General features: G+C 40.7%; 2 protein-coding genes across 3 annotated transcripts in view; both read right to left on the bottom strand.

The window, feature by feature from the left end:
* Window positions 1-6,038: 6,038 nt before the first annotated feature.
* Window positions 6,039-63,962, bottom strand: vopp1 (VOPP1 WW domain binding protein). Of its 2 annotated transcripts, XM_047349324.1 has the most exons (5): window positions 63,519-63,958; window positions 42,914-42,972; window positions 21,072-21,149; window positions 16,580-16,713; window positions 6,039-7,092 (listed from the first exon to the last, which is right to left on the bottom strand). In XM_047349324.1, the coding sequence occupies exons 1-5, from the start codon at window positions 63,570-63,572 to the stop codon at window positions 6,887-6,889; spliced, it is 531 nt and encodes a 176-aa protein (XP_047205280.1). In that variant the 5' UTR covers window positions 63,573-63,958; the 3' UTR covers window positions 6,039-6,886. The 2 variants fall into 2 exon arrangements, with proteins under 2 accessions (XP_047205280.1, XP_047205282.1); XM_047349326.1 differs by lacking the exons at window positions 6,039-7,092; window positions 16,580-16,713; window positions 21,072-21,149 and adding an exon at window positions 39,267-39,735 and having other exon boundaries at window positions 63,519-63,962.
* Window positions 63,963-109,090: 45,128 nt separating this feature from the next.
* Window positions 109,091-144,179, bottom strand: part of LOC124857913 (E3 ubiquitin-protein ligase HECW1) — a 210,636-nt gene continuing 175,547 nt past the window's right edge. Inside the window, exons 29-34 of the mRNA XM_047349491.1 lie at window positions 126,042-126,254; window positions 114,010-114,157; window positions 113,569-113,695; window positions 113,424-113,472; window positions 111,504-111,683; window positions 109,091-110,515 (exon numbers count right to left, since the gene is read on the bottom strand). Coding sequence (XP_047205447.1) covers window positions 110,146-110,515; window positions 111,504-111,683; window positions 113,424-113,472; window positions 113,569-113,695; window positions 114,010-114,157; window positions 126,042-126,254 — 1,087 coding nt within the window. The 3' untranslated portion in view covers window positions 109,091-110,145. The remainder of the gene's footprint in view (window positions 110,516-111,503; window positions 111,684-113,423; window positions 113,473-113,568; window positions 113,696-114,009; window positions 114,158-126,041; window positions 126,255-144,179) is intronic.

The raw sequence follows: 144,179 nt of genomic DNA on the forward strand, positions 1-144,179 counted from the left end.
TGAAAGTAACAAAGCTACTCTAGTCAGCATTTATAAGAAGGGTTCGATTGCTGCAATGCTAATAAAGATTTCTGCATTGATTATTGGGAATATGAATCATTTTGACATGCCATATTTAATTACATTTAAATAAAGTTTAAATGAATAGGATAAGTGATATTTTCGAATTTTGCATTGCATGATTATCTTTGGAGAGACTAATTTTGGATTGAACTGTAACAAATGCCTCAACATAATCTTTTATCTAAGAATGATAAAACATTACTATACCCATTTTAATCTATCATCGTGGCTAAAGCAAGATGTTTATCTCTAGATATTTTAAATGACACCAGAAAGCAAACTTTTTATCTTGAGATGATGCATATAAACTATTATTCCTAAAACATTTAGTGAGATAAATATGATAAACAGCTTCACTATCTTGAGGTAATAGAATAATTCCAGTTTTATAATAAAAGAACATTATCTTTAGATATAATATTTAAGCTCATCTTAAAAAGTGACTGGTTTTCTTCAGATATGAACAAGAAGACAATGGTTTATGGCATTAAATTGACCTCCAGTAATAAAGTAAAAAACCTTGGTGTTACTTTTGACCAGGACATGTCATTTAAATCCCATATTAAACAGGTTTCTAGGATTTCCTTCCTTCACCTGCGGAACATTGCCAAAATTAGAAATATCCTATCCAGGAGTGACGCTGAAAAACTAGTCCATGCATTTGTTACGTCAAAGCTGGACTATTGTAATTCTTTACTATCAGGATGTCCACAAAATGCAGTTAAAAGCCTTCAGCTGATTCAAGAGTTCTGATGAAAATTAAAAAGAGAGATCATATTTCTCCTATTTTAGCTTCCCTTCATTGGCTCCCTGTTAAATCCAGAATAGAATTTAAAATTCTCCTCATATATACAGGTCCTTCTCAAAATATTAGCATATTGTGATAAAGTTAATTATTTTCCATAATGTCATGATGAAAATTTAACATTCATATATTTTAGATTCATTGCACACTAACTGAAATATTTCAGGTCTTTTATTGTCTTAATATGGATGATTTTGGCATACAGCTCATGAAAACCCAAAATTCCTATCTCACAAAATTAGCATATTTCATCCGACCAATAAAAGAAAAGTGTTTTTAATACAAAAAACGTCAACCTTCAAATAATCATGTACAGTTATGCACTCAATACTTGGTCAGGAATCCTTTTGCAGAAATGACTGCTTCAATGCGGCGTGGCATGGAGGCAATCAGCCTGTGGCACTGCTGAGGTCTTATGGAGGCCCAGGATGCTTCGATAGCGGCCTTTAGCTCATCCAGAGTGTTGGGTCTTGAGTCTCTCAACATTCTCTTCACAATATCCCACAGATTCTCTATGGGGTTCAGGTCAGGAGAGTTGGCAGGCCAATTGAGCACAGTGATACCATGGTCAGTAAACCATTTACCAGTGGTTGTGGCACTGTGAGCAGGTGCCAGGTCGTGCTGAAAAATGAAATCTTCATCTCCATAAAGCTTTTCAGCAGATGGAAGCATGAAGTGCTCCAAACTCTCCTGATAGCTAGCTGCATTGACCCTGCCCTTGATAAAAGACAGTGGACCAACACCAGCAGCTGACACGGCACCCCAGACCATCACTGACTCTGGGTACTTGACACTGGACCTCTGGCATTTGGCATTTCCTTCTCCCCAGTCTTCCTCCAGACTCTGGCACCTTGATTTCCGAATGACATGCAGAATTTGCTTTCATCTGAAAAAAAGTACTTTGGACCACTGAGCAACATTCCAGTGCTGGTTCTCTGTAGCCCAGGTCAGGCGCTTCTGCCGCTGTTTCTGGTTCAAAAGTGGCTTGACCTGGGGAATGCGGCACCTGTAGCCCATTTCCTGCACACGCCTGTGCACGGTGGCTCTGGATGTTTCTACTCCAGACTCAGTCCACTGCTTCCGCAGGTCCCCCAAGGTCTGGAATCGGCCCTTCTCCACAATTTTCCTCAGGGTCTGGTCACCTCTTCTCGTTGTGCAGCGTTTTCTGCCACACGATTTCCTTACCACTGAGGTGCCTTGATACAGCACTCTGGGAATAGCCTATTCGTTCAGACATTTCTTTCTGTGTCTTACCCTCTTGCTTGAGGGCGTCAATAGTGGCCTTCTGGACAGCAGTCAGGTCGGCAGTCTTACCCATAATTGGGGTTTTGAGTGATGAACCAGACTGGGAGTTTTAAAGGCCTCAGGAATCTTTTGCAGGTGTTTAGAGTTAACTCGTTGATTCAGATGATTAGGTTCATAGCTCGTTTAGAGACCCTTTTAATGATATGCTAATTTTGTGAGATAGGAATTTTGGGTTTTCATGAGCTGTATGCCAAAATCATCCGTATTAAGACAATAAAAGACCTGAAATATTTCAGTTAGTGTGCAATGAATCTAAAATATATGAATGTTAAATTTTCATCATGACATTATGGAAAATAATAAACTTTATCACAATATGCTAATATTTTGAGAAGGACCTGTATATCCCCACTAATATTAGTGTAAAGGTCAATTAGATTTTGCCATAATCCTGGCTGGGTATTTGGCCACTCAGGATTTTTAGAGATCCTTTAAATCGGTTGCTTTCCTGGCATAAAGAAAAAGAAAAGAGACAAGTCTGGGGCTTTTAGAAGATCCAAACTATCACCTAAGCAGACTATGTGCTGACATGAGACTCACAGGTAAACTTTACCTTCACCACGTGTAACTTAACACAGTGTGTGCCATATAATGTTCTACTGACATGATCTAAACAGCAGAAACCTGTGAGATTCAGTGGTGAATATTAAAAACGGTATTAATAATTATATAAAAGTCTACATGTAACTGCTCTCTTTTTTTTTTTTGCTTATTTGTGTTGGTAAATATTTACAAGTATACATATTCATGTTTCTTAAAATGTATTTGCTGTTTAACAGTGAGTCGCTGGGTAATCTGCTGGGTAATTTTAACAAATAAGAATAACCTGAATTTGACTACATTGTTTGATAATTAGGATCAATTGTAACATATTTACTTGGAATCTGTATGATTTGATTGACCATTTTTGTAAAATGCCTTGAGTCGTTTTGTGAATTTGTGCTATGTAAATAAACGGAATTGTACAAACAATCAACTGACAAAATTTCTTCCAATTTAAATCTTAATGCACCCTCTGTAAGGCTTTACCTTTTAACAGGAGCTTTTGTACAGTGTGCATATAAAACCAGCTGGGCTGAGAGGTCCACACTTTCCCTGATGGTTCATGGAATCCTGAGAAGCAACATGTGAACAAAGTGTTTTCACTTAAGGGTTAGAGACCTGTAAAGATCAGCATTAAAAACCAGAAACTGAAACAAAATATTTTTGCTTTCCTATTTGGCTGATTTGAAGCAAAAGGAGTTTTTTTTTTTTCAGGCCAATTTTTACCTTCAGCCACCCCTGAAAATAACAGACAACAGCCTTTCTTTTCACATTGACTGGTTCTTCAGGTGAGTACTAGTAATCCAAATCAGGCCCACTGAAAGGGAGGGACAAACATTTCTGTAGTCCTGGCCAAAAATAGGTGAGGGGGTCCAGTCTGCAGTGTGAAAGCCAAAGCACAGCAGATGAAAGCGATGCAGGAGCAACTGCCCTCCTTGGACGAGAGAGACCCTGTCAGGCTTACAGGTCAATTAAATGATTCGCCACACTTTTACATCATTATATTATTAAAATCATCTCTCCCAGTAAACGTTTCGTCCTCTGTTGTATTCAGAAAGACACCTTATATGCACAGTTCACTGCTTTTACATAGCATATAATGTGTGTAAGTAATGATCAGAGATCAGAAGTGTGCATGTAATTGTAAAGATTAAAAACCCCAACTTACAATATTAAAAGACCAAATAGTGCTTCTAAGCAAAATCTGATTTTTTGTAATCAAGCTGAAAATGGTGATCGTTGCTCCATGGGATGATGGGAATAGTCACCTTTTGTAGACTATTGTTATGAATTTACCTCAAATCACAGCTAGTCCTGATGCAGCCAAGGTGGTGTATGGGTCCCACCTGACTGGTCACACATACCACACATGGTGGCTCTTTTCAGCCATCTAGCAAATTTATGTCAAATTATGCATCAATCTGCTAATTTGCATACTAAATACCTACATTTCTATCAGCTGTACAAGCTATGCTCAAGTTAACAGTGTGTATTGAACTAAGCATCTGGCTGAAACAAAACAGAAATAAGAGATAAGAGAACGTGAGCTTAGGTCAATCTAGTACTAATCCAGTGTTTTATTAAAGTTGGAGCTTTGTTTTACTGTTTTTGTGCAAGCAGATTCAAACAAAACAACCTCGAGGAGTTTTAAACATTGCGCTCCCAGAATTTTAAATGCCTCTTTGAGCCCGCCTCCAGCTCCTGTTGAAAGTGGGTCTTTCCCTCTGGCTCAGCTACGAGGTCGTGCACAGATTAAACCAGTTTCACCAGGCAAGAGGTGGTGCTCCCAGCAATAAAAATGGAGATAAGTGATGCTCAGGAAGATAAGTGATGCTCAGTTCAGTGCAGCAGTTTATAACTGGAACCTGCACGGTAAGGGAAAAAAAAACCTATGATAACACTGAGTTAGGTTGGGATATAGAAAGCAGGTAATGGGACCCTCTACTAAAATAAGAAAAGGCCTTGTCTTCTTTCATCCCAGGTACAGGTCAGCTGACAGCCTTTCCTGTACCAAGGAGAAGATATGCGTAGGTGCCCCCCCTCCCTACCCAGGGCATTCTGTGACTAGTAGGAAATCAATAAAAACATTTTATGTATGCACAGTTGATATGGCTTTGATTCCTCTTTTCTCCTCGCCTATTCTTCCCCTGATTTCCTCCTATCTGCTCCATATTATCTGAATTTAAATTTTTTTTCACAGAACAGGTTCCAGGTGACTCCCACTGTGGAAGGCCAAAAAGATCTATTAAATAAATCTCTGGATTTTTTTATGTCACAATAATTTATTGCACAATGAAGTTCTTCATAGAAAGTAATTTCTGTATTTTTTATTATTTTATATTACCTGTGCAGTACATAATGAAAAAGTTTAAGCTGTCTGGTCTTGCAAATTAAGCCCCAACATCTCATTGCCTGTGCAACAACTTAACTGCAGACCAATAACTGTTTGTTAGCCCTGCTACCTGAATTTGTTTAAAAATCTCATGATGTCCTGCAGCACAGAACCAGAAACCTAAAAAAATAATCACCAATTAAAATCTACTTTCTATGATAAATATTCCATATTTATTTACTTATTAATTGAAGATGTAGATAAATGAATGTATGCATGCATTGCAAATTGTATTGAAATGATCATGTATTTTGTAACTTTTTTTTAAGATTGTAGCACTTTGGGCCTTCCAGATTCTTTATGCTAGATGCTCCAAATGCTTTGTATTTTAGGCTACTACTAGTTCTGATATGAACTCCAAATACCATTTGCCAAACTTTCCGCATGACTAAATCATTTATGAAGTCTTTAAAGTCTAGTTACTTGGCAAGCTGAACTTATCTGAATAGCAGTGCCTCTCCTGGCACCTAGCGGAGTGATTGTAGTTTTTTTTATCATTTTCATTTGACTATGGGTCACTGCTATAGGCAGAGAGACAGGATAATAATCTGTTCACCTCAGCTCACTCTCCTGAGCCACCGTCACCTACAGATTGTTGCTGGACCTCTCTGAGCCCTTAGCTCTGTCAGAGCTACCAAACTCAACTGTTTCTGTCAGAGAGTTTGTTACAAGGTAATGGATGTTAAAATTAGATTTGGCCAGTTAGGAAGCTTTCTTGATCACATTTCTAAGGAAAATTATGAAGAAATATAAAGGTTTTATAGATAAAATGTTACATATTTTTCCACAAACTGGCATATTTTGAAAATAATCCTGCTGATAATTTAATGGTTAGAGGGCCCAGTTCTGAACCCCTCCTCCTTACAATGGGTCTGAGAGAACAGACCCGGTTGTCGCTCTGTTGGTGGACATGACAAGAGTACTCCAGTGTAGGCTGCAGTTTTATGTTTATTAAGAAAGTTTGGAAAAAAGCATCAGGCTGTACTACTCAAGAAACTCAATATCAGAGCCCAAAACATTTGTTCCTAAAGGTTCCCTAACAATCCCTACTCAAATCGATTTCTTGGCTTATTGTATTACAACAGCCAAATGGATAATGTAGACTGGAAAACAGTGCTGATGCATATTTTTTGTTTGAGTGTGCAAAAATATGTCCGACCCCACTGTTCAAACAGATGGGACCCCTTAGTTAACCCAGTTCCGCAGCAGCAGTCATCCAAGGGCCGCCTCTGAAAGAGTCAGGATGTAACACTGGAAGGTCTACAGCTGACACTAAACCTTAGAGGAAAGGAAAACCAGCCACCAACCACTGCATCATGTCATTACATAACTGGGCTATGAATAAAAAAATAATAATACATCAATAATTTATTAATGAAAAAGTGTGTGGTGCATTAAAATGCTGGAAAGCTTGTGCCATCTGTAAAACTCATACTAAGTTTTTTACAAAATGTTTCTCTGTGGTTAAAAATCTTTTTTCCCCCGGCATTTTATTCCACAGTGACTGGCAACCTGCCCAGCTACTGGGAGACGTAGACCTAACATGGTTTCTTAATCAGGCTGTGTTCATGTGAACTAGAGGGGGATGTAAGTGTGAGTCAGACTGTGGGTACTGTGCCTACTTTCAATGACAGTAATAGGTCATTAACTGCTTCACTCAGTCAGTTATCATTAACTCTCAAACAGCAGACTGGTCCTTTTCTTCAGCTTCATCAGCACTCTGTCACCATTGCCTCCCTTCCCTTTTCATGTTCCACCTCCTCCGCTCTCTGAAGGCACTACTTCTTGTCGTCATTTTGGACTATTTGTTCGTAAGGTGGCGGTGGGTGATTGCAGTAGGACGGAGGTGGCGGATAGGACCACATCATCATGTGGGCAGAACCGGGCTGTGCTGGATATGCAGGCTGGGTCATTGTAATCCCAGGGTCACCTCCGGCCATCCCGTTCACCCCGAAGCCCTGCATACTGCCTGGCTGCTGGGAAACTGCAAACACAGAAGGAAGAGTTTAGGTTTAAATGACACGACTGTACTACAGAATGCATGATCAGCTGCTAAAACAGAAAGCTTTAAACTGGTTATTAAGACTATGAATGGCTGCTTCATGAATGAGACACCAGATGATTTAACATACATTAAGCTTGAGGAGTGGTTGTTTTAACGCTGCCAGTGGCCAACCCCGCTTCCCATTGGCTGAAAGAGTCAGTCCTGTTTAATTCAGTGACGCCTTCACATACAGGTCCTTCTCAAAATATTAGCATATTGTGATAAAGTTCATTATTTTCCATAATGTTATGATGAAAATTTAACATTCATATATTTTAGATTCATTGCACACTAACTGAAATATTTTAGGTCTTTTATTGTCTTAATACGGATGATTTTGGCATACAGCTCATGAAAACCCAAAATTCCTATCTCACAAAATTAGCATATTTCATCCGACCAATAAAAGAAAAGTGTTTTTAATACAAAAAACGTCAACCTTCAAATAATCATGTACAGTTATGCACTCAATACTTGGTCGGGAATCCTTTTGCAGAAATGACTGCTTCAATGCGGCGTGGCATGGAGGCAATCAGCCTGTGGCACTGCTGAGGTCTTATGGAGGCCCAGGATGCTTCGATAGCGGCCTTTAGCTCATCCAGAGTGTTGGGTCTTGAGTCTCTCAATGTTCTCTTCACAACATCCCACAGATTCTCTATGGGGTTCAGGTCAGGAGAGTTGGCAGGCCAATTGAGCACAGTGATACCATGGTCAGTAAACCATTTACCAGTGGTTTTGGCACTGTGAGCAGGTGCCATGTCGTGCTGAAAAATGAAATCTTCATCTCCAAAAAGCTTTTCAGCAGATGGAAGCATGAAGCGCTCCAAAATCTCCTGATAGCTAGCTGCATTGACCCTGCCCTTGATAAAACACAGTGGACCAACACCAGCAGCTGACACGGCACCCTAGACCATCACTGACTGTGGGTACTTGACACTGGACTTCTGGCATTTTGGCATTTCCTTCTCCCCAGTCTTCCTCCAGACTCTGGCACCTTAATTTCCGAATGACATGCAGAATTTGCTTTCATCTGAAAAAAGTACTTTGGACCACTGAGCAACAGTCCAGTGCTGCTTCTCTGTAGCCCAGGTCTGGGGAATGCGGCACCTGTAGCCCATTTCCTGCACACGCCTGTGCACGGTGGCTCTGGATGTTTCTGCTCCAGACTCAATCCACTGCTTCCGCAGGTCCCCCAAGGTCTGAAATCGACCCTTCTCCACAATCTTCCTCAGGGTCCGGTCACCTCTTCTCGTTGTGCAGCGTTTTCTGCCACACTTTTTCCTTCCCACAGACTTCCCACTGAGGTGCCTTGATACAGCACTCTGGGAACAGCCTATTCGTTCAGAAATTTCTTTCTGTGTCTTACCCTTTTGCTTGAGGGTGTCAATAGTGGCCTTCTGGACAGCAGTCAGGTCGGCAGTCTTACCCATGATTGGGGTTTTGAGTGATGAACCAGGCTGGGAGTTTTAAAGGCCCCAGGAATCTTTTGCAGGTGTTTAGAGTTAACTCGTTGATTCAGATGATTAGGTTCATAGCTCGTTTAGAGACCCTTTTAATGATATGCTAATTTTGTGAGATAGGAATTTTGGGTTTTCATGAGCTGTATGCCAAAATCATCCGTATTAAGACAATAAAAGACCTGAAATATTTCAGTTAGTGTGCAATGAATCTAAAATATATGAATGTTAAATTTTCATCATGACATTATGGAAAATAATGAACTTTATCACAATATGCTAATATTTTGAGAAGGACCTGTAAAGGCAGCAAGTTACATTTACTTCCTTATCGATCTACTACTTTCTGTTTAAAAAACAAAACATCCTAACAGAGAGCAAAATTGTTTTGGGTAGACTGGGGAGAGTTTAAACACTTCCAATTTCTCCAATCAGGATTAGGTTACAAATCATGCGATTCATGCACAATTTTGTTCTTCTATCACATGTAAAAAGTAGCACGTAGTTGCAAACAGACAGTTTAGACAGAAAAAAAATATTTGTGGGCAAAATAATGTTTTTTTTTACTTCATTTCATTTCCTAATAGCATTGCCTGCTTTGTACTTAACCCCATCAGAACGAAGTCATGATATTTTTATGTCTGTGGGTATTTTTTTGGACGATTATCCTCTTTGGTATCAGATGCTGTGCAGCTGGACGGATATTTCTTAGTGATTAATTTTTACTTTTGTACATTTGTTATTATGCATAACCAAAGCAACAAGGTGTTTTTTACAACTGGGAGCAGTTAATTAATATCTCAAAAGCTTAAAAATGATCTTCCCCCACAGCCATGGACCCTTCTGCTTCTACATGTTTATCTTCATCAGAGGATGCTAATGCTCCTTTTGCCTCCCCCTTCCACCTGTGTGTCTCAAGAAGTCAGGTGAAGAGGCAAGGAGAGACAGAACCAGAGTAAGGCTGCAGGTCCAGATGGTGTCAGCCCTAGAGTCTTGAAGGCCTGTGCAGAGCAGCTCTGTGGGATTCTGCAGCACTTCTTCAATCTTAGCCTGGCCCAGAAGAAGGTTCCGGTGTTGTGGAAGACCTCCTGTCTTGTTCCGGTACCAAAGAAAACTCCCTCATCAGTCCTCAATGACTATAGACCTGTTGCCCTGACATCCAACATCATGAAGGTCCTAGAGAGACTCCTGTTCACCCACCTGAGTAAGCAAAACAATAAACTGTACAAGACAGCAAGATGCTGCATATGTTCTATAAGTCTGTTGTGGAGAGTGTGATCTCTTCCGCCATCATCTGCTTGGGTAGCAGCATCAGAACCAGGGACTTAAAAAAGCTCAACAAGCTGATAAAAAGGCTGGCTCTGTTTTGGGGACTCCTCTGGAACCTCTGGAAATAATTGTGCAAAGAAGGATTCTTCATAAAATGAAGAACATTATGGAGAACCCTGAGCATCCTCTTCGTGAGACTGTTCTAAAACAACAGTGTCTTCAGTCAGAGGCTTCTTCAGATCTGCTGTAAGACAGACCTCTACAGGAGATCCTTCCTGCCCACAGCCATCAGCATCTACAATGGCTCTTTGAGGAAACCTGCTGTAATGGTGCATTTAGACCAACCGCGAATGACGCGACAGGAGCGAGTGACGTACATGTTAACCCCGTGTAGAAGCGCGTTCAGGAGCAAAGCCATGTGAAGGACGCGATCCGAATGGCGCGATTAGGGCGAATAGAGTGAACCGATACCTGCGATGGACGGGGAGCTAATTTTGCTGGAGTTGAAAAATCTGAACTTTTCTTTCATTTGCACCCGATTCAGTGTAGTCCTTGCAAAAACAGAAGGGAAAACAATACCTACAATCCGCAAACATCACATATATAAAAAAGACAAACATTCATGAACACATAGGATGAAGGAAGGTTTTCTCTGAGAGGTTTGTGGGTGGCTTTGAAAAAAGGACTGTTCAATAAGGCACGCATGAAGTTGTGAAGCACACATGTGGCCTTCACACACTGCTTTCTATTGAGCTGAGATTTATTTACTCACCAAAGACAGATGGACAGGCGTTCTGCAGCAGGGATACAGCGCCTGTAGTTAGTGTCCCGGAGGTTGATTTCTCCCCCAACGCAGGACAGCAGGTCCTCAAACTGGGTCCTGGATAGACGGATATACACCTGAAAGCGACAGTCATCCAGACGCTTCTTCTGGAGGAGGTGGTGGTACTCTCCAAACTTGTTCCATCTCTGGAGAATCTGGTGAGCCCAGGGACGTCAACACCAGCAACATTGTTCTGCTTTCCATAAATAAAGCACCTTGACTTGCTCCATGCTGAGTTGAAACCGGCAAGTGGCAGATGGAAGCTCCTCCTATTTGATGACGTGTTGAAGGGAGAGGAGTGTTGTCACCTGTTGGCCACATGAATTGCTGGCGAAAGGTCAGGTAAGCGACAGCACGCAAATGAAAAAAATTTGCAGGAATCGCAGTCGGTCTGAATGCACCATAAAACAGACCGCTACAGGAGATCCTTCCTGCCCACAGCCATCAGCATCTACAACAACTCTTTGAAGAAACCTGCATAATATGAGCTACAACAACAAATAATTTCCCTTTAGAAAGTATTTTTGAATTGAATTTTCTTAACAAAATCCAACAATAGGCTGCTGCAATCTCATCACATCATGCCGTTTTAGACAAGCCTGCCTCAAAGGCTCTCTTTTCACAGAAATTTATTTTCAAATGATTTGCCTAAAAACATCACAGAGAATGATTAGGATATACTTTTGTTATGACTATTAAGATTTTTAGGTTTTACTGGCAACACAATCTGGTGATATATTCCCTTTCAGAAATCCTTTCCGTCAGAGAAATGGTTAAACCATGCAGCTCAAAGGGGAAACATCTAGTAAAACGTTCCTCCTCTGGGTCACCTTGTCCCCACCTAATCTGCCTGCAGAATAGACTCGTCCATTTGGTTTATTATTAAAGCCCTCTGTTTAATTTTCTGCTTGGTTGATAGACAAAATAAAATTCCATTCATGTAAGACTTAGTCTTATCTGCTACTCTGGTATCAAACAAAATGTAGGATCCTTAAAGACAGCAATGCTGCTGACAACAGGTAGGATCAGACTAGTTTGTCCAAACCCATTAAAAACTTTAATTCAACAGAAAATGCTGAAAATATGGACTAAGTACTCTCTATAGAAGACCCAGTGTTTGTTTTTCCATTAAGTGCGATTAGTTCATCAGACTACCTTACACTTTGAGATGTTGCTCTCATGAAAGATGTAAGACACTTCCTCAACCTCATCTGTATACATTCAGTTCTTTGGAAGAATGTTTTCTGGTCACATTATTCATTATTCTCTCAAAACAAGGCCATATCAATTAAAAACCTGCACATTTTTCATCTTATGACCAAGCATGGGAATTAAATTAAACAGATACAGAAATGCTACCTTATAACAACAGCACACTCAGATTGGGTCCCTACTTAATCGGGATATAATTATAACTATTTCAGCTGGCTGCACTTTGGTAAACAATACAGTCATTATTTTAGGCAACTGTGCCCCTGAAGACTCCCAACGCTTTCAGTGAACACACACACACACATCGTGTTTTACTATCTTTATGAGGACTTTTCAGTTACCTTCATTAACTTCCATTCATATTCCTTGATTTCTAGGGCCTAACCCTGACCCCAACCCTAACCATACCTCACTTCATACCCTAGTCCTAAACCTAACCCGTCTCAAGAATGGAATTCGGAAAAGTGAGGAATGTCTTCACTTTTCAAAATGTCCTCACTTTGCGATAAAAATACGGAAAACGTTTCTCACTCAGCAGCAAGTACAAGAACACACACACACACACACACACACACACACACACACACACGAGGAACAGGAGTAGAATGTTCCTGTTCTGCACAAAGAAGTCATGTATGAATAGTTGTTTTCAGAATATTAGCACAGTTGAAAGAGTAAAGCACAAAATCCTTATAATAGCTTTTACGTCTTATACATGCAAATGCATGTTAAACACAGCTAATTCTATTTCAAATCAAATTTAGATTTAGACCCTTAGACCACAGGTGTCCAACTCCAGAGCTCAAGAGCCAGTGTCCTGCAACTTTTAAATATGTCTGTGTCAAAACACCCGAATGACATATTTATGTCATCTGCAGGAACTTGAGTGCACAAGGTTATTTGATTCAACTGTTTTGGACTTGGAAGACATCTAAAAGTTGCAGGACACCAGCCCTCGAGGTCAGGAGTTTGACCACAGACAAAGAATCTTTATGTTATCAGTCCACAAAGAATTGCTCCATTCCTCTTTAGGCCAGTCCATGTGCTATTTGACAATCTGTAATGTCTTAAGCTCATGTTGTTTGTTCAACAATGCAACTTTGCTGGGGCTTCTAATCAATAGCACAACTGTTCCTGTACTCACAGGTAACTCTATGCTTCTGCTGATCACATGATGAATCTTTGCTTTTGCAGCTTTTTTAAATTCATTCTAATGGCAGTGTTTTAGTTTTCTTCCACGTCTTTCTGGTCCTGGTTTCCATCTTAAGACATTTGAGATTATTTTAGCTGAGCATCCAATTACTTTATGATTGCTTTATACGTTAGACAATAACCTGTCAACTCTAGTATTGCTGTTAATTTTAAAAAACAGATTAAACTATGAGAAAACCCATCTTACTCAGAGCAGTGTGTGAATGCAAAATTATCCACTACGACGGCAAAGACATGAACTTGCCAACGATGCCACACCAGGTCAAAATCAATACTGAACAGCAGGGGGCGCTTCTGTATTGAAGCCAGGTGTTAGAGCGCTGGTGTTTCTGGCGCCCCAAATGTTCATTATCAGTAAGGTGGATAATTTCCCGCTAATAACTGGATAACATGGGAAATTAAAATGTCCTAAACTCTATGTGGTACTAAACATGTGATTGCTCGAAGGGTGATTTGTCAATAACAATTTGACCTAACAAACCATCTTTGGGTTGTTCTGCAAGAGAAAAAAGTCTTGCGTGGAGGGAGGCTTCTAGTTCTTTTTTTGTTTTTACAGCACGGGTTGCCATTGTTCTAAAAGTCTATGCATGGAAAAAAGTTTACCTGTCGTGGTCATTTAGTCGCTTATTCAGCTTGGTTGCCAAGGCAGGAATACCAAAAGTTTGGTATTTATTGAAAAGAGTTTCATGCTCAAGATTTAAATGTTTAGGATCCAAAAACAAATCATTATTTCCATTATTACCACATTATCACCTCTTTGGCTTCCAAAACTGAATTAAACAAAAAGTGTCACAAAATATATTATTTCTCTTACATTTATTCCAGTCCAGACAGTTCTTCGTTATCTGCCTGTTGGTAAAGTGATATGGCGAGAACGATAAATTTGCGATATCACATTGTGCAGGCCTAATGAACATGATCAGCAACAATACTCAGGAAGGCTGCTTAAATGTTTTAATGATGCTCAGTTGGTAGTAAGGGTGAAAAAGTGAGCCAAGAAAACATCCCCTACACCAGTATACCACCACCAGCACCCAGGGCATTTTGTTTTTTTTCCAGACAATTCTCTGTGAACCTGTGAGATGATAGTGGATAAAAATCCCAATAGATCTGGGCTCGTATTTAGAAAGAATCCTAAGACTAAAAGTAGCTCCTAGTGACGTCATCCTAAAAAAAAATATTTCTCAAATTCTAAGATTTTTCTTTAAAGTTTCCCTCAGTAAGATAAAATTTATTCACGAAGCATCTTAGGCATTGAGGTCCTAACGTGAGAAAATATTAAGAGTAGTGAGGAGGACCTTTAGTGAGCTTAAGAGTGTGTTAAGCAGAGAAGATGGTGGAAAGATGGAGAGAAATGAGAGATATTCTCTAAACAATGAATAACACTGAATTAATAAAACGCTAAAGGCTTGACAGTGCAGGGATCCACCCCCTTAATAGTTGAGTAAATAAACTTCTATCATTCATATAATTATTAATATAGGAGACAAGATTAATTTTATCATCCCCTTAGGGAGAAATTGAATGGTTTCAGCAGCAGGAGTAGAAACAATAATAAATAACTATGAATGAAAATTTAACAAAATGACAAACAATGTAGTACAGAATTATTTAAATATTTACTGACTGTAAAATGTAAATTTGGCAAGAATTGGAAAAACTCAAAAAAATATGTGTGAAGCGGCTGGGATGAGGATCAGCTCCTCCAAGTCCGAGGCCATGGTACTCGACCTGAAAAGGGTGGCTTGTCCTCTTCAGGTTGGAGGGGAGTTCCTGCCTCAAGTGGAGGAGTTTAAGTATCTCGGGGTCTTGTTCACGAGTGAGGGAAGAATGGAGCGGGAGATCGACAGACGGATCGGTGCGGCTGCCACAGTAATGGGGGCGCTGTGCCGGTCCGTTGTGGTGAAGAGAGAGCTGAGCCGAAAAGCAAAGCTCTCAATTTACTGGTCGGTCTACGTTCCTACCCTCACCTATGGCCATGAACTTTGGATCATGACCGAAAGAACGAGATCCCGGATACAAGCGGCTGAAATGAGCTTCCTCCGTAGGGTGGCCGGGCACTCCCTTAGAGATAGGGTGAGGAGCTCGGCCATCCGGGAGGGGCTCGGAGTAGAGCCGCTGCTCCTCCACATCGAGAGGAGCCAGTTGAGGTGGCTCGGGCATCTATACCGGATGCCTCCTGGACGCCTTCCTCGGGAGGTGTTCCAGGCACGTCCCACCGGGAGGAGGCCCAGGGGACAACCCAGGACACGCTGGAGGGACTATGTCTCTCGGCTGGCCTGGGAATGCCTTGGGCTCCCCCTGGAGGAACTGGAGGAGGTGTCTGGAGAGAGGGACGTCTGGGCGTCTCTGTTGAGTCTGCTGCCCCCACGACCCGGTCCCGGATAAGCGGAAGACGACGAGTACGAGTACGAGTATATACATAGAAGGAAGATGTAAATGAGGTGAATAAGTATTTGCTGTATTGAACATGATGTCAGCAGCCTCAGCCTAAATGGTCATCTACAACTCTCCCCGTCTGTGGAGAACTTCTCTGGTGTGCTGCTATCTCCTCTCTAGCTTCTGATTGCAGCAGGAACCAGAGCTGCTCACATTCCAGGCAGGTGCTGAAAGCAGATGGAACAACACATTGATCTGCTGGGAATGCCTCCTGTTCACTCTGAGCAGAGAACTGAATCACTCCTAAACTAGGGAGTCCTAGGCAGGAATTTTTAGGCTAAGATAGTCCTCTCTGAGAGGACTCTGAGAATCTTTGTGAATACAGGCCCTGATGTTTCTGAGATCCTCAGATCAGCCAGTCTGGTACAATCAACAATGTTCAAAGTCACATAAATCCTCTTTTTCTGTCACTTTGAAGTTTAGTTTGGATGACCTAAATGACTGATTGACTGACTGACCTAAATGTGTTGAGTTGTTGCCATATGACTGGCTGATCTGTGTCAAGTAATTGAACAAGTATACCCAATACCCAGCTACATAGCTAATACCTACTATAAGTTGCTGAAACCTAACTGACAAAATGTCCTGTAATGCTAACTGAGGAGATGAATAAAGGTCTATGATTAGGCTAATGATTTATTGGCATTTCCCTGAGAATTGCACAGTCAGCTCTTAGGGTGACATTGTCAGAAAATAGTTCTACTCCTGGAAAAACTGGTGACCACTTTGACTCATTTACCCACCAAAAATTGATGAACACCAGACACTTTTTAGGGCATTGCCCTAAAAGCTTACCCAGGTTAATCGGCAGCTGGTGATGTCTTTCCTCTTTGGAGTAAACACACACCTCAATGCTCCACAACAAGCAAAGTGGCATAACTCCTGCTTCTGTAGAAGTCCTCACACTTGCTAATGCTAATTCAATCGGTACATTTAGTTGCGACTCGGGGATTTTTAGTCCGACTCTGTTATGTTTACATGAAGATGTTCAGTTTCAGGAAGCCCTCTGCTTTACCTGGTGTGGTGACAGGGTGCCTGGTGAAGGAGACATTAAAGGTTGACTCATCTCTCAGATGAGAAGGATACATCCTTCTACGGATGAAGAAGCCAGCACCACAGCAGAACAACACCCCCATCATGAGGAGGACCCTAAGAGAAAAACAGAACATGTCATTCTAAAGCAAGATACAGAATCTAAACCAGAAGGGAGGATGGAAAAATATATCTGCCAATGCAGGTCAATGATCACCTCAGTAAGCATTAGAATTTAACACCACTGGGCCTGCATAGAGCTCGGCAGGTATGTTCCAGTCAGCTCATACATACATCCATCATCAATGTCAGTATTTTGGGCTTTTGATTACTTTTTTTTTTGAAACAATCTTTTTCCAAAACACAGAATTTTCCTTCAATAGTAAAAGAGCAATCATTTAGCAAACCCAAATATTTTTGCTAATCCTAACTGACTTAAAACAGGAAAAGTTTAGTCTGATATTATGTGTGACACAGAGAAAATAATGTTCTAGTGGCTATTTTATATAGTGTATGTAAATATCTGATTTCAGCTCTATCTGCTCTAACACATCTGTAATTTCTCTTTCATTACAGGAGAAATAACGTCTAAAGAAATCTGACAGTTTTTTACATTTACAGAATTAATGAACACATTTATTGCAGTTTATATCATTTACAGAATACACTCAACACAGCTAGTCCAATTAATAAGAGTTAGCTTAATATCCACCACCTTCTGCACACACACACACAAATGCATGCATCTATCCTATATTATAGGATTTTGCTCTTATATATATGAGCAAAAACAGCAATCTTAAAATCTTAAAAATATCGATGGCAGAATTGTCTTGCAAATGACATGGATTGAACTAACTGTCACTATGTACATAAATACAACCATTTAACACAGGTATTAAAAATAATTAAACAATTCAAAGAATCCTGTATTTTCAAAGCATTAATTATCACCAAGTAACAACAACAAGTTTGCAAGCTGTTGGACCAGCCACACACATCCATCCCTCTGGTTTTCCAATCTAATTTTGCATACTATTTGGTCTGGAAAGACAGAGGTCAGACTAACGTCACACCCATGCTGAGCATGCAGGGTCTAGTTGCAAGTCCGAAAATAGAGATTTGCTATTTGTGTTGGTGCCAACTCCTATTAGCAATACAAGCCAATAAAATATGTCTATTGTATGTGCTCAAAAGGGGGCTGCACAGTGGGCTGATGGTAGCACTGCTGCCTTTCAGCAAGAAGGTTTTGGATCGAATCCCGGCTTGGGATCTTTCTGCATGGAGTTTAACATTTTCTCACCAAAGAATATTTCTTGTATATTTCCAAGGTGCAATAATAAACAAAACACCACTGTAAAATGTATTAAAACAGGAATCGTGGCTGTTAATTTGGTAACATTACTGTTGTTATATATATATATATATATTTCAGCAGGTGTAGAAGCAGTCTTCTACTGTGTTATCTTGTATTCTCTTCATCCTGCTTTCTCTCCTCTATTCTTTTCTCCTCTCCCTTTTTCTTTTGTGCCCCACCTCTCTCTTTCTTGCTTCATTTTGTCTTTGTCATTTCCATTTGGAAATAATAATTTTTTTATGTATAGTGGAAGTTCCCCCACCTTCGGTGAAGTGGTTAAATAAACAGTGACAGTTGGTGGTTTTGGTTAATAATTTGTAATTATTAAAGAGCTTTGAGCACATAATCACAACACCGGAGGACATCTCTGATTTCTGTTCGTAAGTAATGATTTTTGGTTAAGAAATTAATATTTTTCAAATTATGATTTTAAATTATAATTCTTGATGAATATTAATTAATCAATAATCATAATCCTTACAGTTAACACATAAAATAGATCCTCTAACTTATTCAATGCAAATTCATTGTACATGAATATCAATATTAATAGGAATTTATAATATATTACTTGGTACCTATTAAATTAACTGAGGACTGTTAATCAAGTGAAAGGTGTTTAACAGCATTTTGTAGCTGTCCTCTCCTCATAGTTGGATGCTGCTACAACAAAAAAACCTACTGGTGATGGTTGTGGTGTTTTACATGTGTAGTCGGTGATGCTCCGTCCACAAAAAGTTGACTTGCATCTTCTGCGACATGTCAGCTCCTCTCTCCCAACTCAATATCCCTAGTTTGTGTAGTAATATCCCCATAGCCAGTTAGGATGCAGTAGTTGCAGACGTAGTTTGCGCCAGGAAGCTGTGCAGAGCTACACAGACCCTGTTGAATTTCACAATGTTCCTAGGCTGCAGGTAAGGAGTTAATAAACTCAGCTATGCTGCAGGACTCTGAATGTATTTTCAGTTTTAATCTAAGCTCAATTTTGTCAGCAATTGTAGCTCTTTTGCTTAAAAGTGAGGTTTGTTACAGTCAAATAGGAAAAGACAAATAAATAAATGTGGATGAGAAAGTTAGGAGAAATTCAATCTGATACCACCCTGATTCCACTTGTTTTTACCTTTAAAAAATAACATTGGTATGATGGCATGAGGTTTACACCGCCTTGCAAAAGCATTTACCACTGTTAACTTTTCATTTTATCACTTCAACTAGAAACATTTTATTTTATTGGGGTTTTATGTACCCTGTTGGAGGCTTAAGCCTTTTGAAGTCTCCGGCAGATTTAATTCCAGGATTGCCCTTTATTTAAACTCAGACCAGTTTCCCTGTCCCTGATTAAGGAAACAATTCCAAATACATAATGCTGCCACCACCATGGGGATCGCACATAGGTTAAGCTGTACAGTTCTGGTCTCTTCTGATCAGATCACCTTCTTCCACATGTTTGCAGTGCAAACAGGATATCTCTAGGTTTTCAGTTTGCTACTATTCTACAAAGGCCAAATTTATGGAGTGCACAACTAATTGTTGTCCTGGCAACAGATTTGCTCACCTGACCTGTGGATCTCTGCAGCTCCTCTAGAGTTACCATGGTACCCTGCTTCTCTGATTAATGCCCAGTCTGTCACTTTTAGTTGACAGACTTGTCTTGGTATCTTTCATGTTTTGATGATAGACTGAACAGTTCTCTGTGGCTTTTAGTTAATTAATTTGTTTATCTTAGTATTTCTAGACAGTACTGAGTGATATAATTATATATATATATATATATATATATATATAACTCTTTATATGTTCTATGTAAATAGTGTAACTGGTTTATTTTCTCTGGACAACTAGTCCAATGTGCAGTAACTATAATTTAAAGTTCTCCAGAACCTTGTCCCTGACCTGTATGCCATGTTTCTTGGTCTTCATGATGCTGCTTATTCAATAATGTTCTCTAACAAACCTCTGAGGACTTCACAGACCAGTTTGATTTATACTGGGATTAAATTACACCCAGGGGGACTCTATTTTTAGTTGTAAAATATATTCACATTTGTGTGTCCTTAATCTTCCACTTTACAATTATGCATGGCGTTGTTTGTCTATCACATAAAATCCTGATAAATTACATTGGTATAGCATGACACAATGTGAAGAAAACATCAAGAAGTATGGATATTTTTGCAAGGCACTGAAGGTAGAGCAGGAAAACTAACATCTCCTAGAAACACATATACTTAGTACATCTGCACCAGGCTGAATAATGGCTGCACTGGTAGAATTCCTTCCAATCCAAACAGACTCTCCTTAAGGAATGTCCCTCCATAACTTCGCTGACTATAGCTCCCATATTCTCTGATGTGACACAATAACGACCCTTATAACTAACAAATCTCTGCAAATCATTTCTTGAATAAATAATTTTCCAATCAAGTTGGTTGTTGCAGGAGTTTTTGGGTGATTTAATCTGCATGTGCTTTCCGTCAGTGGACCACTATCTACAAGAGAAATTCTGGACTGTCCACAAACTTTTTGTAATGTCATCCACCTATGATTCTAAATAGACAGTTAATAAAGAAGCTCATTAAATCCTCAGCTAAACCTACTGGAGAGCTAAATTAAACTGGAGCTTTGTTAAACACTAGAGCATCGCTGGGGGTCTAGGGGTTAAGCGCACGACCCATGTATAGAGGCTACAATCCTCGAAGCGGCCATCCCAGGTTTGAGTCCTGGACCGACACCTTCGCCAAATGTCTTACCCCTCTCTCTCCCCTAGTTCCTGTCTGCCTACTCTCGGAAAAAAAATAAATAAATAAAGGCCTCTAGTGCCGCAAAAAAAATATAACAAAAAAAACACTTGAGCATCTTGGGAAAAGCAGACCAAAAACATAGCCATCAAGCAGGGAAGCCTCCACAGAAGCACGTGGAAGCCTTCAAACAGTCTGCTCAGCTGAACATTCCTAAACTGTGTGGCTATAGTGGATCTTTGTGGTACTTTGAATAAAACACCAAATACATTTCATTAAGACTTTAAAAATCTATGTCAACCTATATGGCCTCCTTCAGATACTATACAAAAGCCTTATTACCTAAAACCATGTGCAGGAAGAAGTTTACTGGAACTCACCAGAAGTACCATAATCTTTGAATGGACAAGGCTCTCACACAGCAGCGAGTTCCACAGCAGTCCTCGTAAGAGCGACATCTGCAACAAAAAAGAGGCAGAAAGTCAGAGGGAGCAAACCTGTAGCTGAACAATTTTGCTGCTGCTTCAACTCCACGGCGATAAGCAAACCAAAGTGGTTCCTAATAAATGGCCGGGCCCATATTTTCCTCTGACTGCAGCCTGTTTAAGCTGTCTACATATTCGACCAAACATTTCTAAGGAAAAAAAAAAAACCTCGAAAAAGTTCTTTATTCATCTTCTGCATACTGTAGATATATCATTTATATATCTATCTTTTGTAACTGTCTCTCCATCTTTCTGTCTCGCTATCATTTAGTCAGTTGTACATGTACTACTTTTCAGTGATTATAAGACAAGATGTCTCAATGCTGTGTATATGCATGAAATACCGCATAGAACAGTGTTATTGTCATTGTTACTGTTGTAAGACTGCCGTTACAGTGGCTACCAATGCAAATGAAAACAAGCAGAAAACTGGAATGCAACAACTCGGAGATGACAAACTCCGACTTCCCAGTTTCGACTTCCGAGGTAATGGAACACAGCATTACTTTCATGGGTGTTGGAAAAATGCATAAGAATTATCATTGTTTAGTTTAAACAAGGTTTATGTTTGACTTTCTACTATAGTGAAGATGATTCCTTGGATTGGTTTTAGTGTGGACAAAGGGAGTGGAAAGATGAGGAATGTGGTCTGGAGTGGATCACTCCCTGGACATGACATGCTCATACCATATATGGGAATGACTACTTTTTATGTTGAAATGTTTGTAAGAATTGGCTCAACCAATTCCAGCTTTTTACTTGTAAGAATGTGAGTTGTAAATAAAAGGCTGGTGCAAGGACTTCTTCCTTTGTGAGAAGGAAGTCGCTGTTTAGCAGAGGACTAGCTCACCCTTGCAAGTCAAACTTACTTGGTTCATCTGTGCCTTATTTATACACTTGTCTGTGTTTATCAGCTTTCTAACTCTAACATTTCTTTGGTCCTTCGAGCCGGATCGCTAGAAATCTGCCGCCCCGGGGCCCAGCGGTGCGTGTGGGGTTCCTGTCTGCGCAGCCTCCAGAACATCTGGAGAACAAAAATCCTGCACAGTGAATTCTGTGTTGGTAACCGCCGAATCGACCGAGGGGCACCGGGAAGGTGGATCAACGCGTTTTGACAGACCGTGTGAACGAACGCACAGGTGAGATAGAACCAATTTAAGTATTTAAAAATAAGAGTTTAGAGGTACTCGTAATTTCCCCTAAGGAAATTCAAAAGCAAACCAACTCCATGGAAAATTCTGAGTTTAAAAAGAAAAGCGCGTAAAAAACAGAAAACCTAGTGTAGGTGGTTTAGGCCTATAAGTGATTGTGTGTTGGTGCATGTGTGTGTGTGTGTGTCTGCAGAATCATACGGCACTCTCAGTGAGACAACCCGAAACCTTGCTGGGGTTAACATAAAGTTGTTGACAGCTGAGAGTTGTCGTAAGGAATTCTGATTTGGATATTAGGTGCCATCAAATCTCAGTCTAAAACTCCTGCATTCTCCGAGATTAGAACTCAAAGCGGAAAAGCGGATCAAAACTAGGTTTTGATCTAGAAGCCCGTTTTCCGGGAGATGTTGGGGCCCCGTCTGAGAGGAATTCTGTTGATTTGATGGTACAAGATATGTATAATAAATGCACCTCTGTTATATATATATATATATATATATATATATATAAAATCAAAATAAGGTGAGGTCTTTCCATGTAATCCATGCAACATATTGTAACTGTTCACAATTAACTCCATAACAGTTACAATAAATATCCTTAAATCTTTGTGTATAAAATAGGCAATGATCATTGGAACCCACAGTGAAAGCAGTGAAGAGTGAGACAAGCATGATCACATGCTTGAGCTGAGAGACTGGAGGGGCCCGTAGAGAAGCCTGTGGAGAGGCACATAATATCTGCCACATGTTGTCTGTTTTGCACATAATATCTGCCGCATGTTGTCTGTTTTGCACATAATATCTGCCACGTTGTCTGTTTTACACATAATGTCTGCCGCATGTTATCTGCCTTATTAGTAATAGAAATATAAACAAGAAGTATTCAGTGAATGAAATGATGAATGATGGTTTAATATTCCTTTACATGTATTAAATGAAATCAGTTGTCTATGATTAACAAGTTAAAAGATGTATGATGGAGAGGTGGTTAACATTCTCAGCCAGCTAAATATATGAAGGAAATATAACATTAATTATCTGTAAAACATGAATAAAAGGAATGAAGTGATGGTATTACAACAGTGTTCTTAAGGAAAGATGTTGTGGAATGAAATAAAGTTTAGAACTGAGCAGACTAGGGAAAAGTACTGGATGAGGAGGAGGAGTGACGTGAGCCAGCTACATGCTGATAACAACAGGAAGATGAGCCAGCTACATGCTGATATAACAACGGGAAGATGAGCCAGCTACATGCTGATAACAACGTGAAGATGCGATTACACATCAGCATGGCCATGTTAGAGCGTCTCCAAGGCTGGGAAGCAGTACCATGATTGACGTGTTGGGCGAAACCTAGGAGGCCCAATGAACCGGAGCAGGCAGGAAGCACTATAAAAGCAGCGATGAGAGCAGAAACTGCGGTTGTTTACTTGCAGAAGACCAGTGAACAAGTTCAGACGGAGAAACTAAGCTTGAATGAAAAAGGAACAGAGACACAGCCCAACTGCTCGACTGCCTTGACAAAGAGGATCAACCCATAAGCCCGGAAAGGACTGTGCCTCAAAATTGAGAATCCGATTTCATCTAAAGCCTTTTTATCCAAACAGAAGTGAACTTGATCGGTGAACAACTGATTGCTCTAAGTTTCAGATTTCTGGAAATCCTAAATCAACCTCATTTATGCCTCCGAGTTTCCTTTAACTCTTCAGCCTCTGGAAACCAGTGTCATCGGAGACATATAACAACAAAGATCCCGTTTAACCATGAAAGCCTGGAGCATCAGTGCCTGCCACCTAAAGGAAGAGAACTGAAGATTAAGTTGTATTCCCCTCAAGAAATCACTCGTTGTTACCAGAATTCTTTCTCATCAGGTGCATCAGTCTCCGTCTTCAAAGCCTCTTCAAACCCACTAGTTTCAGCATCAGGGAAAGACAAGTTGAGTTGATTGATTTATGTCTATTATTGAAAATTGATTTGTGTTGCCGAATTTAAGCTGTTACTGACCCCTGCAAAAGGATTACTAATTAAAGAAAGCATATAAAATTCTAGTTAAATCGTGGACATTCAATTATTTGAGTCACCGTATTTTTGGATTTTCATTGGTGGTAAAAAGTCTTTTTGCCTGGTTCTAAGATATTTTAGGAGGTTTTTATAGGTTGCCTTAGCCAAGTTTGTTAAAACCGCGCCCTTGGGGCTCATGCTGAGCCACTAAAATTAACCTAGCCCATATACCAAGAGCCAGTTGTAAAAATAGGGAATGAGCAGCCGTGAACAAAAGTGACTGTCGAAGGTGTGGATGACTGCGATAGGGTACTCGGTCGCCCGGACCTCCAGTTGAAGAAGGGCGAGACTTTTGGATGAAGGCTGTCAGACGCTAGGCGAGTCATTTCCCGACACCAGCTTAAACAGAATTTTCAGTAAACCTGCTTAGTAAGATCTTTCAGGTTTAGGGAAGTCCGGACCCGTTAGATGGAGAGCTGGATTGAGCAATCCCTTTAGACATAGGGAAGTAGGAGGGAGGGGTTAGCTCAGCGGACAACGAAAAAATATATATATACAGGTTCTTCTCAAAATATTAGCATATTGTGATAAAGTTAATTATTTTCCATAATGTAATGATGAAAATTTAACATTCATATATTTTAGATTCATTGCACAACAACTGAAATATTTCAGGTCTTTTATTGTCTTAATACGGATGATTGTGGCATACAGCTCATGAAAACCCAAAATTCCTATCTCACAAAATTAGCATATTTCATCCGACCAATAAAAGAAAAGTGTTTTTAATACAAAAAACGTCAACCTTCAAATAATTGAGTACAGTTATGCACTCAATACTTGGTCGGGAATCCTTTGGCAGAAATGACTGCTTCAATGCGGCGTGGCATGGAGGCAATCAGCCTGTGGTACTGCTTAGGTCTTATGGAGGCCCAGGATGCTTCAATAGCGGCCTTTAGCTCATCCAGAGTGTTGGGTCTTGAGTCTCTCAACGTTCTCCTCACAATATCCCACAGATTCTCTATGGGGTTCAGGTCAGGAGAGTTGGCAGGCCAATTGAGCACAGTGATACCATGGTCAGTAAACCATTTACCAGTGGTTTTGGCACTGTGAGCAGGTGCCAGGTCGTGCTGAAAAATGAAATCTTCATCTCCATAAAGCTTTTCAGCAGATGGAAGCATGAAGTGCTCCAAAATCTCCTGATAGCTAGCTGCATTGGCCCTGCCCTTGATAAAACACAGTGGACCAACACCAGCAGCTGACACGGCACCCCAGACCATCACTGACTGTGGGTACTTGACACTGGACTTCTGGCATTTTGGCATTTCCTTCTACCCAGTCTTCCTCCAGACTCTGGCACCTTGATTTCCGAATGACATGCAGAATTTGCTTTAATCCGAAAAAAGTACTTTGGATCACTGAGCAACAGTCCAGTGCTGCTTCTCTGTAACCCAGGTCAGGCGCTTCTGCCGCTGTTTCTGGTTCAAAAGTGGCTTGATCTGGGGAATGCAGCACCTGTAGCCCATTTCCTGCACACGCCTGTGCACGGTGGCTCTGGATGTTTCTACTTCAGACTCAGTCCACTACTTCCGCAGGTCCCCCAAGGTCTGGAATCGGCCCTTCTCCACAATTTTCCTCAGGGTCTGGTCACCTCTTCTCGTTGTGCAGCGTTTTCTGCCACACTTTTTCCTTCCCACAGACTTCCCACTGAGGTGCCTTGATACAGCACTCTGGGAATAGCCTATTCGTTCAGAAATTTCTTTCTGTGTCTTACCCTCTTGCTTGAGGGTGTCAATAGTGGCCTTCTGGACAGCAGTCAGGTCGGCAGTCTTACCCATGATTGGGGTTTTGAGTGATGAACCAGGCTAGGAGTTTTAAAGGCCTCAGGAATCTTTTGCAGGTGTTTAGAGTTAACTCGTTGATTCAGATGATTAGGATCATAGCTCGTTTAGAGACCCTTTTAATGATATGCTAATTTTGTGAGATAGGAATTTTGGGTTTTCATGAGGTGTATGCCAAAATCATCTGTATTAAGACAATAAAAGACCTGAAATATTTCAGTTAGTATGCAATGAATCTAAAATATACGAATGTTATATTTTCATCATTACATTATGGAAAATAATGAACTTTATCACAATATGCTAATATTTTGAGGACCTGTATATGTATGTATATATATATATATATATATATATATATATACATACATAGTATCAAGTGGATGTTCATGACAGCCTTGAGGGGGAAAAGTTGTCAGTGTGTGAATGTGTGTGAATGTGAATGATTGATTTCATTAAAGAGCGTTTTTGAGGGATTTTTAAAAGTGTTAATAAAGGTCTGATGTTCTTATGAACATCTTAGACAGCACATATTATGTATGGAAATAAATAAAAATAAAGGTATAATTGGTAGCACAATGGAAAAATGCAGAGTTATTACTGAAATTATTAGATGCTGTGCTGTTACCAGCTAAATTAGTTGAGGGTAAATGTGAAGAGATTACTAGATGCCCTGAAGGAAAGCTTATATTACCTAAATCAATGTTTCAATGAATTGTGAGCCATGTGCAGAGTCATATCTCCACAGGAGGCTAGTAGTTTACTACATATGGATTTAATAATTAATATTACTAAGGAAAAAATTTTGTGCATCTTGTTTGATATGTCTGAAACATTACCCCCAAGGAAATCTTTCCTTGCAAAGGCCCAGATGCTATAGCGGTGGCAAAAAGAACTATGTACATTTGGAATTCCAAGAAGGATTTATAGTGATAATGGAATATACACATTTTTGTTAACAAAGTCATACAAGAACTTGGTAAATGTTTCAAGATTGACCTGAAAATATAATGTAGCTATTATCCCCAAAGTGCAGGTCTGGTAGAAATAACAAATAGGACAGTTAAAAGGAAGCTTGGGAAGACAATGGAAGAAACAGAAAGAAATTGGGTTGAATATCTATATATATATATAGTAAAACTTAATATGAGGATAACCCCCTCAGCTCAGGGTGGATTAACACCTTTTGAAATAATACATGGCAGACCTTATTATATCCCTGATCTACAAAAAAAGACCTAAAAGGTCCACAACAAGAGGCAACGTTAACAGATTATATGATGAAGGCATTACAGTTTAGAGACATATAAAATGTTAATAATCTGCCAAATGATGTTTCTGAAACCCTACCGGTTCCCGGTGACATGAAAGAAGGTGACTGAGTGCTGATTAAGACCATTAGGAAGAAAGCGTGGTCTGATCCAAAGTGGCAGGGTCCATTCCAAGTGTTATTGACAACTCCTACCGCTGTGAAAATCCAAGAGGGGGCTACTTATAAACACACACTGTAAAGAGGTGAGCCTTTCAGTCTTTCCACTCAGGCTGGAAATGATAAAGCCTACAAAGGGGTTGTCGCCATCTAGTGGAGGCTTCGTCTCAATGTCAGTGAAGAAACCAACGATCTTTCCTAGCCTTTAGGGGTGAGAGAGAGACGGATAGGTAAATCTAAAGGAAAGATGTTGTTGAAACATTTAATTTAGTTTTTCATGTGTGTCCCGATTGTGTTAATAATATGCCAGATATTTCCACAATCTCATAATCTCCAGAAATTAAAGAGGTGGATACATGAAGATTTCCATGGAATGTTTATACAAGATATAAATTACTTGTTTCAGACAAACAACTGGTACCAATATGAAAAATTGTAACCAAGTCCAGAAACATTTCTGGTTGTTATGTATGCACTGAACTTCCTCTCTCTTCCAACCAGCCCAGGTTGACAGCTAGACCAGTACCAGCGCCAAGAGATGAGTGTTTATCAGAAACACCGTTTCTGGTGTCAGTACCAGTTTCTGCGTGGTAATGGGTAATGTAACATTTTACAACTGTGATGTTACAAAGTTTAAACAGTTTAATGTTACAACTCCTGTGTCCAATTATGTGGAGCTTCTTGCAGGTTCCCATTTTTCTCATTGTGTTGTGGGCACCTGTTCCATCTCAGTGGAGACTATTCCACTATTACTATTATTCTTTACACCAAGCTGACCAGGGGGAAAAGATCCATGATCTAAAGGGCACTTATGCAATAGATGGATTTCACCGGATGTGTGGAACTGCCATTTATTTGCAGTTGCCTCTAAGTTGGAGTGATGTATGTGCTCCTGTTTATGTCACTGATCACACTTATGTCATTTCAGTTCAACCTTCCCTAAATAGGAGTAAGAGGGAATTCATCCGTGTGAAGCCACATGAGGAATTCAAGCATAGATCAACAGGAAATAAGATTTTGCTAAGTTTGGGAAAGAATCTGCTTAGATTAGAAGCTATAGATTATCGACTGGGACTGTTTGTTAATGTAACTACAAAAGCTCTCACAGAACTGTTCACAGAAGTCACAGCTCTTCGAATCGTGGTGTTGCAGAACAGGATGGTTTTGGACCTGCTGACGGCCTCAGTTGGGGGAGTTTGCGCTGTGCTGAACGAGACCTGCTGCACCTACATCCCTGATGAAATCAACGGCAAAGATGGACACACAGTGAGCGATGCTATATGCCAATTAAATGAAATTAAAAGGTGTTTGTGGCAGGATATCCATCCCGGCCGAGGAAGCCTTTCTTCGTGGCTTACTTCTGGACCGTGGTGGCAACTGCTTTTGAAAATCATGACCCCTGTCAACGCTGTTATTATTATAATTTTTTGACTGTGTGTGTTATTCCCTGTATTAGAGCAATGATATTAAAGATGGTTGGAGGAATTGTTGATACAATGTTGTCCCAGGATTACCAACTTCTTGACAAGGACCAGAACTATGATGACACTTTGGAGGAGAAGTCACTAAACTTAACAATAGTTTAATATTTAATGAAGTGTATGCATAAAGCTTTTTGGAAGTGTATACATTAATATGTTATTAAACTAATCAATAAGAAAAAGCAGGGAATTGTTGGAAACATTTATAAAAATTATCATTGTTTAGTTTAAACAAGGTTTATGTTTGACTTTCTACCATAGTGAAGATTATTCCTTTGATTGGTTTTAGTGTGGACAAAGGGAGTGGAAAGTTATGGAATGTGGTCTGGAGTGGATCACTCTCTGGACATGACATGCTCATACCATATATGGGAATGACTACTTTTTTGTTGAAATGTTTGTAAGAATTGGCTCAACCAATTCCCACTTTTTACTTGTAAGAATGTGAGTTGTAAATAAAAGGCTGGTGCAAGGACTTCTTCCTTTGCCAAACAGCGACTTCCTTCTCACAGAGGACTAGCTCACCCTTGCAAGTCAAACTTACTTGGTTCATCTGTGCCTTATTCATACACTTGTCTGTGTTTATCAGCTTTCTAACTCTAACAATGGGTAAAAGGTCCTGATCTGTTGTAGGTCTTTCCACATTTCCCAGGGATCGTCAAAGGGGTGGGTTTGGTGTAGCAATTGGACTGGGCCACTAGCAGTGCAAATGGCGCAGGTGTACAAATTGATCTTTTTTATACAATTCATTTATCACAAAAAGTAGTTTTAAGATGTTTTTAAGTGTGAAAGTAGACCTCAAAACTTGATCTCTTGCCCGGAAAACAAAATTTTAGGTAGGTATGTGGTGAATCACTGCAAGTACCGGAACATTAAACAAATTATTTTTCAACCACTTAAAGTATTCACTATAAACTGTTTTGCCACAAAAAGACCTAAACCGAGCCACAGTGCAACTACAGTCGTGAAGGTGTTTGGTTTATGAGTGTCACTGCATAACACCTTACTAAAATCTGAAAACACTGTACTTAAATAATTAGCTAAGACTTATTGTAATCCAGGCAGTTCTGTGGATGTGGACATTGCATTTGGTGATAATGCGATAACAATAAATTTTCAATATATTTGGCATATGTAAATAAAGCACAAAACAAATTAAAGACATCAGGATACTTCTAAGTTCTTAACCCAACCATGACGGAGCAGTCCACTTTTTTTCCATTGGAGAACTATGGTCTCAGACCTAGAAGAGCTCAGTCTAATTTCAACTGCTTGACTGCAAAAAAATGGACAAAGACTGAAACAAGAGACAGAAATTATCTGGTGTACGCTCATAATTACCCATTTATTTTTTGGTTTACTGTATAATGTCATTCAGTGTTTGAAGGACAGCCTGGACGGACCCGTACCACCAGATCTACTGTCTGCATCACAATAACTAAAAGCATACAGTCAAATCAGGGTAACTTCAGCTATAAAAGCTGCAATCTTCACAGGCATGTTAACAGATGTGTGTGTAAATTATTTACAGGACCATCCAGCAGACACAGAACTGACTACTTGTAGCTCTTACACCAAAACTGAGCAACAGATAACAGAAACATCTGCAAAGCACAACCTCCTGTCAACCCCGTTTCAATGCAGGGCTGAAAGCCTTTGGCATTTTCTCACAATAACAGGCATCGCACTAACACAAGATAAAGTGTATTGTAATGCTGACATTAATCACACTTTCTACTTCACAAACAAAACCTTACAAAGTTTCATTTTGAATTGCAAAAGTAGCAGCCTGGAAGCCAAACATTCAGAACTGAGGCCAACTGTGATGGATCGGTTAATGGAGAACAACAGGAAACCTCCATTAATAAGGCAAAACAATAATCAGAACTAGAAAATTTCGGAAGAAATTTAGACGGGGCCTGCCTCTTGGTGCGTGCTTCTGGGACCACAAAGTTTCTCTGGCCGTTATTTAAAAATCATTAAGTATGCAATAATCACCTTAAAAAATTACTAGTAACTCTGGAAGACTGAGGCTTTTATTTTGAAATTTTCAGTAAGCCTTATTTTAAATGGGCAACACTGGGTGAGCTCCAACATTAGTGTGAAGCCCATTCCTGAAATGATCTATTGTTTAAAATGCAAAGGCTTTTATTTTGTAGAGCATGTTTTGTCTTATTTTGAAAGTCCAGCATGGTTGTACTTTCAGGTATGGGTTAGTTCCATTAGTTAAATAGAACCCGCTTGCTATTTAAAAATAATTTTCTATGCACTTGTCAGCTCACAGAATTCATAGTAACTATAGAAGGTGTGGGCTTTTATTTTGGAAGTTTCAGTAAGCCTGTTTCAAAGGACCAGCATAGTCCCATTCCCATCACTGGGGGAGCTCCAACAGTAGTGTGAAGCCCACTCCTGCAATCATCTATTGTTTAAAGGCTTTTATTTTGTAGATCATGTTTTGTCTTATTTTGAAAGTCGAGCATGGTTGTCCCTTCAGGTCTGGGTTAGTTCCATTAGTTATATAGAACCTGTTTGCTATTTAAAAATCATTTTCTATGCTCTTTCAGCTCTCAAAATCCATAGTAACTATGGGGGGTTGAGGCTTTTATTTTGAAAGTTTCAGTAACCCATATTTCAAAGGAGCAGCATAGTCCCATTTCCAACACTGTGTGAACTCCAACAGTAGTGTGAAGCCCACTCCTGCAATCATCTATTGTTTAAAGGCTTTTATTTTGTAGAGCATGTTTTGTCTTATTCTGAAAACCTAGTATGGGTGTCCTTTCAGGTCTGGGTTATTTCTATTAGTTACATTGAACCTGCTTGCTCTTCTAAAACCATTGTGTATGCCATTATCAGCTTTCAAAAATCATTAGTAAGTATGGAAGGTGTGGACTTTTATTTTGAAAGTTTCAGTAAGCCTGTTTCAAAGGACCAGCATAGTCCCATTCCCATCACTGGGGGAGCTCCAACAGTAGTGTGAAGCCCACTCCTGCAATCATCTATTGATTAAAGGCTTTTATTTTGTAGAGCATGTTTTGTCTTATTTTGAAAATCAAGTATGGTTGTCCTTTCAGGTCTGGGTTATTTCTATTAGTTATATAGAACCTGCTTGCTATTGTAAAACCATTCTGTATGTTATTATAAGCTTTAAATAATCATTAGTAAGCATGGAGGGTTGATGAAAGAAATTGACCTTTAGGGTCAATCACTGTTGTCTGGGTGTTGAAACAGCAGTACATGCTGTTTAAGTTCCCCACACAACATGGCCGCCATGTAGTTGCCTCCTATGAAGATGGACAAAGGGTTAGGGGTCGGGTCATGTTTAAGCCATAGAAATGAATGAAAATCAATGAAAGTCAATGCAAAGTCCTCAGAAAGATAGTAATCCATGCATGTGTGTGTGGGTGTGTGTCTGTGTGTGGGTGTGTGTGTCTGTGTGTGTGTGTGTGGGTGTGTGTGTGGGTGTGTGTCCCAGTGTGAGACACAGAGCGGCAGAAAGAAAGACAGAATCACATCCAGACATATACAGTAGGAGATACACAGAGCTATAAATAGAACAGTGAGGAATGAATCAGCCAATCAGCAAAGAGCGTCAGTGTAACTTGACACCTGCTGTTTCTCACTCACGCAGCACCTCACTCTGTGTCTCCCCTGGTCTAGGCTTTATAACATGGAGGCGCATGCTCCCGAACGACTGGCCATAACTCGGAAACCGTAGGGGCGATCGATGTCATTCTTGGACCGTTTTTATCAGAACGGACAGGGGAACATTAATATTAATCATTTATTAGTGAAAATATAATAATAAAGACATAACACTGGGTGAAAAGAGAGTGAAAATGGAGAAAAAAGCAAAAATGCCTGAACATGCTCCCGAACAAAGTCTAATATCTCAGAATCCGTACATGGTATTTGAAATTTGTTTAAACTGTGGGCGACAGCTATCCTTCGTCCCCAATCGTGGAGATTTTCATAGCTCTATGTCATTCACAGTATAAAATATGATTATGGAAATAAATGGTGTCACTCATGGATTACAGGTCAAGCTCTCATTGAAAATACATGGGAGAAGGCCTACAGAATTCTGTGCATTGCTTCGCAATGCAATGCACTGCTCTCCTATGCATTGCTATGGCAGGCCCCAATCAGAATCAGCTTTATTGCCAAGTTCGTACATACAAACTAGAAAATTTCGGAAGAAATTTAGACGGGGCCTGCCTCTTGGTGCGTGCTTCTGGGACCACAAAGTTTCTCTGGCCGTTATTTAAAAATCATTATGTATGCAATAATCACCTTCAAAAATTACTAGTAACTGTGGAAGACTGAGGCTTTTATTTTGAAATTTTCAGTAAGCCTTATTTTAAATGGGCAACACTGGGTGAGCTCCAACATTAGTGTGAAGTTCAGTCCTGAAATGATCTATTGTTTAAAATGCAAAGGCTTTTATTTTGTAGAGCATGTTTTGCCTTATTTTGAAAGTTCAGCATGGCTGTACTTTCAGGTCTGGGTTAGTTGCATTGGTTAAATAGAACCCGCTTGCTATTTAAAAATCATTTTCTATGCTCTTGTGAGCTCACAAAATCCATAGTAACTATGGGGGGTTGAGGCTTTTATTTTGAAAGTTTCCGTAGGCTTTATTTTAAAAGGCCAACATGTTCCTATTTCCAATACTGGGTGAGCTCCAAGAGTAGTGTGAAGCCCACTCCTGCAATCATCTATTGTTTAAAGGCTTTTATTTTGTAGAGCATGTTTTGTCTTATTTTGAAAGTCCAGCATGGTTGTCCCTTTAGGTCTGAGTTAGTTCCATTAGTTAAATAGAACCCGCTTGCTATTTAAAAATCATTTTCTATGCACTTGTCAGCTCACAAAATCCATAGTAACTATGGAAGATGTGGGCTTTTATTTTGAAAGTTTCAGTAAGCCTGTTTCAAAGGACCAGCATAGTCCCATTCCCATCACTGGGGGAGCTCCAACAGTAGTGTGAAGCCCACTCCTGCAATCATCTATTGTTTAAAGGCTTTTATTTTGTAGAGCAGGTTTTGTCTTATTTTGAAAAACAAGCGTGGTTGTCCTTTCAGGTCTGGGTTATTTCTATTAGTTATATAGAACATGCTTGCTATTCTAAAACCATTGTGTATGTTATTATAAGCTTTAAATAATCATTAATAAGCATGGGGGGTTGATGAAAGAAATTGACCTTTAGGGTCAATCACTGTTGTCTGGGTGTTGGAACAGCAGTACATGCTGTTTAAGTTCCCCACACAACATGGCCGCCATGTAGTTGCCTCCTATGAAGATGGTCAAAGGGTTAGGTGTCAGGTCAAGTTTAAGCCATAGAAATGAATGAAAATCAATGAAAGTCAATGCAAAGTCCTCAGAAAGATAGTAATCCATGCATGTGTGTGTGGGTGTGTGTCTGTGTGTGGGTGTGTGTGTCTGTGTGTGTGTGTGGGTGTGTGTCCCAGTGTGAGACACAGAGAGGCAGAAAGAAAGACAGAATCACATCCAGACATATACAGTAGGAGATACACAGAGCTATAAATAGAACAGTGAGGAATGAATCAGCCAATCAGCAAAGAGCGTCAGTGTAACTTGACACCTGCTGTTTCTCACTCACGCAGCACCTCACTCTGTGTCTCCCCTGGTCTAGGCATTATAACATGGAGGCGCATGCTCCCGAACAACTGGCCATAACTCTGAAACCGTAGGGGCGATCGATGTCATTCTTGGACCGTTTTTATCAGAACGGACAGGGGATCGAGCATATTAACACATTTTTGTTGAAAATATAATAATAAAGGCACAACACTGGGTGAAAAGAGAGGGAAAATGGAGAAAAAGGCTAAATTTCCTGAACATGCTCCCGAACAAAGTCTAATATCTGGGAATCCGTACATGGTATTTGAAAATTTTTTAAACTGTGGGCGACAGCTATCCCTCGTCCCCAATCATGGATATTTTCATAGCTCTATGTCATTCACAGTATAAAATATGATTATGGAAATAAATGGTGTCACTCATGGATTACAGGTCAAGCTCTCATTGAAAATACATGGGAGAAGGCCTACAGAAATCTACTGACTCTTGGCGATCGAGGGTGTTTTGACAGAAATCTATGAGACTTAGAACAATTTTGAAATTATTGTGTGAAAGCAGAGGCCCGGCCCTACAATCTGACAGAAAATTGTGGCTGTAGAGCGAAATTTGTGGCCGTGAGTGCCAGTTGAAACTCATTTTTCCTGAAAAAAATCCCCTCTTTTTACACTCTAGTAACTGCCATCTCCACTGTTAAGAGTGTGATTTTCTCGCAAACTTTGTGTCGCTTGGAGTCTAATTTTAGAGAACCCGTAGCAGTTATCAACAAACCGTTTTCACTTCTGAAGAGCCGGCGGATTTTCCTACAAACTGAAAGTCAAACTATGTTTCTAGGTGAAAGTATGGCGATACAGTAGAGCCTCAAAAACAGTGAATTTTGAGGATTTCTTCGCCCCTGACTCCATTCATTCCTATGGGGATTTTGGGGGGTGGTTTTTCGTTAATTACGTCGCCATGGTAACTCGAAACGCCAATAAAAGTAATAGCACACAGCGGTTCGGGCCGCATTAACGGAGACGGAAGAAAAATAAAGATATAAATAAAGAGACCAGTTTAGAGGTGAATAGTAATAGGTGCCTGCCATGCATTGCATGGAGGCAGTGCATTGCATTGCAAAGCAATGCAATGCACTGCTCTCCTATGCATTGCTATGGCAGGCCCCAACAAGGCATTTGACTCAGGTACACTTTGCTCTTTGGTTTTGTTTTTGTATTACAGAATATACATATTTACAATGTACAATATACACATATATAATAAAAAGTTGCATTTGCAACATCTGTATGCTGTTGTTTGGTGCTCTATTAAATGTTCATCAGAGAAACAGCATGGGGGAAGAAACTGTCTCTGTGGCGGCTGGTTTTAGTGAACAGTGCTCTGTAGCGGCGGCCTGAAGGTAAAGCTCTGAACAGTTTATATGCAGGGTGTGTGGGGTCTGCAGAGATTTTAGCAGCTCTTTTCATGAGCCTAGACCTGTATAAGTCCTGGATGGAGGGAAGGTCAGCCCTGATTATTCTCTCTGCATTCCTGATTATTTGTTGCAGTCGGGACCTGTCCTGTTTTGTGGATGAGCCAAACCACACTGAGATGGATGAAGACAGGACAGATTGAATGATGGCAGTGTAGAAGATGACCAGCAGCTCCTGTGGAAATTTGAACTTCTTGAGTTGCCTCAGGAAGTACAGTCTCTGCTGGGCCTTCTTTCGAACAGTGTCTATGTGTGAAGACCATCTCAGGTCCTCAGAGAAGGTGGTTCCTAAGAACCTGAAGTGGTCCACAGCCGACATGGTGTTGTTGAGGATAGTGAAGGGGGTGTATGGGGGTGGTGTTCTCCGAAGGTCCACCACCATTTCCACAGTCTTGAGTGGGTTTAGTTCAAGGTAGTTCTGACCGCACCAGCGTACCAGCCGATCCACCTGCTGTCTGTCTGCAGACTCATCACCATCCTGGATCAGTCCAATGACAGTGGTGTCATCTGCAAACTTAAGGAGTTTTACGGACGAGTCCGATGAGGTGCAGTCATTGGTGTACAGGGAGAAGAGGAGTGGGGATAGAACACACCCCTGGGGGGCACCAGTACTTATTGATCTGGATCGGGAGAAGATGCTCCCCCAGTCTCACCTGCTGTTCGCATGTGACAGAGAAAGCTGGAAGGGTTATGAATTATTGTGTATAGAAGGGAAGACAGCACATACCGCAGACTTCAAGCCTTTGGAATCTAAAATTAGTGTAGAATAGGAAACAGGTCCTGGAGAAATGAAGTATTCTACCCCCTTCCTTAAACTGGAAAAATCTTTTTTGCTCAGTACATGTGAGAAGTATGGTTATTATCAAGTGACGATTGGTCAGCCTGTTTATGTGTGAAAATGTGATTACTTCCTTTGAATGTTTTGGTATAATACTTTACACAATCAGAATTATCCTTACTGGCCAAGTTTGTGTGCACAAACATGGAATCTGACATGGTATATATATAAACTTTAGACAAGATAAAAAATAAGGCTAAAAGAGCTGTATGTACATAAATGTGTACAGGGAGAAGACGAGTGGATAGAGAACACACCCCTGGGGGCAGCAGGTGCAGCCTCACCTGCTGCTGCAGGTCAGTCAGGAAGCTGGTGATCCAGTAATAGGTGAAGGCTGGCACAGTAGGCTGCGTGAGCTTTTGGTGGAGGATATCTGGGTTAATGGTGTTGAAGGCCGACCTGAAATCCAAAAACAGGATCCTGTCATATGTCCCTAGGTGGTCGAGGTGGTGCAGGACCAAGTATAGACTCAAGTCGATTGCAACATCTACCAGCCTGATTGTCCGGTAAGCAAACTGCACGGGGTATGTGAGGTCCTTCAGGTATTTTAACAACAGGATTTCAAGACCACAGATGTCAGAGCAACAGACCTGTAGTCATTTAATCCCATGATGGTGCGTTTCTCAGGGGCCAGGATCATGGTGGAGCGATTAAAGAAGGAGGCAACCTCACACATCTCCAGAAACTTGTTACAAATATGATTAAAGATGGGGGTTAGTTGGTCAGCGCAGGCTTTCAGGCAGAGAGGGGAGACACCATCAGGACTCGAAGTGTTCTTCCCATTCAGACACTGGAAGAACCTATTAATATCTTTTTCTTCGATCTTTAGTACAGGCAGGGGGAGAGAGGAGGGGGTTGAAGATTTATTGGTGGGATGTGGAGGATGAGTGAGGTGTGAAAGTCTAGTAATCATACCAAGAGAAAAAACTGTTTAAATCCTTTGCCTGGCAAGGTGTCATAACAGCATGTGGGTAGGGCTCCTATAGTTGTCAATAGTCTGCAAACTCCTCCACACAGAATTTTATCTTCTTACTGTAGGAACTTTTAGCTAGTTTGATTTCTTTTGTCAATTTTTTTCTTGCCTGCTTATACAGGGCCTGGTTTCCACCGTAAGAAGTAACGGTGCTCAAGTTCCTCCAAATTGCAGAAGGGTCGTTAGCTGCGAAGGTGCCTTTTAACTTCTTGCTGTAGCTTCTCTCGGATGCCTTGATCTCCTTGGTCCGCTTATGTGTTACCTGCTTATTCAAGGCACTGTCCCCACTGTTGTGAGCCTCTTCTTTGGTCTGACGCACCTTCCTTAGTTTTGAAGCAAACCCTCGTTAATTATTGTTGCATTTGATAAATGTACTGGTCTGCAAACATGTCCTTACAAAACTGATGTATGATCTCACAGCGTCAGTAAATTCATTTTAGTCTGAGGCTGAAGCTTCAAAAACATGTCAAGCTGTGCGTTCAAAGCAGGCCTGTAACATCTGCTTTGGCTCATCAGTCCACTTCCTAACAGTCCGAAGACTTAGAGGTTTTTAGTTTTTGCCTGTAAGTTGGAATGTGATGAAGCAGACAGTGATCAGAGAGTCTCAAAGAAGCTCTGGTGACAGCCTGATGTGCATCTTTTAAAGCTGTGTAGCAGTGGTCTAGTGTGTAAACACCGACCAGAACCAACAAGGAGACTTTGTTCAGTGAATAAAAGGGTTTACAGTTTACAAACAAAATGACTCCAAGTCAGGACTACATGTCTTCTGTAACACTGTGATATCAATACATCAGCCTTCATTTAAAAGCGGATTCCACCTCCTCTCTTTGTACCTAAGAGTTCTGCATTGTGGTCCGCTCGAAGACAGCCAGAAGCCCAGCATCTGCAGTGCGCAGTCAAGGATGTGTTCACCAAGACAGGTCATGGTGAAACAGAGGGCAGCAGATCCGCAGATGTCCAAGTTTTTAACAGTAAAAAAGCAGCAGTTTGTCCATTTTGTTAGCCTGGAAGTGGACATTAGCCAGGTGGATTAATGGCAAAGGCGTGTGAAGTGCACTTTGCCAAAGATTCAAGAGTGTACCTGCCTGTTTACCTTGTCTGCATCTCATCTTTTTCATTTAAAAACAAACTGCCTGGTGTTTTATAATGACCCAGATGAAAGCCACAAGCCGAAATGCATTGGTGTACTAATAAAGTTTTTTCCTTATGTTTCAAGTGTTGCTAAAGTCTTATGGTTTTGGCCAAAGATGTTTTGTGGCTTTTTTGTTTTTGTTTCTTTACAGGTTTCTAAGGAATTAATGAAAAACCGAAACATTTTACAAATTTTAAAAGGGTTTTATTACTAAATGCATAACATAAATATATTATTTAAAGTGCAGTTTCAGCGTTTTCCCTGTTACATTTTGAAAAAAACATGATCTTGTTATCACATTATTTTTACAACATTATGTCATTACTGCCTGTACCATGTTGTGCTCTATGTATTACTTGTGGTGGAGTTTCGCATGCACAGGTAAACATACACAACTGCCAGTAGCCACAGAGCGTGCCAGAAAAGATGTCGCAACCACTTCCATAACAAGCACCTAGAGTTGTGAGGATAGCAGCGTTCACTCTCTTGTCTTCTGTGAGTAGCAGCCATGACTTTCCTACTCCGTATCCCACTGTAGAAAATAGTGCTCCAGTCCTGCTGAGGTCCTGCACCTTTACAAGCCGCAAAATTCCACACATCACCAGGTGAGAGTTTTGACCCGCCTTGACTGTCAGAGCAGAATTACTCCCCCTGGATGTACAAGACTGATTTCAGTTAGTATGTAAATACTGCGGAAGCCCTGAAAGGCAAGTTAGAAAAAATTGTTTTGAGAGGCTTATTTTTCTAAGTGTTTGTCCTTATAATATTTTGCTCTAACACTAGAGGCGCTGGAATAAAACCACCAGCCTTCACTAACAGCTGTGTTGTTCAAATGGATGGTTTCCAAGAAACAATGTCCCATTTTCTAAATAAGATTGTTGTAAAGTAAAATAAAATACAGTAAAAGCACACAAATAGTGCGCTTGTTGGCCATGCCATGCTGTCATCATACCAAGCTTGTATATTCATGTGCGATATAGAATTAACCGCAGTATAGTTTAAGTATATCTGTAGGACAAAGGACAATTGCCCACCATGACTGGTCTTTCTTGACTGCTCTTTCTTGGGACCAAGACTGTATCTTGCAAATGGCCTTAAAACGTTTGTCAGTACATGCTTATCATAACTTGTCACAATAAATTTGAATGGTGTATGATGAATGCATGAATCACCAGACAACAATTCAAATATGAACCCTTTAATGATTTATTTATATATATTTATTTGTTTATGGATTTATATTTTGGTGACAACAACTGAATAAAAAAACTCCTTGGGAAAAATTAACAGTTTTTTTTACAAGTGGAAAATCGGGAGGCAGTTCCACTGGATTGGCACACCGGGGTGGTGCTCCCCCTATTTAAAAAGGGGGACTGTAGAGTGTGTTCCAACTATGGTGGAGTCACACTCTTAAGCCTCCCTGGTAAGGTCTATTCAGGTACCCCATACTCCAGGAGTGTGGGGTACCAGGCCCTTTGACACGGGCTGTTAGGTCCCTATATGACCGCTGTCAGAGCTTGGTCCGCATTGCCAGCAGTAAGTCGGACTCGTTTCCGGTGAGGGTTGGACTCTGCCAAGGTTGCCCTTTTGTTACAGATTCTGTTCATAACTCTTATGGACAGAATTTCTAGGTGCAGCCAATGTGTTGAGGGGATACATTTTGGTGGCCGTAGGATTACATCTCTGTTTTTGCAGATGATGTCCTATTAGCTTCATCAGCTCGTGATCTACAGCTCTCACTGGAGCAGATCGCGGCAGAGTGTGAAGCAGCCAGGATGAGAAGTCCGGAGAATGGTCTTAAGCCAGATAAGGGTAGAGTGCCTTCTCCAGGTCGGGGGGGGGGGAGGTCCTGCCTCAAGGGGAGGAGTTCAAGTATCTGGAGGTCTTGTTCACAAATGAGGGAAAAATGGAGTGGGAGATCAATAGACGGATTGGTGCTGCGTCAGCAGTGATGAGGGCGCTTTACAGGTCTGTCGTGGTGAAGAGAAAGCTGAGTCAAAAAGCGAAGCTCTCGATTTACCGGTCGATCTACGTTCCTACCCTCATTAATGGTCATGAGCTTTGGGTCGTGACCGAAAGAACGAGATCACAGGATACAGCGGCCGCAGGGTGTCTAGGCTCTCCCTTCAAAGATAGGGTGAGAGGCTCGGGCATCTGGGAGGCGCTCAGAGTAGAGCCACTGCTTCTCCACGTCGAGAGAAGCTTGTTAGGATGCCTCCTGGATGACTCCCTGGTGTGGTGTTCCAGGCACGTCCCACCGGGAGGAGGCCCAGAGGAAGACTCAGGACACGCTGGAGAGACTATGTATCTCGGCTGGTCTGGGTTTGCCTTCAGATTCCCCCGGTTGAGCTGGCCCAAGTGGCTGGGGAGAGGGAAGTCTGGGTCTCTCTGAAAGCTGCTGCCCCCAGGGATAAGCAGAAGAGGGAGGGATGGACGGACAGACGGACAAAATAAATAGAATGCGGACCCAAACTGGAGGATGGCTATGATAGTACCTGTGTGACTGAAACTTAATAGGGAAACAGGAAGTGTGGAGGAGAAGAAGGGGGACCAAGAGGGAGGAAATTGTTCTTCCTTACTAACAATGTCCCTTCAGTGGTGCTGTGTCCTCCTCTCTCCCTCTCAGTGATCTAGCTCTGTCTTGCAGTGAGGAGGCACAGTGAATTCATAAATACTGGATCTCGGGGAGAAGCCTGCGGGTTTCAGGCTCCAACTTATTTAAGTTAATGAAACTGCAAAATTTGCATCTTGTGCTCTCAGTGTTATGGACACCGAAGCCAAGTTTCATCTATGTTTCAACCACATCTCTCTTAGTTTAGAAAGGAACTTGGCATTAATGGCCACATCTAAAGTAAGATGCAGGTTAATTTATTTTAGCAATTCAATTCATAAGGTAAAACTCCTGTTAAATATGTTCGCTACACAGAGTGACATATTTTAAGCTCCCATTTCTATGAATCTGGATGATAAAAGTTTAAAGTATATAATACCCCAAAGATCAGTTTCTCCTGCTCTATGGGGCTATAATCAATATCTTGCTCCTGGTGACTGAATCTGAACCTGATATCTCTCTGCATCGAGATTGCCTACAGTGATGAGGGGAGTCCACCTACTCAGTTCTGCTGCTCAATTCACAAATCTATTTTCCTTACAAATGTGGCACTATTTAAGCACAAATAAACAGGTTCTCCAGTGATATATATTTATTGCCAAAGAACAGCTGTTACAACAAATAAAAATGACCAAACACATATTTCCTTACTTATGTGTTATGTAAGCTTTGATACCAGTACCATGTAGTTACTGTTGGATCTAACAATCCTTTGTTATTAATGTGAAATAAATACATGATTATTATGAATATAATATATAATATTTATGTTTATATATATATAAAATATGCAGTTTATGTTAGCTGTATTATAATATTATGAAGTCATCAAATTATAACAAATTGTAATAAGTTTTTAAAATACATTCTGGCTTTTCAAGGACAATTGGATTCATTGTCACACCGGGATATGACAAGCACACACATAAAAACAAAACACATTCTATTGATCTTCTAAACAGTCCTCATTTCTGGACAAACTTTTCTGGGTTGTCTTGCATCAAAATAAAAAGAATGAAATGCTTGAACTATGTAATTCTATATTTAATTAATATAGATCAATCAATATCTTAATATTAGATATTGCTATCTTTGTATGGCTGAAATTTAATATGTTGTGACAATGACTGTTGAGTTTTATAATGAACATTAAAAGTTTTTATATGCAGAGAATTGCATTCAGTGGCTTAAAAATCCATTTAATTGGATTGAACTTACACAAAATAGGCAGGGTATCGTTCTTCAAAATACCAGCAGAACTTCTTGGCATCTACACACTGTAAAAGAAAACAAAATTATAATTAGGGAGAAGTAATGCAAAGATTACAAACTGACAATAGAACAAAACATTCCAGGTCAAATTTGCATGAGCAAAACAACAGACATGCTGAATGATTGCTGGTGAATAACCTAAACTCTAGAAAAGTCTTTCAATTCTGATCACCATCAGTGCAGAAATGGAGGTAAAACGTCCAAGAAAAACAAAGTGATGACTCTCTTGATATTGTGCTACCACAACACATTGCTTTGCAGAACAGTTTTGTCTATCAAATATAAAACCAATTGTAAATGGGATTGTTCTCCGCAACTGCCATTCAGTGTTTAATAATGTATGCCAATATTTTGGGGCTGCATGGTGGCGCAGTTGGTAGCACTGTTGCCTTGCAGCAAGAAGGTCCTGGGTTCGATTCCCAGCTGGGGGTCTTTCTGCATGAGTGGGTTCTCACCGGGTACTCCGGCTTCCTCCAACAGACCAAAGACACGCCTGTTAGGTTAATTATCCTTAGGCAGCTCAGATTAGAGAACAGTTCAATGCCACACAGAGTTCTAGCAGCACACACATCTCTAGAACAACTGTTAAGAGGAGACTGTGTGAATCAGGCCTTCATGGTAAAATAGCTGCTAGGAAACCACTGTTGAGGACAGGCAACAAGCAGATGAGACTTGTTTGGGCTAAAGAACGCAAGGAATGGACATTAGACCAGTGGAAATCTGTGTATAATTCCACATGTGTTAATTCATAGTTTTGATGCCTTCAGTGTGAAGCTACAATATTCATAGTGATGAAAATAAAGAAAACTCTTTGAATGAGAAGGTGTGTTCAAACTTTTGGTCTGTACTGTGTAAATATAGACTATTGAGGCTATTGGAATGCATCAAGCTTACTGATCAAGGGAACTGGTGTGTTACACTGATTATTTTATTGGAATTGTACAAGGAATAAAAGTCAGTAAAAACAAAATATTGGTCGGTTAGTCAGTCATTTTCTACTGCTTATTCCATAGTGGGTCGCGGGGGAGCTGGTGCCCATCTCCAGCAGTGCGCGAGAGGCAGGGTACACCCTGGACAGGTCGCCAGTCCATCGCAGGGCAACACACAAACAACCATGCACACACCTAAGGATAATTAACCTAACAGGCATGTCTTTGGTCTGTTGGAGGAAGCCGGAGTACCCGGTGAGAACCCACTCATGCAGAAAGACCCCCAGCTGGGAATCGAACCCAGGACCTTCTTGCTGCAAGGCAACAGTGCTACCAACTGCGCCACCGTGCAGCCCCAAAATATTGGCACAGGTGTGTACACAGGCAGTAAGGGATGCTGTCAAGCTGAAGAAGGAGACCTATCAGCTGTGGTTGGCTTGCGGGACTCCTGAGGCGGCTCACGGGTACCGTGAGGCCAAGCGTGCCGCAGCCCGGGTTGTGGCAAAGGCAAAAAATCAGGCCTGGGAGGAGTTCCGTGAGGCCATGGAGAAGGACTACAGGTTGGCCTCGAAGCGTTTCTGGCAAACCGTACGGCGCCTCAGGAGGGGGAAGCAGTGCTTTGCCAACACTGTTTACACTGTGGGTGGGGAGCTGCTGACCTCAACTGGGGACATTATCGGGCGGTGGAAGGAGTACTTCGAGGATCTCCTCAATCCTGCCGTCACACATTCACTGGTGAAAGCAGAGGCTGGGGACTCAGGGTTGGACCCTTTCATCATCCAGGCTGAAGTCACCGAGGTGGTTAAAAAGCTCCACAGTGGCAGGGTTTCGGGGTGGATGAGATCCGCCCTGAGTACCTCAAGTCTCTGGATGTTGTGGAGCTGTCATGGTTGGCACGCCTCTTCAACATTGCGTGGCGGCTGGAGACAGTGCCTTTGTACTGGTAGACTGGGGTGGTGGTCCCCCTTCATAAAAAGGGTGACCGGAGGCTGTGTTCCAACTATAGGGGATCACACTCCTCAGCCTATGGCCTATGCCAGAGTATTGGACAGGAGAGTCCGGCTGATAGTCGAACCTTGGTTTCAGGAGGAGCAGAAACAAAATAATCCGCCCCTTTTGAAAAGCTGTGCAACAAAGCAAGTTCAACATACCCAGATATCTTTTCATATCTGGTTGCAGAACCCCTAATAAATGCACTCATGCTTAATCGTGTCACATTCACAGCTGTATGAAAAATAAAAATAGTCTCTTGCTTTTAAAAGCAAGGTTAGTGCAGAAGAACTCTGAGTTGAATTCCACAAAGGCACTTATCCTAAATTCATTAATCTCTCCATTTAGTACTTACACTTTTCAACCTAGTATACATTATATTTGAAATAAATTTTCAACAATCCACTGGGTAGCATCTGAAGCCCATAGAAAGGCCACTCCACACCTACATCCCCTCTGCACCAAACTTTACATTTGTCATAAGTCTCCTGTCAAGTACCAAACCCAGACACATTTATCGGAATTCCAGACAAAGGGGGCATGAATCGTCATTCCAGAGAACATGTCCCCAATGCTCTAGAGAGCAATAGCTTTATCCTTTACACCATTACACCATAATTGGCCGCCACTAAATTCTAGTTTCCTAAACTGAAATCTGACAAGCTGATGCCAGTTTCGACCAATCCCATTTTTAAGGAGTACAACACAAAATATATAGAACATTTCTGTGTGTTCTGTAATAGAGGAATCCCACTGAAAATAAATGAAAGAAAAGCTCCATAGTTATGCATCAAAACATACGTCAATAAGCTTTATCTGACCTTCATTACACTCAAAGAAAGAGTTATGTTTTAAGCTCTAAATGTTCCGATGTTTCTACAATTCAAATGAAACAGTTGGATAAACATGATGTCTTCAACCTCTTCACTATTAGGCTATAAAGGGATGTTTTTCTTCCAGAAATTAAACCGATTTCTATATTTCCAGACCAGATGTAAGAAAAAAACTCCTGATTAAGGAAGTTATTTTGAGCCATATCATATAACCAGGATACAGGATGTTTGGAATAATCAAATTTTTAGGTCTGGGAAGACGCAACCATGCATCATACAGCTGCATGATAATGCAATCATGTTCTAATTATAGGCACAGAAACAATTATTTTGCTAACCTGATCATGAATAGTTAATTCGAAAGAAGCAGCCTGGTAGGTTGTTCCAGGAGGAGTAAAAGATACATCTTAGCAAGTCACACTGGGATTCTTTGTACAGGAGACAGACACCACAGCAAAAGACAAGCTGCAAAAGATTTGCAATCCTTTATGATTTAGTTAAGTAGCTCCCACTGAGGTCAGTCCAGTGTCCAATGACAAGAAATACTGTAACCTTAACATGTCCAAACTGTACTTTTTAAAATAACTAATTAAATAAACTGCTATAGGTAAGTGTTGCTTTTCCGATCTTAAGATGCTGTCGAGCTGTTGCAGAATAAAAACAAAAGAAAAGGGGCTGGGCTTCACACTGAACTAACCGGATGGAGACAAAAAATATATATTGTACAGTGCCTTAAGAAAAATGTCCACATTTTCTCACTTTACAAACTTAGATGTCATCTATTAGCATTTTATATCACAGACCAACAGTGCACAAATACTTTTAGAACCACCTTTCTCTGCAAATTCAGCTGCAAGTCTTTAGGGGTATGTAACTACTACCTTTGCATATCTAGAAACATAACCTTTTCCCCAATGGTTCCTCCCAAAACAGCTTAAGCTCAGTCAGAGTCTGTGAAGAGAAAGTTTAAGTCTGGCCACAACATAATGCTGCCACCACTATCTTTCATCACGTATGTAGTTTTTTTCAGGCTGATGTGTAAAAAACGTTTTAAGCCAAACTGCTTTTCATGTAGCTAAACTAATAGTTGCCCTATGGACAGATTCTCTTACCCAAGCTGTAGATCCTGGAAGCTCCTCTAGTTACACAGGGCTGCTGAGTGCTTCTCTGATTAATACTCTCCTTTTCCAGCCTGTCAATTTAGGTAAACGTTCAAGTCTTGGTAGGTTTGTAGTTGAGCCATATTCTTTCCATTTTCAGAGGATGGATTGAATGATGAGATATTTAAAGCTTGGGATTTTGTTTTTGAAACTAACCTGCTTTAAACTTCTTCATAACTTTATACTTGCAAGTTCTGCTGTATTCCTTGCTCTTCTTGATGCTGTTTGTTCTTTAATCTTCTCTAAGAAACCTCAATGATCGTCACAGAACCGCTGCATTTGTTGTTAAATTAAACTGCACACAGGTTGACTGTTTACTATAAGGTAAGTTTACAAGACATTGTATTTTTTTAGATTTAGCAATAGGTTTATCAAACATAAGCAATGCAAAATTAGCTGTTGAACAAATTGGTAAAACCAAAGAACAGATGTGTTTGAAAAGCATCTGCAGCCAGGAGAAAACCAGACATGGGAGGAAACCTGTGGAAGTTCTAAAGTTTAGGGCATCAAAATACTCTGGTTCCTGATTGGGGTTATAGGGTGAGGTCATTGCCCTTCAGTGCAAAGGGTTTTATTTGGACATAAAAGAAGGTATTTGGTCTTCTAAAGGTCATGAAACTAAGTAAATAAAACCTCAGATGAACAGAACTTGGCAGCATCTGCTATCCGCTATATTTAACATTCATATATTTTAGATTCATTGCACACTAACTGAAATATTTCAGGTCTTTTATTGTCTTAATACGGATTATTTTGGCATACAGCTCATGAAAACCCAAAATTCCTATCTCACAAAATTAGCATATCATTAAAAGGGTCTCTAAACGAGCTATGAACCTAATCATCTGAATCAATGAGTTAACTCTAAACACCTGCAAAAGATTCCTGAGGCCTTTAAAACTCCCAGCCTGGTTCATCACTCAAAACCCCAATCATGGGTAAGACTGCCGACCTGACTGCTGTCCAGGAGGCCACTATTGACACCCTCAAGCAAGAGGGTAAGACACAAAAAGAAATTTCTGAACGAATAGGCTATTCCCAGAGTGCTGTATCAAGGCACCTCAGTGGGAAGTCTGTGGGAAGGCAAAAGTGTGGCAGAAAACGCTGCACAATGAGAAGAGGTGACCAGACCCTGAGGAAGATTGTGGAGAAGGGCCGATTCCAGACCTTGGGGGACCTGCGGAAGCAGTGGACTGAGTCTGGAGTAGAAACATCCAAAGCCACCGTGCACAGGCGTGTGCAGGAAATGGGCTACAGGTGCCGCATTCCCCAGGTCAAGCCACTTTTGAACCAGAAACAGCGGCAGAAGCACCTGACCTGGGCTACAGAGAAGCAGCACTGGACTGTTGCTCAGTGGTCCAAAGTACTTTTTTCGGATGAAAGCAAATTCTGCATGTCATTCGGAAATCAAGGTGCCAGAGTCTGGAGGAAGACTGGGGAGAAGGAAATGCCAAAATGCCAGAAGTCCAGTGTCAAGTACCCACAGTCAGTGATGGTCTGGGGTGCCGTGTCAGCTGCTGGTGTTGGTCCACTGTGTTTTATCAAGGGCAGGGTCAATGCCGCTAGCTATCAGGAGATTTTGGAGCACTTCATGCTTCCATCTGCTGAAAAGCTTTATGGAGATGAAGATTTCATTTTTCAGCACGACCTGGCACCTGCTCACAGTGCCAAAACCACTGGTAAATGGTTTACTGACCATGGTATCACTGTGCCCAATTGGCCTGCCAACTCTCCTGACCTGAACCCCATAGAAAATCTGTGGGATATTGTGAAGAGAACGTTGAGAGACTCAAGACCCAACACTCTGGATGAGCTAAAGGCCGCTATTGAAGCATCCTGGGCCTCCATAAGACCTAAGCAGTGCCACAGGCTGATTGCCTCCATGCCACGCCGCATTGAAGCAGTCATTTCTGCCAAAGGATTCCCGACCAAGTATTGAGTGCATAACTGTACATAATTATTTGAAGGTTGACGTTTTTTGTATTAAAAACACTTTTCTTTTATTGGTCGGATGAAATATGCTAATTTTGTGAGATAGGAATTTTGGGTTTTCATGAGCTGTATGCCAAAATCATCCGTATTAAGACAATAAAAGACCTGAAATATTTCAGTTAGTGTGCAATGAATCTAAAATATATGAATGTTAAATTTTCATCATTACATTATGGAAAATAATGAACTTTATCACAATATGCTAATATTTTGAGAAGGACCTGTATGTGACGCGCCATGAGAAAAGTAGGAACAAGTCGCCAGAGCACAAACAGAGAAAAAGAGGAAAAACCATCACTTTCTGAGAAAGAAGGAATTTTCGTTTTATTGCAAAATGTGCAAGTTGAAGTTATGACGTAGCCACTCAGTCCTCTAAATCATGGTTTCGGAGGTTTTAAAATGGTACATTTTGTGTTTAAACTCAGCCTTTTTTCAGCATAAAACCCAGCCCGCATCTGCATATCGGGGAGGGAAAACCCACAGCTCATTTATATAGCGGCTTTTGTTATTTGTGTCGGCCAATAAGCTGTGTGCTTGAAGTAAGCACATGGCTACTTAAAGAAGCTGCTATTTGAAAAAGAATGTGTTTCTTCCAGATGGACCATGGACGCATGGCCCAAGAACTGAAATGCGGCTGTTACACCGCTTCGCTCTGGGATTAGATGTTCATGGGAATGCTGATGAACATCTAATCTTTGGACTGGCAGCAGAGGAGCTAGAACATAAGATATTAGAAGCTATTGCCATCACAACATTTGAAGAAGACAGAGACAGCGAAATGGAGAAGATGAAGAAGACTGTTACGGGAGAAGGAGAATTTTTCATCTGGGACACAGTCCTGTAACCACAAGCTTTCTCCAGAGCTTATGCACAACATATGGATGGATTATTTAGCATCAGAAAGGAAGGGGCAGGACATGAGAATCATCGGTACAGTCGAAACTTCAGCGATGACAACATCCCCTAAGAAGACGCCAACGAAAAGAAAACACACCAGGACAACTTATTTGATCGGAGCCATCTGCACGAAAACCTTTCAGTTCCCATGGGGTGAGTTTGACAACTTTTTTGAAAAACTATTATGATGCATAATATTGAAAATGAATCATGTATTTTTAGCTAAGCGGACAAGTTCGCGTAAACCTGACCAGTCAAACTGTAAAAGCTAAATATATATAAATATATAAGCAAAATATTTCCTTTATTTCCCCTGTTCAGAAACACCATGTTCCATGTTCCAACTCAGCCAAGTGCTAGCCGACTAGCTGCTCAGCTAATGATTTGTTTTGTGTTGTGTTTTAAAGTTAAGACAAACTTTATTTAAAGGGTGGTTTTTAAACACAGATGGCCACAACACGCCGTCAACGCTTATGTATTTTGATCCTTTTATTGTTGGTATTTTAAAAAGGTACATGTTTGACATGAAAGGAGTGGTAACAAGCTATAAGTTTACTTTGTTAGCTACAACTGCTAACGGTTAAGGCTAGACAAGTGATTCAGGTGAAAGCTCATTAAACCCCATTATGATTAATTTATCCAAAAAGGCCGTTAGCTTCCAATCCAGGAAATATTTTTCCCGAAATTTTATTTTACTAAACTTAGCAAAATAATATGTCGGGAGTTGTGAAGGCCATTTAAATATCATTAAGAATCATTTACCAATATGGGTTATTGGTAATTATGTAAATAAAATGTCCTTAAATATTACTTTAAAATTTCCTTAATAATACTTCCTTCAATAATATCCCACTAAATAAAAACAGCTAACTAAGCACCATTGAAAATTAGTCACCCAGGTTGGTTTTATTCAGAAAATCGTTCTTTTAAATATTATTTTATTAAAATAATGTTTTATCTACTTATTTGATCTTGCATTGTGAATAGTTGTTTGAAGGTATACTAATTATTGTTCCAAGTTAGTTCAAGGACTAAATTAACCTCTTTTCCAGATTCCTAAAGATAACCCTTGGTTCCCAAACATAAAAAGCATTGACGGGTAATGTAGCATCACTTTATTGGTCATGGTTTTTAACCCTCTTTAATTCCCGTTCATAGTGTATATACACACGTGGACAAAATTGTTGGTACCCTTCGGTAAATAAAAGAAAAACCCACAAGGGTCACAGAAATAACTTGAATCTGACAAAGGTAATAGTGAATAAAAATTCTACGAAAATGAACAAATGAAAGTCAGACATTGCTTTTAAAACATGCTTCAACAGAATTATTTAAAAAAATAAACTCATGAAACAGGCCTGGACAAAAATGATGATATCCCTGAAAATAATGTGACCAAAGGTACATGTTAAATCAAGGCGTGTCCATTAATTAGCATCACAGGTGTCTATATTCACAGCATCACAGGTGTCTATATTCTTGTAATCAGTCAGTGGGCCTATATATAGGGCTACAGGTATTCACTGTGTTGTTTGGTGACATGGTGTGTACCACACTCAACATCGACCAGAGGAAGCAAAGGAAAGAGTTGTCTCAAGAGATTAGAAAGAAAATTATAGACAAGCATGTTAAAGGTCAATGTTATAAGACCATCTCCAAGCAGCTTCATGTTCCTGTGACTACAGTTGGACATATTTTTCAGAAATTTAAGATCCATGGGACTGTAGCCAACCTCCCTGGACATGGCCGCAGGAGGAAAATTGATGACAAAACAAAGAGACGGATAATACGAATGGTAACAAAACAGCCCAGAAAAACTTCTGAAGAGATTAAAGATGAACTTCAAGCTCAAGAAACATCAGTGTCAGCTCAAACCATCCGACGTTGTTTGAGGCAAAGTGGACTCAATTGGAGACAACCAAGAACACCATTGTTGAAAACAAATAATAAAAAAGCCAGACTGGAATTTGCCAAACTATATGTTGACAAGCCACAAAGCTTCTAGGAGAATGTCCTATGGACAGATAAGACAAAAATTGAACTTTTTGGCAAAGCACATCAGCTCTATGTTCACAGACGGAAAAATGAAGCATATGAAGGAAAGAACACTGTCCCTACTGGGGACAGTGCTGGCAAACAGACACAACTATTCAAAATGGATCCAAGAGTATCATACGATCAAGCGATCATATGCGCTAAGTTAAGTAGGAATGAATTGCTGTTTGTGTATCCAGTATTCATTCATGAACAGGGTAATTAAGGTGCAAGCGTTGCTTGACTTTTCTCTCTACAGAAGCAAACTGTGACCCTGTCTCTACAATGCCAAGTGCAGCAGTTTTTCCCAGTCTGAAGGAAGGACAACGGGATTGCATCACCAGCAGTAAGGTGTAGTTCAGCGGGCCAGGCAGAACGAGCCGCCCCACCCCCCAGCCAAGGAGGTTAGCTACAAGTTAACCCTTTGTTCACTGAGGATGCTTTCCTCAACTTCGTTGCCCCAGACAACTTTTCCTCAGCACGGTTCATGTAAGAGGTAGTGTTTTGTGCAGAGAGAAGTAGTTTAGAATGAAATAATCTAAACATTTTTCGTTTTATGATGTTTGGTTTTGTTTGTGTTGAAAACTCCGCCATCTTAGTGCTAGCAGATTAGCTGTTAAGCACATGTGCTCAGTTTATGTGTTCTGTGTTTGTGTTTTTGAAGTTAAGACAAACTTTATTTAAAGGGTGATTTTAAACACAGAAGATCAACCATAACACGCTGTCTGCGCTTATGCATTTTACCCCTTTTATTAGTGGTATTTTAAAGGTATGTGTTTGATTCTGGTCCCCATCTATAAGCTTCTTTTGTTAGCTCCAACCAACTAACACCTAAGAACACGTGCTTGCCTACTAAAGATCATTTACCTAAAAAGGTTGTTAGTTTTCCATCTAGGAAATAATATTTCCCTAAATTTTATTTTACTAAACTTGATAACTAAGTAAACTATTAAGATCCATTTATCCAGAAAGATTGGGTTCTTATTCAAAATAATATTTCCTTAAGTATTATTTTACTATTTCCTTAATAAGATTTCTTTAAATATTATTTTAATAAATAAAGGCAGCTAATTAAACACCGCTGAGAATTGGTCATCCAGAAGGTTGGTTTTATTCAGCAAATCATTCTTTAAAATATTATTTTGTTAAAATAATGTTTTATCTGATCTTGCATTGTGAATAGTTGTTTGAAGGTATACAAATTATTGCCCAAGTTAGTCTTGAGACTAACTTAACTTCATTTCCAGATTCTTCAAGATAATCCTTGGTTTTCAAACATAAATATTGCATGGGAATATTGCATCACTATTTCGGTCATAGTTTTCAACCATCTTTGATCAACTTGTTTATATTGTACATAGCCCATTAGTCTTCCTTATTCTTTCATTCTACTTGGTACTTTAGTTGGGTTGTTTTAGCATAGTAGAGTTTGTTGATTGAAATATGTTTGACTTTGAGTTACAAGAATTTATTAACAAAAATAAGTTATTTTAAGAAATTGTGTGAATTCATTCTGTGTGTGTACAGAGTTTTGCTGTTCAATAATGCCAGAGCTTGGCTCATCCCTTTCGATTTTGTACCACTGCCTTATTGGGCTGCTATTCACAGAACAACCCATAACAGACCGAAATATTATTTAATAAAATATCAAGTATTAATATTAAATAATATATTCATATTCATAATCACAACACTCCAGTTCTGCTGATCCTGCGGCTCCTGGATCAAAGGAATGGCTGGCGGTTATCCTCAAAGCACAGCGTGGTTCCTTTACCTGCAGCAGCTTGTATCAGGCTGCCCATAGTAGCTGCCATACAGGGAGAATGCACTCCTCTGTGAGGGAGGTGTGATCCGGAGTTACTCAGAGATACTGTAAGGTAGTGTCTCTGGGTTTGGCTGCTGAACGGGAGCGCTTACAGAGGCTCCACCTCCCACAGGAAGTGGTGCGCATGACTCAGGGCGCACAAGCTGCTTCGACCACAATGTCTAACACTTAAAACTGACAGCTTATCAGGACTGGTATGTAGTGAAAGGCGTGGAGGGCATTTCATTTCTGTTAGTCTGCGTAATGTCATACCTCTAGCAGCTGATGAACAGAAATTTTGTAAAAACAAAACAACAAAAAAAGTAAAATTTAGTAAAAACATTTCAGTCTGCGACCTCAGAAATAACAGTGCCACAGACTGCCAAGCCCTTCAATCCCCATAGGAATCTTGGAAAAAGTTGTCTTGACTCTTTGTGTGAAGCAGCCAATTAGGAGTCAGGTTCTGTTGAAGAGCTGCCCTAGTTCCGCTCACTGAGTTTGATGGGGTAAGTTGCTACTTTAACTCAAAAATGCTCTGTTGAGCTCATGCCCAACACACAACAGAGAGAGCGTGAAAGAGGACATTAAAACATCTCGTCACTTAAAGCTGATTAGATTTTGGAGATCTCTTGCAAATAAGATGGATAAGCTTGAAACGTCCACAAGGATGCAGCCGGAGTATTGAACATGTAGTAATATGTGTTTCAATGAGACATGCCCTAAGGAGCTTATCCCTTACTCCAACATCTCTCTGTCCATCTTTTCAAACGTTTGGTTGGACAGAGATTTAAAGTAAAAGTGGTGTAACAGTGGTGCTTATTAACAACACACTATGCAATTTGTATGGGATGGGTATGTGCAGGCATTGGTTATTTGTCATGTGCGTCTGTTTTTGGCTAGTCCACTGTAAACAGTCTGGAGAACAACTGGAGGACATTCAAAACAACTACCAACATGCCCAAATCTGGCCATCCAAGCAAATTCACCCTTAAAACAGACAGGAAGACGCTAAAAGAATCCAAAGATTCTAAATGTCATCACAGGACCTATGGCAGGCTTTTGCTACTGATGATATGAAAGTGCATGCCTCTACAGGAAAAAAGAAACTGCATAAGTTTAATTTCCATGGAAGGTGTGCAAGGGCAAAACCATTGCTCTGCCAGAAAAATCACAAAGCCCTGACTAAAATTTGCCAAAGAGAACATCGACAAAGACTTAAAGGTATTCCAAAAAGCAGTTCATGTGAAAACTAAGTTGACACTGAATTCATGGAGTTTATTCATCCCAGGGAAGTCCTGTGGTCCACTTATTTGGTCTGAATCAAAAGCCGACTTTATTTTTTGCAAACAGCCACGCGGGTGACGGTCATTGCTCCTATATGAAGAAATGATAGTTGTGGGACAGAGCACAGACCCAGAAATGGAGAAAAACTACTGTGGTAGTCCTGCAAGCAGCCCCTCTGTTCTGCATGTTTGTGCCGTTATTACTGCTGCAATATCATTGTGAGGGTAGAGGTGGGCGATAAAACGATAGCAATATATATCTCGATAAACATGATAGACATATGAGAAAGGGTCAATATAGACTTTCAATATACAGACGAGATGATTAGCCAATGATTATAGGAGTTGCTCCACACTGTACCAACTATGGGGCTGAAATAGAGCCACAAAAATTGACGCAGACCGCACAGTAGCAGCCAGGACCCCAAATAGCTAATATTTGTGCAGCTGTAGCCTCTAACTTCTGGTAACAGGTAAGACATCACTGAAAAAAGAAGAAAAAAATTATTTCCCCAAAGAAGAATAGACGTAAGACCCAACGAACGACATTGTTGGAAAGTAGGGTCTGAGCAGTTTAGTCGTGTGGAGGTATTTGAGCTATTTAAAGTTGAACAAGAAAACCAAGTAGCCTGCACTGCAAATTAAGTCGAGCGCATGTTCTGACAAAGTTGGGCAATACCACCAATCCGTTTTACCACCCAAACCAGTGCCACACACTCGTGCATGCAGAAAGTAAAACGTTATTAACCCAGAAGAGAGCGAGTTCCCCCTCCTTCCCCCACAAATTCCTTGTTTCTGTGCACAAACGTGCCAATAAAGCTGATTGTGATTTTATTTATCAGTGGCACGCTGAGCTTTTGCATATTAAATCATTAAATCAAAAATAACCTTCTGATATCTTCAAATCTCACTTCATAGTACCAGGGAACATTAAAGACTGACAAAAATATTAATTTGCTTTATATCATGATATATCTATCTATATATATATATATATATATACAGTACAGACCAAACGTTTGGACACACCTTCTCATTCAAAGAGTTTTCTTTATTTTCATGACTATCAATATTGTAGCTTCACACTGAAGGCATCAAAACTATGAATTAACACATGTGGAATTATATACTGAACAAAAAAGTGTGAAACAACTGAAAATATGTCTTATATTCTAGGTTCTTCAAAGTAGCCACCTTTTACTTTGATTACTGCTCCGCACATTCTTGGCATTCTGTTGATGAGCTTCAAGAGGTAGTCACCTGAAATGGTTTTCCAACAGTCTTGAAGGAGTTCCCAGAGATGCTTAGCAGTTGTTGGCCCTTTTACCTTCACTCTGCAGTCCAGCTCACCCCAAACCATCTCGATTGGGTTCAGGTCCAGTGACTGTGGAGGCCAGGTCTTCTGGCGCAGCACCCCATCACTCTCCTTCTTAGTCAAATAGCCCTTACACAGCTTGGAGGTGTGTTTGGGGTCATTGTCCTGTTGAAAAATAAATGATGGTCCAACTAAACGCAAACTGGATGGAATAGCATGCCATTGCAAGATGCTGTGGTAGCCATGCTGGTTCAGTATGCCTTCAATTTTGAATAAATCCCCAACAGTGTCACCAGCAAAGCACCCCACACCATCACACCTCCTCCTCCATGCTTCAAGGTGGGAACCAGGCATGTAGAGTCCATCCGTTCACCTCTTCTGCGCCGCACAAAGACACGGTGGTTGGAACCAAAGACCTCAAACTTGGACTTATCAGACCAAAGCACAGATTTCCACTGGTCTAATGTCCATTTCTTATGTTCTTTAGCCCAAACAAGTCTCTTCTGCTTGTTGCCTGTCCTCACCAGTGGTTTCCTAGTAGCTATTTTACCATGAAGGCCTGATTCACACAGTCTCCTCTTAACAGTTGTTCTAGAGATGCGTCTGCTGCTAGAACTGTGTGTGGCATTGACCTGTTCTCTAATCTGAGCTGGTGTTAAACTGCGATTTCTGAGGCCGGTGACTCGGATGAACTTATCGTCCGCAGCAGAGGTGACTCTTGGTTTTCCTTTCCTGGGGCGGGCCTCATGTGAGCCAGTTTCTTTGTAGCGCTTGATAGTTTTTGCGACTGCACTTGGGGACACTTTCAAACTTTTCCCAATTGTTCCGACTGACTGACCTTCATTTCTTAAAGTAATGATGGCCACTCGTTTTTCTTTACTTAGCTGCTTTTTTCTTGCCATTATACAAATTCAAACAGTTTATTCAGTAGGACTATCAGCTTTGTACTGTATCTACCTCCTGCAAAACACAACTGATGGTCTCAACCCCATTTATAAGGCTTGAAATCCCACTTATTAAACCTGACAGGCCACACCTGTGAAGTGAAAACCTTTTTAGGTGACTACCTCTTGAAGCTCATCAACAGAATACCAAGAATGTGCAGAGCAGTAATCAAAGCAAAAAGGGGCTACTTTGAAGAACCTAGAATATAAGACATATTTTCAGTTGTTTCACACTTCTTTGTTCAGTATAAAATTCCACATGTGTTAATTCATAATTTCGATGCCTTCAGTGTGAAGCTACAATATTCATAATCATGAAAATAAAGAGAACTCTTTGAATGAGAAGGTGTCCAAACGTTTGGTCTGTACTGCATCTATCTATCTATATATATATATATATTCTATTTTTTATAATTTATGAACCGCGTCTGACAATGCTTACAGCAAGCCGAAGGAGACACTGCACTGTCACTCCAAATCTGAGCATAACTCTCTTGCTAATAGGTTTTCTGTCTTTCCCTGCCCACCTGAAGCAGTTGTCTTACAGAAAGTTTCTTTCTGATTGATATTGAAGAACAATTATTTCTTGAAGTCTTACATTACAGGAAGATTTCTCACCCAAGCCTCAAGTGATATAACTCACAGAAATACAATTGAAGCTGTATTGTTTCTAATCAATCTTATGTGAGTTACATCAATAATCTTACCGAAAGCACAAAATCTCACAGTGCAGATGTGCACTGTCATTGGAGCAAATGTTGATAATCATGGCACATTTTAAGCGGACCAGAGTTTCCTTTGTAATATTATGATGAAAGCTTTTTAAAGGAAATATGTTTAAAGCCATGAAACATCGTATGTGTGTTCTTTGGACACAAAACCATAAAGACTTTCAGAAAGGAAGTTCATATGATTTCAGCAGTATCATGATAGATAACCTGCTACAGCTTCAGACTGATAAGTCATGTATTTAGACTCATTTTGCAGAGCTTTCAAGTGTGATTGGATGTACAGACAGCACACATAAATGCTGCTTCAGTATTTGAAGGAGAATATGTGCATGGAAATATTTTCACAGTATGGGTCTATTAACCAATTCATGAATTATAACACATATGAAGACATGCTTAAATTGACAGGTCATTCTTTGCACGTTCGGGAAGAAACAACAGACAGCTATAAGGATAAGTCATTTTGCAGATTTTCAGTCATCACAGCAAAGTAAAAACTAATATTCCAGCATTTATTTGCTTGTTTATTTTCTTTTATTCACATTTGTCCAAACTGTCGCACTTCTTTCAGCAGCAGCATTGCATTAACACTCTGCTTAGTAAATGGTAAATGGAATGAAGTTATATAGCGCCTTTCCAGTCACACTGACCACTCAAAGCGCTTTACACTAGAGCTACATTCGCACTAACACACACTCATTCATACACCAATACACAGATTGGTATGCAATTTGATGTTAAGTGACTTGCCCAGGTGCACAACGACATGTGGCTGGAGGAAACTGGAATCGAACCAACAACTTTCTGATTGCACGACAACCACTGTTCTTATTGAGCCACAGTTGCCTCATTAGCTGTGCATGTACAACCCCAATTCCAATGAAGTTCGGACGTTGTGTTAAATATAAATAATTCTATATGCAATTGAATACACTACAAAGAAAATACATTTATTGGCCAAAATGATAAACTTTGTTGCTTTTGCAAATATTACAAATTTTTAACTTGATGTTTGGAACACATTTCAAAAGAGCTGGGACAGGGGCAGTAAAGTTGAAGAATGCAGCTGGAATCTTCATCTGTTTGGATCTTTTCACAGGTGAACAGGTTTGTTGGAAACAGGTGAGGGTCATGACTGGGTATAAAACGAGCATCCCCGAATAGCTCAGTTGTTAACAAGCAAGGATGGGGTGAGGTTCACCACTTTGTAAACTACTGCATGAGCAAATAGTCCAGCAGTTTAAGAACGTTTCTCAACTTACAATTGCAAGGGATTTAGGGCTTTCATCTTCTACAGCCCATAATATCAAAAGATCAGATAATCTGGAGAAATATCTGCATATACTGTAAGCAGCAAAGCCAAAAACTAACATTGAATGCCTGTGACCTTCGACCCCTCAGGAGGCACTGCATTAAAAATCATCACTCTGTAGCTGATATCACGTAGGCTTGGGAGCACATAAAAAAGGCAACATTTGCATCCCAAATTCATTGAAATTGGAGTTGCACTGCACAGTTGTGCAGTATATGCACTGCACGCATTGTTAACTTCCTTAATTAGAGCAAATCCAATAAGTAGGGGAGAAAACAATAAGCTGCTGAAAGTTTTAAACTGTGCTAACATGGCGAGTACAAACAGAAAAAAATATCCTAACTTCTTTAGCAGACAAGGCAAAAACAAAAGCGTTGAGGTGCTTTCCCTATGAGGCTCACGGACAGGAAAAAACTAAATGCCGAACTATGCAACATGCTAGCTGCACTGATGTTAAAAAAAAACCATAAAGCTCCTGTATCTGCAACAGTAAACCTGCCTTTTCAGAAAGAAGGAGAAAGTTGAAATGTTATCAGGCTTTTACAGTAAATAATGCCTGATAACATTTCAACCTTCTCCTTCTTTCTGAATCATATTTTAAACTGAGGTTTTAGTTTGCTTTAAGTCTGCTTTTTATCAGATATATTACTTAACACATAATGAAAAACATTTTATTCTTATATCACTCGAATCTAGGGGTGTATTCACACCAGAAAAGTCCTTTGGTCCACTTGTTTGGTCCAGACCAAAAGCGAACTTTATTTTTTTCATGTGGTGCAGACCCGGAAATTTAGGAAAACAGCTGTAAACGTGCTGCGTGCAGCACCTCTGTTCTGCATATTTATGCCGTTATTACAGCTGCAATATTATTGTGAGGGTGAAGAGAAGCTCATTCAACACAAACTTTGAGACGTTCTAGTTATAATTTTGGAACCCCGCCAGTAGCGTTGCTAAGCAACACACAGCTTACCACACACACCTTTGCTAGCGGCTACGGTGGCTTTTTATGTCCAAAGAGACGTACACTTTTTGTAGTTGGTTCGGGGCCGGTTTGTATTCAGACTATAAGCGAACCGCACCAGAGTTCGTTTGGAAGCGGATCAAGACCACCTCAAAAAGTGGGTCTCGGTCTGGTTGTTTGGTCCGGACCTGGGTTCACTTGAGTGTATTCACACCTCCACAAAAGGTCCGGACCAAGGGGGGAAATGAACTCTGGTCCGTTTAAAGCGGACCAAGAGTGGCAAGTGTGAATACACCCTAAGTCGTATACACAACTGTATTCAATTGTAAAAACCAGATAAATGTTAAATAAATGCAGAAGAGCATTTGTTTTTTTTTTCTCAAGCAGCCTCCCTTTCTGCTGCTGAAAGTAAATTACTTTACAGAATATGCATGTGATCACATTTTCTTGCTTGACTACTGTTGAGAATTAAAATCATGTACTTTCATGCTTTTAGTTTGCATGTGAGAACATTAAACTGAGATTTGACATGAGTGAGCCTTGAGGAGAGAGGACAGATCACAGCAGGGGTCAGAATGGCACATGGGTGAATCAGAGGTTAGAAAGTTTTCAACAGCTGCAAGCAGTAAAAAGCTGTCTGTAGGGACCATAAAGCAGTAAAGGTCAACTTTTGGCCATGGTATAGATGCCACAAGGGAGCTTGGCTGATTTACATCACCAGGCTGCAAAAGGGGGAAGGCACTGTCAGTAAGCTTTGAAGTCAATAGTATAAGGATGTTATGGAACTTGTAAATGACAGAGACATCTGGGTAAAGACAGCCATGCTTTGCTGAAAATCTGCAATCTCTCTCTGTAAGGGCCCTTATGTAAATTCTCTATTCTTTATGTAATTTTCTTTCATTGTGTTATTTTGTATATTCATTTTGCATTAGAAATCATTGGAGTTATCTTCCAAATTAAACTTGCGGTAATCTTAATTTCCTGCTCTTCATCTGTTCTTTCTCACGACATCCGGACTGGAAGAGGTTGAGGCCGCAAGAATATCAGTGATAGCATTATTTTACCTCAACACTACCATTTTAAATGCAGCATTCCAGGAAAAGAATCTCATAGCAGCTGTGAAGCATAGAGCTGGCGGCGGCTAGGTCACCGTCATAGAATCCAACATGAATTCTACCGTCTATCAGAGGACACTTGAAGAGAATGTGAGAGCTGAAGCAGAATTGGACCCAGCAGAATATTATCCAAAACATACCAGTAAACCCACCAAAATTGACTGAGAATTAGCTTTTGTTTAATTAGCAAATTACAGTTTATTTTTATTGTCTACCTGCAGGTAAATCAGTTTATTTTCAAAACACAAAAAAAATAAACACTGATGTGAGAACATTTCTTAATAAAGTACTTATGTTACATGAGGCACGCATTTTAACATTAAAGACTGTTATGGAACTGACTATATATTGTACACTGGACAATAACTTTGCAACAGAAGCACCATGTCTGAATTGCTCAACACATACAATGTCTGAATTGTAAGAAGGATTACTCAATTACTAAAATATTTTATCACTGCAGCCCTAACTGGTATAGGCTGGGTTAGATGGATGCTTAATAGTCAAGATAATATAAAACACATGATTAGGGATGCCGATTAGAGACTAGAAGAGGGCTGTAGGATATAGGGAAACCATGCACCATATACCACTGCAAAGATACCAGCTGCAAAAACCATTTTGTTACCTTTCCCTCTTTTTTTCTCTCATCACAGTGCTCCAAATATTCAACACACTTCAGCATCTTGGCACCTATCAGATGTGAGCATTTTTTGCAGGAAGTATATCTAACTGATCAAATATTCTCATTGTGCAGTGAATGGATGCATAGTGCTTGGAATCAACGGGCAATATAATGCAATACACGTTGTTCCTTGGAATATAACACATTTATTCCCATCCACCTACTGCTGAGGACAAAATAAGTCCACAGATCACAGTGAAAGCAAACACTAGATAACAGTTTGATTCAGCTACTGGTAGCTGAGCCAACTAAACTATAATGACAAAGATTAATGCTCCATGAATGGAGACATGTGCCATGGTGCCAGACGGGCAGGAGCACACTGTGCTGACTTCGGGGCCATTTAGAATTCTGCCCCCTGATTCTCCTTAAGACAGGGGTGTCCAAACTGTGGCCGGAGCCATTTGCGGTCCTTGGAATGATTCTGGGTGAGCCTCGACCAGAACCTAACAAAGGCAGCTCAGGTGGTTGATGCATATAAAGATTTTGTTTTAAATGCTAGGTGACGTTTTCTCTGATATGAGGCCTTTGAAAAAACATAGACAGACATATTAAAATCTACTTAAAATGAAAAATGTATTCATCTTTTATCAGCCATGTTTTTGCTCTTCATTTAATTTGGTAGTAGGACTACAAACATCTAGTGACTTGGGCACACCCATTTATTAAACAGAGCCACATACAGCAGGAGTGAGGCATACCCTGTTTTGTTGATGAAAACACAAAAATCTAGTCAAATATAATCATCCCAAACCTGATTAATTTAGGACATTGTTTGTTTTGCTTATTTATTGATTTTGAAACAGGCAGACTTGCAATACCAGGTCTAGGTCTCTGATCTACAATCATTTACACATCCCCTTTCTACAGGAATCAGAAAACCTTTATGTTGCATTTAAATATGTTTGCTTAGTTGATTGTTTCCCAGGTAAAAATGAACAATTAAAATAGCTTTGGCAATTTTAATCACCCCCCACCCTCGAGCCCCCAAATTTACTTTAACTTGACATTTTTGGGTCCCACAGCAGAATGTTTAGCTGCTAGTCTAAATATGAGTAGCTGAGATCAGAAGTAGGCCAAGTCCAAACTGTAGAAAACATGGAGCATTTTTCCTTGCTGAGTGTGTCCTACTGGGAAGTTGTGGGGGCGATGAACAAAGACAAAGGTAGCTTCTCCTTCCTAACGAAGCAGTAGCTATGGTTGCTGCTTACTATCCCAGACCTGTAAGCCTCTTTGGTTGTATTTCTGCTCTTGATGTTCAGCAGTTCAAGGTTTTATCTTGCTCTTCATCTATCACGTGCAACTTGACAGTCAGCGACATAGTCATAGCTAATACTGGCGGCTACCTTCTATCCTCTGTCTGGTTCGGCCCAAACAGAAGACATGCTGCATTTCCCCAGTTTTAAGTTGAATTTGGCGATTATCCCTCTGTATACACGACAGCCACCATCAGAGCTCCATGACTGACATCCTCCAGGTGGAGCGGGGCAGCGAGCCCGAAGCTGACGAACACAAAGCGACACGAACCCCTCTGACAGCATCGGTACAACGGCAGACAGCGCTCACCTCTACAAACAGCCACAATGTCACGGCAACTCCGCTGGCAAGCGGGTTCCTCATGTCTCCGCCGGTGAGGACAGCGGGAGCCCAGTTTCGCTGCTGCTGCTGAGAAGGCGAAAGACACAGAGGACACGGTCCTTTGTCACTGTGTCGGTCTCATCCTCCCGCTGCCCGAGACACGGCAGCTCCAATCGCTTTCAGGCCCAATGATTCACAGGAAAGAAGCGAGATGAATGACGGCCAGCGTGGGTTTACGGTGTAAGGAGGACCTGGGTTTGCGTGAATGTCGCTTTAATTCTTTCTGACTCCTCCTCCACGCACCCTAACTAATTCTCTCACACACACACACACACACACTGTCAGGAGTGTTGCAAAGTCATACTAGTCCGCAGCCTTCACCAATACCAATGTGTGCACAACACAACTTCTTCTTCTTCTTGTTGGTTTTATTGGCGGTTGGCAACAAACGTTTAGTAGCATTACCGCCACTTACTGGTATGGAGTGTGGTTCGTGTCGGTCTATCTATTTATATATATATATTTAATTCTACAAATTAAATAAATAAATATATCTTACCTATATGTATATATACACAAATAGACATACTTACAAATTACATTGTATTCTACCCTTCTATATCCTCCATACTTTCACAATTTTATCTACTATAATAAAATTCTATGAAATAATTTTGTTTTCTTTAAAAAACGAATCACTATTTGTATATGCTTACTCCCTAAATTCTTCCTCAAAATATCTAATAAATGAACCTTTTCCTTAATACCTTCAAACTTCTTTCTCTTTCATATTTATGACATTCTAATATAACATGTTCTATTGTTTCATATTTTCCACAGTAATCACATTTACCAGTATCATGCTTTTGAATTTTAAAAAGTGTATAATTAAGTCCTGTATGCCCAAATCTCAACCTTGTTATCACTCTTTCCTCCTTTCTATTTCGTCTTCCATTTCTTCTTTCTCCTACTATCTTCTGAATTTTATAAAACCATCTTCCTGTTTTTCCTTCATCCCACCTTTTTTTCCATTTTTCCATCAGCTTTCCTTGAACAATACTCTTTCCCTCAGATTTACTTGTTTTAACTATAAAACTAACAGGATTTTGAATTATCCTCTTTGCTATTTTATCTGCCCTCTCGTTTCCTTCTACTCCAATATGTGCTGGACACAACACAACTGATGGTCCCAACCCCATTTATAAGGCTTGAAATCCCACGTATTAAACCTGACAGGGCACACCTGTGAAGTGAAAACCATTTCAGGTGACTACCTCTTGAAGCTCATCAACAGAATACCAAGAGTGTGCGGAGCAGTAATCAAAGCAAAAGGTGGCTACTTTGAAGAACCTAGAATATAAGACATATTTTCAGTTGTTTCACACTTTTTTGTTCAGTATCTAATTCCACATGTGTTAATTCATATTTTTGATGCCTTCAGTGTGAAGCTACAATATTCATAGTCATGAAGATAAAGAAAACTCTTTAAATGAGTAGGTGTTTCCAAATGTTTGGTCTGTACTGTATATATATATATATATATATATATATATATATATATATATATATATATATCCACACGCACACACACACACATGAACTTTGAACAAGCCTTTGTTTCTTGTAATAATAAGAATTATGGCTCAAGAAGACCCAAAATTCTGTCTCAGAAAATTAGAAATGGAATCACACCCTAATCAGCTAATTGACTGACCTGAATTCCATAGAGAATCTATTGGTTATTGTCAAGAGGAAGATGAGAGACACCAAATAAAAAAATGCAGATAACCTGAAGGCAGCTATCAAAGCAACCTGGGCTTCCTCCTTCCACCTCAGCAGAACCTCAAGCAGATTGCATCCATGTCACTCTGGGCTTAAACATACTTTTCAGAAGCCTGAAATTTGTGTTTAATATATCACTTTTATCGGTCTTATTTAAAATTCTAATTTCTGAGACAGAATTTGGAGTTTTCATTTTCTGTAAGCCATAATGATCAAAACTAGAGTATTTTACTCTGTGTGATGAATCCATATATTGTTTACTTTCTGAAATGAGTGACAAAAAATACTGAACTACTTACAATATTACATTAAATTGTCCTCCTGTATGTGAAGAACCTTAGTGTCACCTTTGACCAGGGCATCTGATTTAAATCTCGTTTTAAACAGGTTTCTAGTGCTTTTTTCATTCACCTCCACAATATTTCCAAAATTAGAACCATCCTGTCCCAGAGTGATCCAAAAAGACTAGTCCATGCCCTTGCTACTTCAAGGCTGGACTATTATTCTTTGCATCAGAAAGGCCACCTACATGTGTTAAAAGCCTTCAGCAGCATTATTATTAATTCAAAGTTTACTTAAATAGCACTAATCCACACCAAATACTGTCTCAAAGCACTTTATATACAAATTCAATGACAAAGAAGCTGTGTTTCACCTCCATGAACCTGGTGACCTCGTTCCTCTGGATGATCCTGCACAACGGTTAAACAAGCTTTCTCCAAGACTGACGGGCCCTTCTAGTTCTGCCTAAGGATGGAGAAAAAGCGGCCATGAAACACAAGTTTACATGCATGGACTGTGTACCATATCAGGCTTAAAGCTTCCAAAGGGACTGTACCGCTGTGGTTTAGAATTTTAAGTTAAGTTTGGAGAAGGGTTGATTATTAGTGCAGCACATTGTGATTTTCTTTTTTTGTTTGGTTTTTGTTTTTGGGTCCCACCTCTCCCTACAGGGAGCAGTTGTGAGGGAGAGAATGAGTCTGCTTTTTAGAGGTCCTTGTGCTGCTGTTCTGTGTGTGCCATCCTGCCTTGATAAAATAAGGAATTTGTCACGGAGTGACATTTTTGGACTCTATTTGTGGCTTTGTGTTTGTTTACCTTTTGCTTAGATTTTTCTATTTTGGTTTTTGTATCATGTTTTTCTTTTCTCCCTCTTCCGCCTCCTAGTGTCTACTACTTCAGTTCTTTTATGGTTGTTTTCTTATTATGGTTTACTATTATTATTATTGTAATTATAGTTCTTGGTCTTCCCTGGATTCTCTAGTTTTATTTCTCTTTAGTATCTTTGTGGTTGTGTGTTTTATTTGTTCCTTTGCACTCTTCTTGTTTACTAGTTTATTTTCGGTTTCCTTTCCAGTTAATTCAGTCAGTGTGGTTAGGTTTGTTTACTTTTGTATTCAGGTTTTCTTTATGGGTTCTTTGTTTGTACTCAGGTTGTTATTGTTGTTCCTATGTCCCCTCTAGTTTCTCTGTTTACTTTAGTCATGATTATTCTAGTTTTCTTATTCCCCATTTGATTATTTATCTTTGTCTATAGGTTTGCTTGGTCTGTGTTTCTGTTTATTGTTTATTAGTTACTTTGCCCATCCTCAGCCTTTGTATTTGTTTCACCTGTTCCTTCTGCTTCCCTGCCTCCTTGTCACACCTGTTCTCTGTTCCGTTGATTATCTGCCTTTGTTATCTCACAGTATATAAGTTGGTTTTGTGTCTTTGTTCAGTGCTGGTTCCTTGTGTTTGTCACACCTTGTTCTCGTCCATGATTATGCTTTGTTTTTTGCCACGCCTTGCCTTGGGAAACCTGCAGTGATTTTTCTATGTTTTTGACTTTGTAAATAAATCGTTGAATTACAAAGATGATCCTACCAAGCTCTTGTCTGCATTTTGGTCCGATCCAAAACCACATCGTGACAGAATTTAATAAGAGGTACAACGCAAGCCCACCTTTCCATGCAACTCAAGTGCCTGGACCAGCAACTAAACAACAAATACACTGTCTATTTTTAGAAGACTGTTGTCTTAGGGGTCAAATCACTTATCTCTGACCTCTGAATCTTAAAGGCATAAAACAGCTTCTAAGCCCAAGGAATAAACCTATGTTGTCTACAGAAAATTAGCACAGAACACATTTACATTTGAATCTTTAGGCTCTTTCTTACATGCAGCCTGTGATAAAGACACTATTTGCTCCAATTTCGTTAGGTTAATCTAAAAAGTTCTAATTATTTCACAACTTGAAGGCAGAAAATGATGTTTAAGGACCAACACAATGATTCTCAAATAGCTTGCTGAATTATTTCCTCATTTCTTAAAGACATGACCTTCAGATACTGTTTATTTTCTATTTATACTTAAGAAGACATTGTGCTGGGAAACCCTTACAGAGTTCTTCTGCTTTTTTGTTTCACTTAAAGGTTTTTGATCATCAGAGAAATGTTTTTCAGACAGATAACTTTGCTAAATAAAAAAACGCTGTTTTAAAATTATTTCATCTATTGAGGAAAAACTCTATCCAAACCAACCTGGCTCCATGTGAAAAAGTAATTGTCAGGTATTTGTGATAAGTTGCAATTAGTCTTTTACATCCCTCTGAAAGAATTTTGGCTCTGTGACACTTTTCTTTGCTAATTCATTTTATTGCAGCAACATGTAAGGATTTTGACGTTTGAACGGCCTGTTTAAGATAATGGCACAGCCTCTTAATCAGTTTTGAGTCCAGATTTTGACTAGACTGCTCCAAAACGTTTGGTTTCTTTGTTTTGAGTCAGTGGGAGCTGGACCTGCTGGTGTGCTTTGGATAATTTTCCTGAGGCACAACTCAGTGAGTTTGACCTTGAGGAAAAATTTACTTGGACTGATACTCTCCTTCAGGATTTTCTGCTAGAGAGCAGGACTTCTGGAGATCAGCACCAGCTCCCCTGCAACCATGTATAGAAGAAGCGGGTGTAAAAACTAGATGGATGGATATGTTGATTTTACAGAAGATGTAATGGCACACACACTATCCAAGTTTGTTCCATTTTTGTCTCATTAGTCTGGAGTATATTTTATCAAAAGTGTTAGAGATCAATGAGATGTTTTATCGTTTCTTGTTATTGGTTGGAAGTGTTTCTTGTCCATGAAAGTCTTCCATGGGTGCCATTTGCCCATTCTCTTTCTTATTGATAAATCATGAACACTGAACCTTTGGTTGATCTCAAACATCTAAGTATGTTTAAAAAGCAAAAACATAAGAAATCAATGGTGGGCAAAATTATTATTTTGGACAGTGACAGTGCAGGAAGGGATACATTTGCATACAAAATAACAATGAGAGTTATTCCTTACTGAACAGTAGGAACAGTTTTTGAATGAAGTCCCTGATAAGTTATGGTCAAAAGACCCTACTGATGTGGGTTTAGTAATTAATTCAAATTAGAGCAAAAACAGAATACAGGCCCAGAGTAAAACATTACCCTTTGAAATATGATGCTCGTGAAGGAATAAAACCAGTAATAAAGGGTTTAATAACTGCAGGGGTGATAATAAAATGTGAGGATTCACCAGGTAACACCCCCATTTTTCCAGTTAAAAAAACAAGCTCCGTCAACAGGAAAGATAGGCAGTTCTGGTTTGCATTTACCTTTGAGGGACAAAGATATACTTATACCAGACTACCTCGAGCCTACTGTGAAAGTCCAACTATATACTTTCAGGAAATGAGTGCAAGTATGGCCAAGTTTGACCCTCTAGGAGGTAGTCAGAGTTGATTATATGTTGATGATGTGCTACTAGCCTCTCCTGATGAGGAGATTTGTAAAAATGACACAATAGCATTATTAAAACATTTAGCAGAAGAGGGACACGAAGTCAGTAAAAAGAAACTTCAATTGTGTAAACATGAGGTTAAAAACCTAGGTCATAATCTTAGCGCGTAGGGACGCACAATTGTAGAAGAAAGAAAGTCTGCAATATTACAAGTTCTAAAACCAGTAACAAAAAAAGCAAATGATGTCCTTCCTTGGACTAACTAATTATTGTAGAAACTGGGTGCCAAATTATTCAGAAATAGTAGCTCCATTAAACACATTAATGTATGAGGAAGAGCTGAAAATGACGTCTGAACTGAAATGGAGTGTAGAAGCTGAAGAAGCATTTACCAACGTAAAGCAGGTTCTAGTTTCCAGTACTGCTTTAGCATTACCAGACTATAGTAAATCGTTTGTTCAGATGGTAGATTGCAAGGGATATTTTATGACTTCAGTTCTGGTTCAACAACATGGAGATAAAATGAAAATAATAGCCTATTTCTTTTCAAAACTAGATAGTGTTGCGTGTGCGCAACTATATTGTGTGAGAGCTGTAATTGCAGCCTAAAATGACAGTCGCAGTGCTACAATAGTGTTGTTTCACCTTTTAACCTTAAGAGTTTCCCATTCGGTTTCATTAATACTGCAGAATTAGGAAAAAAAAAAGAAGAAAGAAAAAATTAGAAGTGATTTGCAGGATCACGAAATAGTTTATGTGAATGATTTCTCTAAAAAGATGAGAGGGAGAAGACACAAGCAGGATATGCATTGACGACAATGGATATAGTGTTAGAATGGATGCAACAACAAAGCTCACTACAGGAGATAGCAATGTGGAAAAAACATGGAGCTGCATTAAAAGATGAAAACTATATATGACCAGATAATAAACCTGTCCTACCAAAGAACCTATAAATGGAAGCAATATTTGAGCCATCGTGTTTCATAATGTCTCAACAGGGGGGAATAGTAGGACAGATATATTTAATATTATATAACATATTGATTAAATTCTAAAATTCTTATTAAAAATTTTTTTTTTGTAAAACATGTTTAGCATGTGTAAATCATTATCCACAAGGGAATTTAAGACCACGAAGGGGACAATTTTCAAAACTAAGATACCCTTTTCAAACAATTCATATGGATTTTATTGAGTTAAATCACAGTGAAGTGAAAAAAGTTCTGTTTAGTCATTATAGATGCATTTTCTAAACGGATAGAACTATTTCCAACTAAACATTACAAGCACCTCAGGGCTAACACCAGAGAATTTAAGTACACCCTTTCGTCAAACTTTTGACAGGTGGGCGGGACTTCCGGTGAGGGCGGGACTTCCGGTTGGCGCCATGTGGGGGCCATGTGGGCGGGAGGTCACGTGGTCAAGCAGGGGGGGGGGTGTCCAAGGGGGGGTAACCGTGGATGCTGATTGGTTGTCGTCATTAGGGGCGATACCTTAAATGAGCCAAATAAAACACAGGGGTGTGTTTAAGGGTGTTACGGGGAAGGCCTTAAATGAGCCAATTAAAACACACAGGGGTGTGTTTAAGGGTGTTATTAATAATCTGTATGTTTTTCAGGCGTTAATACATCTAAAAACAAAAAGACATGCATCCTTTTATATTTTAAAGGTATAATCAACTTAATGTTGACCTATCACATGAAATCCTAATAAATGAACTATGTAACCTAACAGAACTGTAAGTTCATTTTTGCTTTACAGCAGGACCTATTTGTTGAATATATGAGCCAGTCTAAATCAGTTCAAAATAGAAAAGACCTAAAAAAGTAAATAAAAGATTGTGCTTCCCTACATCGATGGAATGAGAAAACCTTCAGCTTCTGCGTCAACAGACTGGAAAGCAGGTGAAAGAGGTAAGACGAATATGAGATTAACAGAAAAGAAAACAAAAAAAAACTTTACAATCCCTCAGTATACTGTTTCCAAGTTATAAATTGACTCTAGCAATGATGTGTTTGTTTTGAATCACGAGAGACTCCATTTTAGGAAAAAGGAATGATAATTTTAGTTACCTGTAGCTTTTCTAAAACATTTACTTTTCATCTTAGAGTAAAAGGTTATTCAGGGAGTTACAGTTATTCTATATCCATCTGTTAGGGGCGATGTCAGGAAGGGCAGTTAGGTCTGTTCCTAGATAACCATATCACCTTTGAACTGAAGAAGGGTTTAGAGTCTTTGCAGTTGAGATAACACTGTCATTTGGGTTGCCTCATCCCTCTGAACCTCTGTGTTATTGGAGAAAGCTGCAAAAAACCATTATCAGAAGTTTTGATGGTTAGGAAAATTCCACAACAGATAACACTGCCATGTTCTGGTATAAATACTGTGTGTAAATGTTGTTCAGGGGCTCTGTTTCATTGGCTAACCTCAGTGTCAGGGTCTTCAAATGCTGAATGTCTTTGAAGCACAACACTTGTTACATTGAAAATACCAGTACTGACAAGAAAAAAAGTCGGTAAATATTTCAGGAAACCTGGAAATTGTGGCATCTACTTCTAATGATTCACAAAAGTACAATGACATCTTTAAAAGTAAGTAAGTAAGTAAGTAAGTATTCATCTTTAAGAAATCATTAAATGCATGTGAATGTTCTCTAATATTGTTTATATATATTGTTTATATACAGGGGTTGGACAATGAAACTGAAACACCTGTCATTTTAGTGTGGGAGGTTTCATGGCTGAATTGGACCAGCCTGGTAGCCAGTCTTCATTGATTGCACATTGCACCAGTAAGAGCAGAGTGTAAAGGTTCAATTAGCAGGATAAGAGCACAGTTTTGCTCAAAATATTGAAATGCACACAATATTATGGGTGACATACCAGAGTTCAAAAGAGGACAAATTGTTGGTGCACGTCTTGCTGGCGCATCTGTGACCAAGACAGCAAGTCTTTGTGATGTATCAAGAGCCACGGTATCCAGAGTAATGTCAGCATACCACCAAGAAGGACGAACCACATCCAACAGGATAAACTGTGGACACAAGAGGAAGCTGTCTGAAAGGGATGTTCTTGGTGCTAACCCAGATTGTATCCAAAAAACATAAAACCACGGCTGCCCAAATCACGGCAGAATTAAATGTGCACCTCAACTTTCCTGTTTCCACCAGAACTGTCCGTCAGGAGCTCCACAGGGTCAATATACACGGCTGGGCTGCTTTAGCCAAACCTTTGGTCACTCATGCCAATGCCAAACGTTGGTTTCAATGGTGCAAGGAGCGCAAATCTTGGGCTGTGGACAATGTGAAACATGTATTGTTCTCTGATGAGTCCACCTTTACTGTTTTCCCCACATCCGGGAGAGTTACGGTGTGGAGAAGCCCCAAAGAAGGGTACCACCCAGACTGTTGCATGCCCAGAGTGAAGCATGGGGGTGGATCAGTGATAGTTTGGGCTGCCATATCATGGCATTCCCTTGGCCCAATACTTGTGCTAGATGGGCGCGTCACGGTTCAAACATTGTATCCTGAAGGCGGTGCCGTGTATCAGGATGACAATTCACCAATACACACAGCAAGACTGGTGAAAGATTGGTATGATGAACATGAAAGTGAAGTTGAACATCTCCCATGGCCTGCACAGTCACCAGATCTAAATATTATTGAGCCACTTTGGGGTGATTTGGAGGAGCGAGTCAGGAAACGTTTTCCTCCACCAGTATCACGTAGTGACCTGGCCACTATCCTGCAAGAAGAATGGCTTAAAATCCCTCTGACCACTGTGCAGGACTTGTATATGTCATTCCCAAGATGAATTGACGCTGTATTGGCCGCAAAAGGAGGCCCTACACCATACTAATAAATTATTGTGGTCTAAAACCAGGTGTTTCAGTTTCATTGTCCAACCCCTGTATATATATATATATATTTGTTTCTTTGTCATAGAACCCACCGCTGATGACCTTGATGATTTCATCTTGACACAATCAGAATATGGTAAGTAAATGTTAAATGCAATAAAATATATATATATATATATATATATATATATATATTATAGTTAACCCTTGACAATGTTTCAATTTATAGATTTGATGACAGAGGTAAACCCGAATGATCAAGTTGGAGGATTCAGCGGCTGGAATCGACAGTCAAAATTGAGAAGGCAAATTATTTCCAAACAAGAAAAACCCCCAACAACATCTGAACTTTCTTCTAACACAGAAATTAAAACTAATTCTTTGAATACTCCTCCGCCAATTATCATCATTTCCCCTGAAGACACACCGGATAAGTTACCGGCACCTCCAGAAAGTAAGTCCTAAGAACTAACTGTTTTTCTTTGAGAGTGAATGTATTTTATTTATGTGTTATTAGAGACTTTGTTTTAAACCTCAGATAAAACTGTTTACAGATTTGACAGAGAGCTCTGTGGAAGACACAGCTGTCGAGCAGCAAGGTAGGAAAAAATAAATAAATAAAAACAACAATATATATGTATTTTAAGCATAGTTCAATAAAATATCATATAAACCTGTTTACAGATGCCACACTGAATCCGCCCACCAGAAGGTCGCTTTTCAAAGATCAAGACAACTTTCAGCAGAAAGGCACCGTTTCAGTCCAAGAAGAAGCGAAATCTGGAGGTTTTACCGCACAGAATCGGAGTAAGATAAAAAAAAAAATTGTTTTTTTTTTGTTGTTTTTTTTTCCCCTTAAAAAAAAAAACTTGTGTATTTTAAAAACTATTATCGTTTATTTATGAATGCTGTGCTGCGCAGCGTAAGATAACTTTTATTGTCTTCTGTTTTTACAGAATATTTAACCACCGCCAAAAGACAGCGACTCTCTGCGCTACAAACCAGAGCAACGCTAGGAGAGGTTTAATGAATGGTACGTTTTAATTCATACATACTGAATTAATTTGAATTCCCGTTTTGTTTTGTTTTTTTCAGCTTTAATGTGTTTATTTCAATATATATATATATATATATATATATATATATATATATATATATATATATATATATATACATATTTTGTTTTTTGTTTTTTGTTCATTCTCCTTACAGAGGTAACGTTGATGGTAGGACAGATTGGCTACAGAAACGGACAGCGCAGGAAGACAGTCTCTACAGCCTCACGGGATCTTCATAATAAGGCCTCATCGTTAACGCTTCTGGCAGCATGTCAGATTCTGTTAAAGAAGCATTTTGGTGACATCAAGGTGATTTTAAACTGAACTGATCACTGTGTTTTTTTTTTTTTTTTCTGTAGGTTAGTTTTATTTATTTATTTTTCTTCTGTAGGTTAGTTTTATTTATAATTTTTTTTCTTATGTTCATAGAAATGGATAACCGAATCAGACTTGCCCTGGATGAAATAAGAAATTTAGTAAATGAACTTAATGAAATTCCCGTTAATGCAGAAGTAGCAGATAACATTGTTTTAAATGCATCTCCTGCTAACAGTGAAAATGTAATAAATGAAGATCAGCACGGTGACTTTTTAAACGTAATCAATCAGGCTCTTGAAGATTTAAATAGAGCACCATCTCCACTCAGCATTCAGCAAAATGATTCACCTGACAGTCATCAAAATCCTTCTACGTCACACGCCGCAGATCCGCATGGTGACTTTTTAAACGTAATCAATCAGGCTCTTGAAGATTTAAATAGAGCACCGTCTCCACTCAGCATTCAGCAAAATGATTCTCCTGACAGTCATCAAAATCCTTCTACGTCACACGCCGCAGATCAGCACGGGGGTCATTTCAATACGGAGGTAGCGGTTAGTTCTGATCAAATAGGGCGAGATCCTCCACCCGTGGTTGAACGTGAACATTTTAATAACCATGAAATAAGGAGGCCTTTTACCATACCGCCGCCCTGTCCAAGTAACGTTCCAGATTTAGCCGCATTCTATACAAACATCATGCATATTCTCATTGAATTAGCCGACGCTGCAAGATCTTTAACCAGACGTAACGACGTTGTGCAGCTGGAATTAGTGGGTGAAAATCTCAATCGTCACATCACATTTACTGTTACAGATGATGGAAATATGATCCTGCCTGCTTTCGAGAACTTCCTCGACGATTTAGTACAATCGAATGCAAATATACCTGTAGATAATAACATGGAATTTGTTCTTCAGGTTGTTAATGACCCAGCAGGAGGTTCTAAGCGTAAAGCTGCAGGAACGTTAGACTGTGAACTGTTTAATAAGAAAATGCGTCATTTGTATATTATAAACAATACCGGTAATCAGTTATGTTTTGCAATCAGCCTCGCACACGTCTCGAACCCTGAGCTCACGGATCACTGTGCTGTAGAACAGGGGAGGAGATGGCAGCATCAGGCAGGCCTCGACGAGCAAACAGCAGTTACTTTTAGTGATATTGGTAAATTTGAAACCATTCTGAAGAGAAAAATTGTAGTGTTTCACAGAACCACGGGCTCTACTGCTCTGTGTAAATTTGAGACCAGTTTCCCTGATCGTTCAAACCCTGTGTTTTTGCTGTTCAAGGTCATTACTATGGGATAAAAAATCTCAAAGGTTTTGTGGGGTGCAGATATATTTGTAATTACTGTTACACCAGCTATGAGAATGCAATCACACACCATTGTGAAGGTTATTGTCCAGTGTGTCGAACATATAAATGTATGTAAGAAATTAGCAAGCCTGTAACCTGTGCAGGCTGTCAAAGAATCTGTCGTAATTCCTCATGTTTCAGCAGACACAGGGAACCGCGCATCAGAAATAGTGCTGACAAACCTATGAGTGACTGTGAGTTGGTAAAACTGTGTAAAGTATGCAAATGGATATACGTTATTCCAATCAGTAAACCGAATAAACCACACGTGTGTAATGTAAAATGCAGTATTTGTGGTGAAAATGTACCTCCCAGCCTAGACATTACATGCGATGATCATAAGTGTTACATTCAGCCTTGCAGTGCAATTAATCAGCTTGATGATAAACTGATTTTTTATGATTTCGAATGCCTCGTCAATGAGAGCGGCGTGCATACCCCCTTTCTGGTCTATGCTAAAACGTTGAAAGGTGATAAATGGCATGCTTATGGACTGAATTGCACCCAAAAATTTCTCCTGCATTTCAGGAGGCCATGTACAGAGGCTACACCTTAATAGCGCACAACGCCATTCCATCACCTCTGGACTACAGACGTAGCAGTAAAACGTTCTCCAGCGCGTCCATTCAATGGCTCGGCTGGATTGCAGACAGCAGAGCCATATTTATCGAGCATGCATTAAATAGGGGTGAAAAGAAAATCGGCCCATATTCTGTGGACGGGTATGCAGAGATTAACGGTGTCAAAGTTGCGTTTGAATTTTACGGCTGTTTTTTCCACGGCTGTAAAAAGTGTTACATGTCTCATGACAAGTGTCCGTTGAGAGGGGTCGCATTTGAACAGTTTTACGCAGCCACTGTTGAGACAAGCAAGGTGTTACAAACTGTGTACGGCCTTCGTCTCGAGTTCATATGGGAGCATGAGTGGACTGAAATGAAAAAATCAGACCCAGGGGTGATCAGCTTTCTTGAGAAAGTTAATGCACCCGAACCGCTATCACCCCGGGATGCTCTGTATGGTGGACGCACCTGTCCTATGAGGTTGAGGTACACAGCGGGGCCGGGTGAAACTGTACACTATGTGGATTACACATCTCTGTACCCTTATGTAAATGCCAACTGCGTTTTTCCCCTCGGACACCCCACCATCATTTACAAAGATTTTGATGACCCCAGCAGCTACTTCGGGATAATCAAAGCTGTGGTCTACCCACCACGTGACCTGTTGTTCCCTGTTTTACCTTACAGAACATCCCAAGGTAAACTTGTGTTCACTCTCTGCCGCACATGCGCTGAAATAAATAACCAGTCAGGTCCCTGCATGCATAATGAAGAGGACAGAGCTCTGACGGGTGTGTGGGTGAGTGTAGAGCTCTGTAAAGCGTTACAGTGTGGTTATCGTCTTGCTAACATCACAGAGGTGTGGCATTTTGAAAAGAGCAGTGACACAATCTTTAAAGGGTATATCAACACCTTCCTGAAAGGTAAGTAGGAGGCTTCAGGCTATCCGTCTGAAGCAGTGGATCAGGAGAGTAAGACAAAGTATATAAGCGACTACAAACTGCATCAGGGCATCCAATTAGACCCTGAGAAAATCGAGGTGAATCCTGCCAAAAGGCAGGTTGCAAAATTGTGTTTAAACAGTTTTTGGGGGAAATTTGCGCAAAGACGTGATCTGTCTCAGACCACAGTCATCGCTAACCCTGAAGAATTTTTCAGCTTCATGTTCTCGAGTAAATACAGGGTTAACTATTTTCATTTTTTCAACCCTGAAATGTGTGTAGTGCAGTGGAATTTCAGTAAACGTGTCATCTCGCCTCCAAGCAAGGCAAACAATGTGTTTATTGCAGCATTCACCACCGCTTATGCACGTTTAAAACTTCTCAGCAGCATGGAGAAGTTACAGGACAGATTGATTTATATTGACACGGACAGTTTGATTTATGTGACAAAAAGTGGTGAAACTCCTCTGGAATTGGGAAATTATCTGGGTGATCTTACTGACGAGTTAGATGGTGACAGCATTTCGGAGTTTGCATCGACAGGACCCAAGAGTTATGCATACCAAACTAAAAACCGTGAAAAAGTAGTGATATGTGCTAAAGGCATCACTCAGAGGCATGAATGCAGCGAGAGGGTCAATTTTGACAGCATCAAAGGGCTGGTCGAGGGCTACTTACAGAGGTCAAGTGAGGGTGTCATTGAAATCCCTCAACACACGATCAGGAGGGATAAAAAGAGATTCCGTTTGACAAACATGACATTTCTTAAAACGTTTCGATTGGTGTATGATAAGAGACGTCTTTTTTCTGACGGGACAACTCTGTCTTTCGGTTATTAGAGTGAAGAAGAAGAAGAAATAAAATAAAAAGTCACATGGATTTACAGGAGATGGATTTTGATCCTAGATTTAGAGCACCTTTCTCATGTATGATAGTTGGACCCAGCGGCTGCGGGAAAACTTTCTTTGTAAAAAGTATTTTACAAAACTACACATCTTTTCAACCCATGCATGCTGAATTGCAGAAGATGAATAAAAATATTACCTTTGTGGAAGGATTGCCTCATTCTTTTGAAGATGAAAACCTGTTTCCTCCTGATCAGAATCATCTGATCATTCTAGACGATGTTATTGCTCAAGCCTCAGATGATGAAAACGTGATGAAAGTCTTTACCCAGTATCGACATCATCGAAATATGAGCGTTATTATGCTGACTCAGAATGTTTTTCATCAAGGAAGGTTCAGTCGCACCATCAGCCTGAACGCTAATTATATGGTATTGTTTAAAAACCCGAGAGTTAAACTCCAGCTGACTATACTGGCCCGCCAAATGTTTCCATCTCTAAAGGGTCTCTTCTTGGAGAGTTGTGAAGACGCAACGAGAGAAGCTCATGTATATTTAATCATTGATTTTATGCCTACCTGCCCAGAACATTTCAGACTGAAAATGGGCATACTTCCTGAGCAGTGGCCTGCTGTGTACGTGCCCAGAACAAAGTAAGTCATCATGTCTGCGCGTATAAAAAGGAATGTACCATTATTCAGAGCCTTGTTTGAGGCCACTCCGCAGAAGCGCAAAGATATTCTCGCACACTGCTCTCCCAACTTTATTCAGGCTCTGTGCGAGATTGCACTGAATATCCTAAAAGGTAACATTAAACTATCACCCTCTCAACACCGACAATTGAAGAAACAAAGAAATATCATCAGATTGTTGGGTGATAAAAGAACCGGGATAAAAACTAAACAGCTGGCTCTCAAAAAGCAACGAGGTGGTTTTATTATCCCCATCTTAACGGCTCTTGCTCCCTTGATCGGTGATCTAGTGGGTGGTATAATCAGGAGATAATGTCTCTCAGAACATCGCAGAAGATGTTTCTCATTTCACCTCATCAATTCAAGCGTCTGACCCAGTCAGACACGTCCATCAGACAGACGACGGAGGAGAATTTGGATGCTGAAATGAGAGCGATATTAAACGAGCCGGGTTTGACTTCTTATGAAAAAATCAAGAGATACGATGCTCTTCTCCAGAGGTATCTGACTTCAAGGTGTCAAAGAAAAAAAACAAGTTTAAAAACAAGTAAGTTTAACGCTGCAGCGTGACACAAGCGGTCCCAAGAAAAACAAGGCCCAGGGCAGGACGAGGCCCCTAAGAATCAGGTTCTTACGGAAGTACTGAAAAGCCTACCTAAACACAACCGTAAAAATGCCGAGTACATTTTGAAGAAATTATCCGAACGAAGTGAGAGTTGGACTTCGCGAGGTGAATTTGTATTTAAAGGAAATGTTGTAAAAGGGTCCCACATGATTGATTTGTTGAAAAATCTCATGCTTCCGTTTAAAAAATCTGGAGCATCACAAACCCGAGGATTGTCTGACTTTCTACACACCTTGTCAGAGGTAAACATCCCTATATCTTCAGTCATTAATCCTTATGCTCGTGAAGAATATAGACGTTTCAAAACAGAGGGTACATCGATTGAAATGGGGGTACACTCCCCAGCGTTAAGCAGAGAAGAAAAAGAAGAAGAAGGCAGATAACTCATTCTGAGATCTGAGCTGGAAGATCCAAAAAATGCTGATGGGAGATCAAAAAAGTCTCTTTGTAAGACGACACTACCACCGCGATGGATTACATTTTCACCATAAACCGTTATAAGAAAATAAAACATAGCCTATTTCTTTTATTCAATAAAATATTTATTGATTATATTTTTCAAGTCTAACTTCGTTCTCCACTTCACACACTAACATATGATATTATTACACAAATATTAAATCATAAGAAAAAAAAAACAAACAATGAAAAAAAAAAAATAAGACAATTTAAATTCCCTAACAATCCATAAATATCTCCAAAGAGCATGATCCGTGAGTATAAAATGTACAACTTTGATTAACGACACATTTCTGATATTTTTTCACAAAGTTAGATACCATTAAATCATTCTTAATCACATCTCCGGTGTATTTCGACAACACTTGCTGCATTGATAATCCGCACGCTCTATGACATAGATAAAAAATGTAATGGTGACCGCACACAGTGGACAGAGTGTTTTTAAGCTGATTATTATGATACAATATTTTTGAGGATCTGTCTTCTAAAAATGTTACGATGCTTGACGGGTAGAACTCGAAATCCGGAGAGAATCCATAAGAGTCAAAAAAGCTGGATTGACCATTCTCATCCAAAGTCAGAGCTAACCAGTGTTCTCCAGGCATGTGTGAAGGATGTGTGTTCACACTAAAGTAGGCCAGCCCTGGGAATTTGTCAGCTAGCAGCGGCAGCTGGTCGCACGGCCATACACCACAAAACAAATCTCCCAGCAGATGATGCATCAGTCTCTCAATTCTCATGATTATTCATGTCTGATTAGATTAATAATAATAATCCACCAGCACACGCCTCTTTGAATCAATCTCTAAAATAGAGTCATAACAAGCGTAGATGATCAACGTGGTGGTATGAGGCAACGGGTTACTGAAGCGCATTTCCAATCTTAAATTTCCACTGGAAACTGGAGATAGAGCATCTGTGTCCTCGCCCGGGTTAAGATTAAATGTGAATAGAGAGTATCCTTGATTAAATTCCTGACGTGTTATACTCAGCGGAAGATCTTTTAGATGTCGTCCTGTAGCCGTAAACAAGTTGTAATACTCTCACTGAATGACCTTGATTAAAATTGGGCTGGAAGGCTTTAGCAGGAATTTGTCTGCCATCCTTACACAAAGCTAAATATTCCATATCAAAAGGATTAAAGTCAAACGGATTGAGATTGCGTGTTCCTGTAAAAGCATCATGATTCAGTAATGCAATCACCACATACTTGGGAAAGACGCCTAAGAAAAGATTCTCTCGGTTGCATACCCTTGAATTTTCAGGGATGGAATATGTTTTTACATTCACACGTGAAAGTGGATACAGAGCATTTGCCTTCATTAAAGCTGAAGCGTGCCCCAGTCGTACAGCTGGAGAGACGGTAACTTTTTTGATGAAAAGAGATGCTCCTAATATCCTGAGTTTGTAAGTGGAGTCTCTTGCTGCCATGAGACAAAAGGCATCGTTGGCTCTTGTAAGTTTAATTTTGAGGTCAACAGAGTTTAAAAGAAGTCTCTCACAGAAAAATATGTCTGCATGCAGGGGGCCTAGGAGATGTACCTCCCTGGAATTTGCCGTAAAGCCTGCTCTGCTGTTAAGACTTTGATTTGGCCCGTTAGTTGTAACAATAGAGTTCAGAGCACCTGCAGTGTCTTTATAAAAAAGACCAGAGCTAAACTGGGTTTTTAAAGAATCCTCAGAAAAGTTTAACAATGTCTCAATCATGGCTCTATATGGATGTGTAGCGCTGGATTGTGAAATCATTCGATCTCCGAGAGTGACATAACACTGACTGAAGATGGTGTTTAACGGGTAGTTGATGAGCCCTACAGGTGCATCATCTGGCAGGTTTGTTCCATCCTCGTTAGTAATTTTCACTCTGAGATGCAACAGCGTATCGTTGAGATCCAGATACTTTTCTCCGTCTCCCGGAATGAAAAACTCGATCGGGCCTCCATCGGTGATTGCTGATAAAGGCTGGATCTCGGTGTAAATTTTATCTTCGATCGATAGCTGCGTCATCGGGGCAGAAAATAAGTCCAACTCTGCCAGCGTGCACTCTGATGATTTGTTATGTAAAAGAGCCATTATTTAAATATATCAAAACATGCGGATGACTTCCTTCCTCTTCGTTTGTCTGCTCCGACTGATCTCCTTTTTCGCGTTTGTCGTTGTTTTTTAACCGTCCTTAAACAATCACCAGGGGGTCTTGTTCTGGGTCTTTTGAATAAAACCATAATTCCTGAACCTTCTTGACCGTCGGTGTGTGTAGAACCACTCATTTTACTCACGGCTCTACCGATGACATCCGAAGCGATATTTGATGCAGCCGTTTTAAGATGGGGTTTTGCAATTGCAAATCCTTTTTTAACCAGAGGGGATACGAAGCGGAATAATTTTGAAAATAATGATCCAATTCCGCGTCCGTACATGACCGGAGCCCCATAAAACCCTGGCAGATTACCGCCTGATTGACTTACATAGTAATTTACAAAGTGATTTGGATCACGTCTCAGACTTAGCTGTGCCATGTTCTCTCTTGCCTGCTTGATGCAGTGTTGAATGACCAGCGTAATATGAATGATAACCAATCAGTCTTAGAGGTTATATACATATCTCTGGAATAGTTTATACAAATAAAATTTATCTCAGGCTACGTTGTGATATCACCGGTCTGAAGTGTAGTCTTATGACGGTCTTTCCATAGATGAAATTTACAGGAACATTTTGGTCCGATTTAATTTCTATATTGATATTTTCAATATGTCTTCTGGAGACAGGAAGGTAGTGGGCGGGGTTAAACGTCTGAGTAATCATATCACTGAATTTGCCTTGTACTTTGACGGTCCGCAGTAAAGGTGCAAAAGTGTCACCTACTATTTGAGGGCTGACCACGTCGCTGTAACAGTATAGGTGATAGAAACCAGCCTTTATATCCGCCGGAAAAGGACCCAGTTTTGGTTCAGAAACATGAATCCATTCCCCTGGTTTCACGCCCATCATATAAGCTAGAGTGCTGAAGAAGCGTATTTCATACGGACTGCTTGCTCTAAATGCAAATCTCTTTTGAACTTTGCTGAATTTAATGCGTAAACCCGATTTCAATTTTTTGAAAAACATTTCCATCTCTGTCTCGAGTTGAATAACGCTGTTATAGTAGCCACTTCTGATCCTTTGCGTATTGATCTCCACATCACCAACCTTCCTCCATTCAAAGTAGGCATCATAATCCGGTAAATTATGCCATGTATGAGGGTATGAAATCTCTGCTAATGCAACCATCCATAGGCCTTCTAAATCAATATGTTGAGCTAAATTTACACGGAAACTTGAACTGGTATTATTTTTAAACACTTCCATGCTAGCATTAGATGGAAGAGTAACGTAAAAGCCATCATCCTCTACCTGACGGTTCATGATGCTGTGTCAACTGTGAGGTTTAGTGCAAACCTTTTTATACGTTTCGAAGTTCATCAAACTTGATCCAACTGTTGAATTTCTCAGGCCAGTTTTTCCAGCTTACAAAAACCTGTTTGACTCCCTTGACCGTACGTCGTTTTAATATTTTTTCCACTTGATACATCTTGTCGTTAAATATTTTTACTTTTTGAAGTTCCTCAGCATAAAAGGAACCCTCGATAGGTTCTCCATCCAAATCTTTGAGTTTGTAAACAGGAGGAGATCGGGGTATCCGCTCATACACTGTAAACACTTCATCCGTAAAACTCTGTTCGTATTTTTTGTCAAACACTCCACGGACCTTGGATATTCTGACAAGATCCCCTTGTTTAAACGTTGTCACTGAGTCCTTGCAATATCTGTTGGACTTGACATCATACAGATTCTGAAACACTTGAAAGGCATTTTCTGAGGTCACTTCCATAGGGCTCATTTTAATGCTGGAGTGGTAGGAATGGTTGTAGCTTCTAGCTAGGTTTTGCAGTACACCGACATACCGCTGGGTATTGTTAGCTGTAAAATATCTCCACATCCTTGTTTTTAATGTGCGGTTGAATCTCTCGACCACTGAAGCTTTTGCTTCACTCGCTGTTGCAAAATGTTCAATACCGTGTTTCTCCATTAAAACAAAAATTTCTTGTTAAAAAATTCTTTACCGGCATCAGTCTGACGTTTTTTTGGGATCTGACTTTCTGTAAAGACTGATTCAAATGCCTTTACCACCTCAGCGGCTGTTTTCCTCTTCAAAACTCGTACATACGCCCTTTTTGAAAAGATGTCAATGACTGTTAATAAATAATTATAACCATCATTTTCCTTGGCCAGAGCTTGCATGTCACAGAGATCAGCCTGGAACTGCCTCAATGGTCTGGTGACAAAAACTCTGTTTCTCGGGAACTTTATTCTTGCAGGTTTATGTAGAGTATAGGTATCTTCTCCTGATAAAACATCTTTAACTTTTTCAACCGCAACCTTATTTCCCGTTTCGTCTTGCATAACCCTCCTCAGCCTATCTACACCCCCAAAACTTCCCGGATTTGAAGGGCTATAATATACTTTCTTCATCAGCCGTCTTCCTGCCATCTCTGCCTTATGCTCACTCGGCCGATTACTTGTTAAATAATGAGAAAAAACCACACAGGAGGGTAGATTTATCCTTATCCTTATTTATTTATTTTTTTTATTTAGTAGTAAAAAAAAAAACAAAAAAAAACAAAAATCAGATAAAATGCAGATTAATGCAGATGAATTCAAACACTACTAGCTTTTAAACAACACTTTTGGGAAAGGTTACTATGTTCCTACTTTAATTGTATTTAATAGTAAAAAGAAAAAAAGAAGAAAAATCATATAATGCAGATTAATTAAAGTACTGGAATACAAAAAAAAAATGATACAACAAGTCATCAAACATGTGAGATCAGTTTGTCAGTCCATAGCACTCTGAAACAGAGTTAAGTTGTTTGAGATGTTTCTCATCGACCATGCGATCATAAACGTGCGCTATTGCACTGTGGATGCCTTGTACCGATTTCAGTTCATATAAAACCGTCTTGGCAATCGTCTTCACTCTGAAGTCATCTGCTTGTATGCGTCGAAGTACCAGAAGATTCTGAATAGCAGGAACGAGTTTGGGGGTTACGAGTCGTCGTACGATGCGTTGAAAGTTGACTTGGTAATAATCCTCCCCCAATACCTCCAGGCAATGGTGCTGGCGCTGGCTCGGGTGGTTCGTTATACACCCATAGCAGGTTTCTCTGAGATAGTTCAAAGAGGTTATGTTGAATAAATGAAGTATTGCTGTTTTCACCGTATTGATGAGGGTGGTTGAGAATCAACCGTCAATTTCGTCCTCCTGGTTACTCTCATCCTCTGCTGAAGGCTGAGGGTCCTCCATCGGTTCCAGGGTTTGTGTAGGGGCTTCGGTAGAGGGTAAAACAGGAAACGTCAGGGTTTTTTTCACTGACATGACATCGATCCAACTTCGTGACTTATGGAAAAGGTCGGAAAGACGATATCCAATTTCACTCATCTTCTCTGCCCAAGCTTCAAACGGCAGAGCCAGCATTGTCTTGAATATGCCGCAGTCCTGATTGAAAGCCTCCAACACAAACAGATCTGAGGGACTCGTCTGGTTGTTCCTGCGTCTGCTTGCCCGAAAAGACCAGCGGCCATTTGCTGTGGTTTTTGACCGCCACACTGCGCTAAAGAGAGATTCTCTCTCAGCTATTTCAACATCGGATGGTATATGAAACATTCTCGCCCGTTTTACAGGTCGAGGAGACAGTTCATTTTCTTCTTCTTCTTCCTCCCTCTCCTGCTTTGAGACTGTTTCAGGGGTATCATTAAGGTGCGGGATTGCAAGCCTTAACACAGCCCAGTCGCTGTGGGTGAGAGTACACAGAGCCAGTGATCCATTAAATACATCATTTTGATCCAATTGATACAGGCAAAGCTCTCCTATTTCATACATGAAAATATAACCCCAGTTGCCAACCAGGCCATATGGCTCCAAAGACCATTCTTCCTGCAGAGTGTCGAACGGGGGTCTTTGTACCCTGCAGATGTAGTATGTTGATTTCTTGACAATAAAACTCTCTTAACTCTAGCCATTGTTGAACGGGTGTTCTTTTCCAATGAATGCTGCATGTAAAGTGCAGAGTTTTATCTCTGTATTTAAAGTAAACACTAAAGCACGCCCTATTGTTTTCATTGGGTTATTCAAGGTTTAACAATGCTTACAAACACACTCCTCTATTTTTAATTGGTGCTGATGCCAAACAGTTTCCGATAATACCATATTTGTCTTGTTCTATTTATAACAAACACACCTCTGTGTTTTTCATTGGCTCATTTAAGGTATCGCCCCTAATGACGACAACCAATCAGCATCCACGGTTACGCCCCCTTGTACACACCACCTGTTTGACCACGTGACCTCCCGCCCACATGGCCCCCACATGGCGCCAACCGGAAGTCCCGCCCTCACCGGAGGTCCCGCCCACCTGTCAAAAAGTTTGACAAAAGGGTGTACTTAAATTCTCTCTAACACCCTATGAAATGTTATTTGGAAGACCATACAGATTACCACAGTTCAAAAATAAGTGGAAGTTAGATGAAGAAGCCAACCTAGCTGATAATATGAGGAGTATGTTAGAAAAACAACAGAAACAAAATCAAACTAATGAGGAATGTTCTATTTCCCAGCAGGAAGACCAACTAGTGGAACCAGGGGACTGGGTGTTAATAAGGAGTGTAAAAAAGAAGCATTGGTATTCACCTAAGTGGGAGGATCCATACTAGTTATTATTAACCACTGCAAGGGCAGTAAAATAACTGAGAGATCAACCTGGATTCACCTTACACATTGTAAAAAGATCATTTCGGTTGAAAGCTCCGTCAGGGGAAGTGATTTATAGACTGATAATAGGGTGGACCCAGATATTTAGAGGCTGGAGAGACCCGAAAGTCAGTGAAGACAATTAAGACACTGGAACCATTTAGAGGAGTAAAGAATTTCAGCCAAAATGATTTCTAGATGGATGAGCAATACTTTCCGATGCTGGGTGGTTATATATATTTTTTCTGATATTGATTTTTATTTTTCTGGTATTTCTGGAAACCAGTCAAGATGAATTAGAATGTAACAACATCTGTTATGAGTTATATGAAACAGCACCTGCTATAAATCAAGGTAGGCAAGATAACCCAACTATGTGTACTAAACAAACTTCTTATACTTATGGTATTCAAGTGTGCGTGAAATCTAAAACCATAGCTGTGGTGCTGATCCCACTCATTAGCTTGACCAAATGAGGAAGGAAAGGACAGGATTATAGAAGCTATAAATGGTACTTAACTAATGATAGAAGAGACACCTCATGGTCCATGATGGTAGCTGATGAAGGAAATAATTGGACACCAGAGTGGTGCACCACTGCTTATGCTAGTTATTAAAATAAGTTGTTTAAGTTCCATAAAGCTGATAATGCAATCCAGGTAACAAAGCGAGGAGAGTGAAAATTATGTTAGGAAAGTTAACCACAGATGACTAAGTTCCAGGTTATTACTGGAGTATCAGGAACAAATAATAACTGGTTATTGATGGTAGAGAAAGAGATTGTGTTGTGTGTATGGGTCCAAGGCTAATTCCAGCTGTGATAACACAACTCTGTGTGATGGAAGTAATGAATCAAACTAATCCTAATGAAATGTGTTAGCACAAGGATTCTGTTTTTCCTGTAATTAGAACAGATAAGGATAAATCAGTTTTCCATAAGTGGGTCACCACTGGAAACTATACATGTATAAATATGACAGAGAGAGGTAATAAATTGGGAAATCTCATTGCAGTATGGTGTATTACAATTGTAAAAGTAAATAAGTGTTTTAAACCAGTCTCTAGAGGAGACATTTGGTGGTGGTTGTTTGATTGATCACCTTCAAAAGTAACAGGACTGTTATATCCTATGTTAGTAGATGAAGTAACAGATGGACTCTCTCTTGTTAAATCCACATGATTGGTGTGATAGGAAGTGCAGAGAAGCAGCTTGGCAGACTGAGGGAGACTCTACATACGTAGATGCTATAGATGAATATAAATTAACTGATCAAGTAGCTGCAGGATTTGAATCAAGTATCTGTTGGTGGTGTACGTTGAACAGAAACGTAGACAGTATCAACTATATTCATTACAATGTACAAAAACTAGGAAATTGGACAAAGCGGGTTTGAGCTGTCCATGACTAATTGGCTTCAACTTCCCTGATAGCATTCCAGAATAGAATTGCTTTGGACATGTTGTTAGCAGAAAGAGGAGGAGTTTGTGCCATTTTTGGAGAAAAATGTTGCACATTCACACCTAACAACACTGCTGCTGGCTGATGGCAGCCAAATGAAAGCCATAGAAGGTTTGAGATCTCTAAATGGCAAAATGAAAGAGCATTATGGAGTAGACGCCTCGATGTGGGACTCCTGGCTGGATATGTTTGGGAAGTATAAAATTTTAGTATCATCAGTAATAATTTCCTTTGCAGTGTTTGCTGCAATTTTGACATTGTGTGGATATTGTTGAATGCCCTGCTTTTGTACTCTGTTAATCGTCTCATCACCACAGCTATTTCTCCTATGGAAAACAAAGTTACACAACTCTATCCGTTATTTAAACACCAGGATGATGAAGATGACGAGGATGGGACTGACCACTTTTCTGACCTGTATGCAGATCCATTTCTATATGATTCTGTGATTTAAATGTCAGTAAGTACCTCTGAGTATAATTGTCTTTGTACTCATGAAAATAATCTTACAGTTAATAAAAAAAAATCTGACAGAAGTGGCTGTTAAGTGATATGAGAATGTGAGCAAATACAAGACAAACATGGGGGAAATGTTGGAATAATTGAATAAAGATTTGTCTTATAGTTTCTCCTATTTATTAACTTGACTATTTGATTATATCACTTTTCATGATATATGTGTGAGAAAGGATGTGATGAGTTTGTCTGCAGGATAATAAATGGAGCTGAGCTAGCAGAGAAGGAAGCAGTCCAGTTGAGGAGGTCATAAAGATGAAGGCTGATTACACTCAACGAAAGGCACAACTGACCCTGCAAAGTTGGAGGAGACTGTGGGAAAGATGTTGTTAAAAGATAAAGGAGTTTATGACCTGTTTATGATGCAGCTGTTGTTTTTCCATCCTTTAGAGATTAATGTTCATTGTAACTAGGGACAATCTTAAATAAAAAGGGGGTTCGGAGAGATGTTGTTCAGAATGGTTGGGGACTTGTAACTGAACATATCTCTGACCGTTCTCCTCGTACGAGTAAATAACTAATACTTTGTCTCTCTCTTCTTTTCTGTGTTGTTTAAATATTGTTAGATTGGTTAAACCTGACAATGTCTTCCAACACCAACCTCCTATAATGGCTTTGAGCTGTTCTTTACTTGTCTAAGGGATGGGCTGTTACATGGCTCAGCCACAACTTTTTAGCTTCAGCACTTTCAGTAGCATTGGTAATCATTGGCCACACATCTTTGATGTAATCTTCATTACTTTCTTCTGATCTTTTCTCTCTAACTAAGGTCTTGATCTTTTTGTACTCATGAAATACATCAGCTTCAGGGCTGAATGCTGTGTGTTGTTCAGACATCTTCCTTATAGGCTTGCTTGTGGAGCATGGTGCTGATGGCAGTGGAGGTTCTTCCTCGGGTGCTAGGGTGTGGTATGATGGCATCATTAGGATGTTGACCCATTCTCCAACTGTTGCTTTTACCCTGAGTTCGACTTTGTCTTCCAGGCGGTCAGCCCATACAGCCAGGATATGATAATCTCTCTGTCCAGCTTCTGGTATGTACGCTCGACGGCCATCATTCGCTTGAACCGGCCCCCATATCACGTCTCTGGCCATTCTTTCTGAGACCCGGTAGATGTCAAACAGTTCCGCTACTTTCTTTTCCCCTTTTCTTTGTCCTACTTTGAGTGGCTTGTGGGGGGTTGCAGGCTACACTGGGATTGAAAAAAGGCTTTCACTGTCATCACTCTCTGCCCCAGAGGCCTCCTGTTCTGATGGTTCTTCTTCTTCCGAGCCACTGATTTCACTATCTTCCCTTTCTGGGTTCAAGGGATCCATTTTAAATGGACTTAGGATCTCCTCTTGGGCTGGACTCTGTCTTATCGTCTTCTTTGCTTTTAAATCTTTTGTTGGAACCGGCTCTGTTTTATCTAGATCTTCCAGGCTGCAACTAGCTAGGCTACGTTCTACAGCCAGCACAGAGGTTGAAGGGGCAGCTGCGTCCCTCTTTGCTGATTTTGGACTTTTCTCCAGGCGGGACACTTGGTTGGTCTCACTCTCATGCAGGTAGCGTTTTTCATCAGGGTGTGGTTTGATTTCACTCCCTTGTTTGATTCTTGATATCTCTAATTGAGGAGGAACTTTTGGCTTCTTCTCATCCATCCTTTCTACTAACGCCAGTGATAGGTATTATTTAGTCAACTCAGAGGTAAGGAAACGACACAGTCAGTTATACTTGCGGCAAGGGTAGGTCACACTCTGCAGTGCAAAACTACAAAGTATTAACACTCCTCCCTCTTTATTTATACATGCTTGGTCACACAAAGTTCAAACAACATTCAATGTGTGTGTGTGTGTGTGTGTGTGTGTGTGTGGGGTCAGAAAGGTTAGGGTTCATGTGTCTTTTTGTTTGATTATTTTGTGGGAAACACTTACACGGTTCCTCCGCCCTAGGCAACCACCAATCATGGCAGAGTGAAACAATATAATAAAGCAAAGAAACAAAATGTAATAATAAAAAATAAAAGAATTGAAACAAGCCTTGTTCATATCATCATTGCACTTTTTCTCATTTCACTTAAACAGCAACTTCTTTCGATTTTCTGCTATAAGGTCATTTTGTGAAGTACAAGTATGAATACACTCAGGCATTGAAGATATATTCATTTACAACATGTCATCATAATCATCTGCTTTTTGGGTGCAGTGTTCATCTTGTCCATCTCTTCTCGTGTGATGTTACATCCTGTGGATCCTGTCTTAAACAGAGAAAGAGCCCTGCTACCAGGTTTAAGCTCAGGCTTATCAGTCCTGTCCACACGTCACAGAAAGCCATGCTAAATTGGGCACAGGTCAGTTGTTTTCTTCGCCGGTTTGAGATGTTAGACCATATGGATAAAACCCCTTTGTACCCGGTCATTCCCCTGTTACCCCGTCGGTTGGTTGGGCTCCTGTAATGGTGATATTAGCTTACAGTGGCTCTTGTGGATCCAGGATGGTCTCTCTGCGATTTACAGAGCTGTTGGTGTGGTCAGAAGAACACGGTATGGCCCTCTCCAGCAGGGGGTGCTCCAGTCCTTTCTGTGAAGTGTCTTAATCAGGACCAGGTCCCCAGGCCTCAGGTTCTCCTGTGAAATCGGAGCAGAATTTACTGGCAGACTACTGGACAACTGTACTTCTTTTGTTTGTAACATTTTATTCATCCATTTAGCTAATGATGTTTTCTGCTGTGCTTTTCCTATGTCATCCATTTCTGATGGCAATGGAAAAGGTCTGCCATGTACTATTTCAAATGGAGTGAGACCAGTTTGATTTGGAGTTATTCTCATCCATAATTTAACCAGAGATAGACATTCAGGCCATGGCCTCCCTGTTTCTTCCATTGTTTTCCTTAATCTATTTTTTATTGTTCCATTTGTTCGTTCAACCAGCCCAGCAGATTGTGGGTGGTAAGAACAATGGTTTTTTAACTGAAACCCTAATGCTTTAGAGCACAGTTCTATTACACTATTTACAAAATGAGTCCCATTATCTGATCTTATGATTTGTGGGATACCATATGTAGGGAAGTAATGTGTCACTAAACTCTTCGCCACTGTGAGCGCATCACAGTGTTTTGCAGGACACATCTCAACCCACTTCGAAAATGCATCTATGACCACTAAACAATATTTATTTCCCCCTAACCATGATAACTCTATGAAATCCATGTGTATCGTGTGAAAGGGATGGATTGCTGCTGGGAACTGGCCTCTTTTGGGTCTCATGTTCCCCTGTGGATTATGTTTGCAGCAAATAATACATGATCTACAAAAGTTTCTTGCATAGTCAGAAAAATGTATGGTATGGAAATGTAGATTTACTAAGTGTATCATTCCCCCTCTCGACACATGGGAAACCCCGTGTGTTGCATGGGTCGCCGTCTTGTATAAATTCTTTGGTAATATTGGCTTATTTCCGAAATGATAAATGTCATCTTTCTTTATGGCCCCTCTATTCAGCCAAGATTTAACTTCTGCAGCTGGTGCAGATTGTTGTGAATCTTTCAGCACATCTGTATCTATAAATAAGAGATCTGACATTTTCAAAGTGAGGGGAAGCCTCGAAGCTATTTTAGCAGAAATATCAGCAAAGGTGTTCCCCTTTGTTTCCATGGTTTCATCAAATTGATGCGTTTAAATTTACAAAGTGCTATCTTTGCAGGTAGTTGGATAGCTAACAGCAGTCGTTTTAACAGATTAAAATGTGTCAATTCTGTTCCAGCTGATGCTTTAAACCCTCTATTTTCCCATATTTTAGCAAAATGGTGAACAGAACCGAATACATATTGGCTGTCTGTATGGATGGTTAGGATTTTTCCTTCATATAGTTCACATGCTCTGATAACAGCATACAGCTCTGCAGTCTGTGCTGAGCATGTATGGGGTAGGGCCTGTGATTCTATAATTTTAGTTTCAGTGGTTACTGCATAACCAACTCTGTTTTTTCCATATTCATCTTTTGATGCTGATCCATCTACAAAGATTATTTGTGAGTTTTCCAGAGGTGTCTGAGAGATATCTTGCCTAGGTTTTGTATCTTCCTAAACCTTTGTTTTGCAAGAATTTGGCTTTCCATCTTCTGCTGTTGGAATTAATGTGCTAGGGTTTAGTGGACCACATCTTTGCAGAGTTATATTTGGTTGTGAGAGTAACAATGAGGTCAACGTAATATGCCTTGCATGAGTCAAGAAAGGAAGTGAAGTTTGTAGCAATATAAGTGACACTGAATGAGGAACTTTCAGTGTGAGCGGGTGGCACAACACTATTTCAGCTGTCTGCTTCACAGCTTCTACTGCTGCGATGCAGCTCTGCAGACAATTTGGAAATCCAGATGCCACAGAGTCCAGTTTTTTAGAATAAAATGCTAAAGGTCTGTTTTTGGAGCCAAATGGTTGGGTTAATACAGCTTTCATATAACCCTTACATGCATCTACACAAAGTGTGAAATGCTGGCTATAATCCGGCAGAGCTAAGGTGACTGTTGTTTGAAGCAGATTTTTTAGCTCTGTGAATGCTACTTCTCCTTCCTTAGTCCATATGATTTTGTCTTTTAATGTCATGTCTTTGCCATAGATCATAGATTGCAAGGGTTGTACAATGGCTGCATAGTCTGGTAGCCATTCTCTGCAAAAATTACACAGTCCCAGAAAGGACATCATTTGTTGTTTAGTTCGTGGTTTTGGGGCTTCTTGTATGGCTGTTTTTCTACTTAGGAGGGAACGACCGTGTTGTGATAACATATGTCCCAAATAAATCATTTTCTCCTTTCAAAACTGCAGTTTATCCCTAGAGGCTTTGTGCCCCGTCTGGTAGAGATGTTTCAAAACTGTTATAGTAGCTTCCTCACTGTGTTGTTGAGTGTCTGAAGCTATAACAATATCATCTACATACAACAGGACTTGACTATGTTCAGGCACCTCACAGGTGCTCATAGAGTATCTTAAGGCTTGTGTATATACATGTGGACTTTCACTGAAGCCTTGTGGTAGTCTGGTGTAAGTGTATTTTTTCCCTTTAAACTGAAAGCCAAATAAATGCTGTGACTCTTCATGCAGTGGTACTGTAAAGAAAGCATTGCTAAGATCTACCACTGAGAAATATTTTTTATCTGGAGTTAATGAATGCAGTAATGTATGTGGATTCGGGACGTCTGGAATCGCATGTCACACTATTTTATTTATCGGTCTAAGATCCTGAACCATCCTCCACTTTCCTGTGCTGACTTTCTGCACTGGAAAGATAGGTGTGTTGCATGTAGCATCAGGTGCTTCCCTTAATATTCCTGATTTCAACATATTCTGTATTACTGGCTTAATACCCTCTTAAGCTTCTGGTTTCAAGGGATACTGGCGAATTACTGGCCGTTCTTCAGATATTAATTTAACCTTATATGGTGGAAACCCCTTTATAAGTCCTACATCAGTCGATGATTGGGACCACAGTTCAGGTGGGACAGCAGCTAAGGCAGGGTGCCTGTTGCTCTCTTTGCTTTCAGCTAGGCCCTGTATCTGTCACTTTGCCTCATCCAAATGTGTCTTTGGATGAACTTTGACATCCACCCTAAAGTGAGTTTCCAGATTCCTGTGTTAGGATCTACTTTCCAGTCAGAGCTTGTTAATGCCTCATATCTCCCTCTTTCAGCACGCTGTATAAAGTTTTCTAATTCTTTCCACTGACCCCCCACAGGTTTAATTAATGACAGATGAGGTGTACTGCCTTTAAACTGTTGAAGCTGTCTTCCTGACAGTATGATTGAGGTGGAGGATTTCCCTGTTTTGGAGTCAACATACAGATGCTGTATGGTAACAGTCTGATTATTTTATTTGTGAAAAACAGTATCATACTGATAATCTGGCCCTGCAGTATTTTTATATCTCATGGTTACATGGAGTTCAGTATCTAACATGTACTGTGCCTCTTGGGAGCTTTGTTTTTCTCTGGTTCTCCTCAGCAGTTCTCGAGCTGTTGGTGTGGGGCCTAGATCGAGGGACCAGTAATAATGCGGCTGTGAGAGTTCATTCAGGACTAGGGCATCTTCTTCTACTACAGCTTTCATACCTGTTTCTGTTGATACTATATTTATATGCAACTTTTGCATAAGATCTCTTCCCAACAGGTTTACTGGACATTTTTTACTTATCAGAACGGGAGCCTGACAAGTAAGTTTTGTCTCAGGTTCTGTTATTGTTACTGGTGCACTTAGGTAATGTACCTCTGATGTGCCAGCTGCTGATCTAACATGCACTGCGGTGTTAGAATATTTTATTCCGGGTGGAGGTTTAGTTAGCACAGTTCTACATGCCCCTGTATCACACAAACAGCTATATACTTTGCCATTTATTATGATGTTTTTATATGGCACATCTTGCGTCCTACTTAGTGCTATAAGTTCCAGTGCTGCTTGTATATCAACCTCCTCCATTTCACCATTGTTTTTCTCTGCTAGTGGGGGAGGAGGTGGGGGCTGTGGCTGTAATTGTCAATTCTGGGTAGAATTGGGGTTATACACCCACTTTTCATTACATTCTCTTGCAAAATGTCCTGGCTCATTGCAGATCCAGCAGTTTTCATCTCTTGCGCCAGGGTTTTGTAAAATTGTCCTACATTCTCTAGCAAAATGCCCTACTTTCCCACACCTCAGACACACATTGCTCTGTGTGTAACTGTGTCGTGGCCCTCCTCCTCCTCTGTGACCTATAAATCCCCTCCGTCCTCTTTGCCCGCTTGCCCCTGAGCGATGCAAAGCCATTAAACTGTCTTGCATTCCAAACGTATCTGTCTTCCTATCTCTCTGTGTTTTATGAGCGTGCTCCGCGTATTCTAAAGCTTGTGTAACAGTTCCTGTATTTTGATGAACCCAGTGTTTATCTATATACCGTCTGAGTTCAATTTTAAGGCCTTGCAAAAAGGCTCTCTTCAACTGTTGCTGATAGGCTCCTGCCTCTGCTTCATCATATGGTATAGCAGAGTTTGCTCTAAAAACACGTCTCATCCTATCCAAGAGATCTTGTGGGTCCTCTTCCTCCTTCTGTTTGCAATGTGAGATTTTACCATAATCTGCTGTCTGTATATAAACTCTTCGAATTCTTTCAAAGAGTAAGCGTAAGGCGTCCCTTAAATCTAGTGAATTATGTGCTAGTATGTCACCATTATCATCGCATCCAGTGAAACCTCCTGCTACTCTACACCAGCGATGACCAAACAGCTGGGTAAAACACTGGAGCATCTCTCTGCTATTAAGATGAAAACTTCCTCTGAGTTCTGTAATAGCGTCTAGAAATTCTTCCACGCCTTCTTGTATCGATGGGATACCTTTTAAAGCAGCAGTTCTGTCTTCCTGTGTCCATGGTCTATATACTAGAATAGTTGGCGGCTGTCGGTGATTAGTGTCACCTATGTTTGGATTTGCTACCTCAACTAGAGGGAATGTGTCTCCCTCTAAATGTATTTCAGATGGATGAAATTTCTGTTCGTGAGCCATTAACGCTTCGCCTGGGTATATGCTGGTGGTAGTTTTCTTATTTTGACTCCTAGTTCGCACTCCTGTGTCCCACCAGGAATTAGGAGACCAGGGCTCACTAGAAGAGCTCTGTTCTTCTGTTTTAGAAGGATTGCTTAATTTTTCTTGCTTACTTATAGGAGTTTTAGGAACAGCTCCTTCTATCTCTCCTCCAATTTGCTGTGCTCCAGCTGCCTGCCCCGCAGCTGTCTGCATGGCAGGGGGCTGAACACCTCGCTGTCTGGATGCAACCACTGTTTCCTCATGTGGGCGCACCAAGACTGCGGCTGTCAGCTTCTCCTGTCACTTCTCCTCCTTATCTGGCCTCTGAATGTTTCTTAATTTACTTTGTTCCAGCCATTTGTCTGAAAATGTATACTCAACCATTCTCTTTTCCTTTTTAGTTGGTTTCTTGGTATTCATTATTTCTAATTTCAAATCCCTTTGCAATTTTAAGATATCGTTAATATTTAGTTTACCTAAGGAACCATGTTTTTTATTCCATGTATGACAGATCATACCTGCTCCTTTTACATAATTCTCCATAAATTTTACATCTCCTTCTAAGTTAATTAGTTTACTTTGTTTCTTCCCCATTATGTTTAATTTTAGTTCACAATACTATAAATGTCCCAAATAGAAATTCACTGGCATGAGATTCAAGGAGAGGACATTAACACGCCCTTCTACTGCGACTAATTTGCAGCGGTGTTAATTTTCTGGGATTAAACCCGACCTTTATCTCCAAGAATCACCAATACGTCTTTCTATTCTGGGCAAAAGAAAACACAAGACCAGCAGAATCCTACTAAGATTCTTCCAAAATGCTTAGTCTTCCAAACACACAAAACAGCACAGTCACATAGTTAGTATTTTAACATATTTATGTCCCTTCAGCAATATGTATGGCCGACCTAGCTTAGTTTATGAGCTCTCTTTATTATTCAACACTTAATTTCATTTCCTTCCGGCGGAATGTTACTAACCAACTTATCCAGTTCACTTTACGGCACCTAGTCATTTTATATCTCTTTACGGCGAGATAACTACCTAAATTTATCACTATTTCTTTGTGGCGAAATAACACCTTTCCAATGCAGTGTCCTTAACCGGCGACACACTACCAAACGAGTTCTAAATACTTTTCTTCTTTCATTTATATAGCTACACTCCTTGGTTCCAGGAGAGCACACTTGAAGTCCAGATGCTGGAAGGGCCCATATTAGATCCTACACCGTTGTCAAGGTAGCAGAGCATGTTACCTGGGTCTATGCTACACTGGAAGGTGTTCATGGCAACACCACCTGAGCAGCATCCTGGTTCTGAACCTCCTACCTAGAGGAGCTACACCTGTACCAGACTGGTAACAGGGGCAGCTTGAAGCGCAGAAGCCACTCAGGAGAGGCAGCAGGATTTTTGAGTTTTGTTTATGATTTGTTTTCTTTGAAAAAAAACTGTTTGCTTTCAGTACCAGAAGAAAGGACATTCCACTTCAAGGTCACGATGCAGCTATATGGAAGATGGTCTGTTCTGATGCTAATGATTGGTATTGAAAGTATTTTTATTACTCTTGTGTTCATTTGGGGAAAGGTACAGCAAAGACAATTTGTGGCTAATCTGAGTAATTATGCCAATAATACTCATCAGCTGATTCGAAGAGAGATTCATCACTTTTCTGACTACCATGATCATGCTGATAATGTCTGGTGGCAACTGATGCATCAGACTGTGAGGAAGATAAGAAATGACAGTTGCTGTGTTTGTTGTTTGATTCCACGTGCTATTAATGATCAACATAACCAGCTGGTGGAGGTTATTTTTCCTTGGGTGAGGAATTATATTGTAAGGCAAAGCAGAAATGTTAGTCGATTTTCTAGTGAGCCTACCTTAATATGTGCTACTACAGGAATATTTTATAGATTTTGGGGGTAATAGGAATCAATAAGATATCCAGATATAGGTACAGATATTTGTATTGCACAGGAGGAAAACACACCTTATTTCCTTGGAAAGACAGAGGCTTGCAAAACTATTATATCTGTTTCATGTGCTTTAATCAACAGACATAAATTTGAGTCATGTCCTATCAGAACTGCTGCTTATAAATGGACTGAACTTATATAGCGCTTTTCCAGTGATACAGACCGCTCAAAGCACTTTACACTAGAGCCACATTCACCCAATTGCACTCACTAACACTCACACATTCATACACCAATACACAGCTTGGTAGGCAACATGAGGTTGAGTGCCTTGCCAAGGGGCACATTGACATATGGCAGGAGAAAGCTGGAATTGAACCCACAACCTTCTGATTGCAAGACAACTACTCTTCCTACTGAGCCACAGTCACCTCTTATACCATTTCAGGATCTTTGGTCCCAGAGCCTTTGTGTTAACTCTTCATCTTACAGCCTTACCGAATGGAAGTAAATTGTATGGCCAGGCAGGTAAATTAACCAAGGTTCTTGTTACTTTTCCTAGTAGAGATAGGTACTCATGTCCTAAGAACATGGTTTGGATGTGTGGAAATAGATTATATCTGTATCTGCCTGCAAATTGGTCTGGAGTATGTTATCTAGCTCATTTACTACTTACAGTCACAACTTATAATTCAATCAGCTCATTATTAGAGAGGAAGACAATGCTCAAACGGTAAAAGAGAGCTAAGATTCCATATTGGAAAGGGATTTTGGGTACACTTGTTCCTAGTTATGGTGCTGCTAATGCCACCCATAGGATTAATGAGTTGTCAGTTGAGTTAGAAAATCTTACTGCTTTCACAGAGGAAGGTTTCACTCTTCTGACCAAGGAGCAGAAAGCTCTTAGAACGATGAGTTTGCAAAATAGGATGGCTTTGGATTACCTGTTAGCTGAGAGGGGTAGTGTTTGTCATTGAATTGGGGAACAGTGTTGCACTTCTATTTCCTGATGTGTCTAACAACATGACAAGTATCCATGATAAATTAGGATAATTGCTGACGGCCCAACAGAAAGCAAATGTGGGCTCCTCTTGGTATCCTTGGTCCTGGTTCATTACTGGTGGTTGGACATCCTGGGTAATAAAGATTGGAGTAATTTTTCTTTTTCTTTTTGATTTTTCTTTTAAAGTTTTGTATATATTGTTTTTCTCGGTTTTATTTTGATTATTATCCTGGGTGATGGTTTTGAAGAATTTTCCTTTTAGTTGTGATTATCTTGTAATCAGAAGAAAGGAGTGTTGTGGAAAAATCTTTTTAATGCTCTGAACTTCCCTTACCTCTCTCCCCTCTGACCTCTGTGTTTTGTTACCTAGAGGAATTGGTCTGTAAATCCAGTATCAGACATTTAATGGTTAAAACCCATCCTTTAGGGTGATGTCTCAGGAAGAGCAGATGGTCTGCTCGTAAATAACTTTGTTACCTCTGACCCGAGGAGGGTCTAGGGCCATAAAGCACAAACTCTTTTTATGTTGAGGTAACACCCACATACTCTTTAAATACTGTGTGTAAATGTTGATCGGGGCTCTGCTTCACTGACCAAGCTCAGTGACAGGGTCTTCAAACGCTGAATGCCTTTGAATAAAACTTATAAAGAGAAAGTCCGGTTTTTCTCTTTTAATGAGTTAATTTCTCTCCCACTTTGATAAGAAAATTCCACAACATCCACCAGGCCCTTACTCTCAATTTTATATCAGTTTTCAGAACTTTTATCTGATTTAGTGTTAAATACAGATAAAGTTATTATAGTGGGGAATTTTAACATTCATGTTGACACTGAAAGTGATAGCCTAAATATAGCGTTTAATGCTATCTTAGACTCAATTGGCTTTGCTCAAAACATTAACAAACCTACCAACCTTTGTCTTCATTCTCTGGACCTTGTGCTGACATATGGCATTGAGTGTAAAGACAGAACAATATTTTCTCATAACCCTGTCCTGTCTGACCATTTCTTAATAACCTTTCAGTTTAATTCAACCGAGTACTCCACACCTGAAAGAAAATGTCATTATAGTAGATCATTATCTTGAACTGCCACCTAAACATGGTGGAGGGGTTTGAGTGCTCAAATGATCCTAGAGGCTATGTTGTCTGGGGCCTAAATGCCCCTGGTAGGGTCTCCCATGGCAAACAGGCTCTAGGTGATGGGTCAGACAAAGAGCGGTTCAAGAATCCCTCATGAGGACAAAAATATCGAGGGACGTGACGTCGCCCGGTACGGCAGAGCCAGGGTCCCACCCTGGAGCCAGGCCTGGGGTCGGGACTCGCTATAGAGGGCCTGGTGGCCGGGTCGCTCCTCGCGGGACCCGGCCGGGCCAAGCCCGAACGAGAGACCTGAGGCCATCCCCCAGTGGGCCCACCATCTGCAGGGGGAACTGTGAGGGACCGGTGCAAAGAGGATTGGGTGGCGGACGAAGGTGGAGACCTCAGCAGCCCGATCCCCGGATGCTTAGGTTGGCTCTAGGGACGTGGAATGTCACCTCGTTGGGGGGAAAGGAGCCTGAGTTTGTGCGGGAGGTCGAGAGATATCGAGTAGAAATAGTCGGGCTCGCCTCCACGCACAGCGTGGTCTCTGGATCCCATCTCCTTGAGAGGGGTTGGACTCTCTTCTACTCTGGAGTGGCCCACGGGGAGAGGCGGCGGGCTGGTGTGGGTTTGCTTGTTGCCCCCCAGCTCAGCCGTCTCATGTTGGGGTTTACCCCAGTGGATGAGAGGGTCGTATCCCTGCGCCTTCGGGTTGGGGATAGGTCTCTGACTGTCGTCTCGGCCTACGGGCCGAGCGGTAGTGCGGAGTACCCGGGCATCTTGGTGTCCCTGTCAGGGGTGTTGGGACCTACAGCCATGGATTTCAACATTAAAACTCCGAAGGGGAAAAGGGGGGTAGCAGAGGACTTCCCATGATGCCACTGCCCGTGTAAGACCCCCACCCTTCCAACATATCGCCTTCCAGAGGGACCGGATAGGGGAGGAAAGCGCGCTGATGGCTGGCAAAAAGACATAAATTCGACTGGATCATCGATCATATGCAAAGTTAAGTAGAATGAAATACTGTCTGTGTATCCGGTATTTTCAGTCATGAACGGGGATAATTAAGGTACCAGCATTGCTGACTGTCTCTCCGAGGCCCCGCAGGTGCAAACGGTGTTCGAGAAAAGCCCCGGCCTGAAGGAAGACGGCAGAAACCGCAGCGGACAGGACGAGCCGCCAGCTCTCCGGAGCTAACTCTTTTGTTCAGAGAGCGAACGCAGAGGTTAGCTACCGAACTAACCGCTTGTTGACTGTGGATACCTTCTTCAAACTTCGCCCTTGGACAACATTCCCTCACCACGGTCAGAAGTTAGGTTTGGGCAGATTAACAGTTAGGATGAAATAATCTGAACGTTTTCATTTTATGAAGTTTTATTTTGTGGAACCTGGCTATATTAGTGCTAGTAGGCTAGCCAAGGCACGTGCCGGTTCTGTGTTCTTTGTATGTTTTAAAGTTAATATAAACTTTATTTAAAGGGTGGTTTTAACCAGAACATTGCTCATAACGCGCCATCCGCGCTTATGCATTTTAACCCTTTTATTAATCCTGGTATTTTAAAGGTATGTGTTGATTCTGGTGCTAAGCTATCCGCTTCTTTGTTAGCTTAACGCCTAACCGGTAGAGAACATGTGCTACTAAAGACTATTCAAAATAAAGGTTGTTGGTTTTCAAGCTAGTGAATAATAGTCCCTAAACATCATTTACTAGATTTGATAACTAAGTAAACACCATTAAGCCCCATTTCTCCAGAAAGATTTGGCTCTTTTCCAAAATACTCCCTTAATAATATTTCTTCAAATATTATTTCAATAAATAAAGGCAATTAATTAGACACCGTTGAGAAATGGTCATCAAGAAGGTTGGTTTTATTCAGCAGATCATTATTTAAAACATTATTTTATTAAAATAATATTTTATCTGATCTTGCATTGTGAGTGGTTGTCTAAACGTTTGCTGATTATTGACTTAGTTAGTTCCAAGACTAACTTAACTTCATTTCCAGATTCTACAAAATAATCCTTGGTTCTGAAACATAAACATTGCATGGTAATGTTGCATCACTCTTTTTGGTCATGATTTCTAATCATCTTAATCAACTTGTTTATATTGTACATAGTCCATTAGTCTTCGTTATTCTTTAATTCTGGTAGTTTAATTCTTGGTAGTTTAGTTGGATTGTTTTAGCATAGTAAAGAGTTTGTTGACTGAAATATGTTTGACTTGGAGTTGACTTATTTTTGTTAATAAATTCTTGTATTTTAAGAAATTGAGTGAATTCATTCCATATCTGTGCAGAGTTTATGCTGTTCAATAATGTCAGAGCTCGTCTCACACCTTTCTATTCTGTCCTAATACCATCGCCTTATTGGGCTGGTATTCACAGGACAATCCTTAACAGACCGAAATATTATTTGATAAAATATAAAAATATAAATATTAAATATAAAATAATATTCTCAGATTCATATTTACAACAGGGGTGCTGGATAGTGGACTCCATTATTCTTCAACGCCCACGTGGGAAACGACAGTGACACCTGGAATGGCCTCTCCGATCTGAATCCGAGTGGTGTTTTGTTATTGGACTTCTGTGCTAGTCATGGATTGTCCATAATGAACACCATGTTCAAACATAAGGGTGTCCATCAGTGCACTTGGCACCAGGACACCCTAGGCAGGAGGTCAATGATCGACTTTGCTGTCGTATCATCAGACCTTCGGCCGCATGTTTTGGACACTCGGGTCAGGAGAGGGGCTGAGCTGGTGGTGAGTTGGATCCGCTGGAGGAGGAGAAAGCTGGACAGACTTGGCAGGCCCAAGCGCATAGTGAGGGTCTGCTGGGAATGCCTGGCGGAGCCCTCGGACAGGGAAGTATTCAACTCCCACCTCCGGGAGAGCTTTGACCAGATCCCGGGGGATGTTGGAGACATAGAGTCCGAGTGGATCACGTTCTCCGCATCTATTGTCGATGCTGCTGCCCGTAGCTGCGGCCGTAAGGTCTGCGGTGCCTGTCGCGGCGGCAATCCCAGAACCCGGTGGTGGACACCGGCAGTAAGGGATGCTGTCAAGCTGAAGAAGTAGTCCTATCGGCTGTGGTTGGCTTGTGGGACTCCTGAGGCGGCTGACGGGTACTGTGAGGCCAAGCGTGTTGTGGCCCGGGCTGTGGCAGAGGCAAAAACCCGGGCCCGGGAGGAGTTTGGTGAGGCCATGGAGAAGGACTACCGGTTGGCCTCGAAGCAATTCTGGCAAACCGTCCGGCGCCTCAGGAGGGGGAAGCAGTGCTTCGCCAACACGGTTTATAGTGGGGGTGGGAGGCTGCTGACCTCGACTGAGGACATTATCGGGTGGTGGAAGGAGTACTTCGAGGATCTCCTCAATCCTGCCATCACGCATTCCGTGGTGGAAACAGAGGCTGGGGACTCGGGGCTGGACCCTTTCATCACCCAGGCTGAAGTCACCGAGGTGGTTAAAAAGCTCCGCGGTGGCAAGGCTTCGGGGGTGGATGAGATCCGCCCTGAGTACCTCAAGTCTCTGGATGTTGTTGGGCTGTCATGGTTGACACGCCTCTTCAACATTGCGTGGCGGACGGGAACAGTGCCTCTGGACTGGCAGACTGGGGTAGCGGTCCCCCTTCATAAGGGGGACCGGAGGGTGTGTTCCAACTACACAGGGATCACACTCCTCAGCCTCTCTGGTAAGGCCTACGCCAGGGTATTGGAGAGGAGAGTCTGGCCGATAGTCGAACCTCAGCTTCAGGAGGAGCAGTGTGGTTTTCGTTCCGGTTGTGGAACACTGGATCAGCTCTATACCCTCTACAGGGTGCTCGAGGGTTCATGGGAGTTTGCCCAACCGGTTCACATGTGTTTTGTGGACCTGGAGAAGGCATTCGACTGTGTCCCTCATGATGCCCTGTGGGGGGTGCTCCAGGAGTATGGAATCGGGGGCCCTTTATTAGGGACCATCCGGTCCCTGTACGAGCAGAGCAGGAGTTTGGTCCGCATTGCCGGCACTAAGTCGGACCTGTTACCGGTGCATGTTGGACTCCGGCAGGGCTGCCCTTTGTCACCGGTCCTGTTCATAACTATTATGGACAGGATTTCTAGACGCAGCCAAGGGCCGGAGGGGGTCTGGTTTGGGGACCAGAGGATTTTGTCTCTTCTTTTTGCACATGGCGTGGTCCTGATGGCCCCCTCTAGCCAAGACATACAGCATGCACCGGGGCGGTTCGCAGCCGAGTGTGAAGCGGCTGGGATGAAGATCAGCTCCTCCAAGTCCGAGGCCATGGTACTCGACCGGAAAAGGGTGGCTTGTCCTCTTCAGGTTGGAGGGGAGTTGAAGTATCTCGGGGTCTTGTTCATGAGTGGGGGAAAAATGGAGCGGGAGATTGACAGACGGATCGATGCGGCTGCCGCAGTAATGGGGGCACTGTGCCAGTCCGTTATGGTGAAGAGAGAGCTGAGCCAAAAAGCAAAGCTCTCAATTTACTGGTCGGTCTACGTTCCTACCCTCACCTATGGCCATGAACTTTTGGTCATGACCGAAAGAACGAGATCCCGGATACAAGCGGCTGAAATGAGCTTCCTCCGTAGGGTGGCCGGGCACTCCCTTAGAGATAGGGTGAGGAGCTCGGCCATCCGGGAGGGGCTCGGAGTAGAGCCGCTGCTCTTCCACATCGAGAGGAGCCAGTTGAGGTGGCTCGGGCATCTATACCGGATGCCTCCTGGACGCCTTCCTCGGGAGGTGTTCCAGGCACGTCCCACCAGGAGGAGGGCCAAGGGACGGCCCAGGACACGCTGGCCGTCTCGGCTGGCCTGGGAATGCCTTGGGTTCCACCCGGAGGAGCGGGAGGAGGTGTCTGAGGAGAGGGACGTCTGGGCGTCTCTGCTGAGTCTGCTGCCCCCACGACCCGGTCCCGGATAAGCGGAAGACGACGAGTACGAGATCATTATCAGACAATGCTGTAACAACCTTTAACGAATGTGTTCCATTTTTAATTTCCTCATTATCACTGAAAAGCACAGTGGAGGGCAATAATTCTGTTTCTTCCCCTTCACAAATTGATTATTTTGTTCATAGTGTTTCTTCATCATTGCGTGATGCATTAGACAATGCAGCATCCTTGAAAAAGAAGGTAATCATTCATAGGAGGCAGGCTCCTTGGTTTAATTTAGAGCTGCATACTTTAAAGCACAATGTTAGAAAATTGGAGAGAAAATGGCGCTCTACACACCTAGAGAATTTCTACTTAATCTGGAAAAATAGCCTACTGTTGTATAAAAAGACAAGCCAAGCCAGAACAGCTTATTTCTCATCATTAATAGAAGAGAACAAGAATAATCCTAGGTTTCTCTTTAGTACAGTTGCTAAACTTACACAGAGTCATAGCTCTATTGAGCCATCCATTCCCTTAGCTCTTAGCAGTCATGACTTTATGGGATTCTTCTTAAATAAAATTGATTCTATTAAAAAGAAAATCTTTGACATACTCCCCAAGATGATTACTTCATCCTCAGCAAGTGAGACAACATTGGAAATAACTGCAGAACCTGATTTGTGTTTGGACTGTTTTGATCCTGTGGAGCTTCCTGAGTTGTCAGAAATATTAGCTTCATCTAAACCTTCAACTTGTATGTTAGACCCAATCCCAACCAAATTATTTAAGGAAATGTTCCCTCTGATTACCAGCCCCATTTTAGATATGATTAATCTTTCTTTAGTAAATGAATATGTACCACGGGCTTTTAAGTTAGCTGTAATTAAACCTTTACTTAAGAAACCTTCGCTTGATCGAGATGACTTGAAAAATGATAGACCTATATCCAATCTTCCATTCTTATCTAAAATTCTTGAGAAAATAGTCGCTAATCAAATGTGTGAGCATTTACACAGCAATGACCTGTTTGAAGAGTTTTAGTCAGGCTTCAGAGCTAATCATAGCACTGAAACAGATCTGCTGAAAGTCACTAATGATATTCTTATGGCCTCAGATAATGGACTTGTGTCTGTTCTAGTTCTGTTAGATCTCAGTGCTGCATTTGATTCAGTCGACCATAATATTCTCTTAAAAAGGCTGGAATATGCTGTAGGGATCTTTGGAGCGACACCCTCTGCTGCAATTACAGCTGCAAGTCGCTTGGGGTATGTCTCTATCAGTTTTGCACATCGAGAGACTGAAATTCTTGCCCATTCTTCCTTGCAAAACAGCTCAAGGTCAGTGAGGTTGTATAGAGAGCATTCGGGAACAGCAGTCTTCAGCTCTTTCTCCAAAGCCTCTCGAGGTACCTTCGAGTAGGGATGGGTTCAGACTATTTGGCTACTTGCTTTACTGTCTGGGTCTGGTCAGTCTACACTCAATAAAGCCCTATCTTCACCTGCATGTTATGCAGTTACTGCGAGGGTTGTGACTGATGGTCTTATCAGTCACAGACAACCTTACTCCCTTTCAGGCTGTCGGCCCGACGTGCTCAGGCAGAGACGTCCTTCTGCTGAGCATCCTTGTTCTGGGGCTCTTTTATCTCTGTCAGGGTCCCTGTTCGGGCACCACCTTTTGTTGTCCAATGAGCTAACCCCTCCCTTCTACTTCCCTATTTCTAAGGGGATTGCTCAATCCAGCTCTCCATCCAATGGGTCCGGACTTCCCTAAACCTGAAAGATCTTACTAAGCATGTTTACTGAAAGTTCTGTTTAAGCTGGTGTCGGGAAATGACACGCCTAACCTCTCACAGCCTGCATCCAAAAGTCTTGCCCTTCTTCAGCTGGAGGTCAGGACGACCGAGTAGCCCACAGCAATCATCCACTCCTCGACAGTCACTTCTGTCAACGGCTGCTCATTCCCTAATTTTACAACTGGCTCTTGGTATATGGGTTAGGTTAATTTTAGTGATTAGGCATGAGCCCCAAGGGCACTGTTTTAACAAGCTTGGCTAAGGCAACCTATAAAAACCTCCTAAAATCTCTTAGAACCAGGCAACAAGACTTTTTACCACCAATGAAAATCCAACAATAAGGTGACTCAAATAATTGAATGTATGAATTCAGATTCTTAATTTCGAGGCACAGTCCTTCCAGGGCACACAGGTTGATCTTCTTTTTAATCCAGTCAGTCAGCTGGGCTGTGTCTCTGGTTCTCTGATTCATCTGTAGCGTCTCTCTCCATCCAATCTTGTTCGCTGGTCTTCTGCGAGGAAACAACCAACTAGTTCCTCTATTCTTGCCCATTTTATAAAGCATTTCCACCAAACTCTTTGTGCTCATTGGCCAGTGGTTGCTGCCATGGCTGTCCCATTGGTCACCCATGACATACGGTGATCTTTTTTCTGGAATTTCCCGAGTTGTGTCCATATCAGACATGCCATCATCACCTCAGTCCTGAGCTGTCTGCTGGCCTCTTCTTTGACTTGCGCCCCCACCTCAGTCACCAGCCTTGTGCTGTAAGCTACAGCTCTCACTTCCCCAATTCCTGAACATCTGCTCTATTCCTGTCTCACTCAACATTACACTTCCTCTTAAACAGAGGCTTTAATTCTTACATCGGTGCTGCTCAAACTTTTAGTTACATCGGTTACTTCATTTACAGTTTAAAACCATTACTTAAACTTCATCCTTTTTATTCATGCAACACAACTAACCAACATCATCTCTTTCATATATAGCTGATTGAGAAGTTCTAAACCTTAATGTTTCTTATTTTAATTATCAGTTCTCAATCATATTTCAATCATAAGTCTTTTAACTTGATAATCAAATATTACTCATTTCATTTAATACTTGTAGAAAATAGAAAATCATTATACATAATTTCACATAACACTTGTTTATACTTCTGTAAAAGATAAGACAGTTAATATGTGACTGAACACACAGGCCTCTCCAGTCTCTCAGTCCCAGAATGTGAGAATATGCTTGTTTCACTCTTTATTGCTTCAACTGTGTATTTCAATAATTTTTGCATGGACTGCATAAAAGGATACTTTAATTTTTATGGATTTAACTGCAAGCAGTTAATAAATATTGCATGGATTACATGGAAAGATCTCACCTCATTTTGACAACACAGAGCAGGCGGAATGAATGAAAACTCTGGCCTACCCAAACTTAAGGTTAGTCACCTTTGCACCAAAGTATCAGTGGATGAACTGACCAATGTTAGCATGAGCTCTCCTGTCCAGTAGGTGAACACATAGGTGTCCAACCCTGGAGAACATGTCTATCTTTCAGATTCTCCTTCCCATCTGTTAGAAAATTTGTGACCCATCTCTGCTAGGACTGTTTTGACTTTATGCTGCTATGGAGCTGATTGGGTTGGGTTTTTAGGGTTATTTGCACTTATACTTGTGGGTTAAATAAACCTTCATGTCTACTCCTTAGCTAACCTAACAAGCTTGTTTTTGGGCTGTGCGATATAATCTGTGATGCATCACCTCCCGTTGTCCTCGCTGCCACTTTATGGAAATCTGTTTAGGCAACAGATGCAACATCATCCCAACAAACGTTAGAACCTAGTGTGAACGTAGCCGGACTTAGACCTATAGGTAAAACTGAGTCTAGTTCATTAGCCTGACAAAACAGCTAATCACTATTTAAATTCTCATGTGTTCAGATTGGAGCGTATACACATGTTTTCATCATGACAGTTTAACCAGCCATCGTCTATATATCTTCTTATCCTAACTGGTGTCTAATGTTTTAGGAATTCTCTTAATAAAATGCGCCTTACAAAAAACATGTTGACATGATCAGTGGCTGTTGGAAAAATTCTCATCTAGAGAATGAGTTCCTGTATAGACTGCACCTGCCCTCTAGTGGTAACTTGAGGTCATTGCTAATAGATGGAAACACCAAACCAGGAATCAATCACTAACTACCAGCTAATCATGTCAAATGGATCTGGAATGAACAAATAGAGATGTACTACTAACAGAATTTATTTTACCATCCCCTCTGCAGCATAGTATGCCCATTCTTAAAGCTGAACAGTCATATTTGTTGCCCTGTTTACCTGCTCTGATGTTCACTAATATACACAACTCTTGACAATTTAAAATTATTTATTTATAACACAAGACATTTCAGGTACAAATATGTTCCCATAGTAACAGATTTTAGTAAACAGAGAGAAAAACAGACATTTCTTATATACTCCAGACACTATAGACAGAGCTGAAAAAACAGCAAGAACTAAAATGACAAATGTTTCTGAGCATGGCACCAAATCCAGGATAAATTACCAATAACACATGGTTGGTCTCAGGAGAAAAGGCAGCACAGGCAGCCGCAGGGAAATCCAGAAAGCTTGGCGTAAAAAGTCCTTCATTAACATGTAACTTGCTGAGTTTCTGTAGAGACAGACTCTAGAATATACTAACTGGCTGAGGGTCCACTGCTAGGTAAAAAGTAAATGCAATAAGAAAGCACCACAAAGGTTCAGCTCAAACAGCTCAGCAGAAATGTACTTCATCTAACTTAATTAAGAGTCTTGTCTTGTGTCTAATTCAAACAGCAAAAATAAAACCATGCACCAAATAGGCGCCTGTTGGCTTTCACAGCGTTTATAGAAATGGACAGAGACAAGCGCAGACAATACTGATAGCTGCCTGAGTTCCTGTAGAAGCTGCACTGGGTCTGGCTTCCCACTCTGCAGAGGGATCATAATGAAGACATAAAGCTGGCTCTCTGCTACACAAACACAATGCTGCTGGCCCTTTCTGGGACACATCAGTGTGTTGGTAGCTTCGTAGTGAAAGCTGTGGCTAGGTGAGTTAGCTACAGGCTAACAGCTGGGACTCATACAGCTTCATGTTTATAGAGAACTAGGACAGAGCTGCACAACCACAGCGATTCATTCATGTCTAGATGCTCTGAGATCATTAGAGTGAAGGTGCAGTGAGCCTGCACCTTCAGGGGCGAGTTGAGCCTTCATGCATTATGGGAAGAAAAAACATCAGGAAAGGAACATAAAAAAAATCACTTTAAATCAAACAGCTTAAATAAGAGGAAATGGATCTGATTATATGTTAAATACATATTTGTAAAATAAGAAGGTTTTTTTTAAGATACTGAAATGACATGGTGTGCTGACTGGGGGTCAGTAGATGAACTCTCCAGGGACCTCCTGCAGGGTGCTAAAGGGCTCCTCAAACTTGAAGCGTTTGGAGATGGCCTTCTGCTCTGCAGCCAGCGCTGCTTCCTCAGAGGTGGAGCTGGATGACTGGCACTGACCCAGGGTGTAGGCAGCCATGACGATCAGCTCCTCTGTCACTGACCCTTCTCCTTCCTCCTCTTCCTCAGTTGTGCTTGTGCTACTGGCAGGCGCCAGACTACAGGTGGAACTGCTGGTGGTGCTGGATGTCTCTGGGTCCTGCACTGGGAGCGTTTCCTCCTCCATTAGGAGTCCCTGGGGCCCTGTCCATTGAAGCCAGGGGTGTTTAAGGCACTGCTCCGCTGTGGCCCGCTCTCTGAAGACGAACGCACATAAAGCAGATGCTGGCTTGCAGGGCTTGGAAAATGTTGCAAAGCAAAATAACGTGTTCATATTTTGCCTTGTTACAACCACAGATTCAATGTACTTTAAAGGGATTTTATGGGATAGAGCAACCCATGTTTGTAAAATTCATGCATAGTTTAGATTGTTTTTTAAATGAAAATCTGAATTTTGTAAAGGCCTCACAGGTTTGTTAAGGTCATTAGTGAACAGTGTCATGAAAACCAAAGAACACATAAGACAGGTCAGGGAGAAAGATGTGGAGATGTTTAATGTAGGGTTGGGTTAGAACATAGTAATAATGTTTAAACATCTTCCTGAGAGGGAAAAGGAAAGACCGTAACAACTAAAAAAATGGCAGAGACATGGCCGTCCACCTAAGCATTAAACAGAGAAGCGGCGAAGAGGCTCAAGGTAACTTTGGAGGAGCTGCAGAGACTGACAGCTTAGGTAGAAGAATCTATCAACAAGACAATTATGAGTCAAACACTCTTGAAATCTGACATTGGACATCTTGCTAAACAAACAATCCCTATCGTGAAACAAGGTGGCGGTGGCATTACAGTGGGAATGCTTTTTATTCCATTTGGAACTGGGCATCTGATCAGAGTTGATGGGAAGACAGATGGAGCTAAATACAGAACAATCCTGGAGCAGAGGTTCACCTTCCAACAGGACAACAGGCCTAGACATTCACCGGAGCTAGTGGAATGGTCAATTATTTGTGCATCCACACCTGCAAAGCTGGCTAACATTCCTCAGAAGAGCTGCTAGGGAAGGATGCATGTAAATATGAAAACCAAGATAATTTTTCTTCGAATTCCCAGTTTTGCATTACTTTGTGTTGTGTGTCACATAAAATCCTAATAAAATGCGTTTGTGGTTGTAACAGGACAAAATAAGGACAAGTTGCAGTACTATAAACACAGCAATGCATGGAATCCAAATGGGACAGAACTCACTGTGGCTGTTTGCGGAGCAGCATTTGGATGAAGGACAGGGAGGCCTGGTCCAACTGCTGCAGCTCCTCCACACCATAGCTTACATTCAGCTGAGAGATGTTAAGAAACGTCTCCTGTTTGTTGTTGCCCAGGAATGGAGAGATCCCTGTTAGCATCACGTAGGCAAGAACTCCAATACTCCTGAACAGAGGAAAAAATTTAAGGTACTCCATGATCATTCCACCATGACACTTCCTGCGATTCACAGCTGGTAGAATGTTCTTTTCCTGGATTGTTGTATTTGGTTTATGTTAAAACACATCTTCTCCATTGGTGTCCAGATAATTACATTTTAGACGCAAATGTCCAAAGAACATTACTCCTGGTCTTTTCGTGTGTTCTTTCTGGAATACTTTCATCGGGCCTTCTTATTTTTCTCAGAAAGTTAAAGCAGACTCTTTGCACACCTATCAAAGTTACACATTTCCCTGTCTCCTTCTGATTGTACAGGCATGCACTGCACGCTCATATGAACAGTAGTGGATGCTTGCTGTAGGTCTTGTCATGAAGTGTTCTGCGGTTGACCTTCAGAGAGAACTTGCTTGAATGACCAAATCTGGACATGTCAGCAGTTGTTCTGCTGTTTTCAATGTCCTCCACTGGTATCCTATTTTCCATAGGGTGAAATAGCTCATTTAAAATTCTTTTGAGATCACTTTGAATCCCTCACCATACTCATAAGCTGCTGCAGTCATACACTGCAGCTCCCTGGATCATACCTTGGTTTTCGCTCTCATTTCAACAGTCAGGAGCACACAAATATACATGTCTGTAAAAGGTTGTAAAAGGACAAACCTCGTACAAAATGCTGAGTAAAAAAGTGGGAATGCATTTGGGGTGTCCCAAGTAATCCCTCACCAGAAATAGATTATTTTTTAATTATATTTTATAGAAATGTATTAAAGATCTTTTCTTCTGTTTAAAACTGGTATTAAATGCCCATGTGTACAAATTGGCTAGAAACCCACTCAGGCTTTCAGAAGGTTTCCTATTTTTAACATAACTGTAAATATGTGACAGCGTTTCACCTTCAGCTGTACAGCAAAACAAACAACTTGCTATGGATCAACATGCTAAACTCATTCAGAGGTTAAACAAGCCTTCTAAAGGAAACGGGACATTCTTGTGAGGCATGCTGGAAATATTATACATTATATATGGCATTATATAGTGACATTTACTACTATGCTGAGGTTCGATGTCTCAGACACTTCTTGGGTTGTCAGGTGGTTTCATGAAGCGGACAAAAATATCCTTTTGATTTGCCCCAACACAGCTTTAAAGTTTCTAATTAAACCGACTTTGTAGACGCTCTAGAGACTTTGTTGTCTGTTTTTTGATGAAAATTAAATGCGATAATAATAATAATTTAATTTAGACTTGATCAATCTCACAATTGAAAAATTATCCTCTGCTTTAACCCATCCCTTAGGGAGCAGTAGGGAGCATTCAGGGGCTAAGGGTCTTGCTCAGGAAGCCAGAGTGACAGGCTGTGGGATTCAAACCAGGGTCTTGGGGCCTCTGCAGGACCCTGCTCTCTAACCACTAGGCCACCACTCCCTTATGTATTGCTTGGAAAAGATGCTAAAGCAGGATGGGATTGCAGCACTCAACTACCTCTCCATTTATAACAGGTCCCTTTATTATATCAGTGTGAGGAAAAAAAGGACTTGGTTTTAACGTTTTCCTACTGTACTCGGGCTGTTAAAGCTCAATGGACACACAGAGGAAGCAGCCTTGATTTTAACTTGCCCCAGATAAAGATATCTTGTCAAAGATGGAAAATGGGGCTTAGAAAATGAAGAACCTTTTTAATCAAACGCAGTACTTGTAGAAAATGTGCATCAGTACTTGTAGCTGGAAACTAGAGCATGTTCTTACCACATATCTGTTGCAGTGCTTATAGGCTCATAGTTGAGAATCTCAGGAGCTGAATGGGAAACCAGAGACATAGAGCTGTATCATTCAGAACCAAATCTGTACTAATATTGTCAGGCAGTAGAAATCAACCTAAAAGGCGACTCACCAACATACTCTGGGGTTCCCATGATCTCCCTAAGTTCATGGTGGGTGCTGACCCTCCTGGAAAGCCCAAAGTCCACAATCTTTATATCGCCCACGGGAGAATTGCTGGTCAGCAGGATGTTCTGAGGCTGACAGGACACAGGAAACACTGGTGTTAACCTGGAAGGAATCAAGTGTCACATCTTTTCTCCATCCACAGCAAAGGTTTAAGACATGTTTGTTCAGTCCAAATAAAACAGGACCCAGTTTGAAGTGTAAGTGAAGTGACTCAGACATTGTTCCATCAGCCAGTGATGACATTCTGCCACAGTGGGATGGAAGCTTTCACACTCATAAACCACATAAGCACCAAAGTGATTTGATCTCTAACTGATATACTTTAACTCTGTCCTCCCTGAACTAACTCCCCAACAGAAAATACATGTTGTTTAACTCTACTGACTTTCAGGTCAAGGTGGACAATGTTGTTCTGATGGAAGAAGGAGACCCCCTCTAAGATTTGTCTCATAAGCCTCTTCACATCCTCCTCCATGAAGGCCTCGTCATCTCGATCTGACACACACTGGTTGAAGATCTCTCCTCCAGCAGCACTGCAAGCAAATACAAAGATGATGTAAAAACCTTTTCACCCTCATAGAAAATTAGTTAAAAATAAAACACAACAGCACATTGTGGAGGAAGTTTGAACCAAACTTCTAAGTAGAGTCCTGTGTGTAATTTAATCTGAGTATAAATCTTCTGTGAAGGCCATGAAGAGGATCAGAATTACACTTTTTGGCCTTCATACAAAACACAAAATGTGGCGAAACTAGCACTGCACATCCCCTTTTACATACCATCCCCATGATAAAACATGGTGGTGGCAGCATCATGCTTTGGGAAAACTTTACTTCAGCAGGAAGAGGAAAGCTGGTCAGATGATGGAAAGATGGATAAAGCTAAATACAGAACAACCCTGTGTGACAACCTGTTAGAGGTTCACCTTCCAGCAGGACAATATGGAACATCACACTGTGCCACACACCTGCTTTCAATGTTGAAGCTGCATGTAGACCTCATGAGTCAACATTACATCTATGATTTAGACCTATGATTTAAAGATTCCAGAAAGCATTATCCAAAAATCCAAGACAGCTTCATTTCATTTAGTACTAGAAACGACAGCAGTCATATTGCTGTTATATCAATGTGGGGAAAAAATTGTGAATTTTTGTTTGTTTGAGAAATAAAAGTTAAAAAGTTGAGAGAAAATGAAATGTGACAACATATTAACACTGTCCTGGTGCATGGAAAACCCCATTTATATCTGAAGTGTTATGTCTGAAGTGTTATATCTGAAGACATTATGCTGTACAGCGGGGCTGCAGGATAAATAGAAGCCATCACAATAATGAAATGGCTTGTGATAAATAAGCAAAAAAAAAAAAAATGTCTTTCCTCTTTAGGTTTAAGCTAATCCTTATTGCACTCGAGGCGGTTCTTTGTGATATGCATATTGTGAACAGTGATATTGTGATAATAGTAAATTTGCAATATATTGTGCAGCATGGACATTTTTGGTTGAAATCAGCCAAAATGTGAAGAATTTCTAAAGGTGATTCATTTTGCAAGAAATTTTAGGTGTTACATAGAAATGGTGTAAGTATTCATTGTCCATTATAAACAAAACAGGTGCAGTCACTCATTGGTTTCCTCACTAGTAAACTGTCTAAATTAGTTGACAGTTCGGTGGAGGTGCATTTCACCTAGGTTTTTATTAAATATATAAAGAGTTGGTCTGTTTAAATAATGACTCATTTGTATTTGCCTAATTAAGCTGTTTATAGAACAGATGAATACCCTTGCTGGGAAATTGGGAGTGTTTTTCCTTGTTCTCGCTTACCATTTTATTCTCCAGTGTGAACCTTGAACTGGCTGCAGGCAGGACTCACACAGAAAGACCATCTGTAATTTATAGTTTTGCTTCTGACTGTGGAAGGAAACCAAAACAGCCACAGAAAAACCCAATGGCAATCTTTGTTTCCCATTGCAGACACAACCTCCCGAAAATGAACATAAAACCAGTCCTAAGGCCAATTCTTGTGGTATCTCCTGTAAGAAATTAAACTCTCTCTAGCCTCAGTATGGGTTCTGATTTGCTTGAGGTGGTGGCAGAAATAGCAAAGCACCATCAAATATAGCAAACTAATTATGGGCTTGACTTGAATGAGGCCATTTGTACAGTTGTCAGGTCACTTTCCTTCCAGGCCAACGCAAAAAAAAATGCTAGTTAAAATAAAGGTTTTAGGACCGATCAAAAACACTTGGACCACCACCCTTTTGGACTTAATTTTCTCTGATCTGTGATAAAACCTTTTCCTAATAACATTCTGGAAAGCTGCCAGGAACATACTACGTGTCCCCTAAGGAAGCTTGTGAGGAAGGTGGATAGAGTAACGAGCACAAGGAGGGGTGAGTAGCTCCATTGTTGGAATATGAAGGTGAGAAGCAAAACGCCTTTAAAACCACTGGCAGGGTTAAAAAACCATAACAAAGTCAGAAAAAAATAGCAGTCAGTGGAACAGGATATTAGAATGAAGCTTAGCTATAGCCTGTGCTACATTCTTCCCTCAAATATTCTAATTAAAATACTTTGGACTTCACTAATAAAAAACAAAACTTTCCCTATTTGGGTTTCTCCCACATTTCTCATTTAATAAAACATGCAGTACTTCCATATTTCCGTTTTACAAGAAATGTTATTTGGACTTGCTCCAAATTCTACTCTTACTGGATATTTTGTTAGGTAAACCTGTTTAATTGCTTGTCAACACAAATCCTCTTGTGTCCACAGTTAATCGTTCGTCCTTCTTGGTGGTATGCTGATATTACCCTGGATACCGTGGCTCTTGATACATCACAAAGACTTGCTGTCTTGGTCACAGATGCGCCAGCAAGATGTGCACCAACAATTTGTCCTCATTTGAACTCTGGTATGTCACCCATAATGCTGTGTCCATTTCAATATTTTCAGCAAAACTGTGCTCTTACCCTGCTAATTGAACCTTCACACTCTGCTCTTATTGGTGCAATGTGCAATCAATGAAGACTGGCTACCAGGCTGGTCCAATTTAGCCATGAAACCTCCCACACTAAAATGACAGGTGTTTCAGTTTCATTGTCCAACCCCTGTATATCAGTAGAACAGTAAAAGTCCATCTAAGAGGCCAAACATACAAGTGACATGCAAAGTTGTATTGCATGAGACCTGAAATATAAGTTGTATAACTCACTTGTTGCATCCAAGCAGTCCTTTGATATTGTGATTACGAGTGTGATTTGATATTACTAACCTATCGTACCATCTCTGATCGCAGTCCATGCCAGGCCCCTTCTTAGTTTTAGCTGCAACATTAAGAGGGTCAGGTCAGAATTAGCTATAAACTGCATGTAAGCAAAAATCCATCCTACCTGGTATCAACAGTTCTGGCTGCTGCTGGTGGTGTAATGGTGTGGGGCTCACTTTCTTAGCACACTTTAGCCCTAAGGTCCAATCAAGCACCTGAGTAATGTTGCTGACAATGTAAATCCCTTCATGACCACAGTGTAACCATCTTTTGATGGACAATTAAAGCAGGAAAATATACCATGTCACACATAAAAACCTCTAAAGAGGAGCAGATAAGCTCAGATAATTGGCTTCTTGTGTTAACAATGTTTACCTTTCAAGGAAAGTGTGCAGCCACCATCAGTGTTCCACATAATGGCCTCACGTGTAAGAACACTGCAGCTAAGAATGTTCTAGCTGATAGATCATATTTCTGGACCACCAAGAACTTCAAGGTGAGATATTAAACCACACTAAAGAAGGCTTCAGACCATCCACGAAGCTCCAAGATGAGCACAGTACAGTACAGTACAATAGAATCGTACTTCCACCGGTCTAGAACTTGTTCAACAATGGCAACAGCTGAGCTCGAGTGACTCTACAACAAACACTGAGACATCAGCCTTGTGCCAGGAAGGGAGACAAAGAGGCAACTTCTCTCCAATATAAATATAAACATAAACAACAAACTGAAATTCTGTGAAAGGTGTGGAAATGGACAGCAGAACAGACACAATTTTATTTACTGATGATTCCTCCTCCTAATTAGTTGGGACGACCAGAAACCTACTTGTCTGATGAAGAAAAGACCAGTGCTGCCATGTGTGGCTCTATAAAGAAACATTCTGATACAATCCATATGTGAAGTTGCTTGCCTCCTAAAGGAGTGGCGTAACTCATATTTTTGATGAGAATATAGCCATGAACGGGATAAAAATGTAATTCAAGAGAAACATCTTGCAAAAGCCTAAAAATCTTGTGATGGTTTGTGGATTTTCCAGATTAATGAGCCCTGTATTAAAAAGGTAAAATGACAAGCAGCTCAAAGATCAACTGAAAGTTTGGACTTCTGCTCTAAAAACTAAAAACTAGTAGGTGGATAAACATCCCTCCATCTATTTTGTGTATCTGCTTAACGTTGTATAGTCACAGAGGGGACTGGTGCCTATTTCCAGTTGTTAATGGCAAACAGTAACAGCACACCCTCTCAAACTGGTTTCATGAACATCACAAACAAGTTAACTGTTGACCACTAACCTTTGTAGTCACCAGATCTTAACCTAGTGAGGCATCTTTGGGATATAATAAGGACCAAAATCTCTCAGGAATGTTTCCGACACCTTGCTGAATCTACGCCATGAAGAATGAAAGCGGTTCCAAAGGCTAAAACCGGGTCAGCTCTGCACTAGCAAGGTGTACCTGATAAAAACGCTGGAGAGTGTAGCACCTTCGGACAATACATACAACATACTTTTTTGGCATTACAAAAAAACCTTCAAGTTTGAGTTTCAGTTCTAACTTTGAGCAGAGTCTTTCAGAGATTCTTTATGAAACAGTCTGGGCTGCAGGGCTGCAACCATTCATTTAAAACTTAATGTACAGATGGCAAAGTCTAGTGCATGCTATGAGACTAAGAATACATTCACCACTCACCCAGAAAGTATTATTGTTAGTACTACAAAATATAATGAATAAATGAACATAATTTATAAAGCACTTCACATAAAAGTTATGCAAAAAAAGCTGCTAATGATGACATGCAGAACCTTGAAGACCCATCTTCTTGCAATTATTCAGCAATGGGAAAGAGTTTCAAGTTTCAGGGATCTACACCAGCAGGAAACAATGAGAGGGAGATCTATGGACAGCCAATAATACGTCATATCATTTGTGCGTTCTAAAACCTGGTGCAGTCTAATAAACAATGTCAAATATGTCAATAAGAGGCTAACAGCAACCAGAAGCTAGCATAATAAAAGATGATGTGCTGTCATGTCGTCAGGTAATCCATCAAGTTCACTACAAATAAAGTCCAGGCTCCTTTAAAAATGTCTGCAATGAGCAGTGATGACTCCAGGCAAATATAACATGGTATACAACCAGTTAGAATGTATTGACTAACTGAAGGCGTATTTACACAGAGACCTTTGGCACAAAACCTCACTGGATTGATAGAAAGATGGTTCTGAATTAAGAATCATGTGAAAATCTTTATATGGATGATACCTCAGTAGAACCATGGTTCTACTGGGGTATCACAGTATCATTGTTGGAGACCACAGTGACAGTGTGTGAAAGCAGGGGGGCAGAAAACCAAACACAGCAAAAGAGGAGAATTATTAATCATTAAAGTAGGTCAGCTACAGAAATGTGATTGGCTGCTAATCTGTGTCGTCAAACCACACACACACAAAAACACACAGAGCTATCCATGTGGCTGCTCCACACACGTGCAGAAAATGGTTGGAATGAAGGTTTGTTCCACACATGATCAAACAGTAACTAATCCAGTCTGACACAGAAAACCACTTAGATTCAGATGGGTACTCTGGTGAGGTTTTGATGATTTTAATAAAGACATTATAATTGTAGAAAGCAAACCTCACACTAAAGCTGGAGCCATTTCCTGGACAGCACTGTGTGTAAGGCTTTCCCCAACTGCCATGTGTCCCTTACATTCATGGAATATGGATAAGTGGCTCCATTTGTCTGTCTTCGATTATTGCAGATACTCAACACACTACATCAGTTTGGAAAGACTTTAAATTAGGAGTTGTCAAAGTCAAATATTTAACAGGCAAAACAAAATAAATCTTTAGGTAAGATACCAAAGTTACTACATTACCCTGAAAATAAAATAAGAAACAACCTTTATTTAACAGGGACAATGTACAGCTCAAACATAAATGCACTGTACCAGATTATTGCATGAGTTAATTCCCATCTGCAGTCTTTTGGCAGTTTACAAAATCTTCGGAAGTGTGAAAAACTTTCCATGTTTATACTCCATTTGCTAATTCAACTCACAGTTACCCCTTTATTTACACGTGACCCTAAGCAATCTGTACTTAGGGTCTAATTGACCTGACCTACAACTTCACAGTTTGCCATTATCTCAAAGCTGTGGTTGTTTGCATACAATGAAGAAAACTATGAAACACAGGTAATTCCAAAATGATTCATACTCCTGTTATATTTAGATTTAAAGTGATCTTTTAATTTTACCAACATGGTTCTCCTGACTGTAGTAAATAACATTTGAAGAGCCCAAGCCACAGTCTGGACTTGAATCGGATATTAAATCTGTGGAAGACACTAAAGATTAGGGTGAAGGCAAGGAGGCATTCCAGCCTCACAGACTTGGAGCATCACCAAAGAGAAACTGTCAAAATAGAAAGTGAAACATGCAAAACGCTGGTCAGAAATTATAAGGGTCTGATTGCTGTAATGAAGGGTCTAAATCTTTTTATACAATATAAATACAGAAATAAATGATTTGCTTCAAAATGATAAACCTTTTATATTGTACTCGTACTCGTACTAGTCGTCTTCCGCTTATCCGGGACCGGGTCGCGGGGGCAGCAGACTCAGCAGAGACGCCCAGATGTCCCTCTCCCCAGACACCTCCTCCAGTTCCTCCAGGGGGAGCCCAAGGCGTTCCCAGGCCAGCCGAGAGACATAGTCCCTCCAGCATGTCCGGGCCGTCCCCTGGGCCTCCTCCCGGTGGGACGTGCCTGGAACACCTCCCGAGGAAGGCGCCCAGGAGGCATCCGGTATAGATGCCCGAGCCACTTCAACTGGCTCCTCTCGATGTGGAGGAGCAGCGGCTCTACTCCGAGCCCCTCCCGGATGGCCGAGCTCCTCACCCTATCTCTAAGGGAGTGCCCGGCCACCCTACGGAGGAAGCTCATTTCAGCCGCTTGTATCCGGGATCTCGTTCTTTGGTCATGACCCAAAGTTCATGGCCATAGGAGGTAGGTGAGGGTAGAAACGTAGACCGACCGGTAAATTGAGAGCTTTGCTTTTCGGCTCAGCTCTTTCTTCACCACAATGGACCGGCACAGCGCCCCCATTACCGTGGCAGCCGCACCGATCCGTCTGTCGATCTCCCGCTCCATTCTTCCCTCACTCGTGAACAAGACCCCGAGATACTTAAACTCCTCCACTTGAGGCAGGAACTCCCCTCCAACCTGAAGAGGACAAGCCACCCTTTTCCGGTCGAGTACCATGGCCTCGAACTTGGAGGAGCTGATCCTCATCCTAGCCGCTTCACACATTGGCTGCGAACCGCCACAGCGCATGCTGTAGGTCTTGGCTAGAGGGGGCCAGCAGGACCACGTCATCTGCAAAAAGAAGAGACAAAATCCACTGGTCCCCAAACCAGACCCCCTCCGGCCCTTGGCTGCGTCTAGAAATCCTGTCCATAAAAGTTATGGGGTATAGAGCTGGTCCAGTGTTCCACGGCCGGGACGAAAACCACACTGCTCCTCCTGAAGCCGAGGTTCGACTATCGGTCGGACTCTCCTCTCCAATACCCTGGCGTAGGCCTTACCAGGGAGGCTGAGGAGTGTGATCCCCCTGTAGTTGGAACACACCCTCCGGTCCAGGGTGGTGGTCCCCCTTCTTATGAAGGGGGACCACCACCCCAGTCTGCCAGTCCAGAGGCACTGTCCCCGTCCGCCACGCAATGTTGAAGAGGCGTGTCAACCATGACAGTCCTACAACATCCAGAGACTTGAGGTACTCAGGGCGGATCTCATCCACCCCCAAAGCCTTGCCACCGCGGAGCTTTTTAACCACCTCGGTGACTTCAGCCTGGGTGATGAAAGAGTCCAACCCCGAGTCCCCAGCCTCTGTTTCCACCACGGAATGCGTGATGTCAGGATTGAGGAGATCCTCGAAGTACTCCTTCCACCACCCGATAATGTCCTCAGTCGAGGTCAGCAGTCTCCCGCCCCCACTATAAACAGTGTTGGCGAAGCACTGCTTCCCTCTCCTGAGGCGCCGGACAGTTTGCCAGAATCGCTTCGAGGCCAACCGGTAGTCCTTCTCCATGGCTTCACCGAAAACCTCCCAGGCCCGAGTTTTTGCCTCTGCCACAGCCCGGGCCGCAGCACGTTTGGCCTCACGGTACCCATCAGCCACCTGAGGAGTCCCACAAGCCAACCACAGCCGATAGGACTCCTTCCTCAGCTTGACAGCATCCCTTACTGCCGGTGTCCACCACCGGGTTCTGGGATTGCCGCCGCGACAGGCACCGCAGACCTTACGGCCGCGGCTATGGGCAGCAGCATCGACAATAGATGCGGAGAACGTGGTCCACTCGGACTCTATGTCTCCAACATCCCCCGGGATCTGGTCGAAGCTCTCCCGGAGGTGGGAGTTGAATACATCCCTGGCCGAGGGCTCCGCCAGGCGTTCCCAGCAGACCCTCACTATGCGCTTGGGCCTGCCAAGTCTGTCTGACTTTCTCCTCCTCCAGCGGATCCAACTCACCACCAGGCGGTGATCAGCGGACAGCTCAGCCCCTCTCTTCACCCGAGTGTCCAAAACATGCGGCCGAAGGTCTGATGATACGACAACAAAGTCGATCATCAATCTCCTGCCTAGGGTGTCCTGGTGCCAAGTGCACTGATGGACACCCTTATGTTTGAACATGGTGTTCGTTATGGACAATCCGTGACTAGCACAGAAGTCCAATAACAAAACACCACTCGGATTCAGATTGGGGAGGTCATTCCTCCCGATCACGCCTCTCCAGGTGTCACTGTCGTTCCCCACGTGGGCGTTGAAGTCCCCCAGCAGAATAATGGAGTCCCCGGGAGGGGCACTATCCAGCACCCCAGACAGGGACGCCAAGAAGGCCGGGTACTCTGCAATACCACTCGGCCCGTAGGCTGAAATGATAGTCAGAGACCTCTCCCCAACCCAAAGGCGCAGGGATACGACCCTCTCATCCACTGGGGTAAACCCCAACACGAGACGGCTGAGCTGGGGGGCAACAAGCAAACCCACACCAGCCCGCCGCCTCTCTCCGTGGGCCACTCCAGAGTAGAAGAGAGTCCAACCCCTCTCAAGGAGATGGGTTCCAGAGCCCACGCTGTGCTTGGAGGCGAGCCCGACTATTTCTAGTCGATATCTCTCGACCTCCCGCACAAGCTCAGGCTCCTTCCCCCCCAGCGAGGTGACATTCCACATCCCTAGAGCCAGCCCTTTTATATTGTATTATTTTCTTTTGAGAGATGTCTCCCTGATTTTAAGAGATGTTTGTGGTGAATGGACAAATTAAACTCCTAATTGTGGTGCAACCCTGCAGAGATATCTCTTAAACAGGTTTTAGAACCAAGTATAAATTTCATTCAGGAAAAGCCTCACAATGAGGACCTTGTCACACCAAGTAATTAACAGTAAGTATAAAACATACAGTATTTTATTAAAGAAAATAAAGCATTAGTAATCAAAACATGAACCAATTAAAAGTGTTATTTCTGATCTTTTTGTTGTTATTGTGAAGCTCTAACCAGCCGATTTCTCTTTGAAAACCAAAATAACAGAATTAGCAGAGGCTTTCTGCAATGTGAAGTCATTCTTTAGGTTAGAAACGTAACTAATTTAAAGCCAAATAATTTACAGTTTACATTTTTTACTCTTTAGCACCTTGTATCAGTAAATAACATGATTAGAGCAGTTAACAATACTCACTATGTCTATTCCCTATCAACACTACCACATTCAGCATGATCCATGACAGAGAGGTTGAAACAGATTAACCTTTTCTGTAATACATTCAGTCTCCCTGGTATCTGCTCAAGCTGCTCCAGTTCAACTCCTCCACTAATTCACCAAAACATCCCAACCACACAAAATAATTCATGTCCTGTGTCAGATGGCTTCTTTTTATATAAATCAAATTTCAAACAGTCAAATACACCCATTTATGTTGAAATGCACCTCAATGCTTCCTCTGACTTTTTAAACACCTCACTGATACAGAAAATAGCTAACCAAGTCTTCTTGAAGTAATAACTTACACACTGAAGACTGTTGTGGTTACCATGTCCTGGTAGCATATATGCTGTGTGACCTGATAGAAAAAGATCAGATGCTTGAGCTTCTGTCCAATCACCAATCAGAGCTAGTAGAGCTAAAAATAACCGGATGACACATCTCTATATTAACTGTAAAAAGGAGAACAGATTTGATTTCACGGTCTTATTGGGCAACGTGAAGAATATACACATATCAACTTATGGTTGAAGACCAGTTCAGACTTAACATGTGTGTTAACATGCGTCATGTTGGATCCAGAGAGAGTTACCTTAGTGGGCTGTCAGCTGATGTTTCTATAACAGCACAGATACTTGTAGCTTAACAGACACTATATGAGTGAGGGCACTGACAGTTAATAATGTAGGACTTTTTAAATCTCAGCATCACCACACAGACGTTTAACCTTTAAATCAGCACTGCAGTAAAACTGCTGATGGCCCATTTGCACATATGGCGCAACTTATATGTGACTCCTCTGAAGACCACATGAACGGAAAGGTCATTTAAATTTCCCCTGATCACAGATTTACTCACCACAAGCAGCCCACAAAATTTTGCCTGGGTTAAAAAGTGGATTAACTAACCCCTGGCAGTAATAATTAAGAGTTTGGCATCTGCTGCCAACAGAGTATGAAAAGACACTGATCTGCTTACTGAAGGCAAAATGTCCACAGTGACAGCAAAGTAATTTTATTATCCATGAGGTCTTTGCCTTTAATACTCTGCTCAGTTACTTTCCTTGCTGCATCTTAGCAACAAGAACACGTATGTGTACATTGGTTTTATTCTTGGTCTTGTTTTTGTAAAAAACAAAAAGCACTTAAGCAGCAGGGAAAAGTCTTGTCTAAACGAAAGTCAGAAGCAGTGTCTATTTCTGATGATTCCACCAGGTCCTACTGAGTTAATTTCTCCTCACGTGAGACACATACCTTTTCCTGACTTCACACATGTTAGGTATGCACTGGTAATGGTTAGGTTTCGGGTTAGGCCATAGAAATAAATGAAAGGTTAATGAAAGTCAATTCAAAGACGCGCGCGTGTGTGTGTGTGTTCTTACCTATCCAACAGTGGACTTTGGCATCCTTACACACTCACAAAGAGTTGACTCCAAAGCAAACAGGAGACATTTTTTAGGTCCCCTGTTGGAAACGCTTTGACCTGTGTGTGTGTGTGTATGTGCTTTTATGCTTCATTCTTACTAACTTCCTGTGTCTCTTTGTGTCCTTCTCTCTGTTCAAATGTCATATTGGATTTGGCCTTCATGCCTCATATTTGATCACCCCCCTCACACACACACACCAACACACACACACACACACACACACACACACACACACACACACACACACACACACACACACACACACACACACACACACACACACAATGGGAACTAGGCTAAGCAGTGAAATGAGAATATTGACATCTGGTGCAGCTATTGTAGTCAACACATATATTGTTTGTGTGTGTGTGTGTGTGTGTGTGCGTGCACCAGGGACCCTGTCCAGCTACGTTCTACAACACTAATATTAGATTTACATTCCATCTGTCTGTACATCTCTACAGTGTTTTGCTCAATGAGGGGATGAGATGAATACCTAACGAACCTCTAGCTGACAGAACACCACTGTTCTTCACCGTTCTGCGTGAGATATGACAACAAGTGAGCCACTTTGATTGATGGAGTAGCACATGTCTACTGAAGCATTCAAATTTGGCCTGAAACTCTGCCAGTCTCTGAATTTTAGAATTTAGATTTAGGTGAATCACTGTGGTAGAATGTGAAATTTAGGTTAAAAAAAAACACAAAATTGATCCTCCATGGATTTCTTCCTAATAATAAAAGCAGTAAATGGTAAATTCATGTTTTAAAGAAACTGTATAACAAAAATCAGCTGCTACAGTTTTTAAATAAATTAACAAGTGTAGCAGCTTGTTAAAACGTGTCCTTTTTCTCCCCTAAATTTATGAATTAAAAAAAATAAAATTACATACAAATATAATGTGAGAACAAGGATAATTCAGGATGGGTTTTGGTGTTTATATTCTGTACTCACAACTCCAGAACAAGCACCATCTCTGAAGCCATCTCGTAGACCTGGTGGAGGTTGACCACACAGGGACTGGCTGTAGCCAGCTCGAGCACTGCAATCTCATGAATGATTTCCACCCGGCAGTCTTGTCCTTTCCGTCTCTTTCTCATAAACTTCGCAGCATATTCGTGGCCCGTGGATTTCTCCATACACTTTCTAACCACAGCAAACTTCCCCCTAAAAGAAAGGAACAGTATCAGAAGAGGGCACAGTATTTACAGGTACATTCTTATCGTACACACCACATTCATAGCCAAAGGTTTTGAGACAAATTAAAATAGTGTTTTTTTTTAATTAATTGCTATGGTTGTTACAGTCATAATTTGCATTGAATTTAAGGTGCTATGCGGGGCAGACAAGTAAAGGGCCACTATTAAAACAACCTGGACTTCCTTAACACACTCGTCATCTTCCTCTTAGCCAGTACCAGGTTGAGGCGGCAGCAGTCTCAGCAGGGACATCCAAACTTACCTCTACCCAAACAACTCCTTCAGCTCCTCTTGGGGAAGCTCGAAGCGTGCCCATGAAAGCCGAGAAACGCTGGAGGGACAACGTGTCCTCGGCCTCCTACTGGTGGGATGTGCCGGAAAGACCTCCTAAAGCAGGCATCCAGAACATATGCCCAAGCCTCAGCTGACTTCTCTCAATGTGGAGGAGCAGCGGCTCTACTCCAAACTCCTACCGGATGGCCAAAGTCCTCACCCTACCGCTATGGGAGTGCCCAGCCACCCAAGGGAGGAAGCTAATTTCTGCCGCTTGTACCTGGGATCTCGTTTTTCGATCATGACCCAAAGTTCATGACAATAGGTGAGGATGTGGACTATCCAGCAAATTCAGAGCCTTGCCTTTTGGCTCAGCACCCTCTTCACCACCGCATGCTGTAGGTCCCAGCAAAAGGAAGCCAGAACTACGTCATCTGCAAAAAACAGAGATGAAATTCACTGGTCCCCACACCAGACCCTCTCTGCCCCTTAGCTGCACCTAGAATGTCTGCCCATGAAAATTAAAACAAGACCAGTAACAAAGGGCAGCTCTGCCGAAGTCCAACATGACCCAGTATTGAGGGTAGTTATTATGAGCGTGTGGTCAACAGCATAAAAAGCATTATGGATGACAAAAAAATGTGACATTGTGGTCTCATCTGATCAGAGCACCTTCTTTTCTGTGCCCCCTATATGGCTTGTAGCAAACTGCAGAGGGGACGTCTTATGACCTTTCAAAATTTGCTTTCTTTCTACCACTCTTATATAAAGGCCATATTTGTTGACTGCACAACAAATACTTGTCCTGTCAACATAATCAGCCACCTGATCTGTGGATCTCTGCATGGTTTGGAGAAAACCTGGCCCATGGTAACTCCTTCAGAGTTATCATAGACATCTTAGCTGTTCTCTGTTTCAGTTTAGGTGGAAGACCAGGTGTTGTTAGGTTTGCAGTTGCCCGATACTTCATTTTCCCGATGAATTGAACAGTGCTCTGTGAAATGTTCCAAACTGGGTCATATGCTTTTGTAACGGTTTGTTTAAAAGAACCACATCTTATCCCTCAGTTCTCTGGTTGAACTAGATTTTATTTCATGGTGCCAGGGTAAATAGGGCTGAAAACAGATGAATGCCACATTTTTCAGTTTATGATTAAAATGAAATAAAACCAATTTAATTTCCATTTTACAATTACACACTACTTTATGTTTGTCTATCACTTAAAACACATTGTGCATAAAGATCTTTGAGTTTGAATACTTTAGCAGGGCACTGTGTATACTGGTTTTTAAGTTATGAAGTAATTATGGGTACACTGTTAACAGTGGGTTTGGTGAAACTAACTCACAGTCTCTGTGGATCCAAAGGTGTTCTGATTAATACAACAGAAAAACATTCACAGTGAAAAAGTAGTTGGATGGAGGTTCATAAACAAGTTCCATTTCTCTGTGACCATTTGCTGTGACCCAGATTAGGTGCACACAGTGGAGGGTGGCCTGACGTAAAAACCATGTCACACATGCTGCCGCAGGCACGTCCTCTGCCATAAAATGATGGGCAACGATGAGCCTGCATCATGCCAGCTGTCTGGTCAATTCTGACAGTCAGCAGCAGCTGCAGCAGTAGCAGCTTGGCTAGGTCACTGACCCAAAAGTAGAACACTCTGCACATGCCCGTAGGAAACAAACTGCAAACCGTACTGTGATTTATACCAGCACAGAAAAACTCTTTATTTGATGGTTATTTGACTATCCTTGCAGCTCATTACATACAGTAAACTTAGTGGTCTAAAGGTAGCTTGAGTGTTAAAAACAAATCTAACCAAAAAGCAACAAATAAAGTTTTTCTCACAGTGACTGTTCACCAGCAATGACTCAACAGGCTGGATTTTTTATTTGACATGTTTCGTCTGCTCCTATGCTTGTTTGTTTTAAATATGTCGCTACAGTACTTTAAAAAAGTTTTTGCCCTTCACAGATATCTTTAGGTTTTACTTTTGTCTAATGCTCAGACTATCAATAAAATTTTACTATCAGACACAGATAACATTAATAAACATAAAATGTAATTTTCAAATGATGATTTTATTTAATATGGGTAAAACAACTATTTCAACCTACCTGGACCTATGTGGAAAAGTTATTAAATCTCTTGTAAAATCATGAATTAATTGTGTTTTACAACATTTGGTTGAATATTACTAGTCATCCCTTCAATAGAACCTTCCTAAAAACACGAAGTAGACTAAAAGATTTTAAGACCAAGATTCAAGAACAGATGAGAAACAAAGTCACTGACATCTATTAGTTAAGCCTGATGTGGCGGCCTACAGAATTTAGTCCAAGGGCACGTTGACGACTCATCCAGGAATTAACAAAAAAACTAAGAACTAAAAGCACTGCAGGCCTCTCTTGCCACAGTCCATGAATCGACCATTACAAAGGTACGGGGCTTGGGGCAGTGTGTGGTGAACAGACAAAAATACACACAAAAAAAAGAAGAAAGACACCGGGCAAAAACTGCATCCATAGGAAAGTTCTAAGGCAAAACCCCTGCTGGTAGTGGAATGGCCTTGTATTTCAGGACCTGGACGACTGGAACAATGAATTCCATTCTCCAACAGAAAAACTTAAATAGGAAAGTTTGGCTTGCAGTTTATGACTTCGAGCTCAAGCACACCCGTGTTACACAGCAGGAAGTGACCCTGCTGAATGTCTCATAAAGATAGTTCAGCTTAGTCAAATTAAAGTATGGAATTAAATCTGATTGGGGTGCAGTTCAACCTTGAAAACCCAACAATGTGGCTAAATTTAAATAATTTTGCAGAGAAGAGTGAGCCAACGAATCCACAGAGCTGCAGGAGGCTCATGGCCAGTTATTGTAAATGCTAGACAGCAGTTGAAGCCGCCAAGGATGGCACAACCAGTTATTAGATTTATCTGGAAGGGGCAAATACCTTAAAAATACCATAGAACAAGTATTCTTTTAAACTAGAGTATAGGGGTGCATTCACACTGCTGGTCCGGTCTGGAGATCGGTCCAGGGATCGGTAAAACTTAGAATGTTCACACCTTCCAAACCAAACAGCATCATGCAGTTGCACCAGACTGCTTTGGGGTTAAAGTTGCGCTGAACGGGATGAATAAAAAGCATGAAGAAGAAAGCCCATCACATCTGGTTTCTGCTGCTACTTTGGTGTTCAAATGTATTTGCGATCTTGCATCTCTTCACTAGACCCCTGAGACATTTTCAAACTTTTTCGTCTTTGGATTCACACTCTTACTTTCTTGTTCCTCTTCCTCTTCTATTCAAATGTCCCATTGCAGATAGACCAGACAGCATTAGCAGCACATAGTGGAGTTAAATGGGGTCGGAGTGATGCTGGGTGGTCGTATCAGGCATATTGATGTCACAGCGGCACAATGTCTGAAACATAGTATGGTACCAGCCTTAGTGCAGCCACTTTTTACCCATCACAGCATATTTCCATCTGATCGTCTTGCAAAGCTGCATGCACATTATTTTACTGATCTAACAAATGTAAGTTTTCACAAACAATTTAGCATTAAGTACTAATTAATAAGTACTAACAAGGATTTTTCACCTTGTACAATAACGAACACAGTGAAAGGCCAAGGAAAACATATTTACTGGTGCTGGCTGCAGCTTAGAGTTGCCAACCGTCCCTTGAAAAACGGAATCGTCCCGTATTTAGAATAAAAAGTATTGAGCTGAAACGGGACGCACGTAGTCCCGTATTATTAGGTGGATCAAAAATCTTCACTAAAATGTCAATAGAATTAATAAATGATGGAGTGCTTTATATTTAACATTACGGTAAATTCATTACCAGCCATATCCTGCTCTGTGACCAATGAGCTGACAGAATATTTCGGCTCATCTCATTGGCCAGCAGGTACCGTTGCTAAAGATAGATACAGGTGTTAAGTCGATTCGCATTTTCCCATCAGATATGGTTTCCCCAGCGTCTCCCCGCCGCTTACGTGACAATAAAGGCCCGTGTTTGTTTAGCACTCGTAACCAGCGCTCCGTGCTTCCACCGCAGGAGATCTACGGACACCGTGAAAGCTGAAACAACGTGTTTCAGCGAAGTTGTCCCACTTTTCTGCAACTGTGCTCTCATGACAGACAGACAGACAGACAGACAGACAGACAGACAGACAGACAGACAGACAGACAGACAGACAGACAGACAGACAGACAGACAGATAGATAGATAGATAGATAGATAGATAGATAGATAGATAGATAGAGTCTCTCGGGAAAAGGCGAAGTGGCAGTCCAGTGGAACAGCAGAGAGGTGGATGCAAGTTCTTCAGGCAGCTGACATCCCCAACATCCAGGCTATTGTACCCTTTGTCCTCAGCATCCCTTCTTCTAGTGGGTTTGTGGAAAATATTTTCTCCATCATGAAAAATAAGTGGACTGATGTGAGGAACAAATGTTCTACAGAATTAATGAGAAGTGAGCTAATTGTCAGTCTAATTAATGAAATGTCCTGCTCAGAGTTTTACTCGGTAGTCCTGAAAAGCAAACAACTCCTTGCAGCAGAAAGAGCTCAAATGAAATATAAATGGAAAAAATAGGTTGTTTCTACATAATTCAGTACTGTATTTTTTAGTTCACTAGTTCAATATTTTTTTCACTACACCTGTACAGTCATGGCCTTAAAGGCACAAGCGTTTATGTTTACAACTTTTCTACAGACTTTTTGTTTGCACTAAATGCACTATTACGAAAATGTTTTGCATTATACTGTTATGCTTTTTTATATTGTTTTAAGTTAAGCAGGACGGAGGTCTTTTCAATAGTGGTTTATTTATTTTAGAAGGATATTTGTTTTTGTCTAGTAATTTTATTTTGCAAAAAGAATAAATTATTTTATAAATTGCTGAATAATAATTTTTCCATGGATATTTGTATCAGTCAAAAACAAGCATCAAATTAAACTTGGGTTTGAGTCCAATGTTTCCAAAGTCATTTCACACAAAGAAAAAGGGTGAAAAAAATCACCAGGCCGGTAGAGGTGCAGACAGTGGAGTTGGATAGCCCTACCAGGAGGTGTCCCTTATTTATTGGCAACCCTACTGCAGCTCCCAGTGTGAGTCTCTGCACCCAGCCAAATGGCACATAGCTGTTCTTGTGGGAAACAAGTGATTACAGCACAGAAAGCTGCTGAAACACTAGTCATTTAAAGTTATGCTGTTCAAAGCAAAACACTCTATGAAGGAGAAATACTTTTTCCGTAAATTTTGTGTGCACATTATTTCCTGGAAATACACTGCTATGTGCCCTCTACGATCGAAAACATATAAAGTTTAATAAGGAAGATTATTTAGGTAAAACTTGGTTTATGATTGAGAATTTGATTTTACGGTTAAAGAATTTTGAGAAGATACTGAACAGGTGAACTAAATAGAATTAAAGAATTCTTGTTGAGTTTGCAGTCACAATCACTGTAGACAACTAGTGTCAAGTAAAATTTGGATAAATGTGGCTGTATTTATTTAATCTTGACAACTGGCTCTAAAGGTTTTTAACACGTAAATCCACTGCAGTGGGTAGACCAGACAAGGGAACAGCACCATCCAGCACCATCCTGGGTGCCAAGGCAAAAGGTATGCCCACACGGGCATGCTCACGCCACCACAGCTGGGAAATTCCCATGCTGCCAGAGTGGAGCCTGAGGAGGGCAGTCACCCCTTCAGAAAACTCAGGCCAGTCATGCACATTGAGCACCCTGCCAACAGTTCAGGACCCAGGCACCCTTCAGACCAACCAGAACCCTTGGAACCAGGTAGTTGCTGAGGGGCAGCTTGGTACACAAATAACTGGCCTCAAATGTGACCATTTAGCACATTTTTACAAAATGTGTCACCTCAGATGGTGATTTGTTTGACCTTGATGGCCCATCACTTTGACTGCAACATTCTTAATGTGTGAATTTTTCCCTTTCTAGAATTCTATAATTGCACCGCTCAAGGTGGCAGCATGTCGGAGTAGCATTGTTACTTTCATTCTGATGTGTCTTTTTGAGAACTCTTATTCAGCCACCTTAGCCATGGACCCTTCTGCTTCTACATGTTTGTCCATAAACAAATCAGAACATCTTGAGGCTCTCTTTGCTTCCACCTGTGCATCTCAAGAAGTCAGGTGAAGAAGCAACTGGAAAAACTGCTTATCGCTGTGGAGTTGGAGTTGAAGATGCCATCATACACCTGCTTCAACAAACCCACTGTCATCTGGACAAAGCCAGCAGCACTGTGGGGATTATGTTCTTTGATTTCTCTAGTGAATTTAACACAATTCACCCTGATTAAATTAAGTGAGAAACTCCAGAAGACTCAGATGGAGGCCTTAACAATCTCCTGGATCAAAGACTACCTGACAAACAGACCACAGTTTATGAGACTGAAGGGTTGTGTGTCTAACCAGGTAGTCAGCAGCACAGGTTTTCACTCTGTACACCTCAGACTTCCAGTACAAGACAGACTCCTGTCATCTGTAGAAATACTCCGATGATTCTGCAGTTGAGAGGTGGATCAGAGGTGGACAAGAAGCTGAGTACAGGGAGCTGATGGACCGCTTTGTGGCATGGTGTAGAAACAATCATCTCATCTTGAACATGAATAAAACAAAGGAGATGATTGTAGATTTTAAGAGAAACAGGAATAGGTCAAACACTATTTCCATCATGGGAGAAGAAGTGGAGGTGGTGGAGGAGTATAAATACCTCAATGTTCACCTGAACAACAGACTTGGAGTGGAGATGCAACTGTGAAGCCGTCTACAAGAAGCAACAGAGTAGACTGTACTTCTTGAGGAAGCTTAGGACCTTCAGTGTTTGCAGCACGATGCTGCATATGTTCTATAAGTCAGTTGTGGAGAGTGTGATTGTCAGGTTTAAACAACCTAAAATACTTATAAAATCACAAAAAGAAGAGGAAGACAGAATTAGTTATTTCACTCGCAGCGAGGAGAACGGACAGAGATGTGCTTCAGTTACAAATCTCCTACCGCTCTGAAAACCATCTGTCCGACCCTCTCTTTTTATTTTCATAAAATTAAGAACATTATGGATGAGTTTGAACTTAGAAAAATGGGACATTTACAAAAGCTGTGCAGCCACTTGTTAAAGGAGAAGACTCAGTTTGACTCTGTTCTGCACCAAAACTTGTATTTAAATCGTAAGCCATGCTACACCATACTGACGTTGGATCAGGAGTTTACCCATACTGCCAACTACATTACCCCTTCGCTCAGACAGTACAGTCACATGGCATTACAAACTTTCAATCTTCATTTAACTTCCACCATTAAAAACGTGCAATAAACAACTAAGAAATAATTCCTCTTCATTTCTCGTCACATTCAAAGTTTCAACCAAGAAATTTAGCTGAATAAAACACTTTATTATAAAAAAAAAAGGATCAGTACCAGCACAAAAAAGTACAAAAACAGCCGTGGGCTTTGTGGCCTGCTTCATGTGAGAGTCATGAGGATCCGGCTGCTGGAAGTAACAGATCCCTTCTCATAGTGAGCCTGGTCATTGCGTCACAGGAAGAGATCGAATCATCTGAACATCTAAAATATTTAAAGTCTACCCACCAATCCTAACACCAATCCTACTATAATCCTACTATACTATACAATAATATGAGGTTTTTTTTTAATAACTGATTTTACTTCATATTAAGTTGCAGTGGCTTCTCGCGAAAAGAGAAGCGAAGTGTGTGTCTGGGTGACTGGCCAAAACTTCTGTCTAAAGAAACGGCAATCTTTTTTATTCCAGACATCATCAAAGCTAAATTACAGTCTCCACACCCCTGTTAAAAATGCCAGATTTAGGTGCAAAAGATTAAAGCAAGATAAATCATTTAAGGACTTTTTCACCTTTAATGTGGCTTTAAGTGTGTACAGCCCAACAGAAAAATAAACAAAAAATTTGTTGGTTGTAGGCATGGGTACCAAATTCGGTACGTTTTTTTGAAAAGGTACTGGCCGAATTGTAAAATCAAACGGTACCATGTTTCATAACCTAAATGCATCATTGTGATACATTGTGACACAAGGGAGTAGAAGAATAGGCAATTTTTCATGCCGAACATGAACACAGCATTGCACACACAAGAGCCTAATGATGTCAGTAGCCGCTGGTATCGTCAACAAAGCATGGCTGATAAAGAGCGCTATATTTTTGACGCGAAATGCAGGAATACTTCTGATCTGAGGAAGCACCTGGTTAAACACCAGATTTTTATCCAGGATGAAGAGCAATTTTTGTCAGCCTCAGATCTACGGCTACAACTCTTGCATTCGGCGCCGTCAGCACGCCGGCATCTGTTAGCGACTTGTCATCTGCAGCCAGCAACATGGGAGAAGAAATGTTTGAAACTGAGGCGTTACAATACAAACAGCTGGATGTTGTTTTGATATATTCATTAAAGTTTATATGTTTGAGAAATAAATGTTAAATTGAAAAAATTTGTATTTTATTATTTAACGAATTAACATTTATGACCACATAAACACGCACAAAAGTACCAAAAACTGGTACCGTTGAGTACCCATACTGATACGGTACCACTAATCGCAGGAACAATCTCATTTCACCTTGGGTGCACGTTTATCCAGTCTGTTAATTTCCTAACCAAACAATGAGTTTTACTGTAACATTCGATGTCTTGCTAGGTGGAAAACAAAATAAGGTGGATAAGGGGAACTGGGAGTGCTCAGAATTAACCACCACATTTACAGTCATGTTAAATAGGATTCAGTATGAACCTGCCTCTGATAAACTCTAAATATGGTTTCTGTTCAGGTTAGTTTTTTCTGATATATTCTTTGCTGCATCTCACAGCAAAAGCCACAGTCAGCAGAGTTTCCACTGCATCAGTCAGGAGGGGAGCATGGTAAATTTCCATGGTGTTAGACGTGATATAGAACACAGTGAAAACAGTGATCATCAAGTGGAAAAAATATGGCAGAGGTGACATTTACAAGCCTGTAAAAACTGGTCAGGGAGACAAGCAAACGGGTCAGGGAGATTGCCAAGAGGCCTACAGCGACATTAAAGGAGCTGCAGGAATACTGCAGTACTGACTGTGTAGTACGTGTTACAACAGTCCTCTGTATTCTCTATTTGCCTGATCTATGCAGTAGAGTGCCAAGATCGAAGCCTTTTCTTATGAAGAAATACTTACAAGTCTAGATAAACATAACATACATAACTACAACATAACAAAACATAAAAACATATCTGAAGTCTTTCAAAAGCATTGGGGGGTGTCCATAACAAAGAGTAAATTATAACACTTCCTGTGCTAAAGTAAGTATCATACAGTTGAAAGTTCTACACAGAGCTAATTTTTCTAAAGCAAAACTTGCTAGAATAAACCCAAGATTAGATGTCAGGTGTTATAGGTGTCAAAATTCCTCTGCTAACTTAACCCACATGTTCTCGTAATTTTTGGCAATACTGATAAGATATATATCATTGAGAGGTACCAGAGACAATTTTACTTTATTTGGAATCTAGTTCTTACATACTTGGCTAACCTTACCTCACTACCCAAAAGTGGTTAGATCACTTACCCACTACAATGACCTGGTGAACCATAGACTTCCTAAACAAGACCAGTCACTTTTTTTTTCTTCTGATTTTATTCATTTTTAAATTTTGTTTCTTTTTCACTCCAGTTAAACTTTTGTGCCCTAATTTCCAGGTCTCCATACTCGCTCTCAACCAAAGATGATATGGTTACCTAGTTTTGTCCCTTGCATTCCTCTCAACACAGTGCCGATTTTTATGTGCACCTTAATCTTCTTAAATTAATCTTGCATATTGTATTGATATATGGGTCTGTAAGAAAAGTGCATCACGCATACCTAAACGGTACCTCACTTTTAATTTACTAAGACATTACATGGTACTTGTCCTTTGTTCTGAAAGGGCGGGGTTTTTGTTTTTCTTTCGTTCCTTGTTTTATGTGGGGGTTTTTTTCTAAAGAAAGGGGGGACCATATAACATGTATCTGTTTTTTGTGCCCTTTCCATTAAATAAAAAAGTGACAGTTATTTAAAAGATCTGTAAATAAAGCAGAAAAAAACACAGATTAGACTATTTTATCTTATTTAGTGTCCAATGTCATGTGGAGATAGGAAATAGAGTAGACTCCCTAGTAGTCCATATAATTATCATCCCGGTATAAGACAATTAATCAAGCTGTTATCAGTCTCCTGTTCTTTGAGGAGTGATTTTTTTCTCTTAAGGTCCTCTAATAATGCTTCTGTCATTTAAGGGCTGGACCAGGTCATTAATAAAAGTGGAAACTTTTCTTCTTCAGTCATTTTTAGACAGCTCTGCTGCTGCTTCTGGTATCATTTGGCCTAAATATCAAATTTGGGCCAAGCTTCAGCTGTCAGACAGATGGCCTCACATGTGACTGTAGAATACTTGGCATACAGAGAGGTTTATGGTTGGCTTAAGAGATGTAAGATGTCCGGTTCCTGAGGCTGCAAACAAACCGTGTTCAACCATTATGAGGAGCTTGCCTTGATTCGCTCACTTTGGTTTTCACCAAACATGCTGATTAGTATTGTCTGTCTAGTACTTCTATTCATATTACAAACCAACACCTGACTGAACTTGCTGCAACTTCCTGCTTGTTAAACAAGTACCTGTCTTAAATGTCTCCACTTGAGAATGACCTTTTTCACAGTAGAATGAAGGCAACTGCCTCCAAACTATGTGACTTTATGGCAAGAATTATTTATATCCAAGCACTATAAAAAAAATAGAAACACTTGTGACTGTATAAACTATTTACATTGGAACACTGAAAATAAGGCTGTTAATGCTACAATATGAGGTATCCTCAGTTCCTGTACTCGAACACTCCTTTATTTCCACTGGAATGAGCAGATCTTCTCATTTGATTAACCTTACTGTTATTCACACTGCTATGGCTACTTAATGCAATGAACACAATAACAGGCTACTGCTGGCTGTATTTCTGTTAATCTAGAATCTATGTGTTACTTTTTTTTGTCTTAAGCAGACTTATTTCCCAAAATATAACGTTTTCACACAAACAAATAACAAAAAAATGATTACAGGAACTCTTATACATGAAAAGATACAAATGGCAGATCAGCTCATTTGAAAACCCTTGGAGTAGAGTTTTATTCCTAGAGGCAGGCTGGGATCAGGCCTGAATCACTGGGAGATGCTGTTTGCTTTGCTCTTTAAAAACCACACTGGGCCACCACAGGCAGCCCTTTGCAAAGCAGCATCAGCACATTTTCAAAGCTTGCAGCCTCATTCACAGACTACACCCTGAAAGAACCATTTCGTATGTGTGTGAAACGAGTGTGTGTGTCTGTGTGTTTCAACAGAAACCAAGCTACAGAACCCCCCCCCCCCCCCCAGACTATAACGCATAAGAGAAGAAAAGTGCTGCAGGTTCTTCAGAGGGAGTAGATTTTATTCATTTATTCATCTTCTATACTGCTTATTCCATAGTGGGTCACTAGCTGGTGCCTATCTCCAGTAGTCTATGGGCGAGAGGCAGAGTAGACCCTGCACAGGTCGCCAATCCATTGCAGGGCAACACAGACACATACAGGATAAACTACCATGCACACACTCATTCACGCCTAAGGGCTATGCAGAGAGACCAATTAACCTGACAGTCATGTTTTTGGACTGTAGGAGAAAGCTGGAGTATGTTGGAAAACATTTAAAATACTTAATAGGGTCTGCATTGCTATGCTCAAGTTATGTTTAATAATGTGTGAAATAAAATGTAGTGTAACTTAGTGGCTTGTTCAAAACAGGCCTATATGTGTGTGTGTTTGACTTAGCTATAATCTGCCTTGCAACAGTGCATGAGGCATGTAGGGACCACACAAATGATAAAAAATCTCGAATACTGGTGGCATCCTTATTTAAAACCAATGGCAGTGCATTGGATAAACTCATGTGAAATTTGCAGACAGTTCAATGCCAAACTTACCTTGAAGCCAGCGCCAGGGAAATTCCCATTGGATCCTATTGCAGGGAAAGAAATCATCATTGACTATATAGATATGACTGAAAGAGTGAATGGGTTCAGATATCTGTTGGTGTGTGTGGATGGTTTTACAGGCTGGACCGAAGCATGGGCCACAAAGAAAGAAGACAGCAAGTCTGTGGTAAAGTGTTTAATAAATCATTACATTCCCAGACATGGCTTTCCAGCCAAAATAAGATCAGACAATGGCACCCACTTCAAAAACAAGGAGCTCAGTGGAGACATTTTTGGGACTTAAACATTCCTTTGGGACAGTGTACCATCCACAGTCCCAGGGAAAGGTGGAAAGAATGAATCAGACCCTCAAAACCAAATTGGCTAAGATCTGTGCACAGACCAAAATGAATTAGGTCACAGCCTTGCCGTTAGCCTTGATGTCTGTAAGAAGCTCTGTGAATCAGAGGCATGGTCTGACTCCACATGAACTGCAGACAGGGAGACCATTTCCAGGTCCCCAAACCAGGCTACCTTTTTTAAATGAATGTGAACAGTCTATGTCTCACCGTGATTATTACAGATCTCTCCACAGTCTTGTCACAGCATTCTCCAAACATATTCCAGCGGAACCAGAGACCAGAGTCAGCACCACCACCTCGGAAGCTGAGTGGGTCCTGCTGAAGGTGATCAAAAGTAAGTGGTCATAACCCAGGTGGACCGGTCCATTCCAGGTCACAGAAAGAACCTCACATGCGGTGAGACTCAAGGGTAAAGGCGACACCTGGTACCACTGGAGTCAGTGTACAGCAACAGACGCTCCACAGAGATCCCTCGCCGAGGTCCAGGAAAACCTAAGAGAAAACACTGGGAAGGAAGATCAAATTTCTCACACCACTGTAGGGGCAGAATAATCCCCAGGTGTGAGAACGCAAAGCTCTAGGTCAGTCTACACCTGAGAGCTGAAACTCAGATTTCTCACACTACTGAAGCGGTAGAATAATCCCCTGGTGTGAGAACGCAAGGCTCCAGGTCAGTCTACACCTGGGAGCTGAAGAGGAGAAAGCACAATCAGGAAAAGAGGCGGCAGTGATTGAGTTTCCCTCTCACTGAAAGGGAGTTTTCCCTCCCACTTGTAAAATACTGAATTAAAAAAACTGAACTAAAATTTTTGTATCTCTAATAATTTCTTTTTTACAGGTATCAAAGATTATATTACCAGGAATAATCATGGGGAGCCAAAGGGTAGGACCAAAACCCTCTAAGGGTTGGGTCATGGGATGTTTGTGTGTCATATCTTTTTGCATTATTACAGTGATTTTGGGTTTGTTTTGTGAACTTCCACTCCAGACATGCTCTGACAGCCGCCAAACTGAGCAAATGTTCAAACGCGCAACCAATAAGGGAAAAGCAGACTGGTGTATGGATAAAATCGAGGGGGTAGAGCTCAATTATGTTTGTGGGGCCACCACCACCTTTTCTTTTGACCTCTGTCTGGTAGTGAATTGCGGGAATGGCGGAACCGGGTGGGAAGGTTATGCCATTTATTTATGCATGGACGAAAGATGGTCTAAGTACTGTAAACAACGGAGGTACTCCTTGCCCAGGTCCCCACCATGTGGCTCTTGGAGCAGGGTGACTACTTGGACGGGCTCTGGATGGACTCCTGATAAAAAAGCAGTACCCGGTAATTTGACAAATATCAGCATCCAGCGATGTATCCGATTTCTGGTTGTAAGATTTATCACCTCCACTATTGAAGGGAAGGCTTCTCAGCATCCCACCATGATGCCACTGCTAGAGGTAGACGGTGATGATGGGGAGCAGGAAGGCATGCTGAAGATTTAAAGTTGCTTAAAATATAATCTGCGGACATTTTAGGGTGAAGTCTTATTGAGACTTCAAAAGGGGGTGATGTTGGAAAACATTTAAAATACTTAATAGGGTCTGCATTGCTATGCTCAAGTTATGTTTAATAATGTGTGAAATAAAATGTATTGTGTAACTTAGTGGCTTGTTCAAAACAGGCCTATATGTGTGTGTTTGACTTAGCTATAATCTGCCCTGCAACAGTGAAGATATTTCTGTATGCGTCTGCAGATTTCTGTACATGTCTGCAGATAACAGCCAAAACTAGGATAACAGGAAGCATTGTAAAGGTTGAACAGTGTGAAGGACAGTCAGCTGAATGCCAGGTGTAAGAGTTCAACTGACACTTGACAAAATGTGTGTTTTTTATTTGCAAATGTATATGCCTTGTTGTTGAATAAAAACCCTGTTCTGGGGAGGAAAAGTCAGAAGTCTTCGTGGTGATGCAGCTGAAAACATCTCCCTGGCCGGGCAAAGAAACTGCGCAGTCTCTGTGTTTCTTTTATTATTTAGTTTTACTAAAACAGTATAGCATATGACTTAGTTTTTCCAAAACAAACAAACACGCAGGAGTTCTGGGGAACAACTCCATCAAGTTCAACATCTGCGTTTTTGAGTCTGGATTTTAGAAACCTGCCCTTCTCCATGGCTACTACACCAGAGACGCTTCTCCAGCACGGCCTGAAAGAGAGAGATCTGCTTTCCTGCTTGTTGAAAATCGCAGTGTGAGTTTCTATATAAAAAAAAAAAAAACGAAACTCAGAAGAAGTCTGGCCCGAACCCACTGAGATGGACAAAGATCCATGCTGTTTGCCAGAGCCAGAAGAGTGAATACACTGGATTTATATTGAAAGCACATCTTATGCGGGCAGAAGAGAAACCGGAGCAAAGTTTCTTCTTTCTCCCTCCTGGAGAAGTTAAAAGCGGACAAAGAATGATTGAATGTCTCACACAACAGACCTGGGAAGTGCCTAGTTGTTTTTTGGACTGATAGAGGACTGTGTGACAGTCTGACTCTGGAGCGATTTAGAAACTGATAGGGGTAACGTACAAACACACACACACATTTGCATAAATCTTTTCCTATTTTCTGCAACGAAGAACGCTTATTAACCGCTGCTCATGTGACGCTTGCTTGACGTTGACAGATATAACGGTTTAAAATATTATTTTAGGGTTAGAAAAGTATCTTTAAAAGGGTGATAACTTAGCTCATTTGATACTTTCCAGTTAATTATTTTAGAGAAACAAGTTCTCTTTCGTCGTGGAATATTCAGGGTCAATTATTCTATTTATTAAAAGTTATTAAAAGCAGAGGAAGTTACAACATCTCCAAAACTCAGCAGTAACCAAGTGTTTCTATGTTATTCTCAGGACAGATCTCATGAAGGAGCATTTTTAAAACCCAGCACATGCGTAAAACCTGATGGGTTTCTCCTTCAGGTATTATTTTCTGTTGTCAGAGTTTGTATCCCATAAATCTAATGGGTAGAGACCTCATTAAAACAGTCTTAGTTCTACTGCAGATGGTCTTCATACAGTTTCTGACACAGTACTTATAGTTTGGTGCAGTTTTTGTCCGCAAGTGCTAACTTACTCTTATGGAAAGTACAAATTCATTGTTTTTCACAGCAGCTGCTGGGAAGAAGTTATATTAGGTTTTTCTTCCCTCTTCTGATTCATGCAGCGTGTTGATTTATACTGTACCTTATATCAGGTCCTGACAAAAACTATGAAAGGCTTGGTTCTGCAGTTTCCTTTTTTCTCCCTTTGGAGAAGGAAAGGACACCTGATCAGTTCTGTGTTGCATAGAAATATTAAAACACTTGTTGTTTTCTAAGATATCACCAGCTAAAAACTTTTAAAACTTTTGAGAGTAATTGGTTTTGTTAAACACATTTTCCTTGGTAAAACAAACCTTTAAAATGAGTATGAAAAATTTGGTTATTTAGAAAGAATCTGATTGGACAGTGGTACCACACAAAAATTAAACTAATCTCATGTTTCCTAAAAGACTCTGCATGAAAAGGCCTTCAGAACCGTGGAGTTATTTTCCACCACAGTACCAAGTTTTTTAAGCATGCTTTTTCTTTATTTTAAAACAGATCTGGGTTTTTGTATGTTTTGTTTTTGTCTTTTTAGCATAATGTTGTCTGAAGCTTCTTATGAACTGGGATAGGAGCAAATATGATCTGAGGTAAATTAGGAGCTGTGAACTAATAATTTTAAATCTGATTATTGTCCAAGCAGAAATAATATATTTAGCCAATCCTTCAATCTCTGCAGAAAGTTAACACCATTGTTCACTGCAGTAGTACTCAACTTGTGGTTCCTGGACTCCTGAAGCCCGTAAGCCATAGATTTTGGGTCCATAAAATTATAATATTTAATTAAAGGTAGACCGATTACCTATTAAAATAGATCTAAGCCAAAAATGAGTTCCAGTCATTTGGTGGCTTTGAAATGCAATAATACTTAAAATTTCTACTCTGGGGAACACAGATTGGGGTTGAAGAGTTTTGTTTTGGAACCAAGGTTAAGACTTGTATAACGGAATCAAGACAAGTAAAATCCTTCATTTTAGGAAAAGAAAAGAAATAAAGGCCCTCTTAACAGTAAGAGGATGGTCGGCTCAAACTCCAGTCTACTTGTTTGATTTCTTAGGGTTTAAAGTTTAAAAGAATACATAGGAGTAGAAAGGTACACAAGGTGATTTCAGATTACTAAGAGATAAAATATTGGAACATTTATCAGCATTTGGATTATTAAAGAGGGGTTCTAGTAATTTTTCTAATGTTTCTCCCCAACTCTCAAAATTTGAATAGGCCAAATTAAAGAAAATGAGATTTGTTCTTTTTGAAACACTATGTGGGAAAAAGTCCAGTTTGGAGACAAGCTTCTTATCTTAATTTCTGATTAAGTCAAACACTGCAGTTTTGTTTAGTTTGGGTATACCATAAAAATGTCAATGCCGACTTTTCTAATTTTCCCTCGGGGATCAATAAAGTATCTTTGAATTTGAATTGAATTAAATTAAAATACTTATTTGCATTTAACCTGAAATTCTGCAATACAGCTGCGATCAAATTGAGCCAAACAAAAAGAGAATTATAACAATAACTCTCAGGATTGTAGTTATTATTACAGAGTTACAGTACAAAGAATTAGCAAAAGGTTTCAGCATCAGTGAATTTTGATTCATTTAAGAGAAAACTGTTGCTGTGCTTCTAAATACTTTGTGGACTCATCTTAAAAAGGATCCTGAATATTGTCATAACAAAATTGATCAATTATAGCATTAAAAGATATGGCTGAGAAAACATATTCTGAAAAGAGATTGTTAAAAATTTCTTTTAATTCTTGAAGCTTCAAATTTGGCCATTTGTCTGTCTTTGATGTTTTGTCTTTGTTTTGTTGGAATGAATGTTATATTATATGTTGCATGAAACAATAATCCATGTTTAGAATAATGTTTCTAAATCCCAGATTGATTAAAACTTTGAGTTTTCAGGAGAGTTAAGAAGCAGCTTGTTTCTGAGGCTGCCAATCAGAGGTTAGTTCTGCCTGACTCCGCCCACCTACCAGGTTGGTTCATGCCTTTGCTCCCATGGTAATGCTCAGCACCTCCCTTCCTGAGTTTTAACACTGTTTAAGAGACAATAGAATCAAAATGCTTGTAGTGATTGTTGCCTTAATAACATGTTTTTTTGGATGTAGGATGA

This window comes from Girardinichthys multiradiatus, chromosome 21 (genome assembly GCF_021462225.1).
Source record: "Girardinichthys multiradiatus isolate DD_20200921_A chromosome 21, DD_fGirMul_XY1, whole genome shotgun sequence".
NCBI lineage: Eukaryota > Metazoa > Chordata > Actinopteri > Cyprinodontiformes > Goodeidae > Girardinichthys > Girardinichthys multiradiatus.

Coding starts and splice junctions, on each gene's coding strand:
- vopp1 (XM_047349324.1), bottom strand. CDS start 63,572: ATGAGGAACCCGCTTGCCAGCGGAGTTGCCGTGACATTGTGGCTGTTT. Junction 21,150..42,913: donor CGATACCCTGCCTATTTTGT/GTAAGTTCAATC, acceptor TTTTTGTTGCAG/ATGTCGCTCTTACGAGGACT. Junction 16,714..21,071: donor CAAAGATTATGGTACTTCTG/GTGAGTTCCAGT, acceptor TTTTTCTCTTAG/GGTCCTCCTCATGATGGGGG.